This window comes from Orcinus orca, chromosome 1 (assembly GCF_937001465.1).
Source record: "Orcinus orca chromosome 1, mOrcOrc1.1, whole genome shotgun sequence".
Taxonomy (NCBI): Eukaryota; Metazoa; Chordata; class Mammalia; order Artiodactyla; family Delphinidae; genus Orcinus; species Orcinus orca.
In genome coordinates this window covers 36,395,438-36,538,587 of record NC_064559.1, presented here as the reverse complement: position 1 = coordinate 36,538,587, position 143,150 = coordinate 36,395,438, and the positions used below count along the sequence as shown (strand labels likewise).

At 47.1% G+C, this 143,150-nt stretch overlaps 3 protein-coding genes and 1 long non-coding RNA gene across 8 annotated transcripts; 2 read left to right on the top strand and 2 right to left on the bottom strand.

Annotated features, from left to right (window-relative positions):
* The first annotated feature begins 14,183 nt into the window (after positions 1–14,183).
* On the top strand, positions 14,184–18,736 carry IL10 (interleukin 10). The gene is made up of 5 exons (XM_004282421.4): positions 14,184–14,386; positions 15,223–15,282; positions 15,559–15,711; positions 16,761–16,826; positions 17,911–18,736. The coding sequence occupies exons 1-5, from the start codon at positions 14,222–14,224 to the stop codon at positions 18,001–18,003; spliced, it is 537 nt and encodes a 178-aa protein (XP_004282469.1). The 5' UTR covers positions 14,184–14,221; the 3' UTR covers positions 18,004–18,736.
* A 33,825-nt stretch (positions 18,737–52,561) lies between these two features.
* MAPKAPK2 (MAPK activated protein kinase 2) lies at positions 52,562–96,686 on the bottom strand. The gene is made up of 10 exons (XM_004282422.4): positions 96,155–96,686; positions 56,613–56,752; positions 56,362–56,426; positions 55,989–56,068; positions 55,352–55,478; positions 54,665–54,740; positions 54,175–54,299; positions 53,754–53,839; positions 53,574–53,654; positions 52,562–52,992 (listed from the first exon to the last, which is right to left on the bottom strand). Exons 1-10 carry the CDS (start codon positions 96,473–96,475, stop codon positions 52,849–52,851), a joined length of 1,245 nt encoding a protein of 414 aa, XP_004282470.2. The 5' UTR covers positions 96,476–96,686; the 3' UTR covers positions 52,562–52,848.
* On the top strand, positions 95,296–105,675 carry LOC117197695 (uncharacterized). The gene is made up of 3 exons (XR_004478498.2): positions 95,296–95,418; positions 97,111–97,222; positions 103,388–105,675. It is a non-coding gene; the product is annotated as an uncharacterized LOC117197695 (long non-coding RNA).
* Positions 105,676–115,254: 9,579 nt separating this feature from the next.
* On the bottom strand, positions 115,255–142,551 carry DYRK3 (dual specificity tyrosine phosphorylation regulated kinase 3). 5 transcript variants are annotated; one of them, XM_049713115.1, is made up of 6 exons: positions 142,287–142,551; positions 140,308–140,419; positions 133,571–134,700; positions 132,110–132,179; positions 130,280–130,311; positions 115,255–115,531 (listed from the first exon to the last, which is right to left on the bottom strand). In XM_049713115.1, the coding sequence occupies exons 1-6, from the start codon at positions 142,361–142,363 to the stop codon at positions 115,528–115,530; spliced, it is 1,425 nt and encodes a 474-aa protein (XP_049569072.1). In that variant the 5' UTR covers positions 142,364–142,551; the 3' UTR covers positions 115,255–115,527. The 5 variants fall into 5 exon arrangements, with proteins under 5 accessions (XP_049569072.1, XP_033266403.1, XP_049569064.1 ...); XM_033410512.2 differs by lacking the exon at positions 115,255–115,531 and having other exon boundaries at positions 126,157–130,311; XM_049713107.1 differs by lacking the exons at positions 115,255–115,531; positions 130,280–130,311; positions 132,110–132,179; positions 142,287–142,551 and adding exons at positions 141,741–141,786; positions 142,004–142,009 and having other exon boundaries at positions 132,891–134,700.
* Between the last annotated feature and the right edge of the window lie 599 nt (positions 142,552–143,150).

The window sequence follows — 143,150 nt, the reverse complement described above, 5'->3', positions numbered from 1 at the left end:
TCCATGTCTTTGGCTGTTTTGTAACCTTAAAGTATTTCAACCTGTTGGCAGGCCTCTTTGATCCTCTGCCAGGGAGGAGTCTCCCCATTACACAGAGAGAGAAAATGAGGCTCACTGAAGTTGGAAGACATCTCCATAGCCACACAGAAGAAAGGCTAAAACGTAAACAGATCTCCTTCTCCTGGGCCCAGATCTCTACCATTTGAGAATCTAAAACCCAACTGCTAGCCAAAATGAGCAAAGTATTTACCCCAAAAGCTAGATTGTCTCCTCCCCATCCCTGGCATATGCGAAACATGGGTCCAGGCTCCCAGGACAAAATAGACACATACACACACACAAACACACACAAATACATACATAGGAAAAGATGCTTCACCATTCTAGGTGGTGGTATACACCAAGTGTGGCCAAGTATGGTCATGAGCAGTGGAGGAGTGGAAGGAAGGAAGGAAGGAAGGAAGGAAGGAAGGAAAGAAAGAAAGAAAGAAAGAAAGAAAGAAAGAAAGAAAGAAAGAAAGAAAGAAAGAAAGAAAGAAAGAAAGAAAGAAAGAAAGGAGGGAGGGAGGGAAGGAAGGAAGGAAGAAAGAAAGGAAGAAAGGATGGAAGGAAGAAAGGAAGAAAGGAAGGAAGAAAAAGAAAGAAAGAAAGAAAGGAGGGAGGGAGGGAAGGAAGGAAGGAAGGAAGAAAGAAAGGAAGAAAGGATGGAAGGAAGAAAGGAAGGAAGAAAAAGAAAGAAAGAAAGAAAGAAAGAAAAAGAAAGAAAGAAAGAAAAAGAAAGAAAGAAAGAAAGAGAGAAAGGGAGGGAGGGAAGGAAAAAGGAAGAAAGCTCAGTGGGACCAGATTGGTAACGAAAGGCTCATGGAAGAGGTGGCTCTGGAGGATTCTGTCGGATGAAAGCCGGGAAGTGTGCAGTCATTGCAGACCAGTAAAGCCGCAGGTGCAAGCGAGATGCTGAGAGAGAACAGGGCATCTTCTGACAACAGGTGAGAGCCCTCTTGGTTTGGCCAGCAACTTTGTGCAGAAAATCTGTGGGAAAGAAGGCTGCAAAGGCATTTGGAAGTGTGAATGCGAAGCTTGGGTGGCTGGGGTCTGTTCAGAAGGAACTGGGCAGCCGTTGAAGGTTCCTGCAAATGGGACTTTGGTGATGATACTGGTGCATTAGGAAGATGAGCCTGTGGTCTGGAGAAATCAAAAATGCCGTAAAGAAGGCATTCTGGCGTTCCTGGGGTTGAAGGGAACAACCGGCATAAAGAGTTAATTGGCTGTCCTTAGAAGGGTAATGGCAGTAACTACGGGCTACAGCTGAGCCTCCATGTGGCCTTTAGCTCAGCTGGGGTGGGAAGCACCAGCGACCAGGGGTGGGGTCAATGTGAAGAACTCAGCAGCCTCACCATTTCTGCAGCCCTAAATCTCAGCTGCAGTGGCCCCAGCAGCCTCAACCCCAGCTTTCCCACAACTGCAGCCTATGCAGGAGCACGCTCTGGCTCCCTGCGGCCTCTTCCATGCAACGCAGCTCCTCCTCACCTCCACTTTACTCTAAAGCCCTCTGATTTTACCTGAAATGAAATAGAAGCCCCAGCTGTGATCATAGTGACCAGAAGCTCCCATGTGCTGCTCCCCAGCTCACCTCCCTCCACCAAGGGCCTTGCCTCATTAGTCCCCTGCAGCCCGCACCCGCTCCACTTGCACCACTCTTTGGATGTTCAAAGTCATTTCAAGAGGCCCAGAAGGGAAAGCAAGATTGTGGTAGTATCAACAGTCATGACTGTTCTGGTAGTCATGGTGTGGTAGGTGTAACATAGTTATATGGAAGCCATGGACTGTCTGCCAGGTAATAGTCGTTGAGCACTCACTACGTGCCAGACACTGTGACAAGTTTTTATCCCATTTTATTCTCATGACCAGGAGATGGGTATTACTATTTCTTCTGTCTTACAGATACGATAGGGTTTCCTTGGTAGACATGTATATGGTGCTCTGGATTCCAGTGGCAGAGACACCAGGCCAGTTTGCCCATGACACCCCACTGAGGATGTCCAGTTATCCCTTCCCTTCCAGGTGCCTAGCCCCAAGCCCCCATCACCATCCCTTCCCCACACACAGTCAAACTTTGCAGCCCCTTTGGCAGGTATGTGTTTTTGGAGGTAGCTTTTGCCTGAGGCACAGATGTTTGTAAGTCACTGTTTTGGAACCTGGAACAACGTCTTCATAGAAACTCCTTTTAAAAATGCTTTGTTGGGCTTCCCTGGTGGCGCAGTGGTTGAGAGTCCGCCTGCCGATGCAGGGGACAGGGGTTCGTGACCCGGTCCGGGAAGATCCCACATGCCGCGGAGCGGCTGGGCCCGTGAGCCATGGCCGCTGAGCCTGCGCGTCCGGAGCCTGTGCTCCGCAATGGGAGAGGCCACAACAGTGAGAGGCCCACATACCAAAAAAAAAAACAAAAACCTTGTTCTTGGCCTATGATACAACTGTGTTATACTATAAATAGCACCAACCTCAGCTCAGGTTCTTGGGAGCTGGGGTCTGCAAGATTAACAAGGGGGAGTTTCTTTCTCCTACTGGATATATGACCAGCCTTAGGCAACATTTGAAATAGGCAAAGTTGTCTTGGGTCACCTCTTATCACACTCTACTCCCTCTCCCTAAGACCCCTCTGGGAGGCCCCTGTCACTTTCCCCTCTGAGGGGACCCTCACTTGAAACCCCTCTATTGAAACCCCTGCCTTCTGCCCTGCTTGACCCAGAGCTCTCAGGTGATCTACTCTCCTGTCCACCTGTCCCAGCTCACAACCCAGCCCCACACAGAGCCCAGCCTCTGGGGTCAGCACACCTAAATGTTCTGCTTCTTTTCCATTGCTTCTTCCCCGCCTCTGAATCTGACACCAGCGGCCCTCTAGAAGTTACTGATTACTTCATAAAGGATCTCTCAGAAGCAGAATCCTGAAGTAAGGGGTTCCTTACTCAGAAGGGTAAGAATGAACCAATGGCTGCCATTTGAGTCTATAGAAATGGGCATTTGTAAGTTGGGGGTGGCCTGGATGTCCTTTGGCGCCATCTACATGTTTCTGTCCAGTGGGGTTTCAGTCCACTGATCCGTGGAGCTTCTTTCATTGGCTCCATGAATCTGCTGCTCTGGCGCCTGTATGAGGTGAGTGTTCCTCCACAATGGTTTCCACATGATGGTCAGATGTCCTGTTTCTGGCACTGGTCATTCCCCCCTCTCTCCTCTCCTTTTCCCCGTGGTATATGACCAAGGGGTTGAAGGACCTCCTCATTGCTTCAAAGCCTGCAGCCCTGGCAAGCCACGGCCTGAGGCAGCACCCGACCTGGCTTGCCGTGCTCTGCCATGGGGATCCAGCACCCACGCCACTGTCACCAAGCAAACCTGTTATCTGAGGCTCAGGTCGTGAGCCAGCCACATCCAGAGCGCTTCCTCCTTGGCCGTGGCCTGCTCCTGGCCGACACCAAACGACAGACATGTTACCTCCCAGTGCAGATAATTTCTTGAGAACGTGAAGAGATGTGAAAGAGATGTGAAGCGATCTCTAGGGCTTTCCAGTAATATTCTTTCCTCCCAGAGACAGTCACTGTGAGAAATCCACTTCCGGAAGGTGCTCACCTCCATCCCACGCCCCCGCCACCCGCCAGGCCTCGCTCTTGAGGAAAAGGTAGCATCATGTCCTCCCCAACCAGGAGGCCCCTCTCATTTCCACTGCTCTCAGCAGCTCTGACTCACAACGAAACTGCAACCTCAAGAACACTGGGGGCCAGGATTGCGAGAAGGAAATACAGGTGAACACACGCAAAGCTGCCTAAAGAAAAGGTTTTTGTTCCTCTTACAGAATGGCATTTCCAGGGCTGGGCAGCATCTCTGCACTAGAAATGGCCAGAAGGGCCCCCTGTCAAGCTGACTTAGTGGATTTGGCAAGGGAGGAAGGTGTGTATCGGAGTCACCCATGCCAGCTAACTCTTGCCAGGGAGGGTAGATGGGGCAGGGGAGGGCAACAAGAACATCACAAAAATGTTAGGATGTTAGATTTGGAAAGTACCCTAGCAAAACCACTCTGTCAAGCCTCCCACTTATGGATGCAGAAAGCAAGGCCGAGGGTTGGAGAAAGGATGCATCCAGGATTTCCCAGGGGAGGCTGGGGCTGGAAGCCGTCCTCCTGGACGGCCGAGCCAGAACTCTTTCTATTATGGGGTTGACTTCTCTGCCCCCCGGGACGTCCTCAGAATATTGGGGTGGAGAACTCCTGTTCCCAGACTTTAGGTCCACAAAGAGATACCTCCGGCTCTAGCAGCTGCACCTTCTCACGGAAAGGCATGGACCACTGCATCTCAGGTGTACTGACTGCTTGTTAACTGCCGGGAAATCACCTAGGCCCCTGTGTACGTGCACTATTTCACTCGGTCCCTCCAACAGCCCCACAGTGGCAGTCATCATCTCCAGCTGGAGATACTGCAGTTCAGGGAAGCTCGGTAACTTGCCCGGGGTCACACCAATGGTAAGGGGCAGAACTGGGTTGCAAATTTAGTCTGACTCTAGGGCCTACAGATTTAACCACCACACTCTCCTGCAAAGACCAGCCCAAAGGCAGGGCACATCACGTGGTTTCCAGTAACTGAACACTTGGACCCAGGGGGCTGTGGGGTGGCAAGTGAGGAAGATGAGTGCTTTGCTATCAGAGATCCAGCGTTTGCTGTCAGAGGTCCTATGAGTTGTGTCACACAAGGGAATCTTGAGTGCACAATTCTTAGCCACTGTTTCGTGAAACCGATCAGTCAACTACTTTATAACCAACCTTGTGCTTGAGGCATCTGACTAGGAACAGTCCCGAACCACCCAAAAGCCAGGCACAAAGAGATCTTGCTCAGTTTTTTGAAAGAATCATGTTTTATGGGGTTTTCTGGGTTTTTTAACATCTTTATTGGAGTATAATTGCTTTACAGTGGTGTGTTAGTTTCTGCTGTGTAACAAAGTGAATCAGCTATACATATACATATATCCCCATATCTCTTCCCTCTTGCGTCTCCCTCCCACCTTCCCTATCCCACCCCTCTAGGTGGTCACCAAGCACCAAGCTGATCTCCCTGCGCTATGCGGCTGCTTCCCACTAGCTATCCATTTTACATTTGGTAGTATATATAAGTCCATGTCACTCTCTCACTTCGTCCCAGCTTACCCTTCCCCCTCCCTGTGTCCTCAAGTCCATTCTCTACATCTGCGTCTTTATTCCTGTCCTGCCCCTAGGTTCTTCAGAACCATTTTTTTTCTTTTTTTTTTTAGATTCCATATATGTATGTATATATATGTGTTAGCATACGGTATTTGTTTTTCTCTTTCTGACTTTACTCTGTATGACAGACTCAAAGCATTGATGTATGTAATCATCAAAAGTATCAGAATCTTGCTGGGCTTCCTTAAATTTCTTTTATAGTTTAGTGATATGTTGTTCTGAACTACATTTGAAGGTTGAAGCATCTTAGGGCTTCTCAGTCCAGCTCTGTTAAAAAGAAAAGAACGTGTTTCCACTCAGTGCATAGACTCTCCCATAATCAGATGGGCCACCAGGGATCAAGCTTTAATTTGAACATACCATGTCTGACCCAGTTCCTAAAAGAGTGCGCACCTTTCAAAGTGATTTCTGAATTAGCCAGATCCGTCAAAGCCCACTGACTGTATCTGCCACTCAACTCTGCAGGCGGACAGAGGAGAATGGAAAGCAAAGTGTATTGATTTGATTGGATTAATCCTGGCCTGTTAGGCTGGGAAATGTCTGCTTTTCTTTTCTTTTCTTTTTAAATTTTATTTATTTTTTTTATACAGCAGATTCTATTACTTATCTATTTTATACATATTAGTGTATATATGTCAATTCCAATCTCCTAATATTTTATTTTCAAGGTTTTTCTGAAAACTGAGAAAGAACAAAGGTAGCCAAAGAGAAAGCAGGTTTATTAACTGCCCCTCAGAATTGAAGGAGAGAGCAAGAGAGCAAGAGCGAGAACGAGAGAAGAATTAAAAGTGGAAATGGAAAGTAGAACCAAAAATAAGTCTGCAGTAGAGTCCCTCCCACAGCCCGGTGCCCCCTGACCGCCCCAGTCCTGCAACTTGATCCTGGGCCCCGGGCGCCTTGGAGAAGGGGATTACCAGTAACAGGTAAGGCACTGCAAATCAGCCCACAAACTCCCTTGGGTTCTGACTTGAAAGTACAAATTTGGCGTGTGAAGCACTGCAGCTTCCATGACACACGTGATGCTCACAGAAGCAGCTGCACTGTGAACCGCTATAGGACCACACAGGCTATTGGGAAACTCTGAATAAAGGAGACGGCAGTGAAGCAATGGGCTTCTCCCTTCTCCCTGCAGGACAGGTGCCTGAGCGTACATCCTCCGCCCCTTCCTTGGAAGCCAAACTTTGATCACCTTCCTCCCATTCATCCTCACCTAGACATTTTTGTTAAATGCTTAAGCCAACGGTTCTCAAGGTGTGGTCCAAGGACTCCTAGGAGGACCTCCCTCTTCTAACCGTATACCTCTATGAGGCTGGATTTTCTCACATGCTTCAAACCCAAAAACCTATCACAACAGATTGGCTGTAGGAGCAGATGTAAGAATGTAAGTTCCTCTATTAAACCAGATATTTAAAGAACTTTGCGACAGATGTCAAACTGTGCACTCTTCTCACTAAATGTGTTCCGACTTGGAAAATACAGTTATTTCTCATTAAAAATTTGTTATTTATGTTAAGATGTAGTGGGTTTTTAAATTATTATTTCTTTAGAATGTCATAAATGTTTTTTAAAAAAATTTCTCAGTTTTCCTTTCTAATATGATGAATATTGATAGATAGAACCCAACAAAGTAGAAGCTCTTTGGGGTCTTCAACAATTTTCAAGACTGTAAAAGGGTCCTGAATCCAAATAGTTTGAGAAGAGCTGACTAAGGGAATCTAGGACCACACTGAACACAGTGGCACACTGCCCCGAGAGCATATGACCTCGGGCTGGTATGTAAATGACACACTCACAGTAGAAGTGATGTGAGTCCAGGATGCAGGAAGCAGCTGGCTCTTCCTATGTCATGCACTTATGCACCTAAGCACACGTGGAGTGGGGCTGAGGATTTACAGTCAGGGGTACATCTTAGGGATAGAGATCAGAATAGGCAAGATAAAGGGAAATCCTCAGCTCTCTGTTCTCTTGAATAAGGTTTCATGGAGGAGATGGTGCTTTAGGGGTACCGTGGTGGGAGAGCATACCAAACTATGTCTTTAATATCACTGCAGTTGTGTCTTAGAGACAGACAAGATACAGGAGAAACTCCTTTCTGTCTGTAAATATTCGAAGGATTGAAATATTTCCCTAAGACAAAAATACCTAAGCAACACTCACCCCCATCTCCAGCTTCTAATCATAGGGCTATGCATCCTGCAAGTGCATAATAGATTCATAATTGTTTTATGGAGGAAAAACTTATTTTCACAGGCTTTCAGCTTCTCCTCACCACTGCTGCCCCACGTGCTGCTCACGTCTTAGGCAACTCCCCCCAGTTGTTGGTGCTGCATGAGAATTCAGTGACTGAACACTCATCTGAGTCAAGGAATTAGGTACTGATTTGAGAAGAATAATACCAAAGGAATTGAGTTCTGATTTCACCTTTGTCATTAACTGTCTCTAGTGTCTGGGAAAGTCACTTTCTTTTCTGGGCCTCAGTTTGCCCATCTGTAAAATAAGAGGTATGGATTAGATAATGTCTAAGGTCCTTCCTCTTCTGACATCTCCTGACACAGGACCTTTTTAATGTTCCAACAACCGTGGGGGATTTGGTTAACATCTGCCAGGAAGAGTATAGATTAGTAATAGTATTGATAGTTTAAACATGGAAAAGCTAAATGGGAATAGACATAGAGTTTGTGAGGGTAGGTGTTCCCCCAAGTGAATTCACCCGCTGCTCCATATGAGATAGAAGGCAAACGTAGCCGTTTTACAGCTACAAAAAGTTTAGGAAGCACACACTCAGTCATGCAATGCATCAACAAATATTTAGTGTGAACCTTGGATGAGCCCAGAATTGCGCTAAGTACTAGGCAAACACCGATGATCAAAAATAGACGTGAGCCCTGCCCTCGAGGAGGGCAGTCTAATGGGAGAGATGGAGATCAGTCAAGAGACCACATAGCCACGTGTGTAATTACAAACTGACACCAGTACTATAAAGAAAAGGAGCAAGGTGTCCTGAGGAGATATACCCAAATGACCTGACCTTGACTGCAGAGTCAGGAAAAACTCATATGAGAAAGTAAGATCTAAGCTGAGAACCGAAGGATGAAGAGAGGGGGAGGCACAATCCAGAAAGGAGAAACTACATGTGCAAAGGCCCCGTGGTAGGAGAGAGAGCATGGATGATTTGGGCAAAAACAAAAGAGGAAAGCCAATAAGGCTGGAACGCAGAGGGAAGTGGAGGGTGCTAGAAGATGAGGCAGAAGAAGTAGTCAAGGTCAGATAATAAAGGGAGCTGTAAACAGTATTAAGAATGTGGGTCCTCATTTTACCCAGGAAGGGAAAGTGACACGTCACTGAAGGGTTTAAGCAAGGGGAGAGTCATGATCAGATTGGTATTTGAAAATAATCACTTGGGATACAAAGTGGAGGACAGTATGGAGAATGGATATTAGAATATCAACAAGGCGCTTGTTCGGAGCCCAGGAGAGACAAGATGGAAGCTTGAACCAGACAGTTGCTGCTGCTGCTGATACAAATGGAGAGAAGTTAGCAGATTACAAAGATGTTTATGAAGAAAAATCTGGAAGACCTGCTAATAGATTGGACATAGGTTGGTAAGGGAGAGGGAGGAACCAAGAAGTTACTTCTAGGTGTCTGGCTTGTATGTTAGGTTAGATGGTGGTCCCCTTGCTGAGTTAGGGTGCCATGTCACTGGATGAAGCTGAGATGAGAGAAAGAAGATGATGAGTTTAGTCTCTGATAAAAAATCAATTACATAAATTGGGGGCCCAGTGCAAAATGAAAATGTGGGGCATCTTGTTCAACAACTGTTAAGAATTTCAAGACAGTGACAACAGAGCAAAGGCAGGGCCCTTCCAAGCATGGGGCCCTCTGAGTGACTACACAGATCGCATGTCCTGCTCGGACACACTAGGTTTAATGTGTCAGCCATCCAGGGAAATTTGAGTAAACTAAATCCCATCAGAGGGACAGCCCTGGAGCTGAAGGAATCTATCTGTGCTCCAGGCTCAGGAACCCACTAGTTATTCTAGGTAGTCATGCAGACAGAGCAGAGACAGCTGTATCCTCTGGGTGGCAAGGACTCCAACACCTGGTGTCCTGGCCCCTGTAGCCAAATCTCTCGTATGAGAAGTTACAGAGCACAGTGTCCGTCCCCTAAGGAAAATCCAAATTGCTTGATACGGCGCCACCGTTGTACAAAGGGGAATTCCACATTGGCTGTCCAAAGATCAGCCCTTCCGCTGTGGTTTGCAGCGTCTGCCGGCCACAGTCCTCGGAAGGGCACCCACTCCAGTTTGCATAACCCTTGCTTGATTCGGCCTAGGGGCCAGCCCCAACTCGGGCTCCTTTTAAAGCTCTGACCCACCAGGACTTTATTCTGAAGCACCTCAACCACAAGGTCAAATTCAAAGACAGAACCCTGTCCCTTGGGGGCCCACCCGGCCCCACTTGGTGGGGGGGTGATGCCACACTCTGTGCTCTTGACCAGGCCTGTTGCGGCAAAGCCCCTGAGGAAGCCTCAGTCCAGGGAGCTGAGCAAGGTTATTCAAGGGAATACTAGAAATTTCAAGCTGGGGAAACTATTGTACGTTCTAGATGTCCTGAAGAAGAAGAAATGAAACTCCCATTATCAGCCTTAAAATAATGATTACAAATGAGCACACAGGAGCCAAGCCCCCAAGGGATTCTTCATTGAGACAGTCAGCTCCCTTCTCCTGGGTGGGCACCTTCCCACCTTCTCTGCCTGCATCACTGACCTGCCTGCTACGCTTGTGGTGGCCCTGTTGACAGGCAAGCTGGCTGAACCCTGAGTCCAGCAAGCTCAGATTCCATAGCCTTCTCTTTGTGACTCCAGTGCAGCCCCACAGGGCTCCCAGTCTGTTCCCCACTCTTGGGTCTGAGCGGCAGAATTGTTGCAAGATACAGGACAGTTACACCAAGAAGGCTGCCCTTTTGCTGAGCATGAGGTTAGCTGCGAGGTGATTCCTTATAAGCTCTTGTGCATTGTAGACCGCACCCTCCAAAATCTGTTCACAATTCTTGTCTGCCTGGAGTCGTCTGCAGCTAAAGTGGTGAAACTCATAGATGGAGCTTTCCAGAAAAATTATTAGGATCTCCTGGGCTGACATGCCTTTGGACCTTTAGACTCTACCCACGTCCCTCCTCCCTGATATCCTACAACAATTCATAGAAAAGCAAGAAGGCAGAAAATGTGGGTCCTGGATGACACTGGAGTGCTGTACTAGCCTTGGACTGCCTGCCTCTGAACTTCTTGTCACGGAAGACCAAAAAATAATATCCCTTTCCTTTTTAAGCCATGGTGAGTCAGACTTTCTTTCTTTTGCAGCTGAATATGAACATTAGGGAATATTCTGGAGAAGGGATGGAAGAGAAGAGATATTTCCCCTCCCACACTTTCCTCTGATTTCCCAGTGAGTCCCCAAGGAAAAAAATTCATTTAAATTCAATTTAATAGGCATGTATTGGACACTTGCTATGAATCTAGATCTGAGGGAGAATTGGGCTCTGACCATCTGCTCTCAAGGAGCTCACAGTCTAACGAGTGGCATTTGTGTTGTCTTGAAATCCACAGGGCCAAATGGTGCCCAGACTGACACACCATCCGTCCACAGGTGCCTGCTCGCTCACTTTCTTCCCTACTTGGGCTCTTCCCTTGGACTGAAACCCCAACTCAAATCTAACATGCAGACTGTTGACATTTATGTCACATCTACATGACCTGTGAGTTTGGGATTTTTCCCGGTGAATCCTAATGACTTTTCAGATGAATGGTACCTTCACAGTCTTGAGAAACAGGAGTCATCTTTGTTGTTCTTGTTGTTTGGTCAATATATAAGCAAAGGGTCTTAACTTTTCCCAAGATGTTCACACCTATTCTCTTGTGTCAGCTTGACATCAGTCCTGTGAGATATGTGGGTAGGGAAGATATTGTTATCTCCATTTGTTAATTAAGTAATTGCATCAAGGAAGTTGCCTAAGTGGTCTCTGACCATTTAGATTCTGAAAATTTTGAGATGAGAGAGGACAACAATTTCACATCAACAGAGAAAGGATGAAAAATTCAACAAATGGCTTGAGGTAATTGGCAACATTTACCAAACATTCCAAAACAAAGAAAGAAGTCAGAGCCTAACCCTTACCCTACCTAATGGCTTATGGAATGAAGAAAGATAGAAATGGCTCTTGCCCAACTCCCTTCTCCTGCCATTATGTTCATGTATGCGTGCATGCGTGTCTGTGTGTGTGTGTGTGTGTGTATTTAATATTTCAAATTGTAAGAAGAAAGTGGAAGAGATACTGCCTGCCTTCCTGAGTTGCTCTGAGTGCTTGCCATTGCCCAGACCAGCCCTGGTCCAGGCCCACAGGGTACTCTGCTATGCCCATCCCAACAGAGAAAAAAAGAAGCTGTGTCCCTGGCACCTTCCATGGGCCAGATCCTGTACTCGGCACCAGATACACAAAAGGTAATGGAACAGTGCCCTGTTTCAGGGAGCTCACAGCTGATTGGCCGAGGCAGTTTGCACATGGATGACAGCGACATTTGTTGTAGACTTAGTAGTGGAGAAAAGCACATGGCACAGTGGCAAACAAAGGTAAGAGGGGAATCTGTGCTGCCTGGGTCCAGAACCGGGGCCTCGTAGTCTGCCCTGGGTTTGGGTCCTCTGGCCTGACTGTTCAGCCAGGCTGAGTCGGTACCCAGAACACCCAGCTCAGAGAGGGGTCAGCCCTACGGGCTGAAGCACACACAGCCCAGAAAACCCAGGAGCCAAGAGGGAAGGAGTAGGTGGAAGGGGTGCAAAACCCAGCCCCTGACCCCTTTCCTCTTCTTCCTCGTGGCAAAACTCAGAACTCCTAAGGCCAGTGTAAATCTGGCAGGAGCAGAAATTCCTGAGTCAGCTCCACACCTATTTCTTTTTTTTTTTTTTTAATTTGATTGAAGTACAGTTGATTTATAATGTGTTAATTTCTGCTGTACAGCAAAGTGATTCAGTTATACATATATGTATACTTTTTCATATTCTTTTCCATTATGGTTTATCGCAGGATATTGAATATAGTTCCCTTCCGCGCCTATTTCTAAAGGTTCTTTCTCCCTTTGTGATTCTTAGGCTTCTGCATCAACACTCCCCAAAGAGTTGGGAAGAGAGACTACAGTCCCCTGATCCTGACCCACAAGGTACATCCGCAGCCTGGGCTCTATGCCTCCTTCCTCCCACTCCCTCCAGCCCAGCCCCAGCATGTCTGCCCCCCTTGTCTGGTGCAGTGAGCTTCTTTAATGCGGCACACTCAGAGCCCAGGGCCACCTGAGGTATCCCAGTGCTGATGCAAGAAGGCAAGAAAATAACAGAAACACTGGAGATGTCCTACATCTGAATCCACTTGTTACCTCCCCAGGCCCAATCCCATGTGAAGCCCAAAGGCCCCCTGCAGACAGAAGGCAGGTACTGCTGTCCCCTTGGGATAGATGGGAAACAGACACAGGGAGGTCAGGTGACTTGCCCTAGGTTTGAGTGGCAGAGCCCCGGCCTCCTGTCCCCCCAGATCAGAGCTCTTCAGTGGGGCAGTGGGAGAAGCCCCTGCAGAAGGGGGAGGTCAAGGCCCAATCAAAGACTTTCTTCATATCTGTAGAAGTAATGTCACCACACCATCCTTTCCTTCTAGCGGTAGTGCAACATTCCTCACCATATCTGGCTACTCTGCCCCTACACACACACACACACACACACATACACACACACACACACACGTGCAAATCCAAAGCAAGACAACTAAGGCTTCTTTGGAAGGAAGACAAGGGATAGGTACGAGGGGAGAAAAGGGCCTCCTGTCCAGCCTTCATGGAATCCCAACTTATTTTCTTTGTTATTTTTACTTCTTCCTCCCCATCTTTCAAATGTTAAGTCTCCAGCCACTGAAGCTCACAACCCAGAAGAAACCTAGTGACTCTTTAAGGGAAATTTTCCATTCTGCACACTGGGGCCAGTGTAGAATAGGGAAAGGTGCACAGCCTGAGTATCAGGCAGGCCTGGGTGCAAATTCTGGCTCCCTCATTCAGCACCCATGTGCAGGGTACTTAATATCTGTGTGCCTCGGTTTGCTCACTGCAAAATGGAGATGAGGGTCATGGTGACTGGCAGGTACAGCTTCCAGCAAGCGTGGACTACTATTACTAATTCCCCCTGAGGATGTGTCTAGCCAAGGAGGTTGGAGACATGGATCTGAGAGTCTACATGAATCCAGGGCCAGAGAAGGAACCTGGAGCACATCCGACACCCTTGCCTGTCCTGTGGGAAGCTGGCCTCTTTAAGGAGTCTTGGAACATAAAATGAAAGAACCAAGAGACAGCTTTGAGGATATTTAGCTCACACTCCTGTTTTCATCTGGGGAAGATGAGGTCTGGAGTGGTGAGGTGACTTCCCAATCCAGTAAGGAGAAGCCTTGAGTATCAGCCCAGGTTGGGGAGGGGGACCCAGTTATTTCTCAATCCCAGTGTATTCTGGAATGGCCAATTTGTCCACGTCACTGTGACCTAGGAACACGTGAATGGAACCCACAACTGTGGGTCCCTGCGCACAGAACAGCTGTTCAACTTTTTTTTTTTTTATTAAGAGAAGCTGAAAAATTATTTTAAAAGGGAGAGAGAGGTAGCGCCTCCTAAAAATAACCATATGCAGAAGTTCATTTTTCAACCATCTCTTTTGCTTACGATGCAAAATTAAAAACTTTGAGTAAGAGTTTCAACGAATACAAAGTTGGAGAGGTCTAGGGAAGGGAGGAGCTTTAATCAGAAGAAACTTTTGCCAGGAAATCTGTGACACTGTGGCTTTTTATGAATGGCAAGGCCCCACAATATAAAAGGGGGACACAGTAGGTGAAGGTCTACACAACAGGGGCTTGCTCTTGCAAAACCAAACCACAAGTCTGACTGAACGAAGAAGGCAGAACACCACCATGCCCAGCTCAGCACTGCTCTGTTGCCTGATCTTCCTGGCCAGGGTGGCAGCTGGCCAACACCAGGGCACCCAGGCTAAGGACAGCTGCATCCACTTCCCAGACAGCCTGCCCCACATGCTGCGGGAGCTCCGAGCTGCCTTCAGCAACGTGAAGACTTTCTTTGTGAGTATGATGCTCTCCTGTCCTTCCTTCCTCCCTGGGACTGCCTGACGAGGCATCCTGTTGGAGCTTATAAAACCTCCTTTTCATTCACCTCCACCCCCAACACCCATTCCCCGCCAAACTGAAATTCGTAAGAGTCCCTGGTCAAGCTGTGGGTTCAGTGAGTCAATCTAATCCCTGGTGCTGCAGCAAATTGTGCAGGAAAAGCTCCCTTCAGAAAGGTATCTCTCCTATCTCTCCTACGCTCGGAAATTTGTATAAGAATTCTCTGGAGCTCAATACTTCATAGGCTGGGAGAGATCACAAAGGGTCTGACTGGAGGTGAAGATGTTCCCCATACCCTGTGGCAGGGAAACATAAGTTGCCTCAGCTTAGAGGGCTTCCGGAACCTGAAAGACGGATGGTTTGGGGTAGCACCATACAGGGAGAAACCTGCATTAGGAGATGCTTCCCACTCGCGGAGAACTTTCAGTGCTGCAGCTGGATGTCGGCAGCGGGTAGACAGAAAAGCAGAGGGAGGCAAGGGGTTGGTATGGGGACCCTTGCACATGTGACACAGTTTTGCAGAAAGTCCAGGACCCAGGCAAGCTTCTGCCTTGCCTTCAAAATCAGCCAGATTTTTTTAAAGAACTTGATCCCAAGGGGAAGGACTTGATTTAACTAAGAGTTCCAGCACCGTTGAATGTCCTGTTTTGAAAGCTCTCTTTTCCATTTTGGGGCCAGGTCTGCATTGATTAAAAATCAAAAACTCTATAAATAAAAGGGCATGAGAAAAGCAGTCAATTTCAGTTATTTCCCCAAACCTTGGTTTCATTCTCCTTGTGTTCTTCTTGCAGCAAATGAATGACCAGCTGGACAACTCGTTGTTGAGCCAGTCTCTGCTGGAGGACTTTAAGGTGAGGGCTGGGCGGGGACGGGGCTGCGGTGTGCAGCGTGACTAAGGGCGTCTCTGCTTCTCGCCTGCAAGGAGCTGGGTCCACTTCCCTCACTTTGAAAAGGAGAAGTGGGAAGATCTTAACTCAGCACATAGTCAGTAGCTGGAGGGGGTCTGTCACTAAGGGCTCGGTCCTGGGGGGAGGTGGCCACTTAAGAAGGTCCCCGGGGACAAAGCCGTCCTCTCAAGCAGTAGCTCTTCCTCCCGGGTCACCACCCACCCTGGCTTCTGCCCTTAGGGTTACCTGGGTTGCCAAGCCTTGTCGGAGATGATCCAGTTTTACCTAGAGGAGGTGATGCCGAAGGCTGAGGACCATGGCCCCAACATCAAAGAGCACGTGAACTCCCTGGGGGAGAAGCTGAAGACCCTCAGGCTGAGGCTGAGGCGTTGTGTGAGTAGCAGGCCAGCTCTTTCCCTTGCAGGAGGCTCTCTCTCCTCTGGGCTCTTCCAGAAGCATCCTGCCAAAACCCGGTTCCCACCCGGAGACACAAAGACACAGGCCGGCAGGCGCCTTCTCCCTCCCGCCAGGCACTGAAGTCGCATCACTTGCTCATTTCTCTCTGAGCAGAGGGTGGGGTGGCCGCTAGGCATTTACATGTGAAGGTTTGCAATAGCTTTCCTGTTATTTGTGAGTCATTTGTGGGTTATTAGTTAGCTATTCCCCTCTCTCTACATGAAAGGGGCCCAGAGCTTCAGTCAGGGCTCCCTCGTCCCTGAGGACCAAGGACCTGGGCCCCGCAGGAGGGGCCAGAGGTAAGGGTCCCGGGGGAGGAAACTCCACTCCCCACGTCTTCTTAACCTTTTGAGAGCAGAGCTTCAAGTGGAGCCCAACTGACTGACAGGATTCTCCCTGGCATTTTAGAGGGACCAGGGGGCTACTCGGCCCCAAGCTAGTGTCTGTGAATAATCCCCCAGGATCATTTATTTCTCCAACTGAAATGATACCCTCACCACTGGCTTCCTTTGTTCCCTCACTGATGTTGAGAAATCATTTGGGCTGTATTTGTAGAAGAGGACCATGCAACGGGTTTGGCCTGCAGAGCTGAGACTGTGTCTCTGCTCCTCGGAGACTTAGAAATGGTCCTCGTGGCTGGGGCTGATGGAGAGGGACAGGACAAAAGCAGGAAAGGACAGAAGGACTGGCTCAGGCTCTGGTCGGCACTGGGACGTGCCAGGGGAGGAAACTGCAAGACCTGGGTGTTTGACGCAGCCTTGTAAGCAGCTGGGAGCAGCTCCTAGGGAAACACAAGTAATCTCCCTGGGCTGTGTTTCTTCTCTGTCTGGTGGGGAAGGACGAGGTAGGCTCGTCCTCACAGGAGCTGTGGAGAGTAGGCGTCCAAGATGAGTCTGGCCCGTCGCTGCTCCCGGGTTGTCCCCCAAGCACAATGGACCCAGGACCCGGGTGCCAGTGTTGTTCACACTTTCTCTTTCCTTCCACAGCATCGATTTCTGCCCTGTGAAAACAAGAGCAAAGCGGTGGAGCAGGTGAAGAGTGTCTTCAATAAGGTGAGCCTGGGATGCTGGCAGGGAGGGTCTGGGGGCCATGACCTCTGCCCACTCCCGAGGGGCGGAGGTTGGCCGGTGCTCAGCAGGCCCTGAACTTCCCTCGGAGGGAGTGTGGGAACCCAACAAATGGTGTGACCTCCTCAGCCAGTGAGGAGCTGCCATCTCAGTTCTGTTTGTTTTCTGTGAAGTGTTTTGGGGGGTTTCTAAATGACTGCTCCCCGCCTTTGCAGGCCTGCGGGTTGGGCTGGCCAGCCAGCTGTGAACACAGTGAGCTGGGTGTTGGGGAGAGTGACAGAGGAAACAGAAAGTAGCTTGTTGGGAATCAAGTCTGAAGCCACACGTGCAGGAAGCTGACACGTGAACGTGCACTTACAAACACACCCAGGGGTGCAGCCTGAACTCCCCCAAACTCAGAGCAGGAAGCAGAGCTCTCCCTTATGTGGACTTGGTTCCCTTCTCTTTCCATCTTCCAGTCACACCTCCCAAGGTGCCTGAGAAAGTCGGCTCTCAAACCAAGTGGGGTTTCACTCTTTCAACTGTCCATGAATTCTTCTACCACATTTCCCAGAAGCCATGGGGCCTATGTCCTCTTCATGGGCTGGAGACAGACACTGGGCAGGGTTCCAACATCAGGGGGCATGAATCCCCTGACAGTAGGCCAGAGCAACAGGGCTGAACCTCCTCAATCCATGGGTGGGGGAACATAAACACAAAAAAGGCTCCCTTCTCTCCTTCTCTCAATGTCTTGCTCTCAAAGTGGTTCCCCTAATGTCTTTTCATCAAATTTTGAATAAGCATCATGTGAGTACATGACCTTTAAAATTGTTGAAAAGGCACCATTTGAAAGACTGTGCTTTGCAAAAGTGAATGTTCCTCTTGCTGCCTATTGGCCGTGGTCCAGGCCAATGCACAGCCTTTCCTGACAGCAGGGCATATCCTCAGGTCCCCAGGGTCTGTCCTTCATCCCCCAACACAAGGGAGCTAGTACAGCTTCTGGGTCCCAGAGTCATGACCATCCAAGCAGAGAACCCACTTACTTGCTCAGATGGGGTTTTCACTAAACATTTCTTATCTCCCTACACAGCTCCAAGAGAAGGGTGTCTACAAAGCCATGAGTGAGTTTGACATCTTCATCAACTACATAGAAGCCTACATGACAACAAAGATGAAAAACTGAAGCATTCTAGTGAAGAAACCATCCAGGATGGCGACTCTACTAGACCCTAGGACATAAACTGAAGATCTTTGAAATCTGATCCAGGGTTCTGGGAGAGCAGAACCAGCTCCCTGGAAAACCCTATTGTACCTCTCTCCTAGAATATTTATTACCTCTGATACCTCAACTCCCATTTCTATTTATTTACTGAGCTTCTCTGTGAAATATTTAGAAAGAAGCCCAATATTATACATTTTTTCAATATTTATTATTTTCACCTGTGTTTAAGCTGTTTCCATAGGGTGATACCCTATGGTATTCGAGTGTTTTAAGAGAAATTGTAAGTTATATAAGGAAAAAAAATTGTTCCTTGAGGAGTCAACTGCAGCTTCATTTCCAAGCCTAACCACACTTGACAGCTGTTGGGCTATTTTCCCTGACCTCCCTCTAATTTCTCTTGTCCCTGGGCCTGGGGCTCCCGGAGTGTTACAAAGACTCTTACGCTCGTAAGAAGAGAAACTAGGGAGCGCCTTTGACAATTAATATTCCAGTGGCTCTGAGGGATTCCCCTGACCTCATTTCCTAGCCACTTCACTCTTGAAAGCTGTGGCCAGCTTGTTATTTATAACAACCTAAAATTGGTTCTAATAGAACTCAGTCTGAACTAGAAGCAATTCAATTCCTCTGGGAATGTTACATTGTTTGTCTGTCTTCATAGCAGATTTTAATTTTGAATAAATAAATGGGTCTTATTAATATCATGTTATGGTGTCAGTTGACTTCTGTCTGGCTAAAAATATTCTCTCAAAGTTTCCAAGATAGAAGAGAGTAGATGAATGAATTCTACATTCCAGAGAAAGTAAGCCAGCTACCCTCTCCCAGAAAACCAGAAACCTCCAAATCTGATCAGGGAAAAGCTGTTACCCCTTCAAAAGCCAATAGCAAAGACCACCATATTCTTCCCCTAAACTCAGTCCTTTAAAGAATCATCCTTCATGATCATGCTGATTTTCAAGGCTAAGGATGAGATTCTGTGCATACCAAAATTAAAAAGCAAGGCAGAGGAAGTTTTTCAGTGTATTTTAGGTTTTGGTGGCTTTTTCTTTGTCTTCTTTTTTGTTAGTTTTGTTTGCTCCTTCAAGTTCCAAAGTTCCAGGGGTGAATATTAATTTGCCTGTGTTATTGTGAGGATTACGATAAAGTGCTACATGTCTCCGGACACTAGGAGATGGTCCTAGTGCACACAGTTGGCTCTTATTAGAATTCACACCTAAAATCTTCTACCAAATCCTCCTGGGGCTGAGCAGAGGCAACAGGTTGGACCTAATAGAGTAGAATATAAGCAAATGAGCCCACTTGATAGGCTACCCAAGGATTAACGCTGCTGCATTTCTGTTGTCTCCTTGAGCCACCAGGCAAATGTGAGATAGGCTGCTGACTGCGGTCTGTTAGGTGGGGCATGGTGGCTGGGGAAGCCCTACTCAAAGCCCTGTGACTTGAGGTGGAGAGGGGAAAGAATGGGCTGAGTAAACACTGATCCCCCTCACACTCTGCCCAGGCAGCCCTGGTCTGGGGGAGGGTGGGAGTCGAGTGGCTGTGGTCAGTTTTTCAGTAAGACCTGACTCACTTCGGTTAAAGCAACCATAGGAAGGAAGTGGGAAGGATCAAAGCTGAAATTCTGAGATGAAAAATTAGGGTTAAGAATGGAGGCTAGGAGAAGACAGTGAGAGAGGGAGGAAAGCTCTCTGTACTGAAATGGAGAAGAAGCCATGAGTCCCTCACCCGGGAAGGATTAGGCGATTAGGGGTCTCTGGCAGGCAATGCACATTGACTTTGGTGTGAGGTTAGCACCTCACGTGAGGGAAGTGGGCATCTGAAACCAATAGACAGAAACTCACATGGAGAAGCTGCATAGCTGACAAGATGCTGACAAAAATTACAATTTCTTGAGCACTTATTTTGAGTGAGTCAGTACTAGGCATGTATGTATCAGTTATACTACATGGTATTTTATTGGTATTTTCTGTAAGAGGGAACTGATGCTCAGAAATGTTGACAGGGCTCGGCCATGTGGGTGATGTGGAGAATGGACAAGTGAGAATAGCAGCATAAAACACTTTTCCCTTGTATCAATTATCTATTGTTGCCCTGCAAATTTAGCAGCTTAAAACCATAAACATTTATTATCCCACAGTTTCTTTAGGTCAGGAATCTTGGAGCAACAAGGGTCTCTAATGAGGCTGTAGTCAAAATGACAGCCAGGGCGGCAATCACTTGAAGTCTTGACTGGGACTGGACGATTTACCTCCACGATGGCACATTCACAGGGCTGTTGGCAGGAGACCTCAGTCCCTCACTGGCCATTGGCAGGTAGCCTTGGCTCCTTACCACATGAGCTTCTCTGCACGGCTTCTTGAGTATCTTCACGACACAGCAGCTGTCTTCCTGAGCCAATGATCCAAGAGACAGGGCAAGGGGGAAGTCATGGTATCTTTTAGACTTAATCTCAGAAATCTCATACCATCACTTCTGCCACATTCCATTTGTTAGAAGCACATTGGTAAGGATAGCCCATATTCCAGGAAAGAGGAATTAGATTCCACCTTTTGAAGAGAAGAGTATCAAAGAATCTGTGGACATGTTTGAAAACTACTACACCCTTCTAAGAATTTAGAAGAAATAGCTTTGAGCTGGTTGGCACATCAGACTCCTTGATTGGTGAGGGGAAGGGGAAGATTTGGGTAGGCATCAGAGTGTATGGATGGGTCAGCATCATGGACACTGCCCTCCTTCAGTTCTCTCTTATAGGCTCAGTCTAATATAGTTACTTCTCTGAGCCTCAGTGTCTCATCTGGAAAACAGGTAAAACTTCTTTCCCTTTTTCCAGTGTTATGGACTGAATGTGTCTCCTCAAAATCCATATGTTAAAGCCCTAACCCCCAGTGTGATGGTATTTGGAGATGGGTCCTTTGGGAGGAACTTAGGATTAGATGAGGTCATAAGGGTGGGGTACTCATGATGGGATTAGTGCCCTTATAAGGAGAGACATAGAGAGCTCACACATGTGTGCTCTCGCTCTCTTTCCCCCCACCTGCCCCTCCCCCCATCCTCCCAAGCACAAAAAGGCATGTATGTATCAGTTATACTATCTGGTATTTTATTGGTATTTTACTGTGAGAACACAGTAAGATGTCTGTACCCACTTGCCAAAAGAACAGGCTTCACAATGAAACTTACCTTGCCAGCACCTTAACCTTGGACTTCCAGCCTCCAGAACTGTGAGAAAATTAATTTCTCTTGTTTAAGACTCTCAGCCTCTGGTATTTTTTTATGGCAGCCTGAGCTGACTGATACACCAGGTATCATATAAGAGTCAAATGGAGTGTCAGGTATGAAGGTGTACATGTGTTTTGGATAGGAAGTGTACAGATGAGGTTTGGATGGAGATTTTTTTTCAAATCTTTATTCTCTAAGAAGAGCAACCACCTCCTCCCTTGTCCATTGGTCCCCTCAAGCAGAGTTTGATTGTCAGTGGAGAAAGAGAATCTCTGTCTGTGGTCCCAGCTGCTGAAGTGAGGACGGTGGGACCAGTAAGAGGAGCTCCCCTAATCTATGATGACAGCATGGTTACCCTATCTGGCCACTGGCAGAATAAAACAGAGAGAAAGCAAATGAGTTCTTCCATCCTGGGAGTGAGGCACAATCTGGAAGGAAGGGAATGAGATCAGAGACAAAAAGAAAGAAGAAAGAGGAGGACTGGCCAGATGGCAGAAGCTGCCCATTCGATAGCATGTTTCCCCTCAGAACACTTCTGTGAGTGGATTTAATTGTGGAATATGGGAACCAGCTCTAGGCCTAGGGTGAATTAGGGAAAATCAGACATAGCACTACAAGGAAATAGGAACTGGAGCATAAGAACATATACCCAGAATTTAAAATGTCAGGAAGATCTTTGAACTTGCATAAGCTACAGAACCACCTACAGAATGAACCTGTCAACTCTGTGTCTCTGAGTGTTTGGTGGGTCCCAGGTGATATGTGTCCCATTATTCATATCTTTTTTTTTTAAAGAAGCTAGTTTTTTAAAAATTTTATTTATTTATTTAAAGAAGTTAGGTTTTTTAAAATTTATTTATTTATTTATTTTTGTCTGCCTTGGGTCTTCATTGCTGCACGCAGGCTTTCTCTAGTTGCGGAGAGCAGGGGCTACTCTTCTTTGCGGCTCACGGGCTTCTCATTGCGGTGGCTTCTCTTGCAGAGCACGGGCTCTAGGCACACGGGCTTCAGTAGTTATGGCACGCGGGTTCTAGAGCGCAGGCTCTGTAGTTGTGGCGCACAAGCTTTGTTGCTCTGCGACATGTGGGATCTTCCCAGACCAGAGATCAAACCCATGTCCCCTACATTGGCAGGCGGATTCTTAACCACTGTGCCACCAGGGAAGTCCCATTCAATACTCCTTTTAAGCACTAACTCACTTGATGACTTTGGAAATTTTACGTGCCCTCAGTTTCCTCAAAAATAAAGTAAGGATCTAGGTCTAGATCAATGGTTTCCAACTGGGGCCATTCACGTGGGTTCTTGAAGGCACTCATGGTGAGGGCGAGGATTGTTTTTGAATAAGTTCCAAAATATGAAAAAGCCTAGTAAGAACTGTACATTTGTCACCCTACCTCCCATAAGTCTGTACAGGCTCAAAAAAAAGCACTGCTACATGCTTGGCTGAAGTAATAGCCACTGTGTATGGAAAAACAGGTTACCTCTTGCTGATTGGAAGCTCTACTTGGTAGTCATATATCACATCTTTGATTAACAAAATCAGAAAATGGAATTTTCTCCTTAAAAAAAATTTAACCAGCCAAAATAGCTTAAAATAGACTCAGGAAAATTGCAGTCCCTTGTGATCAAAAGCTTTAAAACCACTAAGTTCCCTTCAAGCCCACAGTTCCTAATTCCAGCATCAGATTCCTTCAGTCAGCCAGACCCATTCTCACCTGGACCCTCCTCCAGGACATATTCCGGTGTCTCCAAGGTCTGCACTGGGCATTTTCCAAACAGCTTCCCAGTCATCTGCATGTCATCAGCAGCTCCCCTCTCCAAGCAGGATTGAGCAGCCATAGAGCACTGAGCTTCCAGAAGCTTGACACTCTGGCTGGAGAGGATCTGGGGGAGATAAAAGACCTGAGGGAAAGTAACACAGATTACCTCTTATTCCACAGCACAGGGATGAGGTGTACAGGCTCTGGAATCTGCCAAACCTTGGCTCCAAGCTACATGACCTTGAGATATCACCTGCTTCTGCTATTCTCTATAACATAGAGAGTAATCATTCTTTCAAGGTGTTGTTGCCATAAGAAATAAAGGCATAAATACACCTAAAGCACAGAGTAAATAATTAAAGCAGCTATTCCTTAGACATTTGGAAAAATGCTCAAGTGGGACCAGATGGTAAGATCAGTGCTAACACCATAAAAAAATAGCTGGACACAACTTGTGTGCCAGTCACTAGACTTGGACTTTCACGATAATACCTTCTGCCTCCTTACTCACCATTTCTAAGTGGAAAGCAAAAATGGACCATCTCCGCACTTGAGAGGGAAAAAGGGAAATGATATTTTTTTGAGTGCCTGAAGTTGGTCTCAGAAAAACTTTGCTTGATGAATTTTTAAAAATATACATTATCAATTACAACCCACTGCTTAACATAAATGCCTAATTTCATTCAGAGCAATAATAGTTGAACATAACCTTAAATATAGATTAGATTAACTATGTAGAAGGCTTTATTTGATTACAACACTGAACGTTGTTCATACATGTTCATTATCCATCATTGTTGCTTATGTGCTAACAACCTGAAAAATGAGACAGCCTACTACCCTTCTTTTTCCCTTACCATTATTCAAGAAAAATATCTTTTTTTCCACGATCAAGAAGCCATTGTATAATAGAGCCTAGAATTTGTCCCATATACAACCCAGAATGTCATGTCTATTTGAAGACATCTTTCTGGATTACGTAGAGGAGGGGGATATCATTTCCCAAACCGGTTCCTACCATATCTCTTCACCAGGGCTGAGCTAGTAAATAAGGTTAGTATGCAACACAAATAACTAATCAGTCTCCTTACAGAATAATCTCTACTTGCATATGTAATGAGGATGAGATTCAAATAAAAACAGAGGCAACCTAGAGCCCGTGCTCTGCAACAAGAGAAGCCACCGCATTGAGAAGCCCGTGCACCACAATGAAGAGTAGCCCCTGCTCGCTGCAACTAGAGAAAGCCGGCGCACAGCAACGAAGACCCAATGCAGCCAAAAATAAATAAATAAAATAATTAATTTTAAAAAAACAGAGGCAAACTGGCTTCTTCCTGGACTTTGCCTCAAATCAGTGTCATTATGAGATGTACATTTATTCACTCAGAACCTATTATGCTCTAAGTACTATGTTGAGTGCTGAAGAAAAAGCAGTAAATAAGCAGTAAATATGTTGTAAATAAGCAGTAAATATGTCGGGTGCTGAAGAAAAAGCAGTAAATAAGCAGACATGGAATCTACCTTCACAGATTCCATAGCTAGGAGTGGAAATAGACATTACAAAGTTAACGACACAGTTTTATTATAATTGTGATATCTACTAAATGAGAAGTAGGAGCTTTTAAGAGAGCAACTCACCTAGACAGAGGGTTAGGGGGAGGCTTCCATGAGAAGGTGACACTCAGCTGGACATGGAGGATGAGTGGGAGTTGGACAACAAAGAGGGAGGTGATGAGAACCTTAGCAGAGACCCCTTAGAACTACAAAGAACAGGGGAGGGGGTGTCTCTGAAGCAAGGGTAGTATCATGTGTACTGATACTAATCTGTATTGATAGCCAGGCCCTAGGCCGTCTTCAGACCCTCTGACCTCTCCATCCCCTCTCATGTTCTGAGGCCTGGAAGTAGGACAGAACTTAAACTGTTTAAGGAAATAAAAAGTGAAGCACAGCAAGAGAGAGACAACATGCATGAGATTTAAGATGAGCTTGAAGCAATGGGCAGCGTTAAAATTTTTAGACTTTAACCTAAGAGCAAAGGGAAACCATTGAAGGCTATTAAGTAGAGAGGAAAATATGTATTTTCTGAATGAAACCATTTAGGGACCATTTGCTAGCAGTCTAGACAAGAAGAAATTGAAGTCAGGACTAAGGTGGTAAGAAATAGGAATTGAGGGCTTCCCTGGTGGCGCAGTGGTTGAGAGTTCCCCTGCCGATGCAGGGGACATGGGTTCGTGCCCCGGTCCAGGAAGATCCCACATGCCGTGGAGAGGCTGGGCCCGTGAGCCATGGCCGCTGAGCCTGCGCGTCCGGAGCCTGTGCTCCGCAACTGGAGAGGCCACAACAGTGAGAGGTCCGTGTACCGCAAAAAAAAAAAAAAAAGAAAAGAAATAGGAATTGAGAGAAGTGCAAGTGATCAGATATTCAGCAACTACTTAGATGAGAGTGGTGATGGCAGGTGATGACCAAAATGAACCTCAGGTTTCTGGCCTGAACAACGGGGTAGAGAAGAAGCCAGTTTGGAGGGGAAGGTGATACACTCTACACTGGCCCCACTGAATTAGAGGTGCCTCTGAGACTTTGAGTGAATATGTCCAGAGTGGTCAGCTGGACAGAGAGATGTAGTCTGGAGATAAAGCACAGTAGGTTGGGTGTCATTGCTATAGAGATGGAAAATGAAATCCTGGGGCTGGAGAAAATCACCAAGGGGATGAGTGTAGAGTGACAAGAGAAGAGAGCTTGGAACCAAGCCCCAGAAAAGCCAGATATTTATAATTCAGAGCAGAAGATGCTGTAAAAACAATCTGAAAGAGTGACCTGAGTGGTAAAGAGAAATAACAGGAGAGAGTGGTGTCCCTGAGGACAAGGAAAGAAACTATTTCAAAGAAAAAGGATTGGTTGGCTGGATAAAATGCTATTGGGAGGTGAAATAAGATCAAGACAAAATAGCCCCTACTGAATATAGCAAGTAGGGTCACTGGTGACTTTATCAAGAATAGTGCAGGGGAATAGCGGGAGATGGGAGATAGATGGTTGTATAAATGGGAGGTGGAAAAGTAGGATGACGTGTGTGGACAGCTCTTTCAAGATGTTGGGCCAATAGAGGAAGAAAAGAAGTTGAAGACAGAGGAGAGAGATGAGAGAACTGATAAAGACAGATTCTTCAGAAAGCAGGAAAGGTAGGATGCAGGTAAAAGGAAGGGGGGCTCTTGAAAGGAGGAGGAACTCCTTCATTGAATAACAGGAAGGAAGTAGGGACAGTGGGTACAAAAGCAGTTTGGTTTGAAGATTTGTTGGCAGGAAGTTGAGGTTGTTTCCATCAGATGGTTTCTATTTTCTCTGACAAGAGTCAGTAAGGACGAGAGAATGCAAGGAAGTTTGAGGAGAGAAACAAAGATTTGAAATGATGTTGGCAAAAATGTGGAAAGCAAACAACTCTCAAGAAACGTGGCAGATTTCCAGGCAGTGCCGAGCTAAGTTGAAGTAGGTGAGCCTGAATTGAAGGGGTCTGCCAGGTTATGTAATCTTTCTCAGGATTCTCTTGGCAGCCTGGGGTGAACATAGAGAAGGTAGAATTGTTTTGCCCCATGAATACCACAAAAGGACGAGGGGAAGAGGGCGTTGAGAATACAGGTAAGAGCCTGATTGGAAAGATGGATCCAGGATTCAAAGTTGAATAATGAGGGAAACAAAGACAGGAGAGAACTGATAAAAAGAGATAATGTAGATAAGTCAGGCAATGGACTGGAGGTTCTGCTGAGAATGAAAGGGAGAGGTGGAAGATGTTTGAGCGTCCTGGAGCACCTGGTGGATTCTTATTTCCACATACGTACAGTTCTCAGAGTTTCATACAATGGACACATGATCATTTTAGATTTTCCAAATCTTAGAGGACAAGAGATCTACATTTCTTAAAAGATTCCCTAATATAGATTTCTTGGACTTTCCTAATAAATAAAAGGACCCATATATTTGTAAATATATCTCACCAGATAGAAGTCATTTTTACGTCAGAAAAATAACGATGTTGAAGTATTAAACACACACAACCTTAGAGTCACTCAAATCAAGAAGCGTATAATTTTTGCCAAGATGAATCATCATCCAATAACACAACCAACTGGGAACCTCCAAACACAGATCTTTCCTCTGCTGTGCAGAAAGCTGTCTAAATCAGTGCTGCTCTGGGTGACCTGAAGACCGTTGTTGGACTACCAACAGTGACAAGACCGTGGCAAGGGAAGAAAAGAAATGAAGAGTAAGTGCTTAAAAAACTTCATAGCAACTTGATGGTAGTTTTTTGTTTGCTAGATTGAATCATTGAAAATTGGGTTTGTATTTTGTATGTTTTTTATAATTTTTTAATTTCATTTTCCTAGTAATTCCTGTTGTTGTATTTTATTAAAATGTTGATCCATAATGGATTGGAATTTTTTCTTCAATCTGGTTCTTAGGCTAAGACAGTTTGAGAAGCAAGGTTCTAAATCACACACAGCCAAGCTTATTCCCAGACTCATGGAAACTCTAAATTAGAAGAAAGAGGTAGTGAGATACAAATGGTAGAAATATAAGATACATGCACCCCAATGTTCACAGCAGCATTATTTAAAATTGCCAAGACAAAAAAATAAAATAAAATAAAATAAAATTGCCAAGACATGGAAACAACCTAGATGTCCATCAACAGATGAATGGATAAAGAAGATGTGGTCTGTGTGTATATATATATATACATATACACACACACACACACACACACACACACACACACACAATGGAATACTATTTAGCCATAAAAAAGAATAAAATAATATGATTCGTAGCAACACAGATGGACATAGAGATTAGCATACTAAGTGAATAAGTCAGACAGAGAAAGACAAATATTATATGAAAATATTATATGATATCACTTCTATGTGGAATCTAAAATGTAAATACAAATGAATTTATTTACAAAACAGACTCACAAACATAGAAATCAAACTTATGGTAACCAAAGAGGAAAGCGGAGGGGGAGGGATAAATTAGGAATTTGGGATTAATAGATACATGCTACTGTATATAATATAGATAAATAACAAGAGCCTACTGGGAATTCCCTGGTGGTCAAGTGGTTAGGACTCAGCGCTTTCACTGCTGGGGGCCAGATTCAATCCCTGGTCAGGGAACTAAGATCCTGCAAGCTGCGTGGCATGACCAAAAATATATATATAACGAGGGCCTACTGTATAGCACAGGGAATTATATTCAATATCTTGTAATAAACTATAATGGAAAAGAATCTGAAAAAAATATATATATATATAAAACTAAATCTCTTTGCTATATACCTGAAACTAATACAATACTGTAAATCAACTATACTTCTATTTAAAAAAAAAATATATATATATATACATATATTATACTTAGACTAACCCAATTTCAAATCCCCACTCTACCACTTACTGTTGACCTTGGGTAAATTGGCTAATCTCAATTCCTTATCTGAAGGTAGGGAAAATAGTCCTTGATTTGCACATTAAGATGAGGATTATGTGAAATACTGTGCTAGTGGCCTAGCACAATACCAGGCCCACAGTAAGGACTGTGAGTTGCCTTAAAGACCATGGGGTTGAACCCACAACCCATTGCTCCAATCAGAATCTCAGGCCCCAACAATGCACCAACCAGAGGTACCTAGCATAGGCAGCATATCCTGACAAGGAACCCAGCTCAGGCAAGCCAAGTTGTACTGGCCAGGTCATCTCTCCCTTTTCTCCATTAAACCAAGAGAACTTAACATCCTAACCAGGAAGGAAATATGGCAGCTGCCACTGGCTGTCATTCTTCCCTTCTCTCTTGATAAAGAACCTTTATTTTGTTCAGATGTCAGGCATCCATGTGCTTCAAGGGAGCTGGGCCTCTCCCATGGTAATTTTATTTTCCCTGTCCAGTAACTGATTTAGAAAAGGGTCTGTGATATAACTTGGTCAAAGAAATATGAGGTTGGCTGAGGGACTACAGGGAAATGTGTTTCTCACACTCTTTTTTATTTTTTATTAATCCCTAGAATAAGTTACCAAAGGGACTGTGTTCCCTCAGCCTCTACAATAACTCAGGCTTTATTTGTGGAAATGGGATAATAAATTCTGTGCCTATTCTTTTTTTTTTTCCTCTTTACTTTTATTTATTTATTTTTACTTATTTATTTATTTATTTTGCGGTACGTGGGCCTCTCACTGTTGTGGCCTCTCCCGTTGTGGAGCACAGGCTCCGGACGTGCAGGCTCAGCGGCCATGGCTCATGGGCCCAGCCGCTCCACGGCACATGGGATTTTCCTGGACCGGGGCATGAACCCGCGTCCTCTACATCAGCAGGTGGACTCTCAACCACTGTGCCACCAGGGAAGCCCTACTTTTATTTTATTTTTTTTTTATTTTTAACATCTTTATTGGAGTAAAATTCCTTTACAATGTTGTGTTAGTTTCTGCTGTATAACAAAGTGAATCAGCTATATGCATACGTATATCCCCATATCTCCTCCCTCTTGCATCTCCCTACCATGCCCCCATCCCAGCCCTCTAGGTGGTCACAAAGCACAGAGCTGATCTCCCTGTGCTATGCGGCTGCTTCCCACTAGCTATCTGTTTTACATTTGGTAGTGTATATATGTCCATGCCACTCTCTCACTTCGTCCCAGCTTCCCCCTCCCCAGGCCCTCAAGTCCATTCTCTACGTCTGTGTCTTTATTCCTGTCCTGCCCCTAGGTTCATGAGAACCTTTTTTTTTTCCTTTTAAGATTTCATGTATATGTGTTAGCATACGGTATTTGTTTTTCTCTTTCTGACTTACTTCACTCTGTATGTCAGACTCTAGGTCCATGCACCTCACTACAAATAGTTCAATTTCTTTTCTTTTTATGGCTGAGTAATATTCCATTGTATATATGTGCCACATCTTCTTTACCCTTTCATCTGTCGATGGACATTTAGGTTGCTTCCATGTCCTAGCTATTGTAAATAGTGCTGCAGTGAACATTGTGGTACATGACGCTTTTTGAATTATGGTTTTCTCAGGGTATATGCCCAGTAGTGGGATTGCTGGGTCATATGGTAGTTCTATTTTTAGTTTTTTAAGGAACCACCATATTGTTCTCCAGAGTGGCTGTATCAATTTACATTCCCACCAACAGTGCAAGAGGGTTCCCTTTTCTCCACACCCTCTCCAGCATTTATTGTTTGTAGATTTTTTGATGATGGCCATTCTGACCCGTGTGAGGTGATACCTCATTGTAGTTTTGATTTGCATTTCTCTAATGATTAGTGATGTTGAGCATCCTTTCATGTGTGTGCTGTCAATCTGTATGTCTTCTTTTTTTTTTTTTTTGCGGTACACAGGCCTCTCACTGTTGTGGCCTCTCCCGTTGTGGAGCACAGGCTCCAGATGCGCAGGCTCAGCGGCCATGGCTCACGGGCCCAGCCTCTCCGCAGCATGTGGGATCTTCCTGGACCAGGGCACGAACCTGTGTCCCCTGCATCGGCAGGTGGACTCTCAACCACTGCGCCACCAGGGAAGCCCCTGTATGTTTTCTTTAGAGAAATGTCTATTTAGGTCTTCTGCCCATTTTTGGATTGGGTTGTTTTTTTGCTATTGAGCTGCATGAGCTGCTTGTATATTTTGGAGATTAATCCTTTGTCAGTTGCTTCATTTGCAAATATTTTCTCCCATTCTGAGGGTTGTCTTTTCGTCTTGTTTATGGTTTCCTTTGCTGTGCAAAAGTTTTTAAGTTTCATTAGGTCCCATTTTTTTATTTTTGTTTTTAGTTCCATTTCTCTAGGAGGTGGGTCAAAAAGGATCTTGCTGTGATTTATATCTTCTGCCTATGTTTTCCTCTAAGAGTTTTATAGTGTCTGGCCTTACATTTAGGTCTTTAATCCATTTTGAGTTCATTTTTGTGTATGGTGTTAGGGGTGTTCTAATCTCATTCTTTTACATCTAGCTGTCCAGTTTTCCCAGCACCACTTATTGAAGAGGCTGTCTTTTCTCCATTGTATATCCTTGCCTCCTTTATCAAGGATAAGGTGACCATATGTGCATGGGTTTATCTCTGGGGTTTCTATCCTGTTCCAATAATCTATATTTCTATTTTTGTGCCAGTACCATACTGTCTTGATTACTGTATCTTACTCTTAAAGGCATGAAAACTAGGTTTTTTCTGCCTCTGGTTGTTGTCCACATTTGAAGCCTGGAATATCTGAGCCCTTCTTTTTTTTTTTTTTTTTTTTTTTGCGGTACGCTGGCCTCTCACTGTTGCGGCCTCTCCCTGTTGCGGCCTCTCCTGTTGCGGAGCACAGGCTCCAGACGCGCAGGCTCAGCGGCCATGGCTCACGGGCCCAGCCGCTCCGCGGCACATGGGATCTTCCCGGACCGGGGCACGAACCCGTGTCCCCTGCATCGGCAGGTGGACTCTTAACCACTGCGCCATCAGGGAAGCCCTGAGCCCTTCTTGAGACCAAGAGGGGACTCAGCCTAAGAGGATAAATCAACAAGCTGAAAATAGCAAACAGAATAATGGAAAGAACTAGGTCCTTGATGACTTTGTTAAGTCCATGAATTAACCAATCGATCAATTAACCAATCAGATTCTGAGAACTACTTCAGAATTTTCAATATGTGAGATAATAATTTTCCTTTTGACTAAGTCACTGTTATTTGGGTTTTAGGTTACTTGCCGCCAAAATCTGTATGAAAAATATTCATGAACTCTTGGGCTATAAACAGTCCAGCACTTCAATCTTGAGGCTCCCCTTATCCCTTCCTCTTTCCGGGTGGCTGAGTCACCTCTGACTCATCCACTGAACCCCCAATATTTGGGGGAGTTCAGGATAGGCAAGGAGTTCATTCCCTTTCACCAGAGGACATGGATCCTGAGTTTTAGCAAATTTTTACGCCAGCCCTTATCCCACCTTCTGACTGCTTTCATCTAAGGAAACCAGAGCTCTGCAGAGCTAAGTCCACACTCTGATGCCAGGAATGAAATGTGTGTGCAGCACCAGCTTATGTATCTTGCCCACATCTGCCTTTCTCACAGGGCTCTACCAACTCACCTCCTTTCTCCTGAGGTGGAACCTCCTTTCCAGCTCTTTCCCATCCTCTAAGGGCGTTTTCAGATGATTCTTCTTCTATGAAGCCTTCTACCACAATGGAAGACCACACTCTTACTCCACTCATTGACCAAACCTCTGTATAACGTGTTTAGACAACTGATGAGTCTGAAAGATTTTGTCTTCTAGTTATTTCCTATAAACTTGACATTGTTCCTCCAACCTGACTGTGAACTTTTGAGTGCGGGGTCCTGACAGTCCTATATCCCCAACAGCATCAACACAGAGAAAGCATTAAATAAATGCTTGTGTTCAATGAAAAACAAAACTTTCTCTTTAGTCATAAAATCACAAACATTTTGAGTTACACCTTCAAAGGCTCTCTTGTCCAACTGCCCAACTGCCAGCCACAATGATCCTAACAGATAGACCTCAAGCTTATTCTCCAACATTTGCAATAAAGCAGAACCCATCACTTTGTGTCCCATCTGTTTCATTTCTGGACAGCTCGCATTATTGAAAAGTTATTTGAATTTTATTATCAGGCCCAAATTTGTTTCCCTATAATTTGCCTTCAGTTGTTTCACTTTTATTTTCTGGGATACAATAGAATAAACATATTTCATCTTCACATGGATAGCCCTTCAAATATTGAAGGCAGCTATTCTACCTGTTCTAGTCTTAATTTCTTCAAGCTAACTATCTTCAGTTACTCAAATTATTCTGTAAAAGTTGTGGTTTTCAGGATCTTTTCCATTCCCACTTTTTTTTCTTGTATTCACTCACTAAGAGAGTCATTTCTCTCTTACACCTCATTTATTAATTCAACAAGTATTGATTGAGTTCTTCCTGTGTGCCAGGCATATAGCAGAGAATCAGACGTGGAGCTTGCAGCCTCAGGAGGGAAGACAAGTAAAAAACGACACTGAGGAACCAAGTGTGTCTGCCTGGTCACTGCATTGCACAATGTTGGGGGCACCATTCACACATAATACAACACACATTTCACCCCTTGGAGTTGTGCAATGGGGTAGACCAGTCACTGATGGGAGCAAGAGTGCATCAGGAAAGGCCTCCCTACAAGAAAGTATATTTAAACTGAGACCTGAAATATAAGTTAATTAGGCAAAGAGAGAAAGGAACAGTGTGCTGTGCTGAGGGAGCAGCAGGTACAAAGACATGGAGGAGAAGGAGGAAGGTGTGAGAGTCAAAGGCAATAGAGAAAAATGAATCTTGAGAAGTAAGCAGGAGTCAGGCCATACATTTTCTATGAGACCATGTTGGGGAGGTTGACTCATATCCTAAAGAGCGTGGGAATCCATTGAAGGGTTTTAAGCAGGGAAATAACATGATTATATTTGCATTCTGGCTGCTGTGTGGAAAGAAAAAGAAAAAGGACTTCCCTGGTGGTGCAGTGGTTGAGAGTCTGCCTGCCGATGCAGGGGACACGGGTTCGTGACCCGGTCCGGGAAGATCCCACGTGCCGCGGAGCGGCTGGGCCCGTGAGCCATGGCCGCTGAGCCTGCGCGTCCGGAGCCTGTGCTCCGCAACGGGAGAGGCCACAACAGTGAGAGGCCCGCGTACCGCAAAAAAAAAAAAAAAAAAAAAAAAAAAATCAGACAGTGGCCTGAACCAAGGTAGTAGCAGTGAAATAAAAAGGAAATTATATAGACATACTTGTGCAACAGTTCAGATGTAGCATCAATTAGATTTGATGTCTCACTGGATGTGGGGAATGAAGGAAAGGGAGAAATCAAGGATCTCTGAGACAAATGGTGATGCCATAGATGGAGACTGGAAATCCTGGAGGAGGCCCAGGTTTTAAAAGAGCAGGAAGATGCAAATCCCAATTGGGGATATATTCAGTTGAGATACCTTAAGATATCTAAATGGATATCTAGTTTGATTTCAGGAGATATTGGCACAGATTTTGGAGTCATCGGTATGTAAACACTTAGTGAAGTTGCGGGAGAGGATGTCAACTCACTCAGAAAAACTACAGAGCATGAGAATAGAAGATTTAAAGCACCGAGGGATACAGTCATTTAATGGGTGGGCTGAGGAAGAGGTATCAGAAATGGAGACCAAGGAGGAACAGCCAGAAGGATAAAAAGAGAAATGGATTGTGATGCATGGAAGCCAAGGGGACCAGGAGGAGTGAAGTGCTGCTGAGAATCCTCAGGATGTGCCCACTGGCAGATTAGGACCACCACTCTCTTTCCCCAGGATTATCTACCGTGATGCCGCCTCATCACTGTCTTGCAGATCCTTCCGTTGCAGCCACACTACATTGTTGGCTGTACTTGGTGTTGTGGGTTGAAGCGTGTCTCCCAAAAATATCTGTTCAAGTCCTTTCAATTAAAAAAAAAAAAAAGATCTGGACCTCCTTGGTGGCGCAGTGGTTAAGAATCTGCCTGCTGGGCTTCCCTGGTGGCGCGGTGGTTGGGGGTCCGCCTGCTGATGCAGGGGACATGGGTTTGTGCCCCGGTCTGGGAGGGTCCCACATGCCGCGAAGCGGCTGGGCCCGTGAGCCATGGCCGCTGAGGCTGCGCGTCCAGAGCCTGCTCTGCAACGGGAGAGGCCACAACAGTGAGAGGCCCGTGTACCGCAAAAAAAAAAAAAAAAAAGAATCTGCATGCCAATGATGCAGGGGAAACAGGTTCGATCCCTGGTCCAGGAAGATCCCACATGTCGCGGAGCAGCTAAGCCCGTGCACCACAACTACTGAGCCTGAGCTCTAGAGCTCGCGAGCCACAACTACTGAGCCCACGAGGCACAACTACTGAGCCCACATGCCATCACTCGCTGCAACTAAAGAAAGCCCATGTGCAACAACGAAGACCCAACGCAGCCAAAAACAAATAAATAAATAAATAAAGATCTGTTCAAGTCCTAAACCCCCAGTACCTGGAATGTGATCTTATTTGAAAATAGGGTATTTGCAGATGTAATTAAGATGAAGTTATACTGAAGTCTTGTGTGCCCTAATCTAATGACTGTTGTCCTTATAACAAAAGGGAAATTTGGACACAGAGACACAGACACACAGAAAAGATGGCCATGTGGAGACAGAGGCAGAATTGGAGTTATGTTGCCACAAACCAAGGAACACTAAGGATTGCTGGCAACCACCAGAAACCAGACGAGGCAAGGAGGAGTCTTTCCCAGAGCCTTCAAAATGAGCATGGTCCCGGTGACTCCTTAATTTTGGACTTCTAGCCTCCAGAACTGTGAGCGAATACATTTCTGTTGTTTTAAGACACACAATTTGTGGTGGTTTTTTACAGAAGCCCTAGGAAACTAATACCCTGGGGTCAGCTAAAATCCCAATCTTTTAAATTTGAACTAAGACCAAGTTACCTCAACCTCATTCTGTGTTGTACACTGAAGATTTTTACAGTAAATTTATGGTGTGTGCTCATCCAGGTCTGCTTTACTCTTAGATATTTGGACAACTGATCTAGCTTTTGATAAATGTGGCTTCTAGACTTTTGCCCAAGTTGATAGAACATTAAACATGGTGTGTCAAGGCCACAGCACATCAGCTAACAATCAAGGTCTTTCTGTCAGCTAGAGATGATAGACAACTATAGCTTAACCAGACATTGACTTTCTCAGATGCCTTGATGAAATCAAGATACTCAAGTCTGCATAATGGAAGTTCAAATCTACCAGTCCAATGACCATAGGAAACAAATAGCTTATTTAGAGCAGAAAGACCTCAGATCTGTCCTGTCCACACAAGACAGGCACTGTGTAAAAGCATCTGTTCATTTTGTGAACGAGCCTCAATTTCTCTGACCCACTGACAATCTTGCCCCAGCCTTCAGATTTGAGGTACTTTGTCTCCCAGGCATGAGTTTAAGGCCCCTCTAACATATGAGTCTGCACCCACATCTGCAGACTCTTCCTGACTCAGGTGTCTCCCTAATGACAAGTGGCATGGCAGCCTTAAAGGTGAAACCTTCAACAGTGAAAATTTACTGAATCCTAGTGACAGCTGCCTTCTCCTCCACTTGCTCACACACCATTGGTTTAATAATCTGGCATTCCTCTCCCCTCCAAAGGTAGAGAGAGGCAGTGGGGGCAGTGTTTCCACATAGAAACTGGGAGTGAGTGGGAGACTGAGAAAGGAAAGATGCTCACATATTAGGAAAAAGATGTCACAGAAGCTGAAATGTGTTCAGTAGGAGATGGGACAAATACAACTCCATGTTTACTGCCAGAAACCAAAGCTCTGGGTGAGATCTTGAATTCATAGAGAGGAGGGAGGTTAGGGAAGTTCCTGACCTGCAGCTCCCTTGGGCTTTGGTGCATGACTGGGGTGTTTACTGGGTGGTTGATTTTGCTGTACTGGGTTCTTTTATTCCCTCCCTTCTCCTACTGTTTTTTTGTTGTTGTTGTTGTTTTGCGGTATGTGGCTCTCTCACTGTTGTGGCCTCTCCCGTTGCGGAGCACAGGCTCCGGACGCGCAGGCTCAGCGGCCCTGGCTCACGGGCCCAGCCTCTCCGCGGCATGTGGGATCTTCCCAGACCGGGGCACGAACCCGCGTCCCCTGCATCGGCAGGCGGACTCTCAACCACTGCGCCACCAGGGAAGCCCTCCTACTGTTTTATAACACATGATAACTTTCTCATCCTTCTCACTTCCATGGGAAAATACTATGAATGAATAAAGTCATATTAATACAAATAAATAATCCACCATTCCAGAATCACCACATATTTATTCCTATATCCTGAATCAAATGGCTTTCCTATCCACAATCTCTTTGATAGATAAGCAGTCAGCACCTTCTCTCAAGCCAGAAAGGAAGAGATCCAATGTTTTGGGTTTTTGTTCCAGATCTCCCAGAAGCTTCTTAGGATATTAGGATTAGTTAGACAGACATGATTAGAACTAGAGAGTCAGCTTTATCATCAGCTATGTTAGTTAAGGTAATACCATAATAGCTTGCTGTGACAGATAAACCCTGAAATCTCACTAACTTAACACATTGGAAATTGATTTCTCACTCCTGGAAAGAATGTGTGTAGAAGGGGAGCAGCAAGGGAGGGTGTGTGGAGAGATACAGACAAGAACTCTGTTCTACACGGTCATCCATGCTGATGGAGGTTCTGTGTCAGAGTCACCCTCAGAGATAGGAGGGACCCCAAACACACCCAAAATGTGGTTCGGATGACAAGACTGATCATCACACGCGCGCGCACACACACCTCAAGAGGATATGGAAATGTTTATTGTTTACATAATGAGGCTTTCTGTGGGGAACAAGGTGGCTTCTCAAACAGGTCCAGGAATGGCTTGGGAGAGAGCAGGGGATTGGGGTTTCGTGATAGTTAGCTGAGGGGGCTTGCTAAGGATTCCCAGGCACAGGCTGAGACCTGCATGGTTTGAACCTCCCACCAGTGCCAAGGGAGGGTGTGCTTAAGCTTTCTTAAGTCTCCTGGGGGCAGAAGAGACAAGGGGAGTCGCAGTCTCTACGGATGTCAGCAGTCAAACATCAAAAACGGAGTCAAACTTAACCCACTTTGCTATCGTCGACCCATAGCTTTCGTGGTTGTCTTGAATTGTCGACATGGCAGCCCGAAGAGAAGGTATTGAATGGAAAGGAAAATGGAAGATTTATGGAGGTTTTTATAGGTAAGGCCTGGGAATGTGGGCATTTCCTTTCTGCCCACGTTCCACTGATTAGAACTCAGTCACTGAGGAAAATGTAGTCCCTGGCCGGGCATCCACTTCCCAGAGACAACAACAGAAGGGACAGAAATCTGCAGTGCAGAGCTAGCCTTTCCTGCCACAATGAATTGCCAGCAGTGAGGGATCTAGGCTTTGTGGGTCCCAAAACTTGAATAATTTGGAGGCTGTCTCTAAGAAAAAATAAATTAAAAGTTACAGGTATGGACTTCCCTCGTGGTGCAGTGGTTAAGAATCCACCTGCCAATGCAGGGGACATGGGTTTGAGCCCTGGGCTGGGAAGACCCCACATGCCACGGCGCAACTAAGCCCGTGCACCACAACTACTGAGCCTGTGCTCTAGAGCCTGCGAGCCACAACTACTGAGCCCGCATGCCACAAGTACTGAAGCCGGCACGCCTAGAGCCTGTGCTCCACAACAAGAGAAGCCACCACAATGAGAAGCCCGTGCACCACAACAAAGAGTAGCCCCCGCTCGCCGCAACTAGAGAAAGCCCGCGTGCAGCAATGAAGGCCCAAGGCAGTCAAAATAAATAAATAAATAAATAAAGTTATAAAAAAAAAAAAAGTTACAGGTACAAAATTAGAAAAGGCCTGCGCAACTCAGGGCTCTGAATTGAAGCTCCGTTAGCTTCACTGTGAAGGCCTCGCAGGACGAGTCTAAAGTGGCCCCCACTTGCCACTCTTCAGGGTCACCGAGGACAAACCAAGAGGAAAGCGTTGTGGGTTCTGACAGGGCTACAGAACTGTTTCCTGGCGGGGGGTGAGGGGTTGGGTGGAGTAAACTGTGACATTGGTGACAAGCTATAGAGTTCATGGAACTCCAGTCCAGATCCTATGAAAACAATGGCAAATGTGTTATAAGAATTGGGAAAAAATATTGTTACATATTTTCTTGTTATTATTGTCATATTATTGTTAGTGAAAACAGATAAAATGTTACCACTTTTGAGACAAAAATCCCTAAAGAAATTACTTCCCTTTGGTTTTTGCTCTATATGTAGCTACTCAGTGTCTTGGAGCAGGGATAATTTTTAAGTAACAGGTTTATAAGGGTGAAGCATGAGCAAGATTATATGGTAGTCTATGATTTCAGAAAGTCTGGGAAACAGCAGTATCCCTTTGTAGGCTTCCAGCCCTGAGATTCTCTGATTCAGGGATGTTCTCAGAATGTCCATCACTCAACCTATTCTCTGATGTACCTGGATAGGAGCATGTGATACAAACCAGAGAGGTTTTATGGGGTCTTAGGATCCCATAAGAATTGTGACCCTCCACTCTCCTTATAGACAACAGTAGGACTTTAAAGATTTTTTTTTTAATTTATTCGGCCATGTCGGGTCTTAGTTGAGGCATGTGGGATCTTTCATTGCAGAGCATGGGCTCTCTAGTTGTGGAATGCGGGCTCAGTAGTTGTGGCACATGAGCTCCAGAGCACTTGGGCTCAGTAGTTGTGGTGCACAGGCTTAGCTGTCCCGCAGCACGTGGGATCTTTGTTCCTGGACCAGGGATCGAACCTGCGTCCCCTGCATTGGAAGGTGGCTTCTTAACCACTGGACCACCAGGGAAGTCCCAACAGCAGGGCTTTAAATATCTGGGTTTCAGCTCTACTGAGTAAGGGCTTCTACGAGATGTACTCCTCCTTACTACCCCACTTTTCTTTTTTCCTTGATTTTCTTATTTATTTTTATTCAGCTTTATTATACCACATCGAATACAGTTTGGGAAGCTTCTATGGGGAAAAGTGATATAAAAATAAAATACTAAACACAATAAATAATAAAGTGAAATAACCAAAAATTTGTTTAAATGATGTAGCTGCTGAAATCTAGACAGACGCTAGGTTATTAAAAGGAATTCTCAGGGCATCTTTTAACCCTCAGCCACATCCATCCACTCACCCAATATTTACTGAGCATCCTCTGTGGGTCCGCTTCTGACAGGTGCCGGGGATTGTGCCTCCAGGGGTTCACCCTACTCCAGGGGCAAAGCGTTTTCGGCTTGCCCTCCCGAGCTGCACAAGTTTGTAGCTACTTTGTGGCAGCCCCTGCTGGGCCTGCTGGGACATCAGGTTGAGGAATGAGGTGGGTTGGAATGGTTGGTGCGGTTACTGCCACAAGACCCACTGAGAGCAGAACGAGAGGAAATGGGCTGAAGCAGCAGCAGGAGGGATGGGGGTTTGGCAGAGGGAAGGCTTCCCCTCTGTCTGGGAAAGAGGAGCTGACTCAGGTGACAGGAGAGCTGGAAGGATCAAGGTGCCAGCTGCCCTCTGGCACCTAGATCCAGGGTGGCTTTCCCTGTGTCTCACCAACCTCTGGGGACTGCTCCTAGCCCCATCATGTGCTGCTGTCTCCGCCACACCCTTTGGCGCTTAGTCATACAGTGCCTGGTGTTGCCTCCTCCAAACTGTCAGGGAGGTGGGGTCTCCGTCTTGTGCTTGTTACTAGGACGTTACTAGGTTCCCGCCAACGTTCAACAAATAGGGACTACTGTGTGCCAGGCGCCGGGATGTATCAGTGAATAAAGCAGACACTAATTCCTGCCCTTGTGGAGCTTGCATTCCAGTCATTATAAATAAGTTAAATGGCTTTTTAGAAGGTGATCAGATCTATGGGGGAGGGGGGGATTAAGTAGGGTAATTGTTTTGTATGTACATCATACATCAATAAAAAACGGTTTTTAAAAATAAAGCCATGGAGGAGAATCCAGTGCCCAGAGTAAGGAGTTGGGGGTGGGAAGGAAGCCGGCAGTCTGAACTAGAGCTGTAAGTGCAGACGTTATTGAAAAAGTGACACATGAACAGAATGTAAAGGAAATAAGTTGTGCAGATATCTGAAGGAGGAGCGTTCCATCCGGGGGGCCTGGGGGCTGGCGGGAGGCAGGAGGTGCTGCACGGTGCCCTTCCAGCCCTCAGGTCCATGAGAGCTGTGGCTCGTTCACTGACAAGCGGCCGTGAGCCTCTCTGAGCCTCAGATGACTTCACTGCCTCCTCTTTGCCTTTGGGAGGTGTTCCAAGCAAGCTGTAAACTCCTGCTGACCATGTCAGGGCCCTGAACTCCAGAAGATTTTTTTCTAGGCACTCAATCAAGTTGAGCCTCCACTTACAAGTCTATAAAATGGGGATGATAATACCACTATCTCATAGGGTTGTTGGAGGTCAAAATCCACGAGAAGAGAGGTCGCAAAGGGGGAGGGGGCCTCTGAACTGAGCTGGGCGGTTCCTTCATTCACTGTGTGCCAGGAACTGGGCTAAGGGTTTACACTGATTAGCTATTTAATTCTCACAACACAGTATGACAAAGATGCCCTTTCTGTCACTGTTTCACTGATGGGAAATTGAGGCTTACAGAGGGTGAAAGCTTTGAGCTGGCAAGTGGAAGAGCCAGAACGTGACCAGGATCTGTGGGAGTCCAGGGCGCTGGCCCACACCGCCTCTCCTGCTCAGTCACTCAAGCCACACTGTATTTGCTGGTGTGAGCACAAAGAACCAGGTTCTGAAACCCAACCTAGACACAGCTTCTCTCACATTTCCTTTCAATCAGCCCCAATCTCTGTGGCCTCCTTTGCTGGGATATAACCCAGTGGTTTTCACCTCCAAAGTCAGGCACCTGATTAATTTTGTCAACTGTGCGAGGGAGGGAAGGGGATGCATTCTTAGAACTGGAGCCGAGGCTGGGGCTGGCGGGCTCCACTTTCAGCTCATGCTAGATACCACCAGCACAGGGGTTTTGAGAGAAACCCTATGACTCAACCTCACCTCTCACAGCCCCTGTTTCACTCGAAGGCACACTGTCTTCGCATCAGCCTCCCTTGGCCCGCAACTCTGCCCAGCTGCTAACGCCCCCCAGTGACACTACCGCCACCCCACCCCCCCCAGCTACTCGCGCTGCCTCCCAGCAAGTCACGTCCCAGCATGGGCGGGGGTCCTCTTTGCGGGCTGAAGAGCAACAGATCCAGTGGGTCCGAACAGCCCTGCCCCAGACCCTATAGCAGACTTGTTCAACCAAAGCCACCCAGTGTTAATCACCTTTACCCAGGCAGAAAGCAACGGGTGCCAGTCCAAGACACTGCTGGGACAGCTGCCACTGTTATGAAAGGGCATGGGTCACAGGAAGAGAGAGCTCAGAAGGAATAGATAAGGGAAGGGGCAGGAAGACACATTTCCAGATTCCCAAACCCAAACTCTCCTTTTTAGTTAAGTCAACCTGCTTGCACTGATACAATAATAAGACTACTTCCTATGATACATAATAACGAGTGCTGTGTGCCAGGCGTTATGCTCAAGCTTTTACATGTCTCTTACACAGTTTTTCATTTGTTCCTCACAACTGAATGAGGTCAGTGATATTATTTTGTTAGTCTGGGTCCTCCGAGAAGCAGATGACAGAATGGGATTAAATATGCAAATGTTTTACGAGGGGAAATGCCTTTACGAGAGAAAATAGGGTGGGAGACAGGCCAGGCAGGGAGAGCCATCATACCACGTCTGACCCCTTCGAGGAGCGAGGGAGAGGAGTCTGGGCACAGGAGTCCTAGAGGTTCCACAGAGTTGCCAGGGAGTCCTCCAGTCAAAGTCACTAGAGTTCTGGTTCCCCGAGGAACCCATGTGCCTTAGCATCCCTGCTGTGCCCAGTCATTGGCTGGCCGCAGATGCAGGGGAGGATGGCCTCAGTGCAGATGCAACAATGGGTTTCAGAGCAAGCAGCTGGGGCCCTTGGATGATTATGCTGTAATTGGATATCTGTGAGGCACCTGCTCATAATTAATAACTAAGTATTATAAATATTAATATTTAATTAATAGTTGTGGGGTGCCACAATTATTATCCCCATTGTACTGGTTGGTAAACTGAGGCTCAGAGAGGTCAAGTCACCTGTCCATAGTTTGAACCCAGTTGAGTATAACTCCAAAGCTTTCTCCTGTGCACTGTGCATCTGAGTTATTGACCATCGTGTCACAAGCCTGATCTGACTCGGTAATCAGCAGATGGCTGAGCACACAATCACTGTCACAGAAAGGGTTTTGGGGGGGAAATGTGGTTGAGCTCCTGAATAGTAAGAAAAAATCCTTGCATGTCTCCTGTGTCCCCCATAACACCTAGGACCCTGAGTCAGAGCTATCTCCTCTGCCATGTGCCTTTCTTTCCCCACTCTCCCTAGTCAGAGGGGCCATGCCTCCCAGGTAACCTCCCATGGCACTCTGGGCCTCTTACAGCACCCGCCAGTCTATCTTACGTCAAAGTCATTTGCACACTGCAAACTCCTAGGTGCTCCACCTGGGACACTCGCTTCCCAGTCTGAGGAGTGGGTCAGGTAACCTGCTCAAAGTCAAATACCAGTAGGAGGCTGAACAAGGCTGAACCTCAGAATTGTCTTTGAGCCATTCTGCCTACACACCCAAAATTTATGCAAATAACCATAACTGAGTGAGCAGAGCTGCTGATGTGTGAGGAGAGGTTTTAGGAATCCCCTTGCCCCCTCCAGATCTGATTTTTCCAGTCGCCCACAATGTGGCCAATGGTATGCATCTTTTGGTTTTGAGAAGTGCTTTGAATGTCCTCTTATTTTCAGCTGACTTATTCTGTCCCCAGATTACCCCACCGCTGGCAGCAAATCCTTTCATGGACCTCTCATTCAGAAAACAATATGCAAAGTGCATTCATTCATAATCGATACTGTCTTTTTGGCAGTGCTTACCAAAACCTAAAATGTGTATACCCTTTGACGTAACTATTCCACTTCTAGAAATCTATCCTACAGAAATCCTTACACATGTGCACAAAGATATTGCACAAGATGTTTGCAACATTAATACTAACAGTTTAAAAAAAAATGAGACATCCATCAGTAGCAGATAAATTATTGTATAGCCACACTATGGGCTGTTAAAAATGAATATAATGGTTCTGAGTTCAGTCACGGGCACCCACTAAGAAATGCTAAGTTAAAAAAGCAAGTTGCGTGTTGATTGACGGTATGAAAAAGTTCTGGGGATTGGTTGCACAACAATGTGAACATACTTAACACTACTGAGCTCTACACTTAAAGATGGTGGTAGTAAACTTTATGTTATGTGTATTTCACCACAATTTTTTTTTTTTTTTTTTTTTGGCCACGCCATGTGGCTTGTGGTCTTTGTTCCCCAACCAGGGATTGAACACATGCCCTGGTAGTGAAAGCACCAAGTGCTAACCACTGGACTACCAGGGAATTCTCTCACCACAACTTTTTTAAAAAGCAAGTTGCCGAACAATATGCCTAATGATTTCATTGCTACTTGTTACAGCCTTCAAAGGAATTTCTCACCTGTGTTTCTAAGCATATATGTATGTGGACAAATAATTAGAGTTTTTGGTAAGACTGGATAAAATCAAAATAAAATCAAGCCGCTAAAAGTAGTTATTTCTGAAGAGGAAGTTGGCATAGTTAGGTGAGGAGAGGTTATAAGGAGAAAGCTTTCACATTTCACTCTGTGTGTATATGTAATTATGTGTGTATATAATTTCTTTGAATGATTGGACTTGCTTGTGTTAATTGTTCTTTAGACGCATTCATCCAGCCAGCAGATACTGCGCACGCACCTTCGCTGGGTGAGCTGTCATCCTCAGAACCAGGGCTTCCCTGGTGGCGCAGTGGTTGAGAATCTGCCTGCCAATGCAGGGGACACAGGTTCGAGCCCTGGTCTGGGAAGATCCTACATGCCGCGGAGCAACTAGGCCCATGAGCCACAACTACTGAGCCTGCATGTCTGAAGCCTGTGCTCCGCAACAAGAGAGGCTGCGATAGTGAGAGGCCCGCGCACCGCGATGAAGAGTGGCCCCCGCTTGCCGCAACTAGAGAAAGCCCTCGCACAGAAACGAAGACCCAACACAGCCAAAAATAAATAAATAAATAAATTAATTTTTTAAAAAGAGCCTGGAATAGGCGGATGAAACTGGATTCCTCATCTACCTCTTCCTCTTCCTTGCAGACTGGCTCAGAGAATGACCTGCCCTCGTCCCACTGTGGGTGGGTGGGGTGAGAGGTAGGATTAGAGTCTCACTATGAGGACCATTTCCATAAAGCAGGTTTCTGATCAGAAAAGGAGACAGCTGAGTGCCAGAGAGCCACTGGCCCCTCTAGGTCTTACTACAAACACCAGATCTCCCCATACCACAGGCTCCAGTCACAACTAACCAAGGTCTCGTTCTCAGAGTCAGATGAGATTGTGATTTCTTTGAAAAGTAAACCTCTGCCTGGTGAATTCAGAACCACTGGCCTCCAAATCAGAGGCTAAGGGCTGGGAGAACTCAGCTCTTTCTGAACCTTAAGGCCTCACAGCCTCAGGAGGCTCTAGCTATTTGAGGAACAAGAGACAACCAGCTGCAGGAACTGAGGAAGGAACAAGATCACGTTTCACATGGTCCCAGGCAGCAGTGACCTGAGCCAGCAACTTGGCAGGAGCTTGGGCCGGAGCCACCCAGACTGGAGACTCATTTGCATGATTTTTGCAGTACTTTGCATCATGGGGCCCGGGAACACTGTTACCCTAGGATCAGAGAGGTCAAGACCAGTATTTGGTCACACAGGGCCTGGGGAACAGAAACAAAACTCAGGAGACGAGAGGACTCATGAAGGGAGGGGGATGGCAAAGGGAGAAAGCCAGTTCCAGTACTTCACTTGCAAATACTGGCGGGGGTGTCGGATGGGGTAGGAAACTTCACTGCCCCTTAGAGCAAGAAAGTTATGCAAACGAATATATTTGCATGGCAGCCTGGCCCCTAAAATGACTTACCACATGCAGGTTCCTGGCCTCAGGAGCAGCCACTCCCCCCAGAGCCCCACCTGAGATCCTACAGGCTTGAAGGCCAAGATTTCCTGACCAGAGGCTCTGGGTACTGACTTCCCTTCAGAGCAATCATTATTCCTTGCAGAGTGTGGATGGACATTCCAAGGTAACTCCAGGCCTGAGATGCTGGTGTGTGACAAAAAGTGTGATAGCTTAGGTACACTAAAATGTGTATTCGTTACAGGGAAGCTCCTAAGGGCTTCAGGTTTAATACACCTGGAGCCCATGGTGTAGGGACCACGGTGAATGGGGATGAGAAAAAGACCTGCAAAGAACTCTGGCTTTTCAGTGACACTCAGAGGGGAGAGAGGCAAGGAAGCCCTTGACAACCATTCACCTCAATTTTCCAGGACCCCCTAATCTCATGTAACGTTATCCTTTTCTATAATCTGTAAAATGCATAACTAAAAATGATCTAAGTTTAACGTATAACCTTGTAAGGATTCTTTAAAAATTAATGAACTTAGGGCTTCCCTGGTGGCGCAGTGGTTGAGAGTCCGCCTGCCGATGCAGGGGACACGGGTTCGTGCTCCGGTCCGGGAAGATCCCACATGCCGCAAAGCGGCTGGGCCCGTGAGCCATGGCCACTGAGCCTGTGTGTCCGGAGCCTGTGCTCCGCAGTGGGAGAGGCCACAACAGAGAGAGGCCCGCGAACCGCAAAAAAAAAAAAAAAAATAGTAATGAACTTAAGAATACGTGGTGGTGGCGGGGTTTGGGGGGGGACTTCCTAGGTGGTTCCAGTGGTTAAGACTCTGCGCTTCCACTGCAGGGGCTGTGGGTTCGATCCCTGGTCAGGAAACTAAGATCCCACGTGCTGCGCGGTGCGGCCAAAATAAATAAATAAACAAATAAAGTAATTAACTAATTAGTTTAAAAGACTGGGCGGGGGAGGACAGGCGGCACTTCCCTGAAGGTCCAGTTAAGACTCCAAGCTTCCACTGCAGGGGGCACGGGTTTGATCCCTGGTTGAGGAACTAAGATCCCGCATGCCTCGTGGCACAGCCAAAAAAAAAAAAGAAAAAAAAAAGAATAGGCGGGGGTGAAGAGAAGGAAGGAGCAAAGGGCAAGATGGAGGGATTAGGAGGTGCAAGCTATCATGTATAAAATAATCTATAGAGCAGCTATTGGGAATAATCTATAGAGCAGCACAGGGAATATAGCCTACATTATATAACTATAAATGGAGTGTAAGCTTTAAAAATTGTGAATCACTATGTTGTACACCTGAAACTTATGTGATATTGTCAATCACCTATACCTCAATTTTTTAAAAAAAAGAATATGTGGGGAAATCCCTGATAGGCTAAGTTTTGGTTTTGGGGGAACAAACATGGCAAAAGAGGGGAATCCAGGTTGAAGGGGCTGAAAAGAGAAAATGAACAGAAAATACCGAGGACCCCCCACTGAGGAGAAGTCAGGTTTCCCATGGACAGAACTGATGGCCAAAGGTCCAGCTGAAGTGATGAGCAGACAGCAGTTCAGACCAGAAGACAGAGGGGTGAAACTAGAAAGAGCTGACTCTTACTCCGCAGAAACCGGAGCAGAAATCTGACGGCAACACCTCCACCATGCTGCTCCCTCATTTTCTACCATCAAATTTGTCGAATTTGCCAGCTTGAAGGCCTCCTGAGTCTCCGCCAGAAAAGCTCTACCCTCCCCACTGAGGCCCCCTGCTCTGTCCCTGTCCCATGAAAGCGTTGATCCTCCCTGCCTTCCATCATACTAACCCCCACCTATGCCTCTGCGTCCCAGGAGAGCTGGACCCACTTCTAACTCAGCTGTGTCTCCCCGAAGTCCCAAGCGCTGGGTGTGGCACATGGCAGGTGCTCGAGACGAGCTGAATCGGAACGTGCCATTTCTGTTCCTGGAGGGAGTCTCAAAGAACAGCTCGGGCCCAGGAGGCCAAGGCACTAACACTGCAAAGGGTGGCCTGTTTGGGGGGAGGGGCCGTAGCCCTGCACACTCGGACAGTGCTTCCCTCCTCTTGAAGTCCTGGCATGGCCACGTGTCATCCTCCTGTGCCTGGGTCAGGGAGGACCGACCCTTGTTGTCCTGAGCAAGGCATGCATGGAGGGCTTCGTCCAACAGGAGATGAGGATCCAGGATCCAGGATCTTCTGACTTCACTCATCCCTCCAGTCTCAAACCCTCTAGGGCCCTAAGAGGCCACTTGGGCTGGGACAGTTTTGAATGGATCGACTCAGACCACAAAGTATGTGTCCAGGCCTCCGGATACAGAGAAAGAAAAGATAAGGCCTCTCATGGTTGCACGCAGATTTTGTATCTCGCTGGGCAGCAACTGGGTCTTACACTTGGTTTTTCCCGAAGCATAGCACATATAGTAAGTGCCTGGGTATTTATTTGGTGATTTAGTATGTTGGGTCCGACTGAGTGCAGGGAAAGGAAAATGAGTCCACCAAAAGGCCCCACCAGAGCCTGGTGTCCCTTCCAAAGAATGGCTACTCCCCAACTCAGCCAGCCTCCCCCTGGGGTGGCCCCTAAACATGGGCTTCAAGAGACAGAGCCAGGGAGAGGCTGTATCCCTGGGGCTGATCAGAGGCTGGCTCCCAAAGCCTCCTCCAGCCCCCTCTGGCCCCCTGGAGAGCACCCAGCAGGTTTACATTCACCGGGGGTGGGTGAGACAGCCACTTTGCCCAGCCTCTCCAACTCCACCCTCCTCCCTTGAATAACTGAATTTCCTTCGCACCCTGAGCAGGCCAACCTACCCACTCTACCCACTGTCATTCCCAGCCCTCCGTGTTTCCTGTCTCCAACCCAGTCAAAGGAAAACCCCAGGGCTTCCCTGGTGGCGCAGTAGTTAAGAGTCCGCCTGCCGATGCAGGGGACGCGGGTTCGTGCCCCGGTCCGGGAGGATCCCACATGCCACGGAGCGGCTGGGCCCGTGAGCCATGGCCACTGGACCTGCGCATCCGGAGCCTGTGCTCCGCAGAGGGAGAGGCCATAACAGTGAGAGGCTGGCATACCGCAAAAAAAAAAAAAAAAAAGGAAAACCCCAAATTTTCTGTTATTGTTTACCAACCCAACTGCCTCCTCACCCCAAGGCACAGGTGATGCCCTCAAGCTGACAGGAACATGGACTCAGCCTAGACCACCAACCCTGCTCCAAACCTGGGCTTCCCTGTGCCCTCTGGGCAGGGCAGCCCACCAGAGGGTAGGACACCAATAGTGATAAAGGCCACCTGGCCCCTGACCAAACATTTAAATCCATCATCTTGCTGCATTCCTCAACAGTCACAGGGCCTAGGAGTGTCACCCCCATTCCCTAGAAAAGGAAATTCACCTCTACTCAGTGGAGAAGAATCCAGCTGTCTCCCTGCTTGGCCTCCCTTCCCCACTCCCTTATCAAGAGGACTTAGGTGGTGGTGGTGTTTTTTAAGAAACTCTAAACTTGGAAGCAGGAGACCCAAGTCAGATTGACCTCTGCTTAGTCATGAGGCCTTGGGAGAGTCACGTCACTTCTCTGATGCTGAGTTTTCTTACAGGTAAACTGGAGCCTAGACTGACTCTGTCAGAGGGCTTTTATGATGGTGATGAGATCAAGGGAAAGAGCCCAGCACAGCACCAGTGCTTCCTAGGTACCTGCAAGTGTCCATAAGCCCTCCTTACATCTCACACCGCTGAAGGGTGTTCAAGAACCATCTCCTGTTGCCCCCTGGAACCATGCAAGCCAGCATCTGCCTTTAGGCATGAAAGTTCCACTGCCATCCCACCTGGGAGTTTAGCAGAAGGAGCTTAAGTTCTTCCTAGAGACAAAGAATCACAGGGCCACACCAGTGTGGAAGGTCAGGGGCGTGGAGAGAGTAGAAAGTCATGGCAAGACCCCACTCACCAAGCCAGGCCCCTCCTGCCCTTCATCCCAGCCACCTTCCCTGAATGTCAGATCCAGTTTTGTGAACTGGGCTGACCTAGATGGCGGAGGAAGGAAAACACAAGTGTTAACGTGTGGGGCAAGAGGATGAGAGGGCTGTGAGATGGGCCTCTGTGGCAGAGCAGCAGCCCTACAGATGCTCACATCCCAATCCCTGGACCGGGGAACATGTGGCCTTACATGGCAAAGGGACTCTACAGGCGGGACTGAGGTGAAGGACCTCCTGCATTATCTGGGTAGGCCCAGTCTAATCACACAGGTTCTTAAAAGTGGAGGCTCCTTCCTGGCTAGGTTAGAGAGATGTGACAACAGAAGGTCAGAGAGATGCGATGTTGCTGCCCTTGAAGATGGATGAAGGGGGCCGTGAGCCAAGGAATGGGGAAAACTCTGGAAGCTGGAAACGCAAGGCAAGAGAATCTGCTAGAGCCTCCAGAACACAGCTCTGCTGAGACCTTAGATTTTAGACCAGGGAGACTATATCAGACTTCTGACCTCATAAATCTAACATATTACATTTGTGTCTTAAGCCACGAAATGTATTACAACAGCAACAGAAAACTAACATGGCCTCCAAAGACAGCAGAGCACTGATAACGCCCTTCCCCTGTACCCCAATTCCCGCCCTACCACCCCTTATCCCCTCTTCCCCCGAGTTCTTATCAATCACCTCTGATACCCACATAAGCACAGACAACATGACTGGATTTCTCTGAAAGCAAAACCTCACGCTGGTTCGTTCGAATGGTGGTTTCTAGAGTGATGGGTAGAGTTTCAAGGTAGGAGCCAGCCACATTCAGGAGTTGTGAGGGGGAGGCCATGGGGCCCCAGGCATGCCCTGCCTCTGCCACAAACCCGAGCAGGGGGGCTGCGATCCCACTGATGACTGGGGGGATGAGCAGGCTCTCCTCCAGGCAGGAGACCAGGTCTGAGGATGAGACCACCCCAGGCCTTGGGATCCTGAGTTCTAGTCCAAACCCATGAGCGCTGGGATCCCCAGCACATCCCTTCACTCCCTTGGTCGGTTTCCTCGCTCAGAAAACAGGGATAACCATCCTGCCTTGCCTTTCTCCCTGACAGCTCTGAGGATCCAGTGAGAAAATGCAGTTGAACTTATCGACGACCATTTTTCCATCTGACTGGGAGGGAGAGCAGTGGGGTCAATAGACCGATTTCTACCTTGGGCCCCACCGCGAACCAATTCACTGTGCGTCTCAGATACCCCACCTCTGAGCCTCAGCCTGCTCATCTGTGAATCGAGGGGAGTGGGTCATAGGAGCCCTGAGGCCTCTTCCAGGTCTGAGGTATTCTGGCTTCTGCCTGACCCCTATCACCTCCTCCTGGAACTTTCAGGAACTACACTGACCTGCTCCTCTGGACTCTTTCCCAGGATCTGAACCAGTTCACCACCAGCAACTTCTTCACAATCCTCACACCAGCCAGCCGCCCAGGCTGAGGGTGTCAGCGCCTGATTGTGGCTAAATAAGTCGAGGAACTGGGCTGAGAAGCAGCTTGGCTCCTGATTCAATGCTTGGCAGAAGAGCATGGGCTCCCCACACCGTGGTGGGCACCGGCCCTGCTCTCCGTGTCCCCATGCCAGGTCCTGGCCAGGCCCTCAGCCTCTCGCCCGGGAGCCCTCCCCTCCTCTCCCAGGACACACGGACTCTGCCCTCCCAACTCACAGAACCGCTCTCCACGTGCGGAAAGAGGGCAGGCGGGGGGTCAAGGGGCTGAGCCCCACGAAGGAAGAGAAAGAAAACCTTTCAACTATTAAATCTGTTTAGTAAAGACAATTTTGCTCATACAAAACAACAAGAGTTTACAACAATCTGAGTGCTGGACACGCCATCAGAGACGGGAGGTGCCGCGGGCACTCGGAGCCCTTCCCTCACACCCAGAGAAGACCCTGGGTGCGCCCCCCAACCCTGCCCCTGAGGGAGATGAAAGCTGAAGCATTACTGTCACCCCTGCCCCAAGGGACCATGGCACAGAGGACCTCTCCCCACACTGCTGCAAATTAATACTGGGGAGGGAGGGCCCTACCCCCCTCCCCCCTCCCCCCCACTGGCCTGGACATATGATGCTGAGTTGTTTGGGGTCGGGGGGAAGGGGCTGATGGGGAGGGGGCAGGATCGGGACATCTTTGGTGTGAAGCCTCCCCCGCCCACCCGCTAGGCCGCATGATGGCGATCTGCAGGAGGGCCGCAAGAGTGGTGCTGTCTTTGCCCACCAGGGGGTGCTGCCGATGCCCCAGAGCCCGGGAGGCACAGGAAACGCAGCAGCTCTGTGTCACTCATCGACTGCCCAGGCTCACCCACGCGGGCTGAGAGTGGGCCTGTTGAGAAACAGCAAAAATGTAAGAAAATAAACACGAACGGGTTAATAGTGGCAGGAAGGGGAAGCAGAGAGATGACGTGGCAGATGAGCGCCTCGGAGGACCAGGACCAGCACTCAGCGGGGAGTGGGGTCCTGGGCGGGGCTCCAGCCTTCCTGGTCGCTGTGCCAGTGCTAAGTCACTCCTCTCCACCTCCCAGGACCCGCTCACAGAGGCAGGCACGGACGGCCTGGCTCAGAATCTGGACACGCTTCCCAGGCACTTTGGCAGAGCCAGCGCGGGCAGGGCAGGCCTGAGGAGGGAGACAGTTCCTGAGCCCCAACGGAGGCCCTCCCTCTGCAGCCCTGCCTGCCCCTGGCCCCTCAAATGCACAGGCCCAGGCACTGATCCAGGCACACGGGCACGGGCACACACGCGCACACACAACCACACTCACTCCTATCCGTCTGGCACACCGGTGACGTCTGAGGGCTCAGCAGAGGAGGTGGGTGGCCTCCTGGCCCCAGCCCTCCACGGCCTGCAGCTCCCAGAAGGCCTCAGCCAGCGGGAACCTGGGGCTGTAGTGGGGAAATTAGAGGGCTGGTGGCACGACACAGGGACGCCCCCTATAAGAGTTTCCACAAATACCCTTTAACAAACCCCAAACCCTTGTAGTATCCAGACAGGAAAGGGTCTGGGGGGAAGGAGCAGGAATGAGGGCAAGAACAATAAAAGAAGTTTCATAAAAATTCTAAGTCAAATTATTGATAAAACTGCAAAATGAGCACAGGTTCAAGAGCACCTTGCTCCTTCTCTCCACACCCTCCCAGCCTTCCAGGCTCTCCCTCTCAGGGGTGGCCAGAACCAAAGGCAGAATTCAGCCTGTGACGAGGTCCGGGCTCCATGAGGCTGAGGAGGAGGGGAGGTGGGAGTGAACAGTTCTGTGTCTCTTCATTTAAAAAATAGATTCAGGTCACGAGTTATTGCTTGTCCTCCAGTGGAGCAGGACGGGCCCAGCGGCTCAGTGAGCGAGGGCCGCGGCCTCCAGGGCCCGAGCTTTCTTCCGCCTCTTCAGAAGCAGAGGGTTGGATGCGTCTTCAATCTTTTTTATCTTGATCTGCTCATAGTCGACCCGCATCGTGGCCAAGGCACTGGTCATCTCCTCCTGGGGGGGCAGTGACCGAGAGAGCCGTGAGAGGCGACAGGCAAAGCAAGGGCAGGATGCGGGTGATGGGCGGGAGCAGAGGAGACAGAGGGCAGGCTGGGTGATGGGCCCAGGGCTGGGTCAACAGAGCCTGGCCACCGTGCTGCCAGCGCTCTCCTAGAGCCCTCCAGCGGCCCCACGGGAAGGCAGAAAGAGCGCCGACCAGGAGTCAGGAGACCTGGGGTCATGTCTGCCCCAGCCAATCACTAGCTGCGTGACCTTGACCAGGTCACCCCCCCCTCTGGGCGTCAATTTCCTCATCTGCAAAGTGAGGAGATGGTACCAGATGACCTCTCAGGTCCCTTTAGAGACCCAGACAGTAGAGGGCTTGTAGAAAACAGCCACGGCCAACTTTAGACCAAACACACAACCTCTGCCCACAACCCAGCAGGTAAGTGGCTCAGAGCCGCTGTTCCTGTTGTAACAGAGCCCCCCTGGGGTGAGCGAGTATAGAAGCAACCCCTCTGGGCCAGCACCGCCTCTCACACCCAAGCACCTCGGCGCGCACCCTCTGAGCCCCTCTTGGCCCGTGGTGCCCTCACCTTGACGTCCTCCCACCTCTCCTTGTCCTCCTTCAGGACCCGGCTGGTGTGCAGTGGGGTCTGAGGGACCTTTGTTGATTGCTGGGGACAAAGAAAAGGGTCAGGGTGAAAGCCTGGGTGGGGTGGAGCCCCAAGGGACAGTCCGCGTGAACCCAGGCCCCTCCAGCCTGCCAGGCTTACCATGATCCAGGGGTGGTTCATGAACTCGGTAATGGTCATCCTCTGGGTGGGCTCTGTCTTCAGCAGGTTCCGGATGAGCATCTTCACTGTGGGGGAAAGCGAGGTGCAGGGAGGGGACAGAGATGGCTAAGGGGCCACCCCCCTTCTGCTTCTCCTTCCCACAGTTTTCATGGAAAAAACAGATTCAAAGGGGCATGGACACAGACCACCCAAGGAGCTAGCCTTGAAGACCATTACGGCACCAGCCCTGACAGCCCCACGCGCCCCATACCCCAGCTCTGCCACAGGCCCTTCACACAGACAGGACGTACACAGCAGCTGTGGGCCAGGTGCAGATCCACAGCCACGCCACCCACGTGAGACCGCCCCTGCACACGCACGCACACCTGCACACACGCACATGTACATGTGGGTTCTCTACCTTCCTCTGATACTTCTGACCATTCTGGATTGGGGAATTCATACTGGCCCATTCGGATGCGACTCTTCATGCCCGGAGAGATGGCAAGGCCATGGTTGGAATAGAAGGGGGGATACCCACACAGCCTGAGCCGAGAGGAAGTGGGAAGAGAGGGACAGAGCTGATGTTATTTAGGGTCCTGCACCAGGACTAAAGCGCGACACAGGCTTCTTCTTGCAAAGGTCACAGAGAAATTGGGACTCACTGACTCAGGTACAATATACAAAGTCAAGGACAGGGCCCGGGAATGCAACAGTATCTAAACCACACATTTTCCTGCCCATAGGCTAATTTATAGCATTTAGCTGTCAGAATCCACTAAACGCAGAGAGACGGGGAATGCAGGGGATTCTCAGGCCATCTCCCATCCAGAAGGGGAACGCTAATCTTTGCCTCTTCTTCTCATCCCAGCCCTGCCCCACTTCCCCCAGGCCCCTCCCCACGCACTCACAGGATGTACATGATGACACCCAAGGACCACATGTCACAGGACTTGTCATACTTCTCTGGGCCCAGCACTTCTGGAGCTGCAAACCAAAGGTCAGCGTGGGTGGGCCTGGCCCTCAGAACACTGGGATCCACCGCAGTTCCTCGGTGGCTGGTGCTCCCCATCCAACCCTTCAGCCCATCTTGATGGGACCTTAGCTGGGCTGGGAAGGGGAACAGTCATAGCCCAGACCCAGGGCTGGACAAAGGAGACCAGAAGACCCTTCTCCAAGAGAGCCCTAGGGCTAGAATCTCAAGATAAAACAAGTCTTAAACTGCAAGAGCATTTCAGACTGCCACTTAATTTGACAAACACGTTTTGAGAGTTTATTCTGTGCCAGCCAGCTGGGGCTCCTGAACCAAATCTGCATCCCAGACTCCACTGGGAATCTGATGGGAATGACAGCTCTACTCAGGAAAAGCGTGCGTGTGCAAAATCCCACCCATAATCTCAGGCAGATAATTTCCTGTAATGCTTCAGTCCCAGCTGAGTTCTGACGAGCCCTAGTTTGGGTCAGGTCGCATCAGAACCAGTGCTAGAAAGGGCCTGAGGATTCAACTCTCCTAGGACCTGTGGCCCTGAGACCGGCAAGAGGAGGGCTTGAGAAAAGCTCTGGGGAAGACAAGCTCCCCAGGCCTCCTCTGGACTTACCCACATAGTATGGCGTGTAACAAGGAGTGGTCAGAGAGTTGTGGCTGGTGGTTTCCTTGGCAAAGCCAAAATCAGTGAGTTTGAGAATGGCGTTGGGCCTTTTGGAGGTGTATAAGAGATTCTCAGGCTACAGAGAGAGAGAAATAAATAGAACCTCTGCTGAACCTGTGAGGGGCTATCACTCCCTCCCTCCCTTCCTCCCTTCCTTCCTTTCTGCCTCCATTCAACAACATTTGTCCAGCCCCTGTGATCTGCACAGCTGACGGTGAGGACCCTCAGCTCCCTGCCTCCCAAGAGCTTACAGCGTGCATGGGAGTCGGACACTGATGCAAAGAACCGCAGTGAACACTGCAGTGACACAGAGACCGCAGGTGCGGTGGTGAGGTGTGGCTGAGGAGCACCGCAGGGTGAGGGTGGCCTCACAAGGCTTCATGACTGGGGTGGGGGTTTGCCCAGCGAGGGCAGGGCCTGCGGGGTAGAGAGTGGCACTCCGCCCCACTCTCGCTCAGGAACCAGGCAGCGGGGATGCAGGATGACTCTGGGGACCCTCCCTAGGGTCACCACGACCCTGACCCCTATGGCCTCCATGGCACCTGAATTGGGGGGACTGGGGGGGGGCAAAAAGAACAGCTGGTACCTTGACATCCCGATGCGCAATGTTGATTGAGTGTAAGTACTGGATCGCCTCGCCGATGCTCTTCATGATCTCTGATGCCTCTGCAGAGAAGAGGGAATGCGGGAGCGGGAAGTCACAAGCGGGAGTCACAAGATGTGTCATTAGGTTTGAACACCCAATACACCAATCCCCCCCACACAGCCTAAGGCTCCCTACGTCCACCCCCGCCCCCCAGAAACCAGGGAATGAGGAGCAGCCCTGGCTCAGCTGAGGAAGAAGGCCCCAGTGGCGAGCCGGAGAAGGCAGCAGGCCTCCGCACCTCTCACGAGAGCCCCTTCAGACACCCCGTGCCCCTGCCTGCCCGAGCCCAGGCCCCACAACAGACCCTTTCTACCTCTTTCTGTGAATGCCTGGTCTCCTCGGTCCTGGATTCGGCTGAAGAGTTCTCCACCATCCAAACTGAAACAAAGCCACAGTCAGATCTGAGAACATAGCATCCCACTAGCACTCTCCCCACCGCCCCTCCAAAAATCAGGCGTCTACATTTTAAGCTTCAGAGTCCCCACCCGGCAGTCCTCAGAAGGTGGGGCCTGGGTGGGGAGTGGGATGAGGCTGGGCCAGGAGCAAAGCGGGAGGGCTGCTCACCACTCCATGACAATCAGCAGGCACTTCCTCCCCGCGTACAGGTTCTCATAGACGTCCACGATCCGCACAATGTGTGGGCACTGGGAAGCCCGCCAGTGCAGCTCCACCTCCCGGCGGGCCTTGGGGCAGTCCTGCAGCATCTGCAAGCCAAGTGCCTCCTGAGTAACCTCAGCGGGGCAGCCGGCTGCTGCACCACCTGCACCTACCACAAGGCCTGGCCCACGCACTCGCCCGCATCCCCACCGACACACCACCGACTCTCCCTACCCAGGTCCAACACCAGCCCTTAGCACTTTCCCTGCACTTCCTTCTCCTAAGCCCCGACTCAGAGCTCTGCAGCTCCCTCATCTGCTCTAAAAGGAACCTCAAGATGACCCCACGTGGGGTCTCGACAGCTACTCTGAGACCACCCTTGACCATTCAGGGGAAAGGCCCAGCTGTGGGCATGAAGTCTATTCCAGAAGGCGAGCAGAGTTGAGCATTGGGAGACAGAGGGTAAAGGACACCTGGGCAGAAAGACAGACCGAGAAAAACCCAAACAACAATGGAAAGGGGCCTAGAGACAGGGGAGACTCCAGATCAGTTAGAAAAGGTACCTCCAAGATCCCTAAACCCAGCGTATCAAATCCCAAGCAATGTCCTTTCAACCAACAGATAGCCTCAGGAGTCAGCCCGGTGTGGTTTGAATCCTGGTTCTTACTAGATCTGCAACCTTGAGCAAGTTACTTAACTCACGGGCCTCGTCCTTGTCCCCTCTTCTTCCATGGACCAGGTGGCCAGGGGTATTAAAGCAGCCTGGCGCCCTCACCTGCCTCAAGGGCTGAATCTTTTTTTTTTTTAACATCTTTATTGGTGTACAACTGCTTTACAATGGTGTGTTAGTTTCTGCTTTACAACAAAGGGAATCAGCCATACGTATACATATATCCCCATATACCCTCCTTCTTGAGCCTCCCTCCCACCCTCCCTATCCCACCCCTCTAGGTGGACACAATGCACCTAGCTGATCTCCCTGTGCTATGCGGCTGCTTCCCACTAGCTATCTATTTTACATTTGGGAGTGTATATATATGTCCATGTCACTCTCTCACTTCGTCCCAGCCCACCCTTCCCCCTCCCCGTGTCCTCAAGTCCATTCTCTACGTCTGCGTCTTTATTCCTGTCCTGAAGGGCTGAATCTTGACTAGTCTAAGCCAGGCCCTTTACTAAGACCTGACACTGGTCAAGAAGAACTTTATAGGAAGTCTGCTGAGAGGCCTCTTAAAAGGAGCACAAGGAATGCACACCATCTCTCCTGCATATGACACCTGGTGCCACGGCAGTCATCTTGGTACCGAGAGGTACCCTGGGGTGGTGGGTGATGCATCAGGAGCACTAAGAGACCTTCTGGAAAGTGCATGAAGCTTGATGAGTAAGATCAGATGGCCAGGACGGAGCCAGATTACAGAGGGCAGGGAAAAGCAAACACAGGAATTTCCAAAAATAAAACTAACATTCAGTTATGCTATGGTCTATGATACGCTGGTCCTTTTCTAATTGTACAACGGCTGCCCATTTTACAGGATGTGGAAACTGAGGCTCAGAGAAGTAGTGTGTCCCAGGCTCAGTTCCTGGGGAAAGGCAGAGCCCGGGGTTGGAAACCAGGCCTGGTGGATTCCAAAGCGTAAACCTTTTCCACGATAACACGCAACTTTCAGAGGAGGGGCAGAGACCGAGACTTGTCAGTCTCAGATCACCAAATGCAAACTGGCTTTGCAGAGGCAATCCCCCAACAGGGGCCAAGATAATTCAGTCTCCTAGGGAGCAGGCAGAAGACAAGGTCGCCATGGGGTCACACTGCCACCTGGTGGCCATCTAAGGACACTGCACAGGTCCTGAGTTTTGCCACCTTCAACTTCATTTATTTGGATGGACCAAGGAAAAAGGTTATTTTCCTTTCCCATGCACTATGAGAAGGAGGAGGAGACGCTGGCCAATTTCATTTGCATGTGTTTCAATTCAACAAGCATTTATTGAGCTCCTACTAGGCCACACACTGTGCTAGATGTCAAGATCAAATAGAAGAGTCCCAATCTGAAAGAACTCAAACTGGGGGGTGAGGGCATGAGGGGAGGTAGACACACAGAAAATGCTTCTAATCCTGAGATAATGTGCTGTAAGACTGATAAGTTCAAAGGGTTCAAGAGAAAAAGTTCTCAGAGCACCCAAAATAGAAAGACCTCTATCGCCCCCTACAGGCACATAGGAACTGAAGCCCAGAGAGGAAGAATTGAAGTTGTCAAATTTACTCAGAGGCAACATGAGGTCATTGGATTTACAATCATGAGAGACTTGGGCTTGGTCTGGAATTTGTCAATTTCTGGTTGCATAGCCTTGGAGAGGCTATTACCTTTCTGAGCCTGTTCCACATTTGTAAGTTGGGGGTTCAAATACCTGCCTGGCCCCCTCCCTCACAAAGCCATTGCAAGCATCTAATGAAAGAATACCTCTAAGTGTGCTTTGTTATCAGGAAGGCACTCACCACTGTAAACCATCAGCATAACTGCAACTGCACAGGGGCCCTCTCCATCACCTCTGAGTTGAGGCTGGAACATCCTGATACAACCAAGAAACCCTGATATATACAAGTCACCAGCAAGACTATAGGCTGGGTTTCAGTCTGCAGCCCTGTGACCACCGCCTGGAAACCAGCTCTGTGCTGTAACCAACCACAGCTGTGCTAAATGAGGACACACCAAGGCCCAAACCCAAGTGCATGCCCCTCGGCCCCTCCTAAACTCAGAGCACGCACGGCAGGTTCTGCTTGCTCTCTTTGCTATAGACACGTTAGCGTGTGTGGCATTAGGTAAAAGAGAATCTACAGCCAGAACGCCTGGGTCCACATTCCACCTCCAGGTTTACACACAATTCCCTACCTGGCAGAGGAGCTGGATTGGCCTAGCACAACAAACCTGGTCTTGGGAATCGCACACAATTTGCATCCCAGTTCTGCACTTCCCAGCTTGTGTCAGGCAAGCCAATCTACCTTTCTGAAATGGGTTTCCTCATCTGTAAAACTGGATTCAATGTGGCAAAATAAGAAAATTGGAAAGAGCAAGTATTTTTAAATTCTAAGAGAAACATAGTAAGAATTTCCCATGAAGACTGGTAATTGACAGCCAGGTATGTATTTATCAGAAATCCTTGAATGGATATAAAAACCAGCCCACGCAATGAAGGCTAGACCTTCAATCCAGTCAGGAGGACAGGCTGGCTGACGTCACAGGGGCAAAGCCATTAAGAGCCAAAGAGACTTTGTAGACAGCTGTGGGGTACAGAAGCCTGGAGAGAGGAAAGGAAGAATGTGCTAATCTGGAGTACCGGGCTAAGTAAAGATCAGCAAGGGGGCTGCTGAGCTCTGAGCCAGAGAAGAGTCAGGGAAAGAAAACAGGATTCCCCGGGTGCTGCCAGGGGCCACCAGCAGAGGAACACAGCAGGTTCAACCAGAAGCCAAGAGTCACGTGGGAAAGGCTCCTACCTCTTTGGCCTGGACAAGGACAGTGGAGGCGAAAGGGCCCAGAACCACAGCCTTGAGGGCTCACGTCTGAAGGAAAGAAGGGTCTTCCCACCAAAAAGCCACAGGCCCTGAGACAAGGAATGCCTGAAAGGGATTATAAAATATTTTGAGCCCATGCTAAGCCTGGAATGGATACTGCAACTTGCCTCGGCCCCCTTTTAGTTTGCATCTGAAATTCCCTTGCTCTGTAGAGAAGGTCAACTGTTGCATGTGCTAGATTGCAATGCAATAGGCAAGGTCACCTACCTACCAAGTGTGGCGGGGGGCCAGGGACCAGGCCACAGAGCCCATTGCCTGGGGAGGAACCTCTAGGGTAATGGTGGCAATGAGGGAGCTGTGGGAGCTCTCCCAAAATACTGTTCCATTACCATGCAATCCAGCAATCCCAATCCTGGGCATATATCCAGAAAAGAGGAAAATTCTAATTCAAAAGATACATGCACCCCAATGTTCACAGCAGCGCTATTTACAATAGCCAAGATATGTAAGCAACCTAAATGCCTGCCAACAGATGAATGGATAAAGAAGACGTGGTATATATATGCAATGGAATACTACTCATCCATTAAAAAGAATGAAATAATGCCACTTGCAGCAACATGGATGGACCCAGAGATTGTCATATTAAGTGAAGTAAGTCAGAAAGAGAAAGACAAATATCATATGATATCATCTATACATGGAATCTTAAAAAAATGATACAGATGAACTTATCTATGAAACAGAAACAGACTCACAGAGAAGAGACTTGTGGTTGCCAAGAGGGAACGGGGTGGGGGAGGGATGGAGTGGGAATTTGGGATGCAAACTAGTATACACAGAATGGATAAACAACAAGGACAGCACAGGGAACTCTATTCAATATTCTGTGATTACCTAAATGAGAAAAGAATCTAAAAAAGAATGAATACATGTAGATGTATAATTGAATCCCTTTGCTGTACACCTGAAACTAACACAACATTGTAAATCAACAATACACCAATAAAATTAAAAAAAAAAAATACTGTTCCATGCCTGTCTTTGCCGGGACGTGGAGGGAAGAGGATGGTGCCCCTTATATCCCCCACCAAATCTTCCATCATGGGGCCACATGAAAAGACTCAGGAGTAATCAGCATCCTAAGCCTAGGTGAGCCGGAGAAAAGGAGAGAAACAGAGGCTGGGGCCTGAAGCGCAGCTCACCAGCAAGGAGATCTGAGGACAAGACAGGAAGGAACAAACCCCAGGTCCCAAGACATCATGCCCTTCACAAGCTCCACCACTTACCAAGTGTGTGAACTTGGGGAAGTTTTTAATCCCTTTGTGCCGCCATAGTTTCCCTATCTCTTAAATAGGATAATAATAGTACCTACCTATATTAAATGAATTAATACATATGCATTATGTAAATTACTAAGAACGGTGCTTGGCACATAGTAAGCACTGCATCAGTGTTTGCTAATATATTGTTCTGCCCCCCAAACCACCCCCCACAGTGTGCCAGAGTCCCACTGGGGTGGGCAGCTGGGATCTCACTCACACCCATCTCATTTAAGGTGCTATTAATAGCTCCAGGCGCTGGGTGGAGGGGGACCCAGAACACTGGGAGAGAAGCGGGCTTAGGCATCCTAGCCCTGAGTCTCCCTCTCCCTCCCACACCACCTAGCTAGATAGCCGGGGGTGGGGCGCACATGTCCTGAGAGAATGAAGCCATCCATCCCTTCCCAAGACTGATTTGGTGCCAAGAGTGATGCAAAAGTCTGAATCAGGCAGAGCGTGGTGCCGGGCGTGTGGTGCACCTTGGTAAATAAGACCTCCTCTGCACTCCCAGCAGGAGGGCACCAACCCTGCTGTGGGCCAGGCTCACCCACTCCCCTCCCTACCACAAGGAGGGGGCTGACCTGGGCACTCTGCAGGCCAGAAGAAACGAGGAGGACTTGGGAAGGAGAGGTGCTGCTGTGGGCTGAGTCCTAGCAAGCTCCTTAGCACAGAGCTGGCAGCAAGCAAGGAGCAGCCGAAAAGGAGCAGGGAGAAGGGAGCCCCTGCTTCCAGGGAGGGCTCTGAGTTAAAACGTGTGCTAAGCACTTCCAACGGGGAGCCCTCAGACCCGCCCCAGGAGGACGCATCCTATTTTATAAATGAGAAAACATAGGCTCAGAGGAGCTACGCGATCACTTCAAGGTCTGAGCTGGCTGTCCCCAGCAGGGCTGGAATCTGAACCCCATTCTCACCGCTCCCAAAGCCTCTTTCCCACCACCCCGTGGTAAGGCAAAGGGTACAACATCTGCCCAAGACTGTCCATGACACCAACAGCCAAAATGGGGGCTGAAAATGTACATAGGCCTTAAAGTACAAACCAACCTTTAACTTTGAAATTCCAGAATTCAAGAACTGTAGAATTTTAGAATTTACCCTATGGCACTAATCATAGGTGGAGCTTTAAGGCTATGTATATTCTAAGAGTTGTTTACCTTAACTAGAAATGGCTAGCAAACCGAATGCCCAGCAACAAGCAATAGAGGTTGCTTTTTCAAAAGGAGTTTATCTATACACTCTTCAATCATTAAAATGATGTTTCGGAAGAATATTTAATGCGAAACGGATTCCTAAGTGTCTCAGTCACCTTGTCGCTATCAGCAGTAGCACTTTATTTTTTTTCTTTTGCAGCACAATTCCCAGTCTGAAATTTCCTTAAATTTATCTGACAGTATGTGAAAAAGCAACCTACAAAGCTTTACGTACAGTACAGTTCTATATGTATATCTGTCTATATTCGTGTGTGTACGTGTATGTACACAGATGTATATAGTATGTGTATGTGTGTATATATATACATATATATGGAAGCGCATTCACAGTACAATGTTAATATTGGTAATTATATATCTGAAAGATAGGATTACAGGTGCCTTAATTTTCTTTATTATAACTTAATTTTCTAAGTGACTTACAATTAGCACATATACTTTTAAAGAGGCAAAGCAGCTTCTCTCCCAATTTTACTTGGAGGCTGTCACCCATACCCCCAGGCCCTGTGGCCAGGGAACAGCAGCTATGGGCTTCCAGGCAGTTCTGCCAGGTGGCTTAGCCACAGACCAGGGGCTGCCCAGTCGAGTCTTGAGCAAGAAAGCAGCTCAATGCCCAGTGGGCGCTGGATGCTGCACAGCCCTCCTCTAAGGAGAGGAGAAGAGCAGAACTGTAGTGCAACCTACACAGTCACTCTCTGTCCTGCTCCAGCTCCACCTGGCCCTTGACCTAGCCTCCCCAGCTCTCCAGCTAGGAGTGGGGCATCCATGTCTGGCTCAAAAATCCCTCGACCTCTCCTTTCAACCTGAAACCTACAACACTGGGCCCCCAGAGCCCTGAACAGTGAACAAGGAGGTTATGAGGAGTCACAAGGCTGCAGGACCAGGACATGCTGTCCTGGCATCATGTGTTATCTCTCTAAAGAGCCAGGTCCCTCCAAAGCCCCCATCCCTGGCTCTGCAGCCATCAAGGGGATGGGGAGACATGTGGCACTCACAGCACTTGACCTCACCTACCCAGATTGCCATCACTTGGCAAACCCGGAGTGCCTGGCACGTGCCACACGCTGGTTTGGAAGGTGCTGGGAAACAACAGAGAACACAACAAATAAGGCCTACACCCCCATGGAGCTTACATTTTAGTGCAGGAAGTACACAACAAACAAGATTTTTAAAAAAATTTTTTAATTACATATCATGATGTGTGCTATAAAGGACATAAATTGTGTGCTGCCACAATATCTCCCAAATTTCAGAGAGACGAAAGGCTGGAGAGAGGTGTCACACAGCTCTTTTCATCTAGCCCAACTCGGGAGCATAAGACATGACAAACAGATAAGTCTTGGTTGAAATGATGGTTTTCCTCTAATCTATAGGGGCAGAAAGAGTATGTCCCTCTTCTAGAACCTCTGCACAGCTCAGAGAGGAGCAACTGATGGGCCTCCCCTAGGAAGTGATCTAAACAAACAAATCTAACAGCAGATTTTTTTTTGATCTTAGAAGGTCACTGAAAAAAAAGACACACAGAAGTACATCACTGGGTCCTTCATGTTAGCACACACATTCCCAAACATTTGGTTGGGAGGTAAAAGCGGTTTTCTATTTTGCTAACTGATTTTCATTAATGTGATGGGGGGAAATCCCGACCTAAAACAAAGCTAAAACTTAAAATGGGGAAGGAACCCAGTACAAAAAGCCTTTAAAAGCACTGAGCCACACTGCCCAGAAGATGAGCGTGACCTTCCCTGTGGTCCCCACCCTCGCCCTCGCTCTTACTCTCCAGGACCTTCCCTGGGGAGCCACAAAGGACCAACCTTCAACCAAAAGACAAGAGGCTTGGAAGTTACACTGTAAATGACAAAGTTTTTTAAATACTTGCAACACATGACAGATAAAAGGTTAACTTAACTCTGGCAAATCAATGGTAAAAGATTAACAATCCAATATAAAAATGGCCAAAGAATAAGAACAGGCAGTTCAAAGCAAAAGAAACACAAACCAAAGATGCTCGATGCAACTCATTAAAAGAGAAATGTTTATAAAAAACAGTAACAATAACTTCACCAGAATGGCGAATTTTTTTTTAATGTTTGACCAAAAACGAAACAAAAGAGGAACTTCCCTGGCTGTCCAGTGGTTAGGACTCCAAGCTTCCACTGCAGGGGACACGGGTTCGATCCCTGATCGGGGAACTAAGATCCTGCAAGCCGTGAGGCCAAAAAACAAACAAACAAACAAACTCCTGAGTTTATGCAAAGATTGCTGAGGAAAAGGCACTCTCTCATACACTCAACAGGGATATAAACTAGTATATTTTTGGCTATATCTATCAAAATTGTAAATGTTCAAACCTTAGGCCCAATAATTACTTAGCTAGGAAATCATCCTACAAATACGTTCCTAAAGTATCTTAATGGCAAAAAAATTGGTCAGAACCTGAATGTCTACCACTGAGGAGATGGTCAGATAAATGGCAGCATCTCCACATAACAGAGTGTGGCACAGCCTGCTGAAAGAGCGCGGCAGGGCTGCATCCGCCACTGTGAGGGGAACTGGGTGTTAATAAATGGAAAAGCAGACGAAGAACATGATGATACTTTGGCTTTTTTGTTTCTGTTCTAATTTTTTTTTTAATGGAGCTGCATTCACATTACTTAAGTAACTTTTTTTTTTTTTTACTTAAGTAACTTTTAAAGTATGTTCACATAGACAAGAAGCAAACACACCAAAAGGTTCATTAGTGGTTATTCATAAATGGTGGTAATATAGGTAGCATTTTCTTTTTTGTGTTTCTTAAATTTCCAAAAATAAAAATGTACTAAACAGAATGTAAAATATACCACTTGGGTGGTTTTGTTGTTTTGTTTTGTTTTTTTTAAGGCAGAGGGAGAAGATATACAGACACGTCGATGCTTAACATTTTTCTGGAGGTATTTACCCCCTAAAACATCGACAGAGTTGACCCCAGGGGAGTAGGCACTAGAGAGAAGCTAGTACCATTTTCCATTTTTTCCCCTTTTCATTTTATATCTTTCTGTATTGTATGGATTTCTACCATCTGCGTGTATTTCTTCTTAAAAATTAAGTCTAGGGATTCTCAGGGGCAGTATGCTTTGGTCCTATATTTGACCCCCAGCCTGAGTGCCCCAGAAGCAAGCTGACCTGCTTGTTAGAGCAGGAGGTGGGTGGAGATGGGGATACCATGCTGACCTCGGAGGGGGAAAGAGGACCTGCTGGAACTCAGAGTATGAGGGGAACCCAGGTGACAGAAAGACCTGGCATCTTCCTGGAGAGTATAGCCCAAATATGAGAAAGAGCAGGCTGAGGCCCCAAACCGCTACTGCTGACCACTTCTGACTTATTTGGAAATGAGTCCTGCGCACAGCAGGGATGTCAACCACGGTGGAGTCTTGGAAAGGAAAGTGAAAGGCTACAGGACACAGATATTTCTGTTTCTTCCAGCCGACTTCGAAAGAGAAAGAAGAATATTCGTGTATACCGCACCAACCATGCGTCAGGTGCACTTTATATATAGAAAATATGCTATATTTAAGCCTCCTAACAGGCCTCTGGAATAGAGCCAATGCCTGACTCCATTTACAGGTGTGGCAACCAGGGCTGGCGAGGTAACTTGCCCAAGGTCACACAGCTAGTGACTGACAGAGCCAGGATTCAACCCAATTCAGACTCTAACCTCCAGGTCCCTTTTTTCACTACAAACGAGGCTTTGACAAACAAACCCTGAGCTGCTGATATTAGTGTACTGTTACCCTGTCTCCTTCCTCCTAAAGGCCTCCTTTCCCTGCTCTGTTTGCTGGTCAGCCACATTTATCTCTGCATCCGTCAGGCCCAGCACAGAGCTTAGTGCAGAGGAGCTGCAACACACACTTACTGATTAAATGGGCAGACTGTGTATCAGAACAATTCTATAGGCCATGGCTTACAGCAGGATACAAGGCATCTTTCCCCAGGACACAGGGTAGATGACAGGAGGAAGGAAACACACTAGGCTCTCCAAGTTGGCTGTAAGCTAAAATCTGAGCAGGGAGAAAAAATGCTCTGCTCTTTGTAGTATGTAGGTATGACTTTACGAAACCCACAGAGATGGACTATTAAGAGAAAATAAGACAGAAGGAGGTCACGAACACAGCTTCTGGTCCACACGTAGCTCCCATCCATTTGACCCTATACAACTGACAAAGCAAATATAAATTTTCAATTGGAAGTGATAAATGCCACTCATCTTCATCACCCCAGTTTAGCGGAATGAGACTCAAGGCATGTATACCTTAATCAACAGATCTAACGGGAGGTGGAGGGAGTTGAGAGAGAAAGTAGAGGAGAAGGGTCTTACAAATCACACACACACACACACACACACACACACACACACACCCCGCCCGTGACAACAATTACACACACCTAAGACTGGAGGACAGCTGCGTGAAGAGAGAAGGAAAAAGAACAATAAGTAGCTATTGTGGTAACGTGGTAGAAGATATGAACCACTCTTTCCTACACAGTTTACAAAATGGCCCAGATGCAAGACAGAACTCAAATCACCCACCATGAGCACGAGGACATCTGCGAGAGAGACTAAGTCTTTTTCTGCCAAGAGCAGGGCGCCTGATACATTCCTGTCTTGCCTTACTAAAGAGTTTGCCTCTCACACAGCTGAAGATGGAAGAAGGGAATTGCTACCCAGAACTTGATTCTGACCAGAAAGCAAAATCTAGTAAATTATGTTTAAAAAAACAAAACAAAACCTTAATTAGCAAAACAATAACAACAAGAATCCCACATTGGGAGGAAGTAAACTTGTCAATTCAGAGTTCAAAGGAGGGAAGAAAAAGCCTTAGGACAAAAACAATTGTTTAGCCTAGACTTCCAGAAAAACAGTATTTAGAAGTTGAGACAAAGGAATAGCATGATCAGAGATCCCAAAAGGGAGGCATTTTGAAGGACAAGGCCTGGCCTCCAACAAGTGGATTCTGATCATCTAAAGCATGATAATCCCGGAAAAAGGAACCAGGAGGAAGCAGCTGCCAATGGCAAGGCCATGCACAGGGGGCTCTAAGGATGTGTCCAAAGACACGAGCACCTGCCCATAATCCAGGACAGACCCAAAGACAGTGGTGTGGGCTCATAAAACAGCATAAGCAGAGCTTGTGAAAATGCAAGAACTATGAGAAATGTGGCTAAAGGCTACATGCAAAGCTGTAAGAAGCAGCAGGGAGGAAGTGGGCCCCTCATGGGGACAGAGGCTCTAATCTACCAAAATGACAGAGAAGGGGGGAATGTTCATCTCCAAAGTGTTCCTTTTTTTCTAGCAAGGAGAAAGCACTTCAAATTGGGACATACTTAAGGGAAACCTCAAATCCAAGATGGCCCAAGAACCAACCAACTTATAATCACCCAAAGATGACTGAGTTAAAAGACGCCGGTCTTAGAAGAATCACATCCCGGGATACAGCAGGAACCTGCAGGTATGATTCCCGAACCACCGCTGGTAATCACTGAGGGGCCATGGGGAAAACAGGCAACGCCCTGCTTTTGGGCAGCTAGCATTCCCTCAGTACCCACTCTGCTCCAGGCACCAGGGGGTTCAAGGAGTTCAGTCTAGTGAAGGAAACAGAGTCAAGGCAAAAGAAACAATATGTACACAGAACTGTTAAGAAGAAGAACTGCTTAACTTCACATCTGTCTCTGGCAGAGCTCTGGAGCAGATCATGAATTGGACCTTCACAACGCAGCCTGCTTCCCTAAGAAGCCATGGCACACTTGTCTTGTTACCTTTTCTAGCAGGGTTACTAAATTATAGACCAAACAAATAACAGATACCAGGGTCCTTGACTTCTACAAAGTACATGGACAAAGTCTCCTGCCAGACCTTTGGGATGACAAAGAAAGAGGGGGTGAGATGACAAAGCATTTTGATATTTGTAATTGTTATAAATGACCAATAATAAAAGTGTTATTTAATGGACCTAGGACAGGCTGAACATGCACCAAACTGAACTCACTGCTCCCTCTGACTTGTTGCCCAGTCTCAGTAAATGACAATGACATCACCATGTAGCCAGGTTCCCACATATAAATCCTGAAGTAGTCATCTGCAGCTTCTCTCCCTCCCTCACCCACAGAACCAATCCAATTTTGTCTATGGAAATATCTCCCAAATCTAATCTTCCCTTTTCCAGTCTTGCTGCCACTTGCTTGGTTCCCTTTTATTTTATGCGCTTTCTAACTGGTTTCTAGACAGTAGACTTAATCTGCTCTCCAATACATCCCACATCAATCCCTGAAAGGCAAATCTGAGCAGGACATTTTCTTCCTTAAAGATGTCCATTGGCTAAGAGGATAAAACCCAAATTCCTTAGCTTGGTCTTTCCTAACTCCTAGCCATAATATCTCTGCCCCCACCTCCTAACACATTCTATTTAAGCTACACTGAACTTCACTGTCCTCAAACATGCCATGCCTTGTCACGACTCCACGTCTTTGCATCCTTTGAGCGCCAGCGCAATGTCACCTCTTCTGTGAATCCTCCCTGGTGACTTCCAGGCACAGTCAGCCCTCTTTCCTCTCTGCTCCCACAAGGCTCTTGTTAAACTCTTACTGCAGCACTCACTAGTGTTATTTACAAGACTGGTCCTCCTCCTGCTGAATAGACCGTGTGCCTTTTGGAGACTAGGACCATGTCTTGTTCACCTTTTGATTCCTAATCCTGGGTCTAATACATGGCATTATGGACGTACTCAATATTTGCTTGTTGACTAAACCCAGAGAACACCTCCAGCGACAAACCAAGGCATGCAATCTTTGGCTTTGCCTAGAATTTTACCAATAAGCTGGCTGAAGACATAGTAGACAGCAAGCTCATCAGACTTGCAAGTGACCCCAAAATTGGAGTGTGCCGGGTAACAGATTTTTTACAGATCACAGTAGGTGAAAATACGGGCCAAAGTGACCCCCTAAAAAAGCCACATGTTGGGGCTCAAAAACTCATCTATAACGGCCTGTGATGAGAGAGACCTTTCTCAAGTCAGATCCATACCACACGATGAGCGAGAGCAAAGGCTCTGAAGCCAGGCTGCCTGGGTGAGTCTCAGTTCTTCCATTAACTAACCATGAGATCCTGGAAGTTTCCTAACTTATACCTCCAGTTGCCTTCATTGTAATACAGGGATAATAATAGTACCTGCTGTATAGGGTTGTTGTTTAGTAAAAATAACAATAATGTACTTGCACTTAGAATTGTACTTAATTCAATAAACTCTACTACTGTTTGTTGGTGATATTGTTGTTTCTGTTGTTAAAAGCTACTTCTAAGAGAAGAGAAGCTATAGAGCACTGTTAAAAGCAAGGGCCCTGCGATTAGACTATCCTAAATTGAAGCCAGCTCTAAGCTTAGTAGCTGCCTGACCCTAGGCAGTTATTTCGCTTTCTTTCTTCCTTTTTTTTTTTTTAATAATTTCCCTGACCAGGGATGGAACTCGGGCCCCCTGCAGTGGAAGCACAGAGTCCTAACCACTGGACCACCGGGAACTCCCTTCACTTTCTAATCTCCATTGTTTCATCCATTAAATGGGGCTAATGATAGTATCTGTCAGAGATACTCGCTTTAGCATTACGGTTGATCCTTGATCAACATGGGTTTAAACTACACAGGTCTACTTACATGCGGATTTTTTCCAATAAATACGTACTACAGTACTACAGCATCCCCAGTTGGTTGATTCCACGGATGCAGAACTGCAGATGTAGAGGGCCGACTGCAAAGTTATACGTGGATTTTTGACTGCATGGGGGTCAGCACCCCTAACCCTCACATTGTTCAAGGGTCAAGTGCATTTCAAATGGGGAAAAAAAAATGAGATAAACTAAATGCCCATTAATAGATACTGGTCAAATAAATATGGTATACCCATAATGGTGCATTAAACAATAGGCAATTATAGAACAGAAGGAAGTAGATCCAGACAAATGAGATCAAAACTTCTCCAAAAAAGATATCCTTCCATGAAAAAGGCACGCTGCAGATTGATACATGTAGTCTGGTCCCATTTTTGTAAAATGTTTTGAAAAAGAAAAAGCAGACGTACGTGTGTGTGCACGCATGCATGCGCGCACGTGTATTTACCCAAACTTTTGTAACTATAGACAGCCTTTGCTTTACTTAGTGACATGAAACCATACAAGTGACCACACAAAGCAATCTTAATCATCAATGGGGAAAATTAAGATTGTTCCATGACCTTTAGAAATTTTTGTCAAAACATTAAAAACTCTTTTACTGTCAGCTATAAATGAATAGAGAAATGAAAAAAAATATATTTAGTATAAAACTAATATTTATTTAGCACACTGTAACTAAAAAATACCAGACATTGAGAATGAGTGTTTTCTTGCTTTGTAAAGACTCATCCAGAGCCCTCTGAACAGGGCTTGCCTTTTTGTTATTTAACACACAATACCGAGCAAGCATCGCCTTTGCAAACTGCCACGCTCCTTTCTAAGTTTGGATCAGTTTCCAACATTTTATCCTTTGTGCTTTCAATGTTGCAAAATATCTCCAAGAGTGCCTTCAACGTGAAGTTTTTTTCCCCAGTGTCACTCCCTCTAGAACTTCTTCATCCTTTGCATCACAACCACTGTGTCAACGAGTTTGCCTTCACCAAGTTCCTCTGGCTGCATACGCAGAGTCTCAAACAGCGGCAATGTCAACATTCCTACAATCAGCTATTTATTCTATAATTTCACTTATGTTCAGTTATGGAATTTCACTTTTCATTTCTTTGCTGAAATTTCATCAACGGTGGGCAATTTCCTCTTTTGATTATCCATTTTTGTAAAATGTCACACGAGTTTATCGCTAGGGGACAAGGAGGCAACACAACTGCACACTGTCCTGTGTATGTGTGAACTCAACAACAGATGGGCGGTGACCACGACCAACAGACTCTGAAAGAAGGGCTGTGACTGGTCACTGATCATAACAAACATCTGTTAGGTACTTAGTGATTTGTGGACTGAAGAGCTAGTAGCAAAGTTTGTACTCTATGCAATCACTCAGAGTTCATATACCATGGCAACTGGAATTGGAACCATGCTGTTGGGAGACCGGTGTTATTTAACTAAACTGTGATAAATGAAATTCATGTATATTGTAACTGTGAAAAGCAAGGACTGCCCTTACAAAGAACATAATAGGGAAGTATATATGCTAAGGTGTAGCAGTGGTTACCCTTCAGGAAGAGCTACATTATTTAAATTATTTCAATGACTAAGTTCTACACCGTGGCAATGGTTCTCAACCTGAGATGATTTTCCCCCACAGGAGACATCCAAAAATGTCTGGAGACATTTTTGATTGTTGCAACTTGGCAGGGCACAGAGAGGGCTGCATCTGGGATCTGGTGGGTAGAGGCCAAGGATGCTAATTCCTAAGAAGCATAGGACAATCCCCACAACAAAGAATTATCTGATCCAAAAGGTCAATAGTGCCAAAGCTGACAAGCCCTGTGTTAAACCAAATAGTTTTTATTAAGTTCTGTTTAATAGCACCTTTCTCATAAAGTGGTGGCAAAGATTAAACAGGATGATGGCAAGCAGAAGGTACACAGTAGATGCTATTAATATCAGAGGCTCTGTCTAAACGACTTTGAGCTGCATGAGTACCTTAATATCACCTTAGATTTGCGGTATTTTTTTACGAACATTAACTCATCTGATCCAACACCATGATGTGGCTGCCAAAGAGTCAGCATCACCTTCAGTTCACTAGCAGATCAAGTACCTAGATCAAGACAGGAGTCCAGATCCAACCACACTCTGTACCTCTCAGACCACATCTAGAATCCAGTGTCACCTGCTAAGCAAAAAAAAAGTATTAAACTTCCAAAGAATGATGAGCAGTGCATAAAAGGTCTGAGAAGCAAGTCACAGGAGAAACGGGTCAATAAACTGGGACAATTATCCTGAAGAAGAGAAACCCCGAAGGAGCAGCTGAGGAACTGAATGTGATTAACAGTCCCAAAATTCTATAGGGCTGTCACAAAGAAGGCTAAATTATTAGACTTGCCCTATGTGGCTCCCCAAGGCAGAAATTAAAAGGAGCTATCCCCCAATAGCGGGGGCCTGTAAGGTAGTAAGCTCCCTATCCCTGGAAACACTCAAGCAGAGGCGCTCAGGTGGGCTCTCAGGGGATTCCTACATTGAGTGAAAGAATAATCTAGATGAGCAATAAGGCACTTTCTAATACTCACGATCTTGGGTGCAGAATACAGAGTGTAATTTCAGGAACAAGAAATTAACAGCCTCCTTTGACCCAGCAATCCCACTCCTAGGTATTGACCCAAGAGAAATGAAAACATTATGTCCACAAAACGACCTGTGCAAGAACGTTCATAGGAGCTTTATTCATCACAGCCAAAAATTGGAAATGCTCCGAAGAAGAATGGATAAGCAAACTGTATCATAACCATACGACGGAAAACTACTCCATATAGAAAGGAACGGGCTACCAATGCAGGTAACCAGGTGGATGAACTTTACATAAAAGAGTTCATTGTGATTATTCTATTTATAGGACATTCCAGAACAGGCAAAACTAATCTCTAGTGAAACAAGCACCAGAATTGTGATTGCCTGGGAAGGGGCATGAGGGAACTTACCAGGGTAATAAAATTTTTTGTTCTCTACCTTGACACAGGTTCAGGTTGCACAGATGGAAGCGTTTATCAGAACTCATCAAATGATACACTTAAAATCTGAGCATTTCACTGCTATATAAATTTTACCACCAAAAAAAAATTACTTAAACGCATGAACAAACATTGAACTCTAATTAATGCCTACGTATGCTGTGTTTAAGGGCAAACGGTACTGATGTCTGCCACTTACTATAAAATGCATTCCCAAAATAAGATAGGCTGATAAATGGATAGGGAGATGGAAACATGGAGAAAGACATGAGAAAGCGAGTAAAATGTTAATGGCAGAATCTAGGTCGTTGTGTATATGGGTGTTCACTGCACAGTTCTTTCAAGTTCACTGTCTTTTAAAGTATTTCATAATAAAGGTGGGGGGGGCGGTGGAGGAAGTAACAGCCAATAGGGAGCACTAGGGAAAGAAGAGGTGGCGGGAGGTCATGGGAGGACAGCAGCAAGGGGGAGAAGAGGGCCTTCAGACAGCACAGGGGCCTCTCAAGGGCAGAACTGCAAAAGGCGCAGCTGACCTGGGGACAGGCAATCTTAGCCAAGATGGAGGATATGTGAGGTTAGTGCTCAGACCTTTGCTGTCGTAAGTTCTTGTTCCCATGGGACAAGCTCCATCACTATCGGACTCTAGCCCTGCCCCTCTCTGGCCTTGGTATTCACCCCTGGACAGTGAAGGGACCAGCTCTGACAGTCAACTATTCACCACATCTTTGCGAACCATGTTTCTAGACAGGAACCAAAGGATGCAGAGATGCAATTAGAGCTGCAGCAAGCTCCAGCCACTTTCCTACAGGCAAGTTTCCCACAACAAGAAGATTGCTATCATATCAGTATGTACTCAAAAGAAGGGACTGGGTACAAATAGCTCTGTCTGAACGAGAATACTCCACTTTGTGGATTATCCACCGCAAACACTGAACCAATGAGCAGAAGCACCCTGCCCCCCAAGATCCAGCAGGTTTCTGGGACACAGAACATTACGGAAACCCAAGAGAATTAAGGAGATGTATTTGCTGGAGAAAAACAAAAGAAGTCACTGATATTTTGAAAAGTCCAATTTCAATAATTTGAAGATTATCTACTTGACTATCCCTGCTCCCCTGCCCACAATAGCATAGACCATGTAAACCTGACTGCATACAAGACTGTCAGATTTTCTGTGGTATGATTTGCCTACTCTGGCTCTCCACCCGGAGGACGCATGTCCTGGAGTTGGCCAAGTGAAAGAAGGAGACGCCGGAAAGCTGAGTGGCCTAGTTCTAGTCCCAGCTCTACAGTTAGTTACCTTGCTGAGAACCTGCACTCTGTCCCCTCCTCTGTGGAATCTTAGATAAGCCTAGCCTACCTGAGGGCAAAGGTTTCTTCTGACGCTAAATTCTTTGATATGATTCTCTCTTTCTAGGTAGGTAATATAACCTGAAAATGTGTTCAATTTTCACATATTCCATAGCCCTTTAAAGTCACAATCCGGTTGCGGCCGACAAGATCCTCACTCAGGCACGTGGAAACTAGGGTGCAGAGAGTTTAGGACGTTTGCCAAGGTTCCACACTGGCTGCTGATGGAGTGAGGGGTACAACCCAGGGCCCTGAGAAGACCACATACATTCCCTGGAAAAGTATAGGATACCCCAGGAACCCCTCTTAGATTTCAGTACCTACAACCAGTCCCTTCTTTCTCTGCCTTATCCATTCTGGTTTCCCTGGAAACCAGAGAATCTAGTACTTTTGGCCTCAGACCTTAAAGGGAAGAAGGATATGTTATGTGCTTCTCAAACCAAAGACAGTTACCTCACAAACCAAAAAACAACTTCCAGCACGACTTCCTTCCTACCATTCTCCTTGTGGGGAGGGGGTGGGGGGCAGGCTGCTTGGAGGTCAAGACTCTTATAGGAGCCTGGAGTGCCTGAGGGTGGGGGAAATCCCACTCCTCCCCTGGAATAACTGTGGCCAATCACCTAGGGGAAATCTGGAATCCTCATCATGCAGGACAACAGGACACCCTGTCTAGGTCCAAATGCGTCCCAGATGCAAGGAGGGCCATGACAGGAAATGGAGACCCAACAAGGCTAGGACCTGTGATAAAGAGGAACACCAGGCGTGCTGTGCCACCCCTCCCCCAATCCATGCCTACTACGCACCAGGCTAGAATCAGGTGAAGACAGAAGGACAGGTGAAGGGAGAACAAGAAGGAGAGATGACAGGAATGGGGCTCAGACACTGCCCTGCCTTCTAGCCTTGAGGGGGCAGCAGGTCAACAGCTTAGTGCCTCACTGCCAGGACCTGGAAAGAACACATCTGAAGGTTCTTCTAAACAAGGAAAGCTCCACCCTGGAGTAAGAAAGAATTTCCACAGTGACCAATTTGCCTAGAAGTGGCGGGAATGCATTCCCAGCAGTGGTGCTGCATCCCAGCTGATGTGAGAGGGAGGAGCCACCCCTTCTCCTCTCCTACTGCCCAGCCCCCCTCCACCCTTACCCAAGACCCACCAGAGGTTCCTGGCAAGGGCTCCCTCCCTGGGGGCCGCCAGTCCTCAGGGCTCAGAGCTACTGGTCCCTCTGGGGACGCCAGAGCCTGGGAGTCTGAAAACACAACCCCAGTTGGCGGCAGCAGCTAATACTCCTGCTTCCCAAACCAAAGCCCGGCCCACCCAGACTTCCTGTTCAGGGGGCACTGAGGGCAGCATCTGCCCTTTCTCTACTCCCACAGGCAACAACCAGAGGGCCTGGGTTTGCTCCTCCCCCCATCTGAGCAACGCCAGGCCGCTGCTGTGGCTATGGCTGAGGTAAGACAGGGAGATGGCCAGAGAAGCTGGGAGATGAGGGACAGCTCACCGTAGTTCCTGAGGACAGACTACCTCCCTTCCCTTTGGGGAGGTCAAAAGAGGAAACAGAACATAAAAATATAAATACATACACACTTACAAACAGGAAATCCTGGGCCTGCTTTCATGACACTGAGCTCTACCTACATTGGAAGTGCATAATCTCCAGGAAGAGGGACTGATTCCCACTAACATTCCCTTTTTCCCTCAGTGGTTAATTTCCTTGTAAGCAACCATGACCTCCGTGCAAAGCTGCACCAGGAGGCCGCAGAGGCCCACAGTGGGCTTGGGAACTCCCTGGGCCTGGGTTTGTTCCAAGTGAAGAAGCCAGTGAGGCCTTCCTCGGGAGCCGGCCATCAGGGGGACCACCGACAAGTCACCAACGGTCTGAAAAGAATTCTAGCCGAGACTCTTGAATTTTAAAACTCCACAAACTTTATTTAGTAAATCCACTTCCCAATTCTGAATTCTTCCTTAAATTTAAACCAAAATGCCTTCACCTCAGTTCCCCCGGGTGATGAAAAGCCAAGTGCCTTTCCACCCTGGTCTGCCCTCCAGATGCCCTTGGATGGTGGGGAGGGAAGGAAATATCCAGCCCACCTGTTTCTCCCACACTGCCACCTCAAGGTTCAAAGTCCTGCCCCATCAGACAAGGAGGACGCACAGAGCTAAGGGAGCTAACTCCTGCGCCCTTACACTTCCAATCCTAGCAAGCAGCTGCCTCCGGATCAGCAGGCCCTCCCTTCTCCGATGGTGAGGAGCTCTCAGCAGCCTGGGCCTCAAGCAGGGGTGTCTGCTCACTGCTTGTCGTCGCCCCCCTCCCCGCTTCCCCCCCCCCCCCAAACTGCACACTGCCACTTCCCAGGCATGACAGATGTAACTGCTATTCAGTATGTTCAAGCCAGGACAAAAGCCTTCTCCAGAAGCACAAAGCCAGCAGGAATGCAGACAGGCCAACTTCAATGGAAGCCACCTGCCAGGGGCCCTTCTCTGCCACACCCCCAGCATGCACACACACAGTTTTTTAAGCCTCTCAAACCTGTGTTAACATATAGTCAGGTGAATTTTTCTCTGAATCACTGGACAGTTTTCCCAGAGCAGGGAGACCGTACTGCCATTTCTCAAATAGTATTCTGTAGGATGTTAATAAGTGATAGGTAAAAAGGGGGCCCTAAATGTGTCAGAAGCACCAGGTTATACGCAGTCAAATAGATTCTTTTACTAGAGAACTTCTCAGAGCCTTTAGAATGTTAATGTGCACTGCAGAATGTTTCCCAGATTCATCTGATCACAGAGTATCTCAGGGCTGGTGATGCACCAACACATTCCAAGCCTGTCTGGTGTTTGGAGAAATGGGTGGCTCTTTCTTCCATGCTCACCCAGTCCCCAGTATGCAGCTCTTCTACCGTTTGGAATATATAAGAAATATTTTGCTTACATGTTCCCCCCTCAATAAGCTTCCAGTGAACAGATGAATGAACAGATTCACGAGCGCGCATGCGCTGTGGTATCTTCACAATTCAGTTCAACCGGTGACAAAGCTTCCGCAAGGACCATTAGAACTTCATCCAAAAGACTGAACCTCTGCACACACTCAAGCCAACATTGGCTGTGAATCATATGTGCTTATGTCACCAAGGACAAGGGTTCAACGCCAGATAAGCCAGCTGGTTTTATTCCCTTACCAAGTCTCCCCCTACACTCCTCCAACTGTTTTGCATTTGTCCATAATGGTAACTGGGTGACTGCATTCAACGTACACACCTGTGGTCAGGGAGAGGCCACCACCATAAGTCTCACACATGGTCTGGGTGAGCTCAGCCACTAATACCACCAATTCCCAAAGAGAAACCTTAAAAGAAGAGCAGGCTAACCAAGCTCGACTAGCAAGGGTTCTCATCCAACCCTCCCCTCATCATGAGAGTGACAAGACACTCAGACATGACATTAACTGTCAACATCTCCCAGAAAGTACAGTATTTTTATATTCAAACTATATATCTCAGACCATCTCTTGGACCTGGAAGTAGTGCCCCCCGAAAAAAAATGGTTTGTCCGACAGATCCTTCCTTTGCGTTGGAAAAATAGAGGCTGTGTACGCTGGGGTGAACTTGTCGAAAAGCCCCTTCAGGAGCCTCTCTGGTTTCTTGGTGTGGGCTTTCTGTTTCATTCACAATAAAGCAGACTCTGAAAGGGCATCACCCACTGACCTCTGCAGCTGAGCATAGAGGCAGGTGCCCCCTGATGACAAGTTGAAGGCACTCTCCAGCCCGCCACCCCTCACACAGGAAGCCTCTTAAAACCTCTGCCCTTGTTCTGAAGCCACGGACTGCTCCTGGCATGCAATATTTCTTAGAACACCTTCAGTGGAGATGCAGATCGTGGTTAGTATCTGGGCAGCACCAAGAGGTTGGGGAACTCCTCAGGCTCTGGTTCTGACCCAAGAAGGGAGGAAGCCCTACGTCAGCTCTTCCCTCCCAACCCTAGTAGCATCAGAAGGAAACAAGGTGAGATCCCACGAGGTAATACTGAACAGTCTCCGTCTATCACCGAATACAAAAGTGCATGTTTCATCACCTTAGGAAAAAGTCCAGAGTTTATTCCTACCCTACCTTTCCAAATTTCTCTTTTTGCCCACCTAGCAAAATTAGTTCAATCTATAGAAACTGGGAGTGAAAGGGAACACTGAGAGCTCTTTCTAGTGAAGCATCCCCCCATCACCCCAAGCAATCCCAGACCCCACCTCCAAGAGCAGAAACAGAAAAGCCCCTTTCCCGCTCCTGCCACCACCACCCCCATGCCCCCCCCCGACCCCCCCACCCCCGCCCCGGCCTCTTCCCCCTGGACTCCTCAGGCTACAAAGAATTCTTTGGCTCCATTATTCCACTTACCTTCTCTAACTGGGAGGGCTTGTGTTTGGATGTAGTGGCTTCTGAAGCTGACACTTTAATTCTTGATTTTAAAAACTTTATTGTTTAAATACCAGTTTTGCCTCTGAGGCAGCCAAGGCTCTGCTCTGCTCGTTAATTATCAGCTGCTAAACAGTACTTTTTTCATCCAAGCTGATAAGGCCCAAGGCCACTGGGGGTAAAAATGCTGGTGCTGGAAAAGAGGCTTCAGCTCCTCTGTGGCAGTCTCGTCAGAATCCAGAAGAAGACAAACAGGCAAGAAGCTAACTCACTTCTGTGGGTACGGTGCAGCTAAGCTAAGAGCCTGGCACTGTGCTTGCACTCGCGGACACCAAACGAACGAGACACACTCTTGTCCTCAAGGGGCTCAGAATCCAGCAGGCCGAGATATGGGAGTGACCATAATTTAAATTCAGAGCAGTCACAGAGCTCGCGTGAGCTACCACCCGTATAGGGCAGAAAGGTATTCTGCCTGGAATTGGGGGTGGGGGGACAGGTAAAATCTAAGCCTCGAAGGAGAAACACAGTTCCACCAGGAATAAAAGGATGAAGAAGTGAATGGTGCAAAAGAAGATCTGGAAGCAGAAGAACGCACTGAAGAGTGGGATGGAGCCCTCTCCTCTCCTGGAAGGAGAGAGAGAAAAAGAGAGAGAAAGAGAGACGTGCGCATACATGCGTGTGTGTGCGTGTGCGTGTGCGTGTGCGTGTTGGGGTGGGGGAAGAAAGAAAGGTCAAAGCCAGCTTGCCTGAACACCATGTTTAGGAGTTCGAGGGACACACTGGAGGCAAGGGGAGGCCACTGAAGGTCTCTAAATAGAAGTAATGTTTGTGGTCACATCTGCCTGGGTACAGATGGCTGAGTCTCTCAATGCCTCTGAAGAAAACCAGATCAGTGGCCTCAAAAAGCAAGCATTAACCAGGCAGAGAAACAGCGACTCCTTCCTATGAAGCAGGATGTAAAGAGGGGGAAGGTACGCACGGCCTGTACCAGCTGGATGACCCTTAGGACTCTCTACTGTCGGGGTCCACTGAGATGTGGACCTTTCCTCAATCTCTCAGCAAGGCCTGATGATCAGAAGAATCCTGGGAATGATGTCACATCCCTGCATCTCTCTAGGGCCCCTGGCAGGTCAAGTAGTCTGAAACCCTGCCATGACGCTGGGGCAGCAGAGGAGCACACACAGCCCTGCGCAATTATCTGCAGAAGGCCGAGTGAGGAAGATGTGACTGATGCGTTCTGTGAGGCTCCAGAAAACACCACTAGCACCAAGGGATGATACAACTTCAGGGAACTAAATTTTGACTTGATGATCATAAAACTTTTTTTTTTGCATTTTATATATTTTTTAATACAGCAGGTTCTTATTAGTTATCTATTTTATACACATCAGTGTATACATGTCAATCCCAATCTCCCAATTCATCCCACCACCACCACCCCCCACGCTTTCCCCCCTTGGTGTCTATACGTTTGTTCTCTACATCTGTGTCTCTATTTCTGCCCTGCAAACCGGTTCATCTGTACCATTTTTCTAGATTACACATATATGCGTTAATATACGGTATTTGTTTTTCTCTTTCTGACTTACTTCACTCTGTATGACAGTCTCTAGGTCCAACCATGTCTCTACAAATGACCCAATTTCGTTCCTTTTCATGGCTAATATTCCACTGTATATATGTATCACATCTTCTTTATCCATTCATCTGTCAGTGGGCATTTAGGTTGCTTCCATGACCTGGTATTGTAAATAGTGCTGCAATGAACATTGATTGGGGTGCATGTATCTTTTTGAATGATGGATTTCTCAGGGTATATGCCCAGTAGTGGGATTGCTGGGTCATATGATAATTCTACTTTTAGTTTTTTAAGGAACCTCCAAACATAAAACTTTAAAACCAGAAAAAAAAATATTTTAAGATTAAGGTTTTCTTGAAAAGGGATAAGCTCCCCTAACACTGGAGGAATTTAAGAATAGATTCAAAAGGTTGCCAAACACAGATAATTATCACAGACAAAAACACACATTCCTGAACACCACCTCTGTAGTCTTGTACAATAAGATACAAAGAGTGGAGTTCAGGAAATCTGTATTTTCAAATGTTACCCACAGGTGATTCTGACAGTCGACTTGGCTGGGAGCAACTGGGCTAGATGACCATCTGCTGGAATGCAGCCCTAAACAAGACAAACAAAATACTATTTAAAGTCCCTTTCTAAATGATCACCTTCTTTTTACCCTCTCGACTGGGCCCCAAAACCTCTCCTCATGCTCTTACACAAATCCCCTTCCAGCTCCGCTAAATCTTTACCAGGGTGTAGAATGATGACCTCAGAGCCTGGTACTGTCTGAGAGAACATTCTGCAATGATAGAATGTTCTCTTATCTGCGCTGCCCAACACGATAGTCACTAGCTCTATGTGACCCTTGAGCACTTGCAATGTAGCTAGTGCTACGGAGGAACTAATTTTTAACTTTATTTAATTATTTAAATTTAAATACTCACATGTGGCTAGTGGCTACTGGACCAGCCAGTGCGGCTAGCTACGAAAGAGGGTTTATGTATTCACTCTGAGATTTACACAAGCAAGAAACTTGTGACTCTGCTCCTTCCACTACCACCTCTTGGAGCTCATCCCCAGCCTGAAGAGACCGGCCTCATGACAGGGAGATTAAATTCAAAGAAAACAGCAGGAAAGGAGGAGCTCTGTGACAGCTGTACCAGAGACAACAGGTACAGAGAACAAAGAGCCTGAACAAAAATCTTCACCCCTCAGGGCTTTGCCCTTCTCTGCCCAAGAAAGCAATTAACACCAACAGTGCCAGCAGCCGTCACCCCATCCCGGACAGTGGGGCCTGTTGCCTGGTGCAACCACCCAGTTTCCCCAGAGCAAGCAGACCTCATTCTCAAGGATGACCTAAAACATCCCTTAGCTGACTAAAGGTGGAGTCTCAAAGCTGGTTTGTAATGGAACATTTTGGCTGTTCTGGGGTACAGAAATCCAAGGGAGAAGAAATAAATCTCGCCAAAAAAAAAAAAAAAGTTCCACTACTTTTCCAGACCTCGAAAGTTTTCATCAGGAAAATATATCATCTGCACACTAAAAAACACAACTGGATTCCTGCCCAGGTACAGCACAAAGGCCAAATTCAAACCTGACCAAGGACTCCAGCTTCACATGTGTGGTCCTTCAGCCTTGATTCCTGCTCCCATGTTTCGGGACCCTTTTGCCAGCATCTGCCTGGACACACACTCACAGTGGACAAGATGCTTTCTCAAGGCTCCCTCAGACCAAGTTACTGACTGCCTCCGCTCGGGAGAGGTGCTCAGCCTGCTGCAGAGACACAGGCCCTCAGAGAAGAGGGACGGTGGCAGGGATGGCGGGTGAGGAAGGATGGGAGAAAGACTACAAACTAAAAAATCCCTGCGGGGGAGGGGGAGAACAGCCATCCTTCAAAGACCAGATCTTTTTTCTGAAGTTTACTGGAAGACTTATTTTCCCCTCTTCTTGCTCTATAAAAAGAAAGAGAAAAAAATGTTGCAACTTCCTTTGTCACAGCACATGCTCAGGAAAAAACAGACCTGACCCATTGCTTCACTTTCCCATCTTCACTAACGGTCAGCTCCATCCCGAGCCCTGACTTCCGCTCACCCAGCTCCTGAGAGACTGGAGGCAAAGATGGCCAGAGCTGGGGCTCAGAGAGCACCCTGAGTGTACCTGCCCACTGGTCTACCTGGGAGGCTCAACACAGGAAGGATGCAACTCCTCAGAGCAAAAGAGAAACCCTGGGAGGGCCCAGAAGAGGACAAGAGCCTCAGCCACAGCTGCAGCCTGGCCAGCCCTTTCTCATCACCCCCTTCCTCGCCGGCTCCAGGCGATAGCCAGTCAACGTAATCCCAAGCATTTCCCATTACCAGAAACATCCCTAGGGAGACCTTGGGTCTTCCCCCCTCAGCAAACAGAAGATGGGAGCCCCAGTGGAGTCCCTCAAACTACTCCTCCCACTGGCCAAACTTCTGTCTGCACTGGCCCCGGGCCCTGTCACAGGTGTGAGTCCATACCAGGCAAAAGTGACCGCACCCCTGACCCCTCCGGCCTCAAGGAGCTCACCCTGAGTCTCTGTATCCTTTGTGGCCCTGATTCCACCACTTTCCCACCACCGGCTCCCTGAACCTCTTTATGTATAAAACTTGGACCAGACCACCTGGACTACCTCTGTCAGAGGTACTGCCTCTGTCAGAGAGGGTCAAGAGGGAAGACATGTGAAGGCACACAGTCCAGATTTGGGGGGTCAGTCTAGATTTACTCCTTTTATACACAAAGGTGCTCACTCCTCCTCTAAATTTTAAGTTCCCAAAGGCAGCACTTCCATCTTATCATTGCAGCAATTTGCACAAAATAAGCATTCCATACATATTTGATGATAAAATAAAGAGGTGAATCAACTAAGTACTGAATTATAGCAGAGTCAGGGAAGAACTATTAAGAGAGGCAGTTCTGCAAGCTATAGGGAGCCAGGTTTTAGAGCTAGGCACGCCCATCATTAATAGCCTCAGGGCTCTGCACTTTTATTCCTTCCGCTTGCCCCCACCCCAATCACTTCCAGGGCTCACTCAAATGTCGCCTTCACAATGAAGCCTTCCCTGAGCCCCTATTTGAAATTTCAACACCACACACGAGTTCCTTGCCTTCCAGGGTCTCCTCCCCTCCTTTACTTTCTCCTTTGTACCTGTCACCATCGGACATTTATCTGATTATATTCTGTCTGTCTCCCCCTGCTAGAATGCAAGCTCCACGCAGGCAGGATCTTTTTTTTTTTTTTTTTGGTCTGCTTGGTACACTGATGTATCCCCAGAGCCTGAAATAACACTTAGTAAGTGCTCAATAAATAATTGCTAACGAGTGAATGATTTTTTTTGGTCTGCTTGGTACACTGATGTATCCCCAGAGCCTGAAATAACACTTAGTAAGTGCTCAATAAATAATTGCTAACGAGTGAATGATTTTTTTTGGTCTGCTTGGTACACTGATGTATCCCCAGAGCCTGAAATAACACTTAGTAAGTGCTCAATAAATAATTGCTAACGAGTGAATGATTCTAAACATGTTTCCTCTTCTGTAAAACGGGGACTTTTACTTTGCAGTATTATTTTAAGGATTAACAAGGGTGTACGTGAAACACCTAGTACAATGCCTGATACATATAATATCTGCTCAATAAAGACTTGTTACCAATCTGGGAAACTTTCACAGTGTTGCTAAGCTTTCAACAGTGATCTGAAGGAGACAGAAGACAGAAGATTGTTGTAGGTATCAAAGTCATTCTGCTGTTCTGATCTATCCTTAGGGAGGCGGCAAAAGTCATTCTTGGCATTTCTAATTAATTTTCTTGGGTAGTGGGTTGTTTTGGATCTCAGAGGGCTAGAAGGCACCCTAACGCAAATCCCACTTAGAAAGGCAGGGGTCTAGTCTAAACTGCAAGAAAGAATCAACCCTCATTGTTCTAAATCCCTCTCATCTCATATAGCAGAGGTATTAAAGGGGTCTAAACCCAAGGGGATGACCCTGACTAGTCGACCTTCTAGGTTAATCTTGACATCTGGGCCTCCTGATGGCCAGTCAGCAGGGAAGACAGGAGGTAGGCACAGAGAAGAATCCATGTCTATAAACATCGGTTGAATGCCTGAATGAATAAAAATACTACAGCCCGGAGAAGGGTGAAAGAACACTGGCCTGCAGAAAGTGAGGACAGAGAGGATGGCACCCAATCCCGGGATCCCTGGAACCTGGGCTGACCACCTCTCTCCCAGCATCGGGTTCTTTCCCAGCATCGGGTTGTTTTCCCAGCAGTGGGGTTGCAGCAGCAGTAATGAAAAAAGCCCTTCAATACAGGAGAGCCCTTAGATTTACGAATGAAGAAAATAAGTGAGGCCCAGAAAGGTTCAAGGACTGCTGAGAACCACACAGCCAGGCAGGTCTCTCACATGCCAGTCCAGTTCTGTTTCCCCTGCATGGAATTAACTGGTCCCACGAGGTTCAAACCTTTGACCTCAGTCCCAGCAACATGAGGCTCAATACTGGTCCTCTTGCAACACACAGGAACAAGGCCAGCAGACAGATAGATCACCTTGGACTGCATCTGTGTGTCTCTGCCGTGTCTGGAGCTGACGCGAAGATGCCAAGAACTGTAGGAGAGCTGGCAAGCTCCACATCTGTCCCTCCCTCAGTTAAAGTTCTCCAAGGGGCAGAAGGGTCATCTCCACAGCACAACAGGAGAAGGAGGGGCTCTGGAACTGGGAGGAGGAGGAGAGGCATCAATGGGAAACTGTGGTCAGGGCCCTTACAAGAACGAGAACTCCGTTAGCAGAAACATAAGGTGACAGCTTGAGTCAGCAGATCCGAGTGGGTAAAGGGAAGAACGCCCAGAAGGCTGTCCTGAGAATGGCTTTTTAGCAGACAGGAGGAAGAGCAGGGAGAGACACTTAGGGGGACCCTCACTATAGCCCTGGCTCATTCTCAGAGAGCCCAGGCAAATACTGCCCCTCACCCAGGGCCACCCCCCTCCACCCTGAGGATCACTGCTAGTACCTTATACTTATGTAGGCAGCATGCACTATTACTCAGTTTTCACACCTTTGTGAGGCAGCTAGGTATAATGCACAATGCCAAAATACTCTCTGAATTTTTTTTTTTAATGGCGGCATATAGTCACTACATAGAACTAAGAGGATACAAAAATAATGGAGATGTGGGTCTTCAAGGAACTTACAATCCAATATCTCCACTTCACACATGGAGAAATACATTTAAAATGTGAAAGAAAATGTAAGAGTGTCTTGGCAAGTATGACAGGGAGGGATGGCGGAGACCTGCTTCTGGCATGAAAGGCTTCACGAAGGAAGGAGCAGCATGTGTACCGGGTAGAAGAGGCAGATACAGACGGGCTGGGGACGGGGAGCATGGGGTGGGGGTGGTAAGGGCGACATAGGACGAATGGGGTACAGGCCACGGGTGAGGGTGTGGGGCTGGAAAGCAGAGCCCCATAAGGAAACAGCATATATAAGCCACTTAAGCTGAGGCACAGCACACACTCAGAAAAAACCAGACTGGGGTCAGATCTGAGAAGGATTTGGAAATCTCCTGAACTCTGCGTCCAAAGGGAACCCATGGAAGGGTTTATGCTGGGAAGCTACATGATCAGAGCTGGGCTTTAGGTAAACTAATCCCCATGCTCTCCAAGGAACTGAGGGGGCAAGACCTCATTCCAGGCCGGGGTCCTCAGGGTCGGCCACATGTTCGAAGGCCCAGCCCACCCCCACCTCTACTCTCTAGCCCTTCCTTCTCTAATTACACCTCCAACTCAATTTTATTTTCTTTTAAAAAATCTAAAGCAAGGTAACCAAAAGAGACCATGATAGCAGGGGAGATGAGGCACAGAGGAAGGGGAACTCACAGCCCCTTCCTCCTCCCTAAGAGCACAGGTGACTGGAGTGCGGCCAGGGGGAGGGGACACAGAAGCGAGGAAGTCCCTGGGAATCCCACAAGGGCTCCAGTGGAAGGGATATGGTGCTGGGGAGCCTGGCAGTCAAAGGGAATAGCAAAACGACATTTCCGTAAGCGTGAGAGTTTGCAAAGCAGGTTACTCTACGCACTCATTTTGCCCCGTGGCCTCCAGCCTTCCTCAGATCCGGGGGCCAGTGAGGAGAGAAGCACAACGAAAGGTACAAGAAGACCTTGCTCCCCCAGGCAGCAGCCTGACTGCAGCAAGCTCCAGGGCACACCGGGCCCTCCACCAGGCCACCTGCATTCCTAGGATGCTCTAAGTTCCACACACGTGGCTCCAAGCGCCCAGGGCTCCCCCTCTTTCTCCTGCCCCACCCCCCAACTCTTTGAACTCTGCAGAAATCAGGCATGACGAGCAATCTGCAGATTCTTCACTTAGAAACGCTTCCCTCACCTAAGGCTCCTGTGAAGACTGCCTTTAAAATCCTTCCTTTAAAAATCCCTTCCTCTAAGAATTACAGAAGCCAGGCAAGGAGGCCCAGGAGAGGGAGAGAAGAGGGAGGGCATGGCTACTCCAAGGACAGGGACTCCTTCTGTCAGAGTTAAAAATAAACTCTTAGCAATTTACACCCAACTCCTCCCCTCCAGAGGCCAATGGGCCTTGGCAGATAAATCTCTCCCTGCAGAGGAAATGAGGCCCCAGGGGGAAAGACAGGAGTAGGCAGTCATGGAGACGTGGTCTGGGTATGTAACTCTAGCTGAAAGCAGAGGGTCCCCCAAGTCCTACCTCGGCTCTCTCCCATGCACTCCTTCTCCCAGATAAACCCTAATACCAGAAAACACAGAATCCTCCTATCCAACAGGATTAGTACCAACACCTGCCCAAGGATTAGAAAAATCAGAAAGAAGAGAATGTCAAAGTCAACTAAAGGAAATACTCTGCCCAGTATCTATCAGTTAAATAGGCATCTCAGCTACCCGAGCCCGTTTCCTCTCCTTGTTCTATAGTGCCCCAGGATCCCCGGGCAGTAGGGGAAGAGGCCACCTCGATGGACCTCAAGGGACACAGATCACCAACAGCCCTGCCCCCCACAGTCAGGAGGTAGAAGACACCATGCTCTCTGTGACATCCTGCAGGTGGCTGAGCTGGGAGGGCCAGAGGGGCCATGGCCTGACTCATGAAACAGGCCCTGAGAGCCAGGGCCCAGTTATTCTTGGAAGCCAAAGAGATGAGGTCACACTTTTGAATCTGGTAACCTGAAGCCCCATGCTTCGGAGGTGGAGAGTATAGCTTAGCAGCAGGGCAGGAGTCCTGGGGCAGGTAGCACCTCAGCCACAGGGCGTGTGGCTGGGTGAGAGCCTGGAACAGCCGTGCTGGACTCCTCTGCTCATCCCCACACTCCTTCTGCCAGGGAGGCTAGCTTGCGGGTGGAGTCTGGAGGAAGCCAGATCTGGATGCAAGCACACACACAGTCTAACGGTGCCAAGCCCGCTCACCTCCTCCCTGGCTAATTCAGCCTTCCCCGAGCTCCACGGAGCCTCCACACATAAATCTCGACACCTGGAGAAGCAGCAGCCACGGCTCACTCTCAGCACTCAGAAAAGCCAGTTGGCCCCAAACCACCCACCAAGCTCAGGCTGGAAGAGAAGGGGGCCGGTGGGGAGGGTGTGCAAGTGAGTGTGAGACACAGCTCAGCAGTGTGGCAGGAAGACCTGGGACAGGCATCAGGGCCTGGCTGTGGGGGGAGACTGCAGCAGTGGCAGGTTTATTTTTAGCCGTTGAGACAGAGGGGCTGAGTGACAGTTCTGGGCCCTGGGCGGGAGGCCCGGTTACACATGTCCAGTGTGGGCTGGGAGCCTCATAACAATATGAATAATCAAAATGGCAGCAAAGTGATCAACTCAATCACTTCCTGGGAGGGCCCGGGAGGGTAAGGAGCCCCACAGGAGCATGAAGGTGGAGAAGCTGGCGGGGCCGTCAAGGGCTCTCCTCCCACGCCCCTCTACCTGTGACTAGAGAGATTTCGCCTTTGCTTCAGGTTCAAAAGAACCATCCCGGACATAAGCCAAACAGAGATGTTCGCCACATCTTCCCGGAGACAGAAAAGGCTTCACCTTCACTCCTCACCTCCCTGGAAGAGCCCTGGATGGACACTGGCCATGGAGATGCCTGGAAACGTCCCTCAAGAGTAAGATGCCCTTTCATACGATCCTTCTGGACAGCTCAGGTTCCTGGCGGAATGAACACACAGCTTGGCTGGTCTTAGAAGGGAACATCAATTACAGATAAAGTTGACCTTGGAGCCACGTCCCAGCCTATACAACCTGGCAGACGGCACATTAAGGTGTTTACCGGATCAGAGAATAAAGACCCCCAAGAACTCTGCACTGCCAGAGGGGAGCACAACCCTATCCCCGCTTCCACTCAGTCTCCTCTTCCTCCAAAAAAGTCTTGTGGCCTGGCACTCAGGACCTCAGTCCAAAGCTCCAGGGCTAAAAGCACTGCTTTAGCCCTGAATGGCAGGAAGAAGAGAAACGAAAACAGACCTCGCTAGGCATCTCCCACTCCTCTTGCTTCCTCATTCTCCTTACATCCCTTAGTACCCAGTCCTACGGGTAAGAAGTGGTACCTGGATGTACATCCTAACTTCCCCATAAACTCTGGGAATCAGTCCCCAGCTCTCACCTCAGAACAGCCCCAAACCCATACTATAACTCCAAGTGAATTAGAAGAAGGTACCCATCTGTATGGACCCAGTCACACACCGAGGCAAAGCCTGACAAATGGACAGTGAGTTGGATTAGAGCCCTCCTCCTCCCTCAGCCAGGTGCCCTGTGCCGGGCACAGCCTGCACAGCCAACCACAGCAGCCATGTTTGGCCCCGTAACTTCAAACGGGAAGGAGTTTCAGATGGCGAAAAAAAAGGAAGAGTTTCCATCTCTACCCTGAGCCACCAGAACACTAAGATTCTTCTGATTTCAAGGAAGGAGAGGATTCACACCCCACTGAGTTACACAGTCCATCCTCTCTGCTGAGGCACTTGCAGGAACACTCACCAAGTCTTCACACAAGGGAAGGCGCAGCTGGTCAGGGATGGCTATTAATTAAGTGGACGGGAGCTGCCCTGCAACGCAGCAGCGAGCCTATCAAAAGGGCATCCAGGCTGGCCCAGACGCTGCCGACGGTCAGACGTGCAGCAAGTCAGCAAGCTCTCCTGCCTCCTGCCTCCAGCACAGCCCTCCACTATCCACACTGCCGTGTCCCAGGAGCCACTGGCAGCCTGACCTTCTGATGTGTACACCGAGGCCTAGAAAGTTTAACTGACCTGTTCAAAGTCACACAGCTAGTTAGCAGGGCACCAAGACTAGCTCTATCTTTCTTCCTTTCTCCCTCTCTCTCTCTCTCACTCTCTCTCTCTCTCTCTTTCGAATCTAGCACATAACCCATGGTATCGGGTTCATCCCTAGATATTTATATCCATACATATCTTAAAACACAAAATATCACTATTCCCCTAAGGACTAGAAAAGGTATAAAATCTGATTTTGGTTACATATCTGGTGTACATCGAGCTGCTCAGTGGCATGGTCCCATCTCAATACCAATGTCCCCGTTTCTAAGATGACTAATGTAGAAAGATCCCAGTGACCAGTTAGTGGAGATGAGTTTTGCACTGCCAGCTCCACAATCCCCATACTCTTACCTCTAGCAACCAAAACACCAAAGGAACCCAGACCAAGAGGAGGTCCCAGTGAACCAGGTCCCAAGACACGGCTCTGATGCTGATACCAGGTAAGACCTTGGATATACCACTGAATCTTTCTGGACTGGCCCAGCCTCTTCCTCGGTGAGGTGGAAAGGGTCAAGAAAGATAAGCAGGGAGTGTTGTGAGCTCTAAGGAACTATGAGTTGTGGGTCTCTTTGCCACTGAGCCTTATTTCATTACCAAGAGCAGCTGCAGCCCCTTCATACACGAAGAACAGCTCTGCCCTGCCCACCCACTTCTGTCCAGGACACTGCAGCAACTGGAAAGGTGCAGCACAGGGAGGAGGGGAAAAAAGAGACCCCACAGGATCCTTGGGAAGGCCTCATGCAGAGGAGAGGGAGTAGGAAAGTATGAATCCTGTGCCACAGATGTCAAACTACCAGGGAGAGTCCTGCATCAGAGCACAGGAGGGCCACTTGGGAATCGTGAGAGGACTCAGATGCAGATACTGATGCCCTGTCTTCCCCGCCATGGCTGGCATTCCTCTTGGCACAGACTCCACACATCCCTGGGCTCTGCAGGTAGGGAGGGGGCCTCCGTCATCCCCAGGATGTGGCCAAGGGTTAAGTTTGCCTCCAGCAGTCGTGAAGCTTGGCTCCTCCAGGCTTCTCCCAGAATCCCCTGCACCTGCTTCTTAAATAAAATCGTCAACTGATGATGGCCCAACTCCTCAGATTCCAAGCAGTCAAAACATCTTAATTATGAATACCAATACCTTCATCCTCTAAAAAGGACCCCTTCATTTCCCAGGCACCCATCAATATTTGGTCCTGAGGCCTGGGGCTGCTTTTCTCCCCCTTTTGTCAGCCACTGATCCCACATCTTAGCTGGAGATTATTTTCAAGCTCTATCAAAGCCCAGAATTCATAAGTGAAAAAGAACCATGAGCCGCCCCGGCTTTGATCCTGCCTCAGTGGATGTCAAGAGCCCTGCTGCAGTAGACAGCAACCAGGGTAGGGCCCAAAGCAAAGAACAGGGTCTCTGAACCCAGAAGCTACACCTTCCCTCAAAAAACCACAAGCCCCAACCTTAGAGATTTGTAACCTTTCTTTATAACATCCTGTTAGTTTACTTCATGTTCCTCAAACACTTTAAAACCTGCTTTTAACACAAAGATCGGTTAGGCTCAATTCTGAGTCACCAGCCCCACTTGCTCCATACCAACTGATCCACTCTCCCCTCAGCTGCCCCGAGGGCAACGCCACCATCACCTCCTGCAGATGTGCTCATTCCTCAGAGACTGTCCTCAGCTCCTTCGGTCCTCACAGATTGCCTCTTCAAAGTTCTTCTATTCCCAACCACACAATTTAACCCCTAGACCAGCAAAGTACAACAGAACTTTCTACAAGGTCAAAAATGTTCTTCTCCACTGTCCAATTCAGTAGCCATTAGCCACATGTAGCTACTGAACACCTGACATGTGGCTAGCAACTGATTTTTAAATTTAGCTTAGCTTAATTTAATTAATCAATTTTAGCTAATTTTAAATAGCTGTACATGGGCATTGGCTACCATACTGGACAGTACAGCCCTAGACTACATTTGTTAATTTCACCTTCTCCAAATAAGCTTCCTGACCTCCAAAATTTTAAGGCCACTTTCAATGTCTGTATCCTCCATACAACAAAGCATATGGTAGGATGCTCAGAGAATTGTTAACTACTGTAACAACAGTGGAGATAAAAGAAATTGGTTGATTAATGAAACTTTCCTCACCTTGTGATTCCATCCAGCAAACTGCCCCTCACCCAGCCACAAACTCTCTTGCTCCCCGACCGGTACACAGCACGAGGCGTGCTGGAGAGGGGGCAGCCTGCACTGTGGGGATGTGGGAGCCCCGGCTCTCCCTCTCAACCATGAGAGGTTCTGATCAGCTCCCCTTCAGAACACCAAGGAAGCCACATGGCGGTGACACAAAGTCACCTGGAGGGAGGACTGCTGGAGAAAGGCAAGGAGAAGGAACAGTACTTTGTTTCCTCTAATCCACACAACGGAAAGACAAACAGAGATAAGTTATGACAACATTCTATATTTTGTAAAGCAATAATATGCTTCACCGAATCAGAGTCACACGGCAGAGAGGGACAACGGTGCTGGCTTTAATTAAATTTGTTCAGCTAATACCTAGGAGTCACCATGACACAATGAAGCAGTAAGCAACTGAGGAAGCCCACAGGGAATAGGACCAATTACTGCACAAGTGAGCTGAGACCAGGCGTCCCTACCAAAGAAATAGTGAATAGAATTCTCATGTTCTTGCACAAAAAATAATACTAGTAAATAAGGTTTCTAGCAAACACTTCCTAAAAAGGGGAGGGTGTGGTAAAAAAAAAAAAATGTTTGTTACTGAAGATTCAAAACTCATGGAGCTGCTGAGTTGGTTTATAAGCTGCCTCTCCAACTCTGGCAACCTCTGCTGGGAAGCCGCTAAGTCCCTACCCAGCACCCCCTGGCCGACAGTCAAGGAGGGCCTGCGGTGACAGTAGCTCCTCGGGCTTGAGAGGCTCTGGAGCAGCAGCCCGTCCCAGGGCCAAGCCTGCTGATGTCAGTGCAGTACCCAAGTGGGAAGCGGTCAGGCGTCCTGGGTGCTAATCCTGGTTCTGCCCAGTGCATGGCTGTATTACCTCAAGCAAGCCTTTGCTCTGGGCCTTGGTTTTCTCATCTGCAAAATGAGGGGGTTGGATGAGATGACCTCTGAAGTCCCTTCCAACTCTGAGAGAAGTATTAAGTATGACTTAGATCTTCGCAAAAGCAGCCAGGAGAGATGGTGAGGCAAGGTCATAGCACCCACCAAAAAGCATGTAAATGTTACCTCTCTCAGGTGGAGGTAGAGAAATAGCAGGGCGGAACGGGACTATTTTTTAAAGCACTGATTACATTTAATAGGACTAAGAAGTCACCAGACCACAGACAGGGAGCAGGGCATCAAGGCAGCCGCCACCTCTCACCAACTCTCAGGGCTGTGAGATAGCAGATATCAGAACCCCCATGACAGGCCCTGCTGCTGCTCTACAGCTCTTTGACCTAACTCCCCAGGAATGGCCTAACACCCCGGGTAGAGCAGAGGTCTCCTCCCTTTTTCTTCAGGCACCTTTCCGATGAGGCAATCCCTCCTGCCCCACCACATCTTCCTCCCTTGCTTAATAATCAAAACACTCCTGGTTTTGAAAATCATTTCAGTACTCAGCACCTATGGTTAAGTTAATCAAGATTCAAGATCTAGAAATCTCTTTGGTGTGTGTCTCTGGAACAGAATTCTTTGAACCAGATTCCCCCCACAGCTATAATTATGTCTCAGCCAGTATTTGGATATTGGAAGCGCTGTTGACACTGCTATCAGTCTCTGAATGCCTCATCCCTTCTTTCTTCCTCTATTATTAAGTTTTTACACAAAGATATGTGGGAAATCTACAGTTTAACAGTTGAGTCAACTTGTAAGATCTGGGAGCAGGCTGCCTGTCAAAACACACTCTGACTTCAATCTTCATCCACTTCTAACCTGAGAAGGACAAACTATGAGTGTTATTTAAAATACTCCTGGATCTTTAGCACAGGGAGATCAGCTCGGTGCTTTGTGACTACCTAGAGGGGTGGGATAGGGAGGGTGGGAGGGAGGGAGATGCAAGAGGGAGGAGATATGGGAACATATGTATAGGTATAGCTGATTCACTTTGTTATAAAGCAGAAACTAACACACCATTGTAAAGCAATTATACTCCAATAAAGACGTTAAAAAATAAAACAAAATAAAATACTGCTGGATCTTTCCTTTCAAAACCATTCAAAGGGAGAAAAAAATCCAAATCTCTCTCCTATTAATTACAATAGAAATCTGAATTGCCACCCAAAAGCATTTTAGAGGGTGGTTTTCTGTGTCTATTAAATAGAATAAGGAGCAGAAGTTGAGAGCTTTTGTTCTGAAGTCTTTATACCATATTCCAGCTATCCAAGAAGATGAGCAGCCAGTGTCCCCAAACTGCTGATGGGTGAAGGCAGATGGCGTCTCAGAGGGGATAGAAAACTCTCCTGGAAAGAATGTCCGTCACTTCCTCAACAGTACAGGTTAACTGTGGTCAAACAGTATTCACTCAACTCCACTCCCCGAGGTCAGAGCCACGGGGTCAAACAACCACTCTCCTTCCCTGCCCCCAGTTATGAGCAGGGAAAGAACGGTCTAAGGCACAAGTATTAAAGGGTTCAGGATACTGATATATTCCTTCTCCAAAAGTCGACATCAAACAACCAAAAGCCCTCAGCAACAGCTTATAGTAAAAACCAAACAAATCTGACAGTGTTGAGGCTAGCTGAAGTTCTCCCCCAAAAGGGAGGATGAAAGCAGCAAGAAAATAATTTCAGAGGCCTTAAAATCTGTTAAGTTGAACATGTTTGTCTTCTACAACCCCCAAGTACCAGGGTCTTATTCTATCTAATTATATATTCCAACATTTCCACCCATAACACATATCTGAGTTTTGTATGAATAGCTGAAACACAGCTAGCCACAGGGATTGAGGGGGAAAAGAAAATATAACACAGGAAGTATTTTACTCCTCCTCCAATCATTAAGACACCCCAGGGGAAAAAGGCGTTTTGGGTCACCTTTAGAGATGTGGTTTGATCTGAAACCCCTCTTTGGGGAAAACCTTCTTCATGACCCTGAACATTGGCTCACACTGCACTGGCGACTCATCAGACCTCCAAGTCCATTCTGTTTAACTTCCGAAGTAGATACTCTCACTGAAATCCCCATTCTCCCCCCTACCAGATCCCCTTAAAAAAGAAAAGAAAAAGAAAGAAAGAAAGAGGTTGGTTTTCCCCAGCTCTAGGAAAACGCTCCCTCCTCTGTCCACCAATCGCCCTTGTCCAGGACTCAAGTGGCCATCTCCGATTTGCGGGATCAGCACTGGGCCAAGGCGTGGTTTACGGACCCGGTTTACAATGATCAATGGAGCTATGGGAACAGCAGACACCGCGAAGGAGCCTGCTGGCCTCCCATCTGGAGCCTCACAGACACTGAAGGTAGGAGGGGGCACGCTCTCGGATCAAAACAAACCCTCCCCCGCGCCCGGGGCGGTCGCGGTGGGGATGGGGGGGTGTCGGTGTCCCAGCGGAATCTCCAGCCTTGCACCTCCCCGGCCGGCGCGCCCCAAGGCAGCACAGCCGCACTCGCAAGGCCCAGGGAAGTGAAATCACACATTCCGGCTCCCAAATAAGGAGCGAGGCTAAATAAACCTCTGAGATACGACTTCTCCAAACCAACCGACCAACCAGCTCAATGAGTAATGGGCCTTTTGTGCCCACAGAAAGAAAGAAGGGAGGAGAGGATAGGGAACCACAACCCCCGAAAATCACTTCCATGAGACTAGGGGGAAAATTAGCAGAAGTGGTCCCGAAGCCAACCGTTGCGACTCGGCTGGATGCCGCTCAAACCCAAAATGGCAGGGTCCTCACGAGTCCTCTCGAGTCCCCGCCACTCACACCCGGAGGTGACCGGAAACTCGGTCTCGGCTGTGTGGTCCGCCGGGACCTGACCTTCCCGCTGCCCCCTGCCCCCTGCCGCGCACTTGGCACCCCTCACGCGCGCGGGACGGGCAGCCCCGCCGCGGCCACTCCTCCGCGGCTCCGACGCCAGACCGAGGAAAGCGTCGGCGCGACCACGCTGAGCCACCGAGAGCTTAGGCCGCTGCGGAGTGTCAGGGGTGTCCCCGGGAGACCCCATCCGCCCGTCCTCCCCTCCCTCGGGCCCCAAACCTACTTTTAGGGCGAATTTCTCCTGGGTCCTCTTGTTGAAGATCTGCAAAACTTTCCCGTTGATGCCCAGTCCCAGGACCTGGGTGGTGACCTTGTAGTCGTCGATGATGGCGTTCTTCTTGATCTGCAGGCTCGACTTGACGTGGAACTGGGGGAACTGCTGCGGGGGCTGCGGCGGCGGCTGGGCCGGGGGGTGAGGTTGGGCCGGGGCGGGGGGCTGCGGCGGCGGCGGCGGCGGGTTGGGGAACATCGCCGGCGTTGGACAGCATGGTGCGGTGGCGGCGGCGGCGGCGGGCTGGGGAACAGCACCGGAGTTGGACAGCATGGTGCCCGTAGGCGCGAGAGCAGCGGCGGGAGGGCCCGCGGCGGGCCCCTCCTCCGGCTCCGGACGGGTTCCCCGCCACCCCGAGCCCGGCTGCGAAGTTTGGTCCGGGCTGGAGCCGGCTTCCCCGCCCCGGCCCGGCTCCAGGCTCGGCGGGTCGCGGGGCTCCGTGGGTCCCGCTGTGCGCCGCTGGCGCCCACCGGCCCTGCTCCCTCCCTCCCACCCTCCCCCCGGGGGCCAGGCGCTCGGTGGAACGCGGGACGGAGGGGCCCCGGCCGGGGGGGAAGCGGCCGCGCGACAAAGTACCCAGCCCGAGGGCCGGCGGCCGCGTCACAGCCTTGTCTGCGTCCGGGGCCGGTCCTTAAAGGGGAGGGTCGGAGGGGGCAGGGCTTGGGGAGGCGGGACGGAGCTGGGGAGGCGTGGGCGTGGGGGAGGGGCTGGCCTTAAAGGGGAGGACGCGAGGCTTCCGGAGCGTGAAGGGCCAAAGCTGGGGACTGGGGCTGGGGACAAGGAGCGGGGACCGACAAATCTTAGTTCTTAAATAATCAGGGCCACGCAAAGGGAAAGGGGAGGCGTATGAAAGTAGCTGCATAATCAGATAGATAATCCACTTTTCTCCAATTGTCTGGCTCTTTTAGAGAGCAGCAGCTGAGGGTGTATTTCGAAGGCGGGGGATGACTAGCAAGTATGCGCCAGATGAGACCTCCGGGGTGACCTGGAATTACAGAGGCCACTCATTCTCGGAATAGGGTGAGGCAAATATGGAATATTTTAACTTGAACACTTTCCTCTGAGTTTTGCATTTCTTTTCTCACAAATTCGGTGCACCTCTCCCAGTGGGAAGAATAGGGTGTGGAGAGAATTCCCTGAGACAATGTACCAAAAAGGGAACGTCTGGGGAATAGGTCCTGATTTCCAATGTGGAAAAGTTAGGCCCTAAACCTACAGCCATAAGAAATGGGTATTTTTGAAGAAGCCAAGTTCTAGTCCAATTTAGCCCCCTGTCTCTGAGGAAGATACTAAGGATCTAGCTGGACCTAAGCATAGCCCAGATCAGGGGAGGAGATTGGGGAGGCCCTAAATTTAAGCTGCCAGAGGGTGTTGATACATATTCTGATGGGCTTTGGGGGATGATCATGAAATAAATTCCTGCTGACCTCCTCCCCACTCTGACTAGTAAAACAGCTCAGAAATAAGACAAGGAGCCTGAGGTGAAGACAAAACCTCAGCTTAATTACTGATAAGGCCGAATTAGAGAATGTGACTTTACCTGTGGCCACACGTGGCCCCTAACACGTTCCCCCAACACTCTAGAGCCCCCTTGTACAGGGAGACCTAGCTCAGGGAGAAGCAGAGGAGGGAACATCCTAAGGAGAGGTGCCCTGGGGACCGAGCCCAGGCAAGCATGGAGTGAAGGGTAGCCTGAAAGGTAGAAGTTACCCTCTTAGCAGAGTCCCTTCCTGGGACTCACTCCAGGGCCCACTCCATGGACCAAGGAGAAATATGAGTCCCCTAACACAAATACTCGCTCTTTCTGAGCACAGTTAATTTAGTGTACACCTTGACTTTGTGCAAGGTGCCGTGCTCAGGCCTGCAGTGGTGGATGGTGTTGATCTGTGGAGGAGAAGAAAGGTACAAGCAGACAGCATCAAGAGAGTGGCACTGACACAAGTCTGGGAGGTGAGGGCAGAGGGATTCTCCTCTGCAATAGCAGGTGGTGGAAGCTCTCCTCTCATGCTAGAGGGTGGATAAGTTAGACAGTTCCCCATTCCTCTGACTCCTCAAAGATAAAAAGACAGCCTACGGCCACAGAGATTGGAAAACACCTCACCCGTCCTGCAGCACTACTATCACTTCCCTTAGGCGCACAAGGGAGAAGCCCAAGGACTGAGAGAAGGACGCAGGGATGGGGAGGTGGAAGCACCTGCTCCTTGCTTCTCATCTCAGCTGGGCTGGGGCTGTGCAGGGCTGAGAGTTGGTCTCTTTTCCTCTGCAGAAGGTCACCAGTGGCTTCCTACTGCCTGGTAGTGAGTTTTCACCTGCTTCCCTCCACACGGCTAGAAAGAGGATAAGCTCTTTTTGCCCTTTCAGAGACAGAAGGCACAGTGGAAAGAGAATAGAATTTAGAGACAAATGACCTGAGTTCAAGTCTCTCCTCTTTGTATCTGAAACAAGGAGAAAAATAATAAAATTGAATATCAGGGCTGAGTGAGAATTAAATGAGGTAGTGTTCATGAGAACTCCCCAAAAGCTAGAAATGATCATGAAATAGTAAATCTTATAATGACTGAGGCATTGCTGGCTTGCTCCTCTGCTCCGTGCCCACTGCATGGGGATCTGCCCCTGATATCAAAGCTGCCTTCTTATCTAGCTGGGACTCTGGGGAGATGCTGCAGCCCAGTGACCTAGGAATAACTAGACAACTGAAACCACAGCTGGGGCTTCCTTCTGGAATTACAAGGACCAGTTAGGCCCAGGGGGCACACAAGGACTCAGTACATAGAGATTACAGAAGCTGCACACACAGCACCCAGAAAACATATACATATATCAACACAAAGACATAAGTGCAATGTGCCTGGCATGTAACAGACATGAAATAAATGTCTAATGGATGGATAATAACTGGGGAGTGAGATGGGCTAAAGGAAGAACCTAAGATGGGCAAGAGATCCAGAGTCTTAAGTTCCATTCCAGTCCTAACTAACTATGTAACCTCATGCAAGTCCCGCGCCCTCTCAGTTCCCTCTTTCTCATCTGTCCAACAGTGATGTTAACATCTGTCCTGCCTCCCTTGTAGAGCTATTGTAAGCATAAAATAAAATATTTTTCCTTAGGACATGGAAGTCCAAAGTCCTATTTGTATAATACCAAGCTCTCAACCATCTGTAATGAACTACTTAAACAATTTTTATGGATATGTAGAAGCACTTCAAAAGTTAAAAGTCTATGCAAATAGAAAGTACTATTTTTGTCTACTATTGACATGCAAACACATATGCCATGAATACTGTACACACAAAGACAATTGAAAGACCTCAGGTACATAGAATTTGGTTAATTATAATCCTCCTCATCATTGAGTCATTGGTCCATCTCTGCTTTTATTTAATTAGCTATTAGTTTGGTTGTTTTGTTTTGTTTTGTTTTTGGGCAGGTTTTTTGGCTGCGCCTTGCAGGGATGTTAGTTCCCTGACCAGGGATAGAACCCAGGCCATGGCAATGAAAGTGCCAAGTCCTAACCACTGGACCACCAGGAAAGTCCTTCGTTATTTTTAATAATGCAGTAGGCACCTGTGAATCCACTACCCAAAATGAAAACTAGCACTTTGACAGTAGCATACATCTAACTAGGTGGTTCCTTCATTCATCCCCAACCCACCTCTGTTTTCTCTGGCCAACATAAACATTATCTTGAATCCTAGGTTCATTAGTCCTTTCCTTTCCTTTTATGTAGTTTTATTTCATAAGGACACATAAAGGTGTCTGACCTTCATAAAAGGTGAAGCTCATAGTGTCTTAAAAGGGAGGTGGATAGGGTTCCCTGGTGGCGCAGTGGTTGAGAGTCCGCCTGCCGATGCAGGGGACACGGGTTCGTGCCCCGGTCCGGGAAGATCCCACGTGCCGCGGAGCGGCTGGGCCCGTGAGCCATGGCCGCTGAGCCCGCGCGTCCGGAGCCTGTGCTCCGCAACGGGAGAGGCCACAACAGTGAGAGGCCCGCGTACCGCAAAAAAAAAAAAAAAAAAAAAAAAAAGGGAGGTGGATATGGGTGACTTTATCAGAAAGATGAGGTTAAAATAAGGAAATGTCTTGTCATAGTTTCAGAGTATTCGCCACCTCCTCATGATGACGGTGACGATGATGATAATGATGGCGATTATTGAGTGCTTACTCTATACCCAACACTGTGCTCAGCCTGCCATTGTCTCATTTAAATCTCATGAGGGTCTGTGGTAGAGATTGCGGGCTGTTTCCGCCAGTATCCATTTCCCCCTCTTTGATAGTAAATAATCTTCAGTATTTAGCTAAGCACATGACTGCCCGGAATAAAAACTACATTTCCCAGCCTCCATTACAACTGTCTGTGTTCATGACTTGTAAATGGAAGCTGTTGAGAAAAGAGGTAAGTCCTCCTCCTTCTCGTCCTCTTTTCTCCTTCCTGGTGGCCGGAATAAAAATGTAATGGCTGGAGGAACTTCCCTGGTGGTCCAGTGGTTAAGAATCCATCTTGCGATGTAGGGGACGCCAGTTCAGTCCCTGGTTGGGGAACTAAGATCCCACATGCCGCAGGGCATTACTAAGCCCACGCGCCACAACTACTGAGCCCGAGTTCTGGAGCCCTCGCGCACCACAACTAGAGAGAATCCCGAGCACTGCAGCGAAAAGCCCACGTGCAGCAACTAAGGCCCAATGCAGTCAATAAATAATTTTTTTTTTTTTATGTAATGGCTGGAGCTTGAGCAGCCATCTTGAATCATGAATTTGGAGACCACAGGTTGAGGATGACACAGCAAAAGGATAGAAAGAGTCTATGTCCTTCTATCCATGGAGTATGCATAGAAGATGGAGCCTGGATCCAACGTATCAGCCCTAAACAACTTACCCAGCCTTTATATGAAATAGAAATAAATGTCCTTCTTATTACAGCAACTGATGTTCTAAGTTTTCTATCACTCACATCCAAATCCCATTCTAACTGTTATACAACCCTATGAGATACGTACTGTTATCCTCATTTATCTATTTTAAAAATGAGGAAACTTAGTCCTAGAGAAATTGAATAACTTTCCTAGGGGTACATAGTTAGCAAAGCACAGAACCCAGGTCTTTCTGACCCAAAGTCCATTTTCATGGCCCCCACTCTAAATCCTAAGCAGACATACACCCACATATCCTTCTTGATGTCCAAAATATGGTATCTTGCCATTTCTGGGCAGGAATGACCTAAAAAGGTATGGCCTATACTTTCCATTTTAGATAAACTTTAAATCTCCCACACCTCAATTTCCTTCAATCTTGACCTAATCTGTTACAGAGTATAGGTCTGTGTTAATTTGCATGACTGTGTTATATGATAGGATTACTTGTGAATCCATGGCAATATCTCTTCTCAAGCCTTCCCCCGTCCTGCCTTCCACCATCAGAGAGTAAAAATTTCCTATTTTGCTGTGATATGGCATTATGAATGGATGACAAAGGGTGAAAATCTATGGAGGTGAATTTCCTGCAAATTTTCAGATAACACGCTCTTGATGAAATACGATCATCCGCAAGCTGTTGGATAGATATATGCACACAGATAAAGTGGGCTTTGTATCTATTGCTGGGGCACACAAACTACTGCCGAAGGCAGCACGATTCACAGGAAAAGCTCTCTTCACTGAAAGCTCACTCTTGGAAAGGAAAATGACTTGAGGCCAGGGAGAGATAGTCTTCATCTTATAGGCTAGTTTTTCTTTGAGAGATTGAGAAATTCTCCAAAGCAAAAATGACAGATATATAAGAATTATTCATCACAAAATTTCTGAAATCTCTGAAAGTGCTAGGGACTGATCCACAGAAAGAAATTTTACCCAAAGTAAATATTGTGGGCAATGCCCTATGTGAGGACATCTCAGAGGGGAAGAAATGCTCTGCTCCTCCACCCCAATGCCCTTATCTGCACCCCATCCTTTGACTGTTTAATGCCACAGCAGGGAGCAGCCGGAGCAGAGGGAAAGAGAAAGAAGGAAGTACCTAAGGGGGAACAGAAACTTAGCCTCAGCACATCGACAGACATGACCTGGTCCAAAGGGACAGAAAACGGGACTAATTAAGACTACAGGTTGCCTAACTGTAAATTCTGGCCTTAGTCTGGGAAATGGAGAGGAAAGGGGTAAATATTCCATCATAGTCAAGATAGCCCAAGACTGTTGTCCCATATTAAAAGCTTTGCCCCTCCAGTCTAGCCTGTATCTGGCATGTCCATTGCAATTCAGATGAGCATTCAGCCTGGATAGTGAAATGGGGAAGGGAGAAAGGTAAAGGGGATTTGCCATCCAGGAACACAATCAGGGTGTGTCAACCCAAAGGGTCATTGGTCTTTGTCTGGTAACCTGCTGACCCCTGGAATTTTTTTCCATCCCTCACTTAAGATGAGTAAATGGGAGTGGGAAGGTAGGAAAGGTAGGAAGAGATGGGGGGGGGGGACTGGGTAGCGATTTCCTAAGTGTATAAGAATAAACAGCTTCCCGTGAGACCATAATTTTGAGGCAGCGGAACATGGCGGAATCAAGTCCTGGGTTCAAATCCCACCTCTACCACTTACTACTATAATAACTGCACCTCTGCATTCTTTTTGTATAATGAAGGGGGAGATAATATTCCCTAGATTAATATTCCCATGCCAAGTTTTGAGCTGTTACTGACACATACTGATTGGCCTCTGTGGAGCAGTTATTATGCAGCAGGTACATTCATACCAGTCATCTCTTTCAATCCTTTCGACAGGCTGTACTTAGTATTATTTCTGCTATTCCAATCATTGAAAGCACTGTGGCTCAGAAAGGTTAAATACCCGGCCAAAGTCATCACACTAGAGCAGAAGAGCTGGAATTCAAAACTCATGCTGTTTCCGCTCATGTCAAAGTCCATGTTCCTAAATGCTCCTGTAAGTTGCATTTGGCTCAGGAGAAGGAAACAGTCTGCAACCTGCATCTTACTCAAATTCCAAAGACTCTTCCTCCAAGACAGAGAGTTAAAGGCAATGAATAAAGCCATTTAAGCAGTAATGAATTTAGGATCCTAGGATGTATAAGCTTTTGAGAAATGACTTAAATATATGAGGTACATGTGGCATAACCCACATTTTGTTTTGGTTTTGCTCATTAAATGACAGAGGTAGGAGCTAACTTTTTCCCCCATGTTTCTCTTTAGGTTATGAAAACTGTAATATTGTAGAGATGAAAAGGACCTATGAAGACCACCTGATCTGTCAACTTTCTCAAAAGACCACACCTACATGTAGACAAGTAGGTGTGTGACCTTCAAAGCTTTAGGCTCTCAGAACTTCCGGTGTCTCACTATATCATGAAAGGAAGTTCTTCCTTTTGTGTGACCTATATAGTACATGTTGCGGGCAAGTCCCTCTCATTCCTGGAAGCTCGCTCATTGATGCTGGCCAGGGGTCTCCCCACAGCTTTGGATAGATGTCTAGAACCCTCCCTTCACTGGAGCAGTAGGTGCAGGGGAAAATTGGATGTGCTGGAAGAGAGAAGTTGGCATGTGGGCCAGCCTGGTACCTGCACCTGACCCCCACCATCAACTTTGCACCCCCTTTCATATCCACAAACATTTACTGAGCACCAGTTCAGGTCAAGTATTGTACTGGGCATAGGAATGCTCAGAGGACCCTGATGGACCTTGAGTGCCTTGAGAAGTTACATATATATATATTTACATATATATGTAAATGGTGACATTTATGTATACACATAACATAAAATGTATCATTTTAACTATTAACTAGTTCAGAGGCATTAAGTACACTCACGTTGTGCAGCCATCACCACCATCCGTATCCAGAACTTTTCATCTTCCTAAATTAGTTCTCTGAACTCATTAAATAATAACTCCCCACTCCCATCCTTCTCCCAGCCCCTGGCAACCACCATTCCACTTCCTGTCTCTATGGATTTGACTACTCTAGGAAACTCATATAAGTGAAATCATACAGTATTTGTCTTTTTATGACTGGCTTGTTATACTTAGCATAATGTATTTAAGGTTCATTCACGTTGTAGCATGCGTCAGAATTTCCTTCTTTTTTTTAAGGCTGTACCAATGTGTGTGTGTATATATATATATATATATATATATATATATATATATATATATACCACCTTTTATTTATTCACTCATCCCTCTTGATGGACACTTGGTTTGCTTTCACCCTTTGGCTATTGTGAATAATGATGCTATGAACATGGATGTACAAATATCTGTTTGAGTCCCTGCTTACAATTCTTTTAGGTATATACCCAGAAGTTGAATTGCTGCATCCTATGCTAATTTTATGTGAAATTCTTTAAGAACTGCCATGTTAATTTCCATAGCAGCTGCATCATTTTACATTCCCATCAGCAATGCATAAGAGTTCCAATTTCTCCACTTAGCTAACACTTGTTATTTTCTAGGTTTTTTGGGGGTTGTTTTTGGTAATAGCCGTCCTAATGGGTGTGGCCTTGAGAGGGTTTAAGTTTGGGTCTTCAGGGCTCACAAACAGGAAAAAGTCATCTAGAAAGTTCTCACCAAAGAAATGACATTTGACCTAGGGATCTGAATGGGCAAGAATTCTCCAGGCAGGGCTTCCCAGGTGGCGCAGTGGTTGAGAGTCCGCCTGCCGATGCAGGGGACATGGGTTCGTGCCCCGGTCCGGGAAGATCCCACATGCCGCGGAGAGGCTGGGCCCATGAGCCATGGCCGCTGAGCCCGCACATCCGGAGCCTGTGCTCCGCAACGGGAGAGGCCACAACAGTGAGAGGCCCGCGTACCGCAAAAAAAAAAAAAAAAAGAAAAGAATTCTCCAGGCAGAGGAGGAGAAAGGGGTAACACTAAACAATGGAGCAAAGGGAGACGAGAAATTGCACAGCCTGTTTAGGAGCAGCAGGTGGTCAGCACAGGCTGGAATGCAGGGTGTGCAGGGGAGAGTGTCAAGATGTGGGGCGAAAAGCAGATTTAAGGGCTAGACATTCCACTAAGGCTTTGGACTTTGGGCAACAGGGAGCCATTGGTAATACTATGTGAAAGTGCTGTGCAAACTTCAACACATGATATAAATGCAAGAACTTAGAACAAAAAAGAAAGAAATGTTTTTAAAGAAAAAAATGGGGACTCCCCTGTGGTTAAGAATCCGCCTGCCAATATGCAGGGGACATGGGTTTGAGCCCTGGTCCGGGAAGATCTCACATGCTGCAGAGCAACTAAGCCCGTGCGCCACAACTACTGAGCCCGCGTGCTGCAACTACAGAAGCCCAAGCGCCTATAACCCGTGCTCCGCAACAAAAGAAGCCACTGCAATGAGAAGCCCGTGCACCGCAACGAAGAAGAGCCCCCACTCACCGCAACTAGAGAAAACCTGCGCGCCACAACTAGAGAAAGCCTGCGCGCAACAGCAAAGACCCAACACAGCCAAAAATAAATAAATAAATATTTTAAAAAATAAAATAAAGAAACAAATGTACTAAGACTAATACACATTACCTGGAAATTGGAGGCAGTTTCTGGCATCTACCAGAAAGGACACTGGGCCCCTGGGGTGCTGGTTCAGGGCAGCCCCCTGGTGTTGGGTCCCAGTGCAAAGGTGGCCGAACGACCCGCCCATGTCGACCTCTCTGGTACGGAGGGGCTTAACTGTCCATGAGATGGGAGAGTGGCCTTCCAGGCCTAGAGGGTCACAGGTCCCCCCTCCTTCCTCCTGGATCACTGCACTCAGCAACGTGTCACCTTTTAGTGCAAGATTCCAATTCATTCAGACACTTGGAAAATCTCCCCAAGCAGCCACCTGCCTCTGACAGCCCCTTCTAAGCCTGAAGTTGGACCCAGATGAGGCCTCCCCAATGCAGCTGCCTCACTGTCCCTTCTGCCTTGGAGGAGCGAGACAAAGGACTCTTCCCTATATTCAACAGGTAGAAGATTTACAAAATTACAGAATATTCCATCTCTCTCTCTCTCTCTCTGAACCTTTAATACAGCAGTCCCCAAACTTTTTGGTACCAGGAACTGGTTTCATGGAAGCCAATTTTTCCACAGACCGGTGGGAGGGGGGATGGTTTCGGGGTGATTCAAGCTCATTACATTTATTGTGCACTTTATTTCTATTGTTATTACATTCTAATATATAATGAAATAATTATACAACACACCATAATGCTGACAGGAGGTGGAGCTCAGGCAGTAACGCGAGCGATGGGGGCAGCTCTAAATACAGATGAAGCTTTGCTTGCTTGCCACCGCTCACTTCCTGCTGTGCAAGCCGGTTCCTAACAGGCCATGGAACAGTATCAGTCCGTGGCCTGGGGGTTGGGGACCCCTGCTTTAGTATGTGAACATGGTACACAATGCAAAAGCCCCAAAGGACATATAGTAAACAGCTCTCTCCCAGCCACCCAGTTCTCTGCCCGATTTTCTCGTGCATCCTTCCAGAGGTATTTGAGCCAGTCCAGCTTTTTGCTTAAGAACTAGCATGGACTGTGTTTGGCCTAAATCCCAGGACACCAGATCCTAAACTCCAAAGTCACACTGTCAAGAGGGAAGCCCTAGATCATCCATGTTACCCAAAGTCAAAAGGCTTGGATAGCTCATGGCCATGCCAGCCTGCAGTGTAGCCTTTACTCTGTGCTTCCTGGGATCAGGGCATCCTCCGGAGTCTGAGGCTTCTCCCAGCATTGGTGAGGGGAGGGATAGGAAGTGAGCGATGATGGCCTGGGGTGGTAGCTGGGTATAGATCAGGGAAGAGGGTGAGACCAATCCTGGAAGAGGAGAGGTGGGGCTATGCTCCCCAGTTCTGTGGGGGAGGCCTCTGAATCTGGGCCCACTGGCTGCCCCCCTTGTGTCTGCAGAGCCATCTGGTGCAAAAGCCCCTGTCAATAGGAAGGGTAGCAAAGAGGGGTGTGTGGGCAGCCTTCCCCTGGGTCAGGGCCCAAGCAGAGGTGTTTCTTCAACTCTCGGTGTGATCGCAGCTGCCCCGGCCACTGAGCTCCTGCCTGCGTCACTCCCCAGGAATCTGGTTCTTGTTTACCACCAAGAAGTGTGGTGATTACAGAGCCAAGCGGCCCTCCTCCAGCTTCCTCAGGGAGTGTGTGGGGAACCCAGGGCCTGGAAAGGGAGACGTGCTGAGTGGGAAAATTAGCGGGCTTCCTCACCAGGATGAGTCAGGGAAGGGCCTGGTGGGACTCCAGCATGGCCTGGGCTGGGACACCTGGGGCCATCTTCTACAGAGCTGGGAAAAGAAAGAGCAGGGCAGCAGAAGAAGCAAATGAAGGTGAACCGTCAAGGACCAGGGGCAAGGAACCAGGAAGACTGGCGTCAAGATGACACTACCTGTTGTGCGCTCCGCACTGTGTTAAGAAAGAACAGAGAACTGGCAGGCAGTGAAGCCTCCTGCAAACTTCTTATCCATCCCTAGTGACTGTCCAGCGCCTGCCACAGAATAGGACGCTTATTTTTGCTGGGCAGATGGAATGGAAGATGGTGGCTGGCACTCAGGGAAAGGCAAAAGTCATAATAATCACGCCAATGGATCAAGCACTTCCTATGTTCCTGACATGGGTCTAAATGCTCACCATGTGTTACTCAATCCCCAGAACAACCCTACAAGGCAGGTGTTACTAATATCCTTTCGGGGACCCAGATGAGGAAATTGAGGCCCAGTGTGTTTAAGTGACTTAAAGTAAGGACTGGAGTGGGGATTTGAAGGCAGGAAGCTGGGACCCAACCCTGTCTTCTTAGGCACCATGCTTTCCTGAGCAGGGAGCAGAGGCCACCAAAGATAGACAGCCTGGGGCATAAGGCTCTATCCTAGAGTTTCTTCTCCCATCAGTTACCCTGCTGTGACCTCACCCCCATGCCAACCCTGGATGCGCTCCACTGGACCCTGTTCTAGGCTTGGAAAAAATGGCAATGCAACTAAGGTGGTTATTTTTTCCCAAACCAAAATTCCAATCATCTATTCCTCTGGATCAAGATCTTGGTCCAAAAGCCACTAAAAGTGTTGGGAGGAGAACAGGAGCTGAGCATCCTACTCTCTCTTCCTCTCCCTGCTCCTTGTCCTGAAGCCTTTTCTCTTCTGTTCCCTCTGCATTTTTCAGAACATTGTCCAAATGCGGGGGTATTTCCAAAACACCAGCTTGCTCCATTTACTTCCCACACAGCTGTCTGCTCTTTTCTCCCTGGGAAGTTGAGCTAACAAGGCAGTCTGAAAATCAGGTCATTTCTACTGTTTTTCAGCGTTTCCAGGGGCCCTGGTGCTGCGAATGGAAATGTCAACGTGGGGTAATTACATGGCCCCATGCCGTTTTCTGACTACCGTTTATCCATAATCGATTCCTGAGAAAGACAAAGGATGTGGATAATCAGCCGGGCAGATGGGGAGTGTCGGGCAGCCAGGACAGAAGAGAAAACATAGCTCCCCTGAAGGGAGAGAGAAGAAAGGCCTCTGGCTCAGGGAATGTCTGCGGTGGAGACAAAACAGGCTCAGACCTGGCCCCAGCAGATAAGGTGTGTGTAGAGGAGCCAATTAATCACTGGACGTGTCCTTTAACATCTGACAGCCTTTGGAAGCTCTCTCTAGGAAATGGGGAAGGAAGTAGTAAGGAAGGACCCTGAGGGTATCACATGAAAGAGGAAGCATGGGCATTAGAATAAGGTAGAAAGATCACAAGTCCTGGAAACTAGTTATTTAAAGACACTCCTTGTAACACACACACACACACACACACACACACACACACACAGGAGGTTGATAGAGCCTGTGATGGGACCCCAGTTTTCTTCGGCCGGCTTCTTCGCCTTTAGGTCTGGCTGAGAAGATGGGGCTAGACATTTATCATTGGGCATTTTAGTCAGTTTCACTTCCTGTTTCTCATGCTGAAAGCATAATCATCATCAAAATGATAATAATAGTTCCTCAGGCTTGCCTCTGCCTCCTATTTATCTAAGGCCTCCCAGAAGCGTGTGTATAAGTGGGAGGGGGGAGAGTACAGCTTATCTACTCTATCAGTCAACTGCTGAGGGTGGAGGCAGGCATGGAGGTGAGGGTAAGGGATAGGAATTAGCAGTGGAAATTATTAAACTCATTTTTTTTTCAAGAAGAGGAATCTAAGTGTGTTGGTAGTTCCCCAACTGGCTATTCTCACCACAGAGATGTTTGTAAATCCCTTCTCCCAGGGCCCTCCAAAAATAAATCCTTTCCTTTTCAGCCTTCAATCCATCCTAATCTAGGAAATCCCTGTAATCTGAGGCCCAGAGACTTTAAGCTGACTTCCTAGAGTCACACAGTAGGAAAGATAGGACCAGACCAGGCTTCTTGTGCATCCATTATAAGCTGTGACCAGGAAGGGAATTTCCAGCTTTATGGGGAACTTGCAAAGCTGTTAGGAAAAACCACAACTATTTCTGCTAAGGAAAAAATATGCAGTCCTCTATAGACTTGAAACCCAGGATAGTTAAGAGAGAGCTCCGTCTTCCTGGGAATGGGTTGGGACCATCTAAGATTAGGAGAGGGCAGGGGGAAGAGCTTCCAGACTTTGATCAGGACAACTGTTCACAGAATAGAGGTGTCGGGCCAGTATTTTAATTTTTTACCGCCAGTAAAAGGAGCTGTACTTTAAGGACAAAGGTTGAGCACTTTACAGGCTCTGGGGACTCAGATGGGAGTGGAGGGAAGTGGGGGAGGGGGCCATTATCATGATGACAATAGTGACATAGTCCTTCCTTTAGATCCTGCCCTCCCCTTGGGGATTTGAGGACAAGTGGAGGGAGGGAGGAAGCAGGTGGTTCAAGGGTCTTTTCTATATGAACAAAAAACGCAGGTAAAGAAAAAAATTAAACCACCAGAGAGAACCCCTAATTAATTGAGTTAAGATTTTTAAAAAAAAAAGCTTCCTCTCAGACACAAAGACACACACAGACACACATCTCACACAGACAGACGAAGCCTGAAGCACTATTTAGCTACACTAAGGATGAGAGGATGTGAGATCACATGTTTATTTATTGTGATATTTATTATTGTTGGATTTTTTTTCCCCAAAAGACAGTCATAAGCCTAGGGCTGGATGGTGAATGCCAGGCTCACAATGTAAAGATGAGAAGTTAACTGTGACCCTGTGAATAATCAACCTGGGGCTGTCAAGGGAGGAATCCATGCAGGGAGGGAATTATACTAACACTAGACATGCACATAGCAATCACTACGTGCCAGACGCTGTTCCGAGCCCTCTACATACATCTGCTCATTTAACATTCACAGCAAGCCTGCGAGATAGGCTGCGACTCTTATGATCCGCACCCTTCTCATCCACGCTCATCTCAACCCTGGCTGCCCTCGCATTTCAGAGCCTGTAGACGGACTGGGTTATCGAACCCTCACCTCTGCCTCTCTTCCCAGCAGCAGCTGCCACAGGCCCAGGACCAGCCACATAGTCTGCAGGACCCAGTGCAAAATGAAAATGCAGGGCTCCTTGTTCAGAAATTAGGAAGAATTCCAAGGGAGCAACAGAAGAGCATTAAGCCAAACATGGGGCCCCCTAGGCACAGGTCCCTGTGGGACCACATGGGTCACACACCCATAAAGCTGGCCCTGCAGCAATACCCCTGAATCCCTGCACGGAACAGTTGTGGAATCTTCTGTTATCCGACCCTGGTGTGTGCCGTACTCCTGAAAACAGAAAGGGAGAGAGAAAAACACATTGTATCCCACATACACTGGGCATGTGTGTACGGCTTTGTTGAAGAAGCTATTCCAAGTTTGGTTTTCAGACTTGATCTAGCTGATTTTTAAGGTCTCTCCCAATGCTGTATTAGGAGATTCGTCCTTTTATTCTTCCCTTTCCTCACATGCCACATTCAACTGGTTGGCAGTTCTTGCTGCTTCTGTCTCAGCAAGGCCTCCTGTATCCTCCTCTCCTTTCCATCTCCCCTGCCACTGCCCTAGTTTTCTTTCACCTAGAATATTCCAGTAACTGGCTAACTAGATTCCTTGCTTTCAGTCCCCATTGTTTCCAATCCATCTTTCTCTCTGCTTGTTATGCTTAGGCTTTTTTTAATTTTGTTTTTAATAGGTATTTATTGGAGTATAATTGCTTCACAGTACTGTGTTAGTTGATGTTGCACAACAAAGTGAATCAGCCATTCGCATACACATGTCCCCATATCCCCTCTCTCTTGAGCCTCCCTCCCACCCTCCCTATCCCACCCCTCTAGGTCATCGCAAAGCGCTGAGCTGATCTCCCTGTGCTATGCTGCTGCTTCCCACCAGCTATCTATTTTACATTTGATAGTGTATATATGTGATGCTACTCTCACTTCGCCCCAGCTTCGCCCTCTCACCCCATGTCCTCAAGTCCATTTTCAATGTCTATCTCTTTATTCCTGCCCTGCAGCTAGGTTCATCAGTACCATTTTTTTTTCTTCTTTTTTAGATTCCATATATATGTGTTAGCATATGGTATTTGCTTCTCTTTTTCTGACTTACTTCACTCTGTATGACAGACTCGAAGTCCATCCACCCCTCTACAAATAACTTTCTCTTTTTATGGCTGAGTAATATTCCATTGTATATATGTGCCACATCTTCTTTATCCATTCATCTGTCGATGAGCACTTAGGTTGCTTCCATGTCCTGGTTATTGTAAATAGTGCTGCATTGAACATTGTGGTACATGTCTCTTTTTGAATTATGGTTTTCTCAGGGTATATGCCCAGTAGTGGGATTGTGGGGTCATATGGTAGTTCTATTTTTAGTTTTTTAAGGAACCTCCATACTGTTCTCCATAGTGGCTGTATCAATTTACATTCCCACCAACAGTGCAGGAGGGTTCCCTTTTCACCACACCCTCTCCAGCATTTATTGTTCGTAGATTTTTTGATAATGGCCATTCTGACCAGTGTGAGGTGATACCTCATAGTAGTTTTGATTTGCATTTCTCTAATAATTAGTGATGTTGAGCATCTTTTCATGTGCCTCTTGGCCACCTGTACGTCTTCCTTGGTGAAATGTCTATTTAGGTCCTCTGCCCATTTTTTAACTGCATTGTTTGTTTTTTTGATATTGAGCTCCATGAGCTCTTTGTGTATTTTGGAGATTAATGCTTTGTCTGATGTTTCATTTGCAAATATTTTCTCCCATTCTGAGGGTTGTCTTTTTGTCTTATTTATGGTTTCCTTTGCTGTACAAAAGCTTTTAATTTTAATTAAGTCCCATTTGTTTTTGTTTTACTCTAGGAGGTGGGTGGAAAAAGATCTCTCTATGGTTTATGTCCAAGAGTGTTTTTCCTACGTTTTCCTCTAAGAGTTTTATAGTGTCTGGTCTTACATTTAAGTCTTTAATCCATTTGGAGTTTATTTTTGTGTACGGTGTTAGGGAGTGTTCTAATTTCATTCTTTTACATGTAGCTGTCCAGTTTTTCCAGCACCACTTATTGAAGAGGCTGTCTTTTCTCCATTGTATGTTCTTGCCTCCTTTGTCATAAATTAGGTGCCCATATGTATGTGGGTTTATCTCTGGGCATTCTATCTTGTACCATTGATCTATATTTCTGTTTTTGTGCCAGTACCATACTGTCTTGCCTACTGTAGCTTTGTGGTATAGTTTGAAGTTGGGGAGCCTGATTCCTCCAACTCCGTTTTTCTTTCTCAAGATTGCTTTGGCTATTCAGGGTCTTTTGTGTTTCCATATGAATTGTAAAATTTTTTGTTCTAATTCTGTGAAGAATGCCATTGGTAGTTTGATAGGGATTGCATTGAATCTGTATATTGCTTTGGGTAGTAGAGTCATTTTCACAATATTGATTCTTCCAATCCGAGAACATGGTATATTTCTCCATCTGTTTAGGTCATCTTTAATTTCTTTCATCAGTGTTTTATAGTTTTCTGAGTACAAGTCTTTCACCTCCTTAGGCAGGTTCATTCCTAGGTATTTTATTCTTTTTGTTGCAATGGTAAATGGGAGTGTTTCCTTAATTTCTCTTTCTGATTTTTCGTTGTTGGTGTATAGGAATGCCAGAGTTTTTTGTGCATTAATTTTGTATCCTGCAACCTTACCAAATTCATTGATTAGTTCTAGTAGTTTTCTGGTGGCATCTTTAGGATTTTCTACGTATAATGTCGTGTCATCGGCAAACAGTGACAGTTTTACTTTTTTTTTCCAATTTGTATTTCTTTTTCTTCTCTGATTGCTGTGGCTCGGACTTCTAAAACTATGTTGAATAAATGTGGTGAGAGTGGACATCCTTGTCTTGTTCCTGATCTTAGTGGAAATGCTTTCAGTTTTTCACCACTGAGTATGATGCTTGCTGTGGTTTTGTCATATATGGCCTTTATTATGTTGAGGTAGGTTCTCTCTATGCCCATTTTCTGGAGAGTTTTTACCATGAATCGGTGTTGAATTTTGTCAAAAGCTTTTTCTGCATCTATTGAGATGATCATGTGGTTTTTATTTCTTAATTTGCTAATGTGGTGTATCACATTGATTGATTTGCATATATTGAAGAATCCTTGCATCCCTGGGATAAATCCCACTTGATCATGGTGTATGATCCTTTTAATGTGCTTTTGGATTCTGTTTGTTAGTATTCTGTGCAGGATTTTTCCATCTCTGTTCATCAGTGATATTGGTCTTCAATCTTTTTGTGTGTGTTATCTTTTTCTGGTTTTGGTATCAGGGTGATGGTGGCTTCGTAGAATGAATTTGGGGGTGTTTCTCCCTCTGCAATTTTTTGGAAGAGTTTGAGAAGGATTGGAGTTAGCTCTTCTCTAAATGTTTGATAGAATTCTCCTGTGAAGCCATCTGATCCTGGACTTTTGTTTGTTGGAAGATTTTAAATTATGGTTTCAATTCCATTACTTGTGATAGGTCTGTTTATATTTTCTAATTCTTCCTGGTTCAGTCTTGGAAAGTTGTACCTTTCCAAGAATTTGTCCATTTCTTCATGGTTGTCCAGTTTATTGGCATATAGTTGTTTGTAGTAGTCTCTTCTGATCCTTTGTATTTCTGCAGTGTCAGTTGCGATTTCTCCTTTTTCATTTCTAATTTTATTGATTTGCGTCCTCTCCCTTTTTTTCTTGAAGAGTCTGGCTAAGGGTTTATCAATTTTGTTTATCTTCTCAAAGAACCAGCTTTTAGTTTTATTAATCTTTGCTATGAAAACATGACGACCCAAAACCTATGGGACGCAGCAAAAGCAGTTGTAAGAGGGAAGTTTATAGCAATACAATCTCACCTCAAGAAACAAGAAAAATCTCAAATAAACAATCTAACCCTACACTTAAAACAACTAGAGAAAGAAGAACAAAGAAAACCCAATGTCAGTAGAAGAAAAGAAATCATAAAGATCAGAGCAGAAAGAAATGAAACAGAAACGCTTAAGCTTTTATTAGTTACTTTTGAGAACTTTCTCTCCCCTAGGTTGTACATTTCTCCAGGGTGGGTACTCTACTCCCAGTCACCTATACATTCCTCAGCAGCCCTGAGAAAAGCAGCCTGTACCTCCTGGCTACTTCTGCAATGCCTCCTTTGCACATCTCTCCTCTTCCTTCAGGCCCATGTTCTGGACTGGAACCCAGCCTACTGAACTCTCAATCAAGAGAGCACTGCTCTTCTGTCTAAACTCCAGAGGAAAGCATGGCGTCCAAAGTTCTGTCTCCTATTACAGGATCAAAGTGTGGTCAATTGGAAGGGTTAGGAAAATCTGCCTCCCAGTGAATCAAGAACGACCGAAAAGGACTAGAAGGCATGGAGAGGGCTAACTGACATTTCTTGCTTAGAACTGTAGCTGTAGGGGCTTGTTTAGCCTGGCTTCAAGCAGAAAGGCAAAGAGATCTGACTTCCATAATCTTCACCACCCATCACAAAGTAATCGGCAACTCAGGATTGTTTTAAAGAGTGATGGTCTTGACTGCTACTTTAGGGAGGAAGTCCCAATCAGAGATGCTTTACTTTGACATCTTTAAAAGTTTTACTGGTACCCTGATCCCATTTTAAGACCAACCTAAATTACCTTGGGTCCAGAATATAACAACCTCCCCATATCAGTAAGGATGAACTCAGCTGGAAAGGTAACCAGCAGTGGTTTAACCCATAAAGCAGGTAAGAGTTTCTTAATAAGACCTAACAGAGGTGATCTCAGGTTTCTCAGCAGCTCAACAAATTCGTCAAGTACCATCAAGGATCCATGGCCTACCATCCTCCTGTATTGCCATCCTCAGCGGACTGGATGTCACCCTCCAGCTAGCTCATCCCTTCACTCTTCCAAGGAGGCTGCAGCAGCTCCAAGTTTCTCATCCTCAGAGGACATGGTTCAACTGAGCAAGGAAAGAGGCAGGAGTGAAAGAGAGAATACAAATAAATTTTAAATGCTTCTTTTTTTCCCTCCGGTGACTGTCTTATTTATCATGGGAAAACATATTTCCAGAGAACCTCCACAGATTCCCCCTTATATCTCATTGGCCAGAAGTGGGTCACATGCTCATCCTCAACCAATCACTGGACAGAGGAAGTGGAATTTCTCCAACTCCTCCCCTGCCTGGAGGGAGGAACGCTCCCCAAGGGAAGAAAAAGGGGTATGGGTTTTGAGTAGGTAACTGACAGTATTTGCCCCACTCCCACTCAACTGACTCTTTCTCCTGATCCTGTAACACACTTAAGTATCCTTGGCCCTCAGGCCTGCCTCTCCCTGACACCTGCCCCTTTTCTCCTCTTCCCTTCCCCAGCAAACTCACTGCAGAAGCCATATAACTGCATTGCCTCCAATGAATGATTGATAGGATCTTGTTACTATTAAAACCTGGGGTCCATAATAAGCCCTATGTCCTCTGTCCCAGGGGAGTGGAACCAAGGTTTTGGATTTGGAAATAGTAAAAGATGTGAAAGTTTAGTTTAAAGGATGAGAGGAGTGGCCTGTGTGGGTAATTGTGTATGGGGAGTGGGTGGAAGGAGAGAAAAAACGCGTAACATGAACAAATAAATCACAACCACCATATCCAATAAAATAGAAATCGGGAGGCTCAATGTCAGATAAGGGGAAAGCAACATTCCCCTTTCATGGTTTCTCATTATTAAAATTCCAACTTTAAAAGGCTGAGGTCAGAGCTCAGACAATGGGGAAGATGGGGAAGGTGCTCTTTCTTCTTTGTCAGAGAACCTGACAAAAAAGGAGCCAATAAGAAATGGAATCAAAAAGGAGAAAGTCGTTTCTGGAAATGCATCTGTGAGATCCTCTCGTAGGTAGAAGGGAAAGAGAATTAGCGTAATTGAACTTCTACCTACTCTAAGGTAAAATACGTCATATACATTGCCTCATTCAGGCCTCACACCATAAGGTAAGAATTGTTCCCGTTTGTGACCTAACAAAGAAAAACCTAGCTGCATATTTTGTAAGGCACAGAGCCCGCACTTGAACCCAGATCTTTCCGACCCTAAAGCACGTGCTTTGTCATCTCCCTATGACCGTGAACAGCCATGAAGTCTCCTTTCCAGGGATAGTGATCTATCTGTACAGGCTCATTCATTCATTAAACAAATCTTTATTTGAGCCCATTATATGTCAGACACAGAGCTAGGCTGTAGGTTAGCTGTGGTTCTGCTTTGGGGAGGGGTGTTCAAAAGACCTCTAGGGGTCTCTTCTGGCTACAGAATTCTGCAACTGTAGGAAACCAAGGCAGCCATAGCTTCTTTCTCTGCTGTTGTCCGTATCTGACGAATTGCCACTGGGGAAGGGGCCAGAACATGGTGGACACTACTTTTCTGCCCAGGCTAGGAAGAACAGTAGAAGGGAGAGTCACCAAGAAGTTCAGTGGTCAAACTGGACTCTAGCAGTCTCTTCCAGGGTCCAGTGTTAAAAAGAGGCCCGGTATAGAGTTTCTTTTGGGGATCATGAAAAAGTTGTGGAGATGGATAGTGGTGGTAGTTGCACAACATTATAAATGTCCTTTAATGCCTCAGAATTGTACACTTTAAAAATGGTTAGGGCTTCCCTGGTGGCGCAGTGGTTGAGAGTCCGCCTGCCGATGCAGGGGACGCGGGTTCGTGCCCCGGTCCGGGAAGATCCCACATGCCGCAGAGCGGCTGGGCCCGTGAGCCATGGCCGCTGAGCCTGCGCGTCCGGAGCCTGTGCTCCGCAACGGGAGAGGCCACAGCAGTGAGAGGCCCGCATACCGCAAAAAAAAAAAAAAAAAAAAAGGGTTAACATTGTAAATTTCATGATATATACATCTTATCACAATGAAAAAATTTTAAGTGCACTTAGCAAAATAAAGTCTTGAAAATAATCTTGAAACACACTGTGCAACATTGCTCCTAAATATACACCTATCCAAAGAATTAACCATTCAGAGCATTCATGCACTCAATTCATTTTAGTTTTGAGCTATCAGTACAAAAAGGAAGGAAGGGAGGGAGGGAGGGAGGAAGGAAGGGGAGAAACAGTAGCAAAACCTCAATTAATTTACACATGGAAAGAGTCACAACCGTAGTTGAAGCATAGAGTTTATTCTTCTGGCTTGTTTCCCACCAATAGCATCCTGTGTCTGATAGATAGAGTCACAGTGCACATTTTTAAAATGTCCAGTAAGGTTCCTAAAAATAATTGTAAATCATACAGACTAAGTGACAACAGTAACAACAAAATAGACCCAGGACTTTGTCTTTCCAGCCTGAGCGCCACAATCACCAGGTCACTCTGACCTTCCCTGGCAGGCAGCCCTGGGCAGCTGGAAAAAGTGACTTCCTGACCAGGATGCAAGGAGTCTGGCAGCCACGAGGGTCTGAGCCATGTGGGGTGTCTTGGTCCAGGCTGGAGTGACAGCCAGCTTCCAACAGGGAAGACCACCCCAGCAATGGGACTAACTGGGTCCCAGGATCAGGAAGTGCCCCCCTTCCCCATACATACAATGACTCCCCACTTCCTACCTGCAACACTAGGAGAGGCAGTGGCCCCTCTGGAGGGTGGGCAGGCAGTGTCTCCATCATCTCCACGTTACAAATATGGAAAGTGCTAGGCTTGACTAAAGTTACAAACAGGTAGTTCTTTTCCTCCGTGGAGCAAAAAGGAAAAGAGACTCTATGTTCTCATTGGAACCAGGCTGCTATTCACAGCATAGCTCCAGTGTTTTTTCCACTAAATATGTCAATCTGTAAAATTGAAAGAAGATCCTGGCTAGGGGCCATAACTGCAATCAGGAAATAGAGAGGGAGCTAGAGGGACTCTCCAGTTATCCCTTTTTTTTTTTTTTTTTTTTTTTGAGCTTAGAAGAACCTGCTGCGTACCAAGGTAGAGGGTGAAGTGGCTTTATCCCTTCACTCACCACCAGAGGGGGCAGTGTAACTTTATCCCTGTATTCACCACCAGAGGGGGCAGTTGCTCCACATCTGTGGTCTCTGCAGTGCTGAGAAGGTACATGCTAAGGGTGAGACCCCCTAAGGCTCTAAGGGTCATTTTAGCTCTCCCTTGCCCCAGAGCTGCCTGCATTTACTTATCAAACCTCACTCTTAGATAAGGAAGGCACTGCAGGGATCATCTGGTCCCAGACAGCTGGCTGTTTCCCCCGCTCTTAAAGAGCTCCAGAAATAAACTCCAGCACCGCGCCTGACTGTCACAAGGCTCTCAGTGTGGGCTGCCTACAGCCACCGAGACAGGAGCCAGGTGAGGGCAGATGAACCCCCTCGGGGCAGGCCAACTGTGCATTAGCCCCTGTGGAGGGAGGCGGCTTCCTTCTCCTGCCCAGGAGACCCAGGTACCTGATTCCATCCTCTGGCTGCCTCGCAGACCAGGCCTGAGAGCAACAGACCCCTGCCTGTGAGCCCGAGGGCTGGAGCCCCTTCATCTGCCTCTTGGGCTCCTTGCTTTAAGAGGCACCCTTTGTGGAGGTGAGTTTGGGCTCATGAGACAACCCCATTTAACATCGACTCCCACCCCTCCTTGCCCCCAATGCATCTGTCTCTGCTTCATTCCATCTGGTGTCCTCAGAGGAATGGCTAATTAAATTGAAAAGAGCTGGCCTATTTTTGGTGTTTTTCAGCTAAGACCTGGAGGAATAGCCACAAAGTTTGGAAGGAACCGCAGGGAGGCTGAAAAGCTCTGGGGTTGGCTGGTTATTCTAGGATTGTCAGGTCCTAAGTCCCATAGGCTGGCTGTTCCAGTTAAGGTTCCATCCCATTCCCTGGGTCATCAAATTAGGGGATGGGATCAAATCTGAAAGAAGGGGAAATATCTTCTTGGGTATTCTCATCCCACGTTGTCCTAGAAGAAACAAGCTGATTTATTTGGCTTATTTGTTGCAAAGTCAGAGCAGCAACAGCAGACCAAATATAGATTGGTCTCTGGAGAAAAATGGCAGGAGTCGGGGAGGGTGCCGGGGGTAGGATGTGGGGTGGGAGCAGGGGTACCTGACCCCTAGTTCACATTCCACTACCTGCATTTGAACAAATACTGTTTCCTTCCAGAAAATTACTTTCTTTCCAAAAAGAAAACTCATCATATTACTTCTCTACATTAAAACATCCTTTGGTTCCTTATTTGTCTGCCTAACTGACAAAATCCTTAACTGTACTCCTAATGACCCTTTAAACCAGCCCAAACCTTTTTCACCAGATTCAATTCCTGCCATCCTATACACTAGCCATCCTGAGTTTTTCACCATCCCTTTTCACCTCTTGCTGTCTCAACACACTTCAAGTCCTCCGCCAGGAATTCCCTTCTCAGCCTAGCAAATTCTACCCATTAATGGACTTGCAGTACAAATATTACCTCTCTGAAGTCTTTTTTTAACACCTCCAGGAATTAGTCACTTTCTCTGCTGTGCTTCCCTAGAACTTGGATCATACTCCATGACACCTCCTGTCAAACACATTCTAATAATTTTTTTACATGTCTCTGTTCTGTGTAAAATATGACCTCCTGAGGGCAAGCAGTGTGTTTTATTCACCCGTACTCCCAGCATGGAGTTCAGTGAATTTTTTTTTTAAACAATGTTTTTTTCCCTTTAGTTTTCCTGATCATCTAATATTATTTTATTTTATTTTTATTTATTTATTTTTGGCTGCATTGGGTCTTCATTGCTGGGCGCGGGCTTTCTCTAGTTGCGGCGAGCGGGGGCTACTCTTTGTTGCAGTGTGTGGGCTTCTCATCACAGTGGCTTCTCTTGCTGCGGAGCACAGGCTCTAGGTGCACGGGCTTCAGTATTTGCAGCACAGCGGGCTCAGTGGTTATGGCGCACGGGCTTAGTTGCTCTGCAGCATGTGGGATCTTCCTGGACCAGGGATCGAACCCATGTCCCCTGCATTGGCAGGTGGATTCTTAACCACTGAGCCACCAGGGAAGTCCAAGTGAATTTTTACTGATGAATTAGGACATCACTCTTGGAGGTGGAGAAACCTGTCCTCAGAAACTCCAGGGGGAAAATAAACAGTTCGGCAAATGGATCCTTCCCAGGGGAGATGAGAAGTAACGTGTGGACTAAGACAGCCCCGGTCAGGTGGGTGTCTTTGGCCATGGCTAGGATGTAAAATCTCAGGGATAGAAGATCTGAAACTTGACCTTGGGACGCATCCAGTTGCAAAGTGGCATTCTGCTACCAGAAGGAAAGAACTCCCAGCCCTTGTCTCACCTCTCCTCCGGCCCCATCTCACATTCCTACTTCCTCCAAGAAGGCTTCCCTGGACACTCCTGCTCCTGCCTCCCCAGGAGTCCCAGGTTCTTGAAGTTTTACCCCAGGTGGGTGGCACAGTGCTGGTGCATGTTCCATGCTCCAAAAACGTTCATTGATGCTGATGAAATTGCTTGCTTAGGATCATGGAGACTGTTGTACCTACTCTGCCCCTCTGGATCCACTCCCCAGCCTTCTCCACTGTGCTCTGTGCCCCAGGGAGTTGGCCTTTTGGGACTGCACCAGTCAGACTCTCCCGTCCTTTGGCTTTGGTTAGGTTTGGTCAATGGAGGCACAGGAGTGAAAGGAGATGGCAGCATATTTGTCCCCTTGGTTCCTCCTTGCTGGCCAGAGGTTGGCAGGGCCACCTTCCTCTACAAAGGGCCTCCTGTAGAGGGGCCTCTCCTGCAGCCTCACCCACAGCCATGTTCTCTAAGGTTCTCTTGGCCATGAGGCTATGCCTGTGTGCTTGTCCACATTTTGTAAGTGGCCTCTTCATCAGACTCTCCCCAATTCCTCCGTGTTTGAGGGGGGACTGGACCCAGTATCCATAGGAAACTTTTTCATCCTCATGTGTAGCTTGGTGCCTCTCTGGCTTTTTCAGATCCTGCTCTACACTGGTGCCTGAAGTTGGCTCAGAAGCAAATGTATTAATTACAAGAACTTAGATGTTTCTGCCTATGTCCCAATCCCCCACTGATTTCATAAATTTTCCAGCCAGAGAATGCGGGCATCTGGCCCCAACCTTAGGAGGAAACTCTGCGGAGTTTGGAGTTCCAGGATAGTTCTTGACATCACAAATGATCCTGTTGCCTCCCTATATGGTCAGTGTTTTTCTGGACCAGTTAGATTTGCTGACTGGGAGTGTTTTTTGTTTTTTTGGGGGTGGGGGGAGGTCCCGATTTCCCCCTTGAACAATCAACCATCTATCTAGTCAGTAAGAATCTCCAGAGCTGTTGAGTGAGCCCCGCCTGCCCACCCCCGGGCCATCACCCTATTCAGGCTCCTCGAGGTCAACCTGTTCCCTTGGCCTCCCCATTCCGCAGCACCGTGGGGTCCTGCAGAGAACAAGTTTCGTCTCCTTGTTATCCCCAGGCTGCTATCTAGCCACCCCACTGCAATGGGGTTACACGCTTCCAGCCATTCTACACAAGGTGTTTTCTCACCAGGAGGATCTGAGCAAATGAGTGTCTTGGCTCAAGCCTCCCCAACATCTCAGGGAACTCGTATCTGAACAAGAAGGTCCTGAGCTTTGCTGAATCATTTCACCTAGTTCAGGGACTTCAGTAAAAGATCAGTTCCAGAGTAAAAACTCTCCTCTCGGGAGCCTCTCTGTGTGCTGCCCTAGTTTGCCTGGAGAGCCCTGAGGACCAGGTCTGAAACATGCAGCCTGGAGGGAAACTGAGGCCTGGAGGGAAGCAGCCACCGGCCTGTGTCACAGGAGCCGGTGGGCGGGAGAAGGGAGCAGGGTCAGGTGCACTGCTGAAGCGAGAGGGATGCTGACATTCTGAGCTGGGGGAGGTGCGGGGGTTGGAGGTGGGGCAGGAATGCATGCAGGGGGACAAAGCTATGGGAGAGAAAAGTTATACAGTGGGTGGGGCGGTGTACACACACATACCAGGGGGCAAGGGGTGTGCTGGCAACAATGGCTTTGGCCATATTAAGACCTGATCAGGGAACTTTTGCCAAGCGTTTCTCCCTTCGACTTCTCCATCCACACAGCCCTCACCAGACTTATCACCCTGTCCCAGTGCCCGGACCTGCGGACTGATGGTTTTGCCTGGAGTCAAGGCCCACTGGCCGCCTCTCTCCCTGGCCCGAATTGCCCCTTCCCCCTGCTCGTCCCTGCCCACCCAGGCCCCATGAAGAAGAGCTGGCACCCTTGCCCACGTAGCTTCCCATGCCAGAGGAGACACTTGAGCCGGGAGATTACCGGAGCTCTTTTTAAGCAGCTTCGGCTCATGTGACCGGCTCTCATCCAGGCAGACACATGCAGGCCAGCCCTGCAGGCAGGGCACACAGCGCTATTTATCTCCTGCTGGGTTCCCTTCAGGCAGAGCTGGAAGGGTGGGGCTTTTTCATTGTATTTGAGCCTCAGCTGGCGCCACTGAACTGCCCCAGCCTCAGCCTTTGCCCCTTTCCCAACCCTGTGGGTAAAAATAACCCCCCCATTCTGGCACCTTTGGGGAGTTGGTTGGGGACTGGGGAAGGAGGGTTGCTGGGAGCGCGGTGTAAACACTGCATGGAGGCCAGGTGTTGAACGGGGCATGGCTTTTTGATAGCAGCAGTGGAGAGTCTGGCTCCAAACCTTGGCTCTGCTACTGACCAAAGGGACATGGGTATTTGCTCTCTCCAGTTTGGGCCTCAGTCTCGCACATTCTCAGTTTCGAAGAGCCTGGGCACCATTCACCCACGGTCACTGAGGCAGGAGGCAGCGTAGATAGTGGGTGGTCAGTGGGGGAAATGGTCATGGCTAGTGATGGACAGGGCAGTCACCACAAAAACCCTTTGCTGATGTCCACCCCTACCCTTCTTCTTTTGGGGGGTTGGACAGGAGGAGACTCCATAGGGCATCTAGTCTGCGTCTATCGTCATACGTATCCCATCGTATGTCAGTTCTTCACGAGAGTTTAACTTTCCACTGAATTTGAGAGCAAGGACAAACGTCTTAATCACGTGTGAATCGCCCAGCACACTGCCTGGCACATTCATTTACTGAAAGAATGAAGAGAAGGTGGTAGGGGGGACCTGGTGCCCACTGGGGGAGCCCCTGCAGAACACACAGCTGGGGGCAGGGAGGGGACGCTCCCAGAGCCCGGGGCTCCAGCTTCTGACTTTACAAACTGTGACTCTGTGGTTGAAGAGCTCTCAGCCTCGGCGGCATCTCCTCCAGCCTCAGCCCCACCCAGGCTTTCCCCACTCAAGTTGCACCTCTCTCCTCTGGATGTGGTAGAATGGAAGGCTGGGACTAAATCGAGAATGGAGGGATTACTCTTTGCCATGCAGCTGCCAGGTTGAGGTAGCAGGGGTGTCGGGTGTGACACAGCAGTTGGGAAACAGTTCTCCCTGCAGGAAGAGCCACCACGGAAACCCTGGACCCTTATTTTAGCAGGATCAAGGGGAAGCACCTGTGGTCTCCTAGCGAGGTCTGGAGCCTTCTCCCTGTCACTCATGCTGCTTTGCCTGGAAATCGCTCTGACATTTGAAAGCAGAGAGTGACTCTGGGTTTCAAAGAGAGGAAAGGGACTCCTGGATGACGAGGGTTTACTGAGAGGGCACTGGGGCCAGGACAGTGTGGGACGGCTGCTCGAAAACTGTAGGAAAGGATCTCAGGGATGAAGTTCCTGACTCCATCCCATGTATTCACCTCAGTCTTGGGCTCAGACAGGGTTTGATGATGGGACAGAAGTAAAGAATGTTGATTAAGCAACCAGAGAAAACAGCAACGCAAGCCAGCTTATTGTCGAGGGAAATAAAGGAGAGAGAGGCAAGAGAGGTGGGGAAGCCTGGTGCCAGTCGTTTCCTCCTCCCCCCGGGGTTGCTTTGGATGGCAACTTAGAAATAGAATTGATGTTTGAGGAGGGAACAGCAAGCGTCACACCCCTGACCTGAAATCATGTCGGAGGAACCCCGAGGGTGACCCCATCTCATCTTCAAGGTCAGAAACAGAGGGAAGTGAGAGCCACGTAGCAAGGGGATAGCGTGTCTCTACACCATCTTTCCTCCTCAGCCTTCAGCTCCGAACACAAGACTCCAACTCTCGGCAGACTAAGAACATTCTCTTCTGAAACTCTCTCCCCTTCCCACCCCATTCACTTGCAGATTTATTCAAATTTTAAAACCAGAACGGACTGTGGATAACTTGGCATTTTCTCTAACTCCACTGCCTGGCTTTTTAAAATTCTGAACAAACAGTCGACAGTGCTGCTGGCGCGCTCCATCCCTGGCAAATGCCACTCGAGTGCACTTTTTCACACACACAGCAGTTGCTCAGTAAGTCACTGTCAAGAGAATAAATGCACCAATGAAGGCCTGTATGGACGGGCTTCAGAAGGGCAGAGGTGAGTTTAGTTTGGGCCAGGGATCTCCCCCAGGGATGATTAAGAATTTTCCGCGGTGGTTTGGATTGGGTGTCCTGAGTCTGCTTGCCATCAGAAGCTGTCAGCAGCCACTTGCAGAGGCAGGGCTGAGCAGCCTCTGTAAACAAGCAGGGCGCATTGCACCCAAACGCATGCTACAGAAAGGTCAAGATCAGCCCTCAGCATTGGCACCGTCCAGCCACAGTCAGTTCATGTGCCTCTGGACGGATGCCTTCCCGGACATTGCAAGGCGAAGGACAACACACCTTGAGCTCTCATTGCCATTTCACTGCCTTTTCTAAGCTCTGATAAGCTTTTGCCTTAAACGGAACAAAAAACCATAGGAGTGTCCTGGCTTGGGGTGTACTAGATCATGGGGAAATCTGAACAGCTATGTTCTTTTAATTTCCCCCTGGCCTGTAGTTTCTCCAGCCGAAGTTAGTTTTTCTAACATGCAGCAGCTTCATGTGAGTTATGGGAAGGTCCTTTTCTAGCTTTAGGCCCTGCTCTCCTAAAGCAGGAAGCCCATTCAAGAATCCAAGGGACAATTCAAGGGTGGCAGAAGGCAGTTCTTCCGCGTCCACTTAGCTCCTGTTGCCGGGGCAGGAAGGGCTCAGGGCCAATCAGAAGCAGGCAGCAGCTAAGGTGCCTGAGGGCCCCAAAAACATTCTTTCCCTTTCCATTTGCTCAGTTCCCTTAAGCTTTACTTACCCGCAGACAAAAACCCCAGAAACTTCCCAAATAAGCTGCATTCCTTAAACTGCTCGCCAGACCTCATCCTTAAGCTAAGCTTAGGCCCCAGGAGAGTAAACGTGATAACTCTCTCCTGATGGGAGAGCTGATTGTGAGGGCTCCGGGAAGCAGGCCATCCCTGAGTACTGCGCCTGTTTCCCAATCTCCCTTCTTTACAACAATGCCAGAGCTTACGGACAGGCGCTCTGGGGAACTAAAAGGATATTATAGGATGAATCTCTACAAGGCTGTTTCTCATTCCACTCCTTTTCTCATCCCAATATTTTCTTTTTCGAGCATTTTCTTTCTCTGTCATTGTCATCAAGTTAAGAGAGGCTGTACCTGCAGCACAGCCCTAAAAATTCAGTGATTGATAACTTGCCTACCACACTGGGAACATTTCAGAGTATAGCACTCAGGGCCTGCTGGGAAAGTTGTCAGCCTTGGTTTTGAAAGTTATGAGATGCTGAAAAATTCTCAAAGCAATTTTTATTTTTTAAAAAACGAACAACCTAAAATTAAAAAAAAAACAGAAAAACACTGACTCATCCATGCCAAACTGCGCTTTCCAGAGGAAGTGTGTCAGCAAATTCAAGTGAACAATGATAGAATCCCATGATCACAAATGATTCAAACCTGATGCTTTAGAGGCTGACATCCTGAGCTGAAATAGCCACAGGTCACCATCTGGCCTGATTTAGGGGAGTCCTTTCTTTTTAGTTTATTTCTGTGGTAGCAGAAGAGGTGAGAATCTTTCAAGTCAACTGTCAGGCAGGCTTCTCCTGTCACAGAAAAAATTATGAGAGCTTGGGCTTCACTTAGTGGTTGCTGAGCTATATTAAGAATCATATCCTTTCTTTAAAGTCTAGACGATATATTTGTAGCTCTGGCTTATCTCAGGGGCTATGGCTCTCAGGGACCAGAGAGCTTTTAGTCCTTACATGGTTGGGTTCACTGAAAAACTTTTCTCGCTGAAATTAGCGGGCATAATGTGACAGACACTTGGAGAGGATTACCCCTAATCACATTCTGGTTGAAGGCCAGGTTTGGAAGTAAATTCTTTTAAAATCTTGGGCTTTAGGAAGCACAGCTTGAAGGTGAAAGTGGGACATGTTATGTTGAAAAGAGGATATTAAAAATGTTATTAAAAACTGAGAGGCTGATTCCTGGCAGAGGACAACTCTTCCTTGATTTGCTGATCCCTGGCCTTGTCTCTCTCTCCTTGTTTGGAAGACCCAGGTTGTTCACGTTGTGGATGCCTGCAGTTGCTCTGTGCATATTAAGTTATAGGGCTGTACAGACTGGTCACCTCTGGCGAGACTGAAGAGACAGAGGAGAGCGTGTTCCGGCAGTTCTACCTGGTTCAAAGGATAAGCTCTTATGCTTAATTCTCAAAGGAGAAAAAGCATACAGACACAGTCTGGAACAATCATTGTCACTCTTCCAACTTCTGTGTTCATGACATTGAATAATAGATGAAAGAGAAATAATCAAAAGTAAATGAGAAAGAGTTTTCCATGATTCACTAAAGTAGTAGGAGCATTCTGTTAGGAAATCCCAGAACAATTTATCGGCTGCTACCTAAAATTTCGCATTTAACTTTAATTATGCCTAGTTAGGAATTCAGCAAAACAGAAAGTTTCAACATGACCAGCTGCTACAGATCCAGACTTTCACAGTTGAAATTTTTGTTTAATCTTTTGTTCAGTTTTTTGATCACGCAAGAAACCCCGTTCTTAACAGATTCAGTGTCATGAAAACTAAAATATAATGACATTAGCCAGCTAACCTGTCTGTCCCAATCCGCACCTTAAAACACCTAGGAATAAAGTATACTACTATGGTCATAAATTAATTTCATCTGGGAAAGGAGATGCGGGTTAGACTCTTTCCTTCTTCACAGAGCCCCTGGGAGACAGAAGCAGAATCTTTATATCATAGTTAGGTTATGGTCGCATTTTTCTTTTCATTATTATCAGTGTCAAATACCAGACCAGAAGAAGGTGGCCTCACATAACCCTTCTCCAATTACCGTCTCTCAAAAAGAAGAGATGGGAGATTGACTACATAGGTCGACTTGAAAGAAGACAAGAGGTGAGCACACTCCTGGTACACGGACGGAAACGAACCCGCATCATCTGCACATGCTCGGGAGCATCACAACCGATTAACGCAGAGCTTCATGATGAATGGGAATGCCCGTTTGAAGCTCGCACTCTAACACAAGGCGAAATCGTGATGGCACATGATGAACAGATCAGTCACTGTGAGCGTAGAAAGTGGGATGGAGTCTAATAAAATGAGCAGGTATTAACTGGATTAGCCAATTTTCCATGTTGAAAGAAAAACATGATTTTAGGAATGAAATAAAACAAACATTCCTGCCCAGCTCTGTACTGTGTCAATAACAGTTTGGAAACTCGGTTGATTTTGTAAATTTAAAAATCAATAAAAGGGGTGAGGAGAGTCCCTGCCTGGATGGCAGTTGGGAATGGAAAGAGCTTGGGAAGGTTGCAAGGAAAGCCAAATGGATCTGACTTAAATGCTTTTTTTTTCAAATAATTTTTTAAAAACGTTTAAAAGTTCCACCTAGAATTGTATTTAAATTTTCCTATAAATTAAAATAAAGTGAAAAACAGTGACCCCTCTCCACTCTTTGCGGCCTGGCTTTTCTCACTTTACCATTAGAAAAGTCGGGTTAGAGTTGTGTGGGTGTTGGGCGTTTAAGCTCCATTCTCCTTAATCAGGAGAAACACCTCAATGTTGTGATGCTCCAGAGGAAGCAGCTTGCCCAAGTCAGAGATGAAATATATTCGGAGTCAGGCATCAAACCCAGGTCTCCTCACTATTTTATTCGTTCCTGGGGCAAGGGGAGAATGACGGTTGTTAGTGTGTATTTCAGAATCCAGTTCTCAAACTTTGATGTGCGTGTGAACCCCCTGGGAATCTTGTTAACGTGCAGATTCTGATTGATAAGGTCTAGGATGGGGCCGGCACTCTGCATTTCCAGGAGATGCTGATGATGCTGGTCTGGCCCACAGCCCACTCTGAGTAGCAAGAGAAGTCCACTGCCTGCTAGTGAAGACACTGAAGTGGACTGGCTAAAAGTCAGTCACAGCAAGTTTGGGTCAGGAAGAGCTGGGACCGTATCACCCACCCATCTCTGCATTCCCTGCTAAGCCCCTGTTGTGTGCTACACCTCACTGCTGACTCTTACTGAATTGGAGTGAACTTTGGGAAACATCCAAAGGACTGCTGACAAGCCATGTAGTAGCTGGCAAGGCTTTGGGAAGGCGGTGCTCACAGACCAGTCAAGGAATACATTAGAACACGGTTTCTCCCATTTCTCAACTTAGAAACTGTTATCTTTAAAAAACCTGAACATCATCTCCAGAAGTAAGATATGGAGAAGACACACGAAGAGAATCAGCAGACAGTTTCTGGCATTCTCTTGGAGCTGAGTGGTTAAAGATAAAACTAACTCATGCAGTAAGATTCAATGACCTTTGTATTCTAGTGACAATGATAATAACAGATGATATAAAGAAACCTGCCACCTCATTCCTAGAGCTCAATCAGAAACTTGGGACTTCACCCTCATTTCCTCTTCCAGATTTTGTCACCTTCAGAGATGTAAGGAAAACAAACACTTTTGGTTTCTACTGTCATCCTTCTCATTGGCTCCAAAAAATCTTGACCAAATAAAGTGATAATTTAATCAAGATGGGTGGGGCGTCAAAAAGACACTGACATTATAAAATTAAAATAGCAGCAGCTATTCTTAGCTGACAAACAAGTAAGGCATAAATAATTCTATCTCCCCAAGATGCTCCTCAAATCTACCATCGAAAAAGAACTAACCGAGCCTCAGTTTTCTTATCTGGTTAATGGGGATAATAATAACTCCCGTCCTGCAGAGGTAGCAAATGAGATAATGCTGCAGGTTCATTGCCTGGTATTTTGTGGGGTACCCATTTTCACAACTGAACAATCTTTTCCCCCAAAAGTGGACAATGCAGGTGAGAATCCAGATGTATAATTGGTCCATGTTGAGGGATTATGAGGCTAGTTCAGTGAGAAGGGCAAGGAGGAAGGGGAATTGAGGATGCCAACGAGACACAATCATGGGATCCAGATTCAGAGGAACCAAGTGAGATGAGGAGGGAGTGATGATGGTGGTGGTGAAGGGTGGGGAAGGTGCTGGCTGCTGCTCCCAAGTGAGGGTGTTGCAAAGATGAATCAGCCTGGTCCCTGCCTTCTACCTACAAAAGCCATTCTACCCACACACTTCAGGGAACAACGCAACCCAGCCAAACTGCCCTCATCCCTTTGTCACGATAGTGGAAATGTTTCTGTCTGGAAGACTGGGCAGATCCTCCTGAATGCCCATATACCTTAGACCTTCTATTGAAGCCAAGATTTTCTGAATAGCTGACCCCTGGAGAAAGTTGCATTGATTTTGAGATTGGGAGCCTCATATCCAGTTTCCAAATAGCAATACAGAGTGTTCCTCATTCATGATGGTGCATACTACTTCATTTACTGTGATTCAACAAATGTAGTTCCAAGCCCCCCAAACCCACACCCAGGAACAAACCTTGGAGTACCTTTCTGCTCTCCAACTCCACACTGTAAAAAAAAAAACAAAACAAAAAATCAATAAAAGAAGGTGGGACTTTCCTGGTGGCACAGTGGTTAAGACCCCACGCTCCCAATGCAGGGGGCCCAGGTTCGAGCCCTGATCAGGGAACTAGATCCCACATGCATGCTGCAACTAAGAATTCGCATGCCACAACTAAGGAGCCCGCGTGTCACAACTAAGGAACGGGTGAGCCACAACTAAGAAGCCTGCAAGCCAAAACTAAGGAGCCTGCCTGCCACAACTAAGGAGCCCACACGCTGCTACTAAGGATCCGGCGAGCCGCAACTAAGGAGCCCGCGAGCTGCAACTAGGGAGCCCGCCTGCCACAACTAAGACCCTGTGCAACCAAATAAATAAATAAATATTAAAAAAAAAAAAAAGTCAACCAACTTGACCTGTTTAATTGAAATGATAAAATGGCTGAAGAACAATCTAGCAACCGTAAGACACAGCCTGAATCTCTGTACTAACTCTGATCCAATTTGGTCATTCAGTGCTATGGCTGGGCAGGGATCCAAGCAAAAATCTGACAGTGGCTAGAAAAAGGGTGACAGCTTCTAAAAACTACAATTGTCCCTAAACTTGAAACACTCATAAACCTCCTCAAATCCATCTGGTACAAACGCCATGTTTTAGAGCAGCCCACTCTCCCCGAACTTGAACCGGCCTGCAGAAGACAGCCATGCCAACTTGAATGACTCTGCTCTGCGTCACCCTCTAGGTTGCCAAATTTAGGCATAAACACACCCATTCACCCTCCCAGAGCTTTCTAGAATGGGTACAATGTCATGGGTTGTCTATATCCTGTCGCTTGGCCCAGGTTCTGTAACCTCATGGTCCATTCACTACACAAAAACAGACCACATGCCAACCTCGGCCACAGGCTCCCTTCTCTCCCAAGTCACACACAATGCTGGCTGACCAAGGAGACATCTCACTGACAACACAAACATCGAAATCCTGCACGTGGCAGATGCGTCTGGGGTTGCAGTCCTTTCAACACAGTTTGCTTAAGAGAGCAGGTCTCCCACACAGATAACGACTGGAAAGGCCACCTCACCATGTGCTCTGCCTAGATAAGGCAGGAGGCTTACACAACTTCTCTGTAAGTTCGAGCACTCAGCAGGAGTTAGGGGGCTGAAAGGAGCTGCATATGCCATTGCCTTCCCTAAACTAGGGGTAGGGGAAATAATTAAGGTTTTAAATAGTCCACTTGCTCAGTCCACAGAAGTACCAGGACATCCCCATTTTAAGAGGCTGAGGTCACAGTCTGAACCCTTCTCTGCCCTGTGGTCCTTGTGCCTGACAGGCTGGGGCCATGCTCTGGACATTTGTTCTCACAGCCTGTGCTGTGAGGAATACTTTTGGTTAAGGCACAGGTTCCTTAAGTAACATGCCCATGGCATTTTCCTTCTTTTTGTGACTGTGCTGCCCAACAAAAACAGCCTCGTTCCGACCTTATGGAATCTGTAGAGACTAAATTCTATCATAAAAATGGAACTGGATAGTCCTGAGAACAGTGTTGGAGAAAGCAACGGTCTACTCTGAAGGACACACTGTCGGGACAGAGTTCAGGTGGACTCTTGTTTTGGAGGAGGGTGGAAGTAGAGACACGGCAGGGGGAAGAAAGCAAAACTGCAGCAGTGAGTTAGTTACTGTCCCTTTCACCGTCCTTCTGAATAAGGCATCTGGCTAGCAAGTAGTTTTATCACCAGCCCTCACTGTTTAAATCTTAGCAGAGAAAAAGAGAGGACGTTGAAGTGAAGAAAAAATGAAATGGATTACCACCAGTTTCTGGATTTTCTTCTTATATCTGAAGCTCACTCCCAGTCTAGGGAATAGTCTTCGGTTTAAACTGAAAGTGAGAAAATTGTGGCACATTAAGGTGGCAGATAGCTGGAAAGAGGAGCGAAAGCAATGAAGCTGTAGTTCGGGTTATGTGATAGCAATCACTTTTATAAGGAAAGAGTCCATGGAAATGCAGAACTGCAGTTTGCAGGCTGATTCTACCTTTAACGTTCTGGGTCATTTGGGGCCAAGAACTTCTTTATCTTCCTTAGAGATGGGAGGAGGGATGCATATGACTTGTTTTAAAGCCAGTACTTTGTGAAGTGGTAAGATGTCTGTAAAATGCTTTGAGTGCCCAGGATACAAACCAGTGGCAAAATAATAATAAATAAAAATAGTAACGACAACATACAATAAAAACACCAGGCATCACAGAATTGAAGGGCAGAGAAATGAGCCACTTGGAAGCAGTGACGAGACTTTTCTAGGGGACCCACAGCTTCCCGGAGCTTCCCCCACCCCATACTCTGCTGTGAGCCCTTTCACCTAGCATAAGCCCACAGGACAGGCTGCTGGCGCCAGAGATCTAGCTTTGAGTCTCATCTATAACTACGGCCATGTCCCAAATTAACCCTCTGCAACAGATGCCAAGGGAGACTAGAAGTGAATGTTCAGGATATACTTTCTGGTACATCGTCTACCTTGAGAGAAAGGGATTTAAACCAACAGAATAATACACAGGTTGATGAACACCTGACGATAATAACAAAAGATGCACTGACCTATAAAGTGCCTTTTACTATGTATCCCAGGATGGACAATACAAGCTGGTTAGGTAATTAGCCCTTCAAGAGTTCTTTTACAGTCATATAAAAATGCTTTGCCTTGTTAAAAAAAGATATCTAGTCTACCAAAACCATATCCATGAATGGGCTTGGGTTTTTTTTCCATTTTCAGGTTTGCAAGATAATTAAAAATACCTACATATCATCTCTGAGCACACCAGCTGTCCATTAGCTAATCAGTTTTGGCAATACACTGCACAGAGGTATACCACTACTGGTTTCTGACATTAAGTTAGCTTTAAGCTTATTGGCTATTCCTACAACTGGAGGCAGCTTGGAACCCAGGCCCTGGAAAGCATTTGCAGGATTTACTAGCCTTTTGCCTGACACCTTTTCAATGGTGAGAGGTCTGGGCACAGACTTGCTAATCCAAGGGTGTCTTAGTGCTTGAGCTGGGGTCAGGCGGGCAGAGGGGTCCCAGTGAAGACACCTTTTCAAAAACTCTATGAATAAGTAATCATCACACCCCTTCAGTGCTGTCCCCCAGTCTTTGCTGCCTGGGGGACCCCGCTTCTTACCCCTCCGTGAACAACCTCCCACAAGCACAACCCTCCCATCTGCCTGAGTGGTCACGGAACAGTAGCGAGGTAGGCCCTTGGAGTTAATGAAGTACTTGGCACGTTTGCATTGCTCCAGGAGTTTTGGTGGTGGCATCCCTAGAAGCTCCATCATACAGGCCAGCTGGTCTCCTTCATCCTCTCCAGGGAAGAGAGGCTGTCCTGTTAAAAGTTCTGCAAGGATGCAGCCAAAACTCCATATGTCAATGGGCGTGCTGTAGCTGCTTCCTAAGATGATCTCTGGAGCTCTGTAGAACCGAGACTGGATATATGTGTAGAGCTTCTGGTACTCAAAACAGCTGGACCCAAAGTCAATGACCTTAGTCGCACTGCGCCCATGGTGTTTCAGGAGAATGTTTTCTGGCTTCAGGTCACAGTGAATGATCTTGTTTTTGTGGAGGGCATCCAAGGATTGCAAGATGGATTGAGCAAACTTGCGAACCAACTGGATGCTAAAACCCTGGAACTTGTTTTTTTTAATGAGCTCATACAGGTCTATGCTCAGCAACTCAAAGGCCATGCAAACATGGTTCCGGAACGTGAAACTTTCCAGCATATGAATGACGTTCATGCTACCGGTTTTATCCTGCTTTTTAAGGTGCTCCAAAATCCGGATCTCCTCGGCTGCTTGGCGATGGAAGCGCTTTTCATTGCGTACCATCTTCAGGGCCACGTACTGTCGAAGTTTGTGATCATAGACCCGGGCTACCTGCCCAAAACTGCCCTTGCCAATAATTTTCAGCACCTCGTATCGATAAGCTAGATGGTCTCGAGGCACGTGAATATAGGCCCCATCTGCATCATCATAACCCCCATTATTGGGACCACCGATAACTCCATGCCTTTTTTTGGCATTTGGACCCACAAAGTAAATTTCTGGATAATTGATGATTTCCAGCTTCTCATAAGCAGTGAGGTGGTGTTTATATTGCTTCAGCGCTTGTTCTGGAGTCAGAGGCAACACTTTGGGGGCTTTGGATGAACTGCTGGATTTTGCTGTATTCAAACTATCTGAACTTTTACCCTGAGAAACTGTAGGAGAGCATTTTTCAGAGTCGTTGACGCCATCTGACTGAAAAGTATCAGATCTTCTGTTGCCAAATTCTTGAAATAGTTGTTCTACCTTCATCTCACCTCCATTCAGAAAGCGCTGAGTAGGATCTCTTGTTAAATGCTCAGTGGTGATCTACGGCAAAGAGAAGTGAATCCATGTTAGAGTCACTAAAAACGGTGGAAGAATGAAAGAATCGTCCCCCTGACTGAACAAAACAACAAAACATGCCAGTTGTGTAGTTAAAAGACCCAAAAGTGAGATAAGAAAAGCAGGAGTCTCTAGAAACTCGTGTTATGTTAATCCTTAGGTTCCCTGACTGCTATGGCCACCCCAACCCCGCTACATAGGCCTCCCCTTTGTTCAAAACAAGACGGTCATCTTACCATACCCGAAACATGCTAGATTCCTTCTAACTGGTATGTCTTCCTACCGAGAATCTTTTCACCCCATCCACTCAAATCCTACGCTCTTTCAAAGCCCAGTGCTAGTCCTCCCTCTTCCACTTAGAACTACTCCAAGCCCATACTAACTACGGCTCCACTCACATCTTAACTGCAGCTTTTCGAGTCTACCGCGTAATCTGGCACTTGTTATATATATACTGTCCTATATTGTTTACAAACTGTTTCAAGTATCTTCCCAAATCTTAAGGGCATGTACCAGGAGCAAATTAATACATATTAAAGTGTTCTGTAAATGATAAAGGGACAGAGGCAGGAAGTGATCCCCAGGTCTTCGGAACCTTGGTCCAGAACATTAACATAACCTGGTACCAGGTTCTCCTAGTGCCTGTACTATTCTCCAGTAGGGCTGAACGTTGACCTTGGCCTGGAATCAACCAAGGCCTCATCATCTACTCCTGGGTCCCCAAATAAATGATCACATCTTTCTAACTCAGGTCATTGAATCACAAAATTTCTAATCCAGAGAGAACTCTTGAGATCACCAAGGCCAATTCTTTATGTATCTGATGAATAGCAGTGAGAATCTAAGGCCCCAGGGTGCTTCTTGTAAAACTCTCCTAAAGACAAAGAGTCTCCTTTCTCTCTCCCTCCCTTGCTCATAGACACATACACTAGTCTCCCTCAACAAAAGCCTACGTGACAAAGGCATACAACTCTTTTTACTTGATTTGGCATCACCTTTTCCTGCAAGGAACAATAACCCACAGAAGAAAACTCTACTTATTAAATACCTCTGAAATGAAATACGATTCTTTGAAACTCGATGGACGGAAAGACAACGAAAAAGCCAAACACTAAAAAAAATACTAAGAAAAATGTAAGAATGTGCTAGAAGGAAAGAAGAAAAAAAGTGCTAAATCTGTTGTTTAAAAAAAAAAGTCGGGCTGGGCTTCCCTGGTGGCGCAGTGGTTGAGAGTCCGCCTGCTGATGCAGGGGACACGGGTTCGTGCCCCGGTCTGGGAAGATCCCACATGCCGCGGAGCGGCTGGGCCCATGAGCCATGGCCGCTGAGCCTGTGCGTCCGGAGCCTGTGCTCCACAACGGGAGAGGCCACAACAGTGAGAGGCCCGCGTACCGCAAAAAAAAAAAAAAGTCTGGGATACTTCAAAGAACAACTATTTTTCTTAACAGACCCTGAATAACTGTACCCCTGATCTGTATGATTGAGAGCCTCTATGATCAGGGGTAGATAATTCCAGAGAAGCTCTGAGCTATATTTATGATCTCTTAAAATATAACTCAAATTATAAGGTAATGATCCAAAGTGGCCAACCATTTAAAAAGTAGAATTTTAATATAACCTAAGCAAACAACACCTGACCCATCACCTATATAAATAGAAATATAAAAGATGAAAATATAAAAAACAAAAAAGGGATGAAAAAAAATTAAGTGTTGGCATACTTTAGACAGCCCCTAATTTAGTTATAAAAGCATGACATTAGTTTCTGCCTGCTTCTTTTAGGTCATTTAATCAATTTAAACATTTATATAGTACTACCGTTACAAAAATGAGGCACTGCACCATCTTACGTATAAGCAAAGCAGCCAGTACAACGGTAGCCATACTTTGGCATTGAGTTTCTAAATAAAGAGGCAAGATACAGACCAGGAGAGATCTCTGATACCAAAATAGAGAACTATCATTAGTCAAGAAAATAAAATAGGCTTGCAGACAGAACCTAAACACCTTGCTAAAATGTAAATATAATGCAACATTTTTTTTTTTTTATCAGCAATGAAGTCAAATAACCATTCCTGTTTTTAGGGATGAAAAAAAAAGGTCTCATCCATCCATCTAACATTCACATGAGCACTAATTGTTCACAATTATAAAAGTGCCAAAAAACAGGTTACCTCAAGGCACTACAATCTATTAGGAGATAGGTTTGGCTGAACTAGGGAATTATAATTATTTGGTTTTAGGTAGATTTACATAACAAAACCAAATATTTGCATGCATCTAAACCAGTTTTCCTTAAATTTTTACTACCTAACCTAAATGCATCTAAATATTTACTGCTAAAGTCCTGGGGACACATTCTGAAGAAATGTGAAGTCAGAAGGCCTAGGTTGGGGTCCTGGCTACACTGCTCCAAAACTGTAGGTCCCAGGTAGGTTTAACCTTTAGCCCAGTTTCTTAGCCTCAATTTCTTTATCTTTAAAATGTGGATAATAATACCTCCTTGCAGGATGTTGTGTGAATCAAATTATAATTAATAATATATGTGAAAGACCCTCAGAAACTATAAAACATGTTAAAAACACTGGTAACAATTCGGCAAAATTCTCAATATATTGTTTAAACTCCAATACACCCTCCCTTTCCCCTTTTAGCTTAGCTTTTCTCTCTGTGGTACCTTCCTCTGCAGCTCCAGACTCCCTCCACCAGACATCTGGCATTAACTATGCCTTCTGCTCCATGAAGGCCTGCACAAGCAGCCTTCCCTTAGGATGCATGGAAACACCTCACCCACTTTCTCCCCCACATAAAACCTCCTTTCAACTTGCCATGCAATTTAATGGGTTATCTCTCCAGAGATATTTGCCCCTTAACAAGATCAATGCCTTAACCCAAGGGAATGACTCTCTAGGACCCGCAGTCATCAATGACAAGCTGGTAGGAAAGGTATTTGTGGTCCAGGGTCCACCCCTGGGTATTTCACCTACTCTGCCTACATGTAAGGCTGTGCTGGCTCTGGAGGTATTCATTTCTGTTTGTGATAAAGAGAGGGTCTCAGGTACAGAATGTTAATAAGAACAGAAATTTAATTTCCACAGAACTATTACAATAAGATTAAGGATGCCATTTGGATTTCCTGACTCATGGTTTTTCCTTAAAGTGAGCCTAGATCTCTCTCTCTGCAAATTAAGTCTTATTTTGCCCTCCGGAACTACACAGGAGTGTCCAAATTTCCATGTTAAAGCCCTTCAGATGCCTAATAGGGGCTGTCCTGCCTTCACCACTTTTTCTCTAGGCTCATCATCCCCATCACATCCTCCACCTCACACAGCCTGGGTCAGGCTGCCTTACTATATCCTATTCACGTTCTCAACACGTTATGGGCTGCACGTTATGTCTCTCTGCAAGTGTGGCTCCCAGAACAGGACGAGACACTTCAGGTCTAGTCCTCTGTGGACTGTCAAGGTTTGAACCTCCAATGAATCTGAAGAATTCCAGAAAGGATTTTTTCCACACAGGGAGGGGTTCTCGCCTTAGCTTTCTTTCCTTTCCTGTAATAACTCAAATACTGGTCTGAATCAATTATGTATCAAGTCTGCTGTGCTATAAATAAAATCTTCCTTCCATTGTTCTAGGAGAATCTACAATTTTCACACATGTTAAAGTAGTTACAAAACACTATATATTTCTAGTCTAGGGTTATAATCACAATAACTGACCAATGTCTGCAATCGACTTCAAATATTTAACTATGTAATTATATCCAGAGAGACAAATAATGCCAGATTAATCATGTTTTATTTAAGAATGCTTCATATACATTTTTAATTTGGAGCACTCTTTTTTTTTTTTTTAACACCCCTGTATTGGAGTATAATTGCTTTACAATAGTGTGTTAGTTTCTGCTTTATAACAAAGTGAATCAGCTATACATATACATATATCCCTATATCTCCTCCCTCTTGCGTCTCCCATCCTCCCTATCCCACCCCTCTAGGTGGTCACAAAGCACCGAGCTGATCAATTTGGAGCACTCTTGACACTTCAAATAGAATCTTCAACTGTGTTAATCAAGTCTTAAAGATCTTGCTGAGAAATTCAGAAAAGGAATATCCTTCTCATCCAGATATAGAACACCACCCTCTCCCTCGCTCTCCACCCTAAATCTCTGCAACACAAAGCTAACCCAATAAAAGCCTATGAGCAGACGATTTATAGTTTACAACAAGAATGTAACGGCATCTTGGATAAACAATGAAGCCAAAGGACTCTGTGAAATGAGCAATAGCGTCTCACAATGGAGTCATGGCATAATGAACTATAAGTGTTACTAAGAGGTCAAAAGCACTTTTTTCAGCAAAATTTGCAAAGACACCATTGGTTTAGAATCTAAAATCTTGTGTTTTGCAAGCTGTGTTACTCTGAATACCATACAGTAAAAAAATTCATTTTGATCCTGAAACATACAATTTAATTGCCCTACTATATGGTGATTAGCACTGGCCAACTCTGAAGTAAAGTTAAAATGGACTTTAAGTCACATGATGACCGACTGTAAAAGTTTCCCAGACAGATGTGCTAATTGTCAGCAAGTAACCACGAAATCTGATAGTCAACACAAGGAGTATATAGGTGGTTCTGGAGCTCTTAGAGGTTTTTACATATTAAAAAAAATAAGCTTGTGGAGAATGGAAACTTACTGCACTTCAGAAAGGAGATTAAAAATAGGGTGACCAGCCTTCCAAATATACGTAGCCCGTATTTTGTAATATTATTAGCCTTGAAAGTAGTGAAGGGGTTGATTTTTAATGGCAAAAGCTGACAAACCGTTGGGAAGGACTATGAAAAATGCAAGCAGTTTTTTACATAGAAATAATTTTAGGTCTTAAACAGAAATATGAAGGAGAATTATTGATAAATTAGTCTACTCAATTATTCAGTTTGTTCATTGATGATACATGCAGCAAATTTTAAAGTCACAGGAGAGATTCTCCCTATCATGGAACTTGTCCAAACCCTGCTCTCCCTACCACTCCATGAGTGCCGAGGGAATGGGAATTAATTTATTCTCTTAAACATAAAACGGTGTCAAAAGCTAAATGTCTGCAAGCTCCAAAATGATTAAATGCATCGAAACCAAAATGTATTGTTCAAGTTCTATTTATGATCTATAAAATGGTTCTCTTAAGCATACTAATAAGCTAGGACTGCATTTCTACCGTGCAGGGAAAATCTGCAGATCTGTAAGTTCAGAGGTATTTTCTGTTTCTTGTTCTTGTTAAAATGAGCCATCATAATATACTGCACATATCATTCTATTAAAAAAATAACCACTATCTAGATAAAAGTAGCATGTCATTTTTTCCCCTATTTACCCCAGTGATTGAAAGGAATAGGTGGGTTCCAAATCAAAATCATTCTGAAAAGCTGAACTTGGACCACAGAAATTGTTATTGGAAGTCAAGAGAAACCAAAAGTGAATAAATAAGAGCCTCGGTTACCAGTGAGATGTAACTGTCCCTTGACCATTTAAAGTAGCACTTCCTCCTTTCCAGGCCCATTAGAGCTCAAAGAATTACTTCATTTACTTACATTTAGTCTTCTGGGTAGAGGTGGTTCAGAAGGATTGCAGAGTGCATTTGAACAGGGTGGGCATTTGGTTTCATCTATCATCACGAAGGTATCATAGACACCATCACCCAATCTAGTTGAAAGGATTACAGATAAAATCTGTCAGTAACCGAAGTATATAAATTTGTATTTCCAAAACACCCTGTGTCTTAACTGCTTCATATCTGCTACAAAGAATAATTAAGACAAACAAATGTCCACACTGCATTTTGGCACTGAATACACACCACAGGGGTATTTGGCAGAGGAAGAGAGGAAACCCAACTTTTCCTCCTTTTTTTATTTTTAAAGAAAGGACAGCATTTCTAGGTTTATATTTTGAAATCGTTAACATAAATCTTACTTTCTGAATGTTGTTAACAATAGGGGCTATCAAAAGAATCTCATTTAACTTACTACTTGAAAACGAAGGCTAGTTGAAATCTGAAGCCTAAAATCTAACCAGAACAAACAAACAAGACAGAGAACTGTATTTTCAAGTCGGAGACTTGGATTCTAATCTCAGCTCTACCACTGGCTACTCTACCTTCCTCTCTGAGCCGTTGGCCACATGTTGTAAAGGGAAGAGTAGTTCCAGTCTACGCACTTCTGGGTCTCACAAGCAAGAAATAAAAGGCCTTCTTAGGGCTGTTTTCTCTTTATTTATTTACTTTCCTACTTAACATCTATCTAACTTGTAGAAAAATACAGTGAATTCTACGGCAAATACTATAGGGATTCTCTAAATTACAAAATGTACTGGATTCCACATCTTTACCCACTTAATTTTCTGGTGGATGGTGGAAGCTAAATGCCAAATGATCATTTCTCTGCTCTTTAACACTGTGCCTCCACCGCTGTAAGGGAACACAAAAGACGGAGAGGATTTATTTAATCCACAAGATGGCTCTGAATAATGTATTTCATCCGCCACCAAGAACACGGATTTCCCAGTAACACACATCAGCATTTCATTGTATCATTTTTACATGATAGACTATGAATACAATGATAATGAGCCAGCTGCAAGGGAAGAATTTTTTTTAATCTTTAAAACTATGCTGAAATATTTTAGTGGCTTATAAAAACTGTTTTGTCCAATTAGTTCTAGAGTTTTCTTAATCGATGTGTTATAGGAATACAAAGAGAAAAAAACGAAAAACAAAAACCAAACAGAAAACCCACTACAAATATTTTTGGAATGTTCTCTTTTTAAAAAACATGCTTACATTCTGATAAAATTATGCCTTTACCGGGAACTGCTTCATTGACAAGAACCAAAAATTCTGGCTGTGACTGATTCTTTGCCAACAGCATGAATAAAACAAACAAAATGGGACAGACGTCCACATTTACAGAGAAAAAGACAGACTGAAGACCTATAAGATTTCCTATAAATAGCCAAAGAAAATTACCCAAAGGTAGTCTCCATGCAAATGAAGTGGGCAGGTGGTCCGTACTCTCCATTAAGGTGTAAAATACAATGCAAGGTGGAGAATCTCTCAAAACACGATCCACAGAAAGCCCTACTCAGCAGAGCCCCTCACCTACACCCCTCACGGCAAAGCCCTTGGTTATCTGCTCTGAGCAACAGGGCTTATTTGAAAAGGTATTGCTCCCTGTCTCCCCCAGTTTGCTAAAAAGCCCCACAAAAAATCCCAGCTTCTGAGTTCCTTACCATATACCCCCGATCTAGGACTTCAGAAATAATCCCCATGGTGGGAATTCTTCTTTCCCTAACTCCGCTCTGGCCCACTCCCGCGCTGGGCTGGGGGCAGGGGAGCTGATGGAGAGGAAGAGGGTGGGCCAGTCCCGGGGAGGGAGTCAGACCCCTTCCCTCGTCCTTCCTGCTTGGGGGCTCGCTCAACCTCCAGCCCAGTCCATCCACGCCCCCCGACCTCGCCTGCCAGTTTCAGCGGCTCACTCGGGCGTCCCAGACCGTTATCCCCCGGCGCCGTTACCTCCGCTGCTGGGGCGGGAGGCCGGCTCCTGGCGGCCCCGCATCCTTCCGCCCGGGCCCGCGAGCTGTGCCTCCCATCCGTCAGCTCGGGACCCCCGGAGGGAGGGGCGGCGGTTGGACGGTCAGGCGAGCAGCGTCCACCTGCGCTGGGGCGGCTACCTCCCGGGCCGCGACGTTTCCTCGGTTAACACTCTCTTGCACACCCTGCAGCTCCGCGCGCGTTCGCTGGGGACTGGCTGGGGTCGAGAACAGCCAGAGGAGCAGCAGGGGCGGGAAGGGGAGTGGTGTGGTCGCCTAGCAACCGCGGCACGCCCCGGGAAACGCCTCTGCGCAACTACGCGGACACGCACAGGGGCGGGGCCGAGGCCTCTCCCCACTGAGCGGCGCGTGTCTCGGAAGCTCTAGCTAGCTCCGGAAGGTGGGAGGCGGGAGGCTCGGAACCCGCCGCCTGAGGTTCTCTTGTCGCTGGCTGAGGCCTGAGGGCCGCGGCTGGGGACGGAGAAAGGCCCTGACGGAGGGTTTGTGAAATAGAAGCCCCCGATTTCTGCCTCAGAAGTGGCAGCCGGCACCTCACAGTCAGCTATCTCTTAGCAAGTTGCAGCCTAGAATTCTAAAACCTCCCTTGAATATGAATAAAATAAGAACGAAAGACATGGGTAATTTCTCAGACTTCACTGAGGGGCGTCCCTCCGGAGGGTAATGAGTTAACAAAGGAAACCAATAGTAATAATCCCATTTTGTGACACCACCGGCGCCACGAATATTTTCATTTAACCTCGGTAACCATACTAGATGACATCCCTCTTTTATATAGACTCCCCTGACTCCCCTGCAATGGGATGCCACGGATGGTAGGGCTCAGAGC

Excerpts from the sequence above, each read along its gene's own strand:
- MAPKAPK2 (XM_004282422.4), bottom strand. The coding sequence starts at position 96,475 with ATGCTGTCCAACTCCGGTGCTGTTCCCCAGCCCGCCGCCGCCGCCGCC. Across the intron at positions 56,069-56,361 it reads CCAGGCATTCACAGAAAGAG|AGGCATCAGAGATCATGAAG; the intron begins GTAGAAAGGGTC and ends TCTTCTCTGCAG. Across the intron at positions 52,993-53,573 it reads AGAGGTGGGAGGACGTCAAG|GAGGAGATGACCAGTGCCTT; the intron begins GTGAGGGCACCA and ends CTGCCCCCCCAG.
- DYRK3 (XM_004282424.4), bottom strand. The coding sequence starts at position 142,363 with ATGGGAGGCACAGCTCGCGGGCCCGGGCGGAAGGATGCGGGGCCGCCA. Across the intron at positions 140,420-142,286 it reads CTCCCGCCCCAGCAGCGGAG|ATTGGGTGATGGTGTCTATG; the intron begins GTAACGGCGCCG and ends CCTTTCAACTAG. Across the intron at positions 134,701-140,307 it reads CTCTACCCAGAAGACTAAAT|ATCACCACTGAGCATTTAAC; the intron begins GTAAGTAAATGA and ends TCTTTGCCGTAG.
- IL10 (XM_004282421.4), top strand. The coding sequence starts at position 14,222 with ATGCCCAGCTCAGCACTGCTCTGTTGCCTGATCTTCCTGGCCAGGGTG. Across the intron at positions 14,387-15,222 it reads GCAACGTGAAGACTTTCTTT|CAAATGAATGACCAGCTGGA; the intron begins GTGAGTATGATG and ends TTCTTCTTGCAG. Across the intron at positions 15,283-15,558 it reads CTCTGCTGGAGGACTTTAAG|GGTTACCTGGGTTGCCAAGC; the intron begins GTGAGGGCTGGG and ends TTCTGCCCTTAG.